This window comes from Malaclemys terrapin, chromosome 4, assembly GCF_027887155.1.
Source record: "Malaclemys terrapin pileata isolate rMalTer1 chromosome 4, rMalTer1.hap1, whole genome shotgun sequence".
NCBI lineage: Eukaryota > Metazoa > Chordata > Testudines > Emydidae > Malaclemys > Malaclemys terrapin.
In genome coordinates this window covers 18,335,656-18,476,495 of record NC_071508.1, presented here as the reverse complement: position 1 = coordinate 18,476,495, position 140,840 = coordinate 18,335,656, and the positions used below count along the sequence as shown (strand labels likewise).

Below are 140,840 nucleotides of genomic sequence, written 5' to 3'. Positions count from 1 at the left end.
TGTCTCCCAGAGCAGGTATATCAGTCTCACAGCAGCAGCTCAGTCCGCTCAACATCACTCCAGGGCCAGGAACTCGCTCCTGCCTGACATAGGCAACAGGCTGAGCCTGCTCCAGCCCTGTTCCTAGTCCTACTCCAGCCCTGGTCTCGTCCAGCCTTGCTCCACCCATGCTCTGCCCCGCCCCCTGAGTCCAGCTCCAACCACTAGGCCTGACCACCTCCATCACCTTTGCTGACACCATCACTTCCATAGGAAATGGCACTGAGGTTGCCGGGGGAACAGGAATTCTCAGGGTGCCAGGAGCCATTGTTCTATTTACCAGGACAGTCCGATGCCAGGACAGTGCCCCTGAGCACTGGAGAGGACTAGGGCTGCATTAGGACACCAGAAGTGCAGCTGCTGGAGAGTCAGCAGAACCGCCCGGAGACAGCCACGCTTGCCTCCCAGCCCGGGAAGCCCAGAGACCCAGAGCGTAGACGTCTCTCAGAGCATCTCTGCCAGCAGGAGACATTGGGTGAGGAATAGAGCCGTCCCGCCTTCGGGCAGGACCCATTCAGGAGACCCAGCGTGGGGGGAATCGGGCTGTGTGTGTACAATGTCTAGCACTGCAGGGCCGTGATCCGGGACTGAGCCCTCTGGGCACTGCCGAAATACAAAGGAGAACAGCAGGGCTGGAGGATTTTCAGGCTCCGTGTGAGGAGGGCTGGTTGGGTTGAGCCAGCAGTGAGTCCCCAGTAACACAGAGCTGCGCTAGTGATGGAATATCTATTTTGTCTTCCCTACTTAGCACAGTTCAAAACTTAGCACTGACCAGCTGCAAGGATCCTGGCGGGCCCTGGTATGGTTGTAGCAGCAGACTCAATGTTTGGGAAAAGCGAGATATGTGCAATAGGCAATGTAGTTCCATCTGGGCACCAGCCAGCTCCTGTGCCCCAGAGAGCTCTCACAGCTCACACTGAACCAGGGACAAAGGGGGCAGGAGGTTGGAAGAGAAGGTGCCAGCCTGGGACCCAGGAGACCCATAGTCAATTCCCAGCTCTGCCACAGATGCTCTGTGTGGCCTCGGGCAAATCCCTTATTCCCTCTGTGCTTCAGTTCCCTGTCTGTTCAGTGGAGGTAGCAGCCAGGCCCTGCCCTGCAGGGGGAGGTTAGAATAAATGCAATCGAGGTTGGACAGTGCTCTGATGCCACGAGGATGAGGGCCAGGATGGTGCCTAAGACAGACCAAAAGCAAGGGGGAGCTACAGAACTGGTGGTGAGAGGGGTTTGGCCTTTGACACTCTGCTCTGGTTGACTGGGCTGTCAGACCCCAGCCAGCCACTGGCATTGCCAGACCTCCCTGATCTATGGTGCTGCTGCTCTCCCTGCTTCTAGGAGTCACTGCCTCCCCCTGGGCCGAGACTCCTGCAGCAATCATCTCCTGGGGCTGCCATGGCACTGAGCGGCTAGCAAGGCCTGAGGCTCAGTTGGGCGGGGGGGTGGGTGCTATGAAAGCAGTTTCTGTGTTGTTGCCACGGTGGGAGGGGAAGCAGAGATGGGGCCATTTTACATCCTACGGCCAAGGCGCCCAGCAGCTTGGGCAAGGACAAAGAGCCGCCCGCGTGGGCTGGGAGCTGGGGGAGGGGAGCGTTCGGGAACCCCTGTTCTGCGCTGTCACAAGGAGGAGGAACCGGGATGGAACTGATTCTCCCACTCGGGGATCCGGAGACCCCGCCCCCCGGCTCCAGCTGTATGGACGCGGGGAGGGGCTCTGGCCTGGGGTCTGCAGTAGCTGGGACTAGATGAGCCCAGCGGTCCCTTCCGGCCTAAAGTCTGTGACTGTGGGGAGCGGAAGGTCCCTCCCATGACCCCGGTGGGGAAGGAGAGGCTCTAAAGCCCCGGCCAGGCCAGAACTAGTCTGGGCTGGGGCAGCCCATGGCTGGGCAGTCACACATTGACTGGCTTGTGACTCGCCTGCCCATTGTGACACGCCCCCTGTTGGCTGGCACAGCCTCATCCCCTCACTGCCAGGCTTGGCTCTGGCAGAGCGAGAGCTGGCACGTGCCGCTGGGAAAGCTGAGCCAGCCATTTCAGCTCCGCCACCGGCAGCAGAAAGTGGGTGGCCCATATACACGCCAGCTTCTGCCCACTCCTGACTCCAGGTAGGAGAATCTTCTATTGCCCGCCTCTGCTTTTCCATTGCATTGCCAGCCACACCGAGGTTGGATGAGAAGGTACCAGCCTCCCTGCCGCTCTCCTGCCTTCTGCTCCTGCCCTTCACGGGTGTGTCTGAGCAACTCCTGCTGCTCACGAGCCCGCCCCACCTCCCCCACCCCGCTGGCCTCGCCCACCTGCGAACTGCCACGGCCCCAATATTCCTTGGGGAAGGGATCAGGGTCATTTCATTGGGCAGGAAGAATCCTGAGTGGTTGGATCCAGCCTGTCTGCTGTGCAGCTTGTGAACCGGGAGAAGGAGAGGTGGGAGTGACCCAGAGGAGGCCGTTTGGCCTGTGGGATGGGCTGCTGGCCTGGGAGTTCAGACACCTGGGTTCTAATCCTGGGTGACTTTGAGCACATCTCTTCCCTTGTTTCCTTGCTGGCTGCCTTGGCTAGTTAGAGTCTGAGCCCTCCAGCCCAGCGATTGTCTGCAGCACCTGGTGCAACAGGGCCCTGAACTCAGCTGGCATCTGTAGGTGCTGGTGGGACAGAAATAACTGGGCTGGCCCTGATGCTGAACGGGGCCATCGCCTCTTGTCACTCACAAGCAATGCCTTGTCCTGGCTTCTTGTAGGATGGCTGAGGAGGGCAGCCCAGAGCCCAGGCTCGCCTGGGAGGAGACAAAACCTCCCCCAGGGAAGAGTCGGCAGAGGAGGGTATGGCAGCAGCAGCAGTGTGCGCGCCATCCCGGTGAGTGGGCGCCTTCTGGGTGGGCGGAGGGGGCTGCAAAAATGGCTGGGGCCATGGCCCTGCATTGGGGTGGGGCTTGGCCCCTGTGGGGGTTGGGGGGCAAGACTAGGGTGTCATTGTGGGGAGAAGACTCCATAGACCTTGTACTGCTCTGGGTTGCCACGAGATGGAGAGACAGGAAAACCCAGGCAGGGGGGAATGGCCCCTCCTGCTGGCAGCAGCTGCAGCCACTAAAGCAGATTGGGGCATAGCGGCAGAAGCATCAGGTGGAGGCTGACTGAATCGCCCACCCCGATCTGTCACGCTGCAGGGTCGGAGGATGTTTTCCACCAGTCGAAGGGGATGCTTGGTGCACGGTGGGTTGTTAAAGCCTAGGATTGCAGGGCGCCGGCCAGAGCGTAAGATGCTCCCTGATGTTGCAGCCCCATCTGTTGGCTCCTTTGTCGCATGTCGCAGCACAGGGCATTTGGGGGGAGTGTTGACGATGGGAGCCCTGTGCCTGCCCAGGTTACACCCAGTGGCTCTGGCTGACTGTTGGTGGCAGGAGAGGCAGTCAGAACAAGCAGAACGGGCAGGCCCTGGGTCCCCATATCCCATGCAGACTGGGCAGCAGTTCCCTCTCCTGCTACAAGGACCAGACCGATTCACTCCCAGTCCCTCTGCCCCCTCCAGCAATGGGCCGGAGAGTGGGGACACCCCTCATGGCCTGACATCGTCCCTCCTTCCAGGTGTGGCGCTCCCCAAATCCCCAGACTGAGCCTGCATGCTGGGCGGGGAAGTGGGGTGGCCGCTGGGAACCAGGGCTCCGACTGGGTCTTTGCTGGGCTGGGCAGCAAAGAGGTGGGGAAGCCAGGGATCGCTGTGCCAGACCCTGCCGTGCATCGGGGCTGCTCCCCTGCTGGGGCGGGAGTGGGGGCAAGGGTTTTCTCTAAGATCTCTGTCACCCAGACTGCAGCTTGGCAGACCCAGGTATTACCACTGCTCTGTCTTTGATCAGATTCACGATGGCCATGTAGCACCGCCTGCTTTAAGGGGCCAAACTGGAAGGAGAGAGAGGCCCTGGAATGCATAGACTCCTTTCTGAAGGGCAATGACCAGGTACCAAGAGCCCTCCTCTGACCTGTCAGCTAGTACCCTGTCCACATGCACATCTGCCCTTCTCCAGATGATGCATGGATTCTAAGGCCAGACGGAACCACTGTGACCTCCTGTATAACACAGGCCAGGGACCTGCCCCCAAATAATACCTGTTTAAACTACAGCATTTTAAAAAGTCCCATCTTGAGTTACAAAAGGTCACCCACCATGCCCCTTGCTCAGTTGTTCCAATGGTCTATTACTTTCTCTGTTAAAAACGTACATTTCCAGTCTGAATTTGTCTAGCTTCAATTTCCAGCCCCTTGTGGACTTGTGCCCACTGGATTTGGTCAGTCCCTAGTGTGATGGGTTGCCCCCCTTTGAGGTGCCACCTGCTGTACCAGGCTACCACCGAGCCCACCTGTTCTGCCAGCCTGGGCCCCCTTTACCTCGTCTTGCTGGGCTATGCTCACAAGCCTCTTCCAGCCATACACTCAGGCAGGGCCACGCCCAGCTGCAGAAAGACACAGACACTGAGATCAGCTCTGGGAAGACTCAGGTGAAAGGGCTTGTCCCAGTACTCTGGTGCCCACCTCCTTTGGAGTACAGACCCAAAGGTTTTATGAAATTCGCCCCCTCCCTCCATGTGGAGAGAGGTATGCACAACTCTTTGCCCCTCCCCCCAGTTACTAATTGCACAAACTGGGTTATGGTATAAACAAGCAATAAGATTATTAACTACAAGAGGTAGCTTGTAAGTGGTTATAAGAGATAGCAAACGGTACAAAGCAGATTGCATTAGTAAATAAACACAACACGCAAACTAAGCTTTCCACACTGGATAGATAGGCTCTACATGAGCAAATTCTCACCCTGAGTGATAAACAGGTGGGCAGATTCTTAAGGCACAAGCTGCCTTGGCTTTGCAGCTTGGATTTCCCAGGTTTTCTTACACAGGCTAGGAATCTCTCTCCAGCCTGGCACCATCACTTCTCATAGTTCAATCTTTGTCCCTCAGGTGTTTCCAGGTGTCTTATTGCAGGGAGCGTGAGGTCCCCCCTGATGTCATTGTTCCCCTTTTATCTCCTCTTCCCACCCGCTGGAAAACTCTTTTGCTGTGACCTGGGTCCAACAGTTCCCATTGTGTAGCGTTCTCTCGGAGAGGTTTCTATTGTGGACAGTTCCTGGGGTAACCCTGCTGCTTATGTGCATTTCCTCAATAAGCCATTGTTTGGCGTTTTTACTGTTGTACCTGAAAGGCTGTTTTGAACCTCACAACGTGTTTCAGGAACACAGACGTAGCTGAACTTCATAATTTCACATACAACGATAGCACATACAATCCAATGAGACATTAATGTCTAGCAGATAAAGACTTTTAGAATGATACCTTACAATACGTACTTTGTACAAAACATATCCTAATGACATGACAGTGGCGAATATTGGGGTGTCAGGGTGTCCCACCCAGCTGTTCCTCCCACTCTGTCAAGCCCCCAGTAACACTGTCTGGCTGCCTACCCCCCATGTTGCAGTTCCTCTTTGGACACCTACCCCGTGAGATCTGCTCCCTCTCTAGTCCGGTTTCACACAGAGCTGCCCTGCCCTCCCCAGATAGTCACTCCTGTTACCAGATGAATGGCCTTCTGCCACTCGGCATATCAAAGCCTGAGCAGCACTGGGGGGAAGCTTTCTAACATCTCTCCCACTGGCAGCTCCTTTCCACGCTAACCTTCCTGTTTGTGTCTAATCTCTGCGGGGCGTAGGACGAGGCCCAGAAAATGAATTTTTTGAATTCCATCCTGAACCTCGTCATAGACATCGTGGCATGGAGCCCAGAAATAGATATGGACCGCAAAGCCCTGCTAGTGGAGAAGATAGCGGTGAGTAAAACACACACTGGGGCTGTGTTACCTGGCGGGTTTAGTGATTGGCCTGGAGATCTCTGCAGATTTGTCTAACTTGAGCTGCCAATCATTGGATCGTGTTAGACGTTTGTCTGTTAGACTGAAGAGCCCATTATCAAATATTTGCTCCCCGTGTAGGTACTTACAGACTGTCATCAAGTCACCCTGTAACCTTCCCTTCGTTCAGCTGAACTAATTGAGCTCCTTGAGTCTCTCACTGTCAGGCATGTTTCCCAATCCTCCAATCACTCTTGTGGCTCTTCTCTGACCCCTCTCCAATTTATCAACATTCTCCTTGAATTGTGGGCACCGGACCTGGACACAGGATCCCAGCAGCGGTCGCACCAGTGCCAAATACAGAGGGAAAATAACCTCTCTAACAACTGGAGTTTGCCCTGTTTCTACATCCCAGGATGGCATTAGCCCTTTTGGCCCCAGCATCGCACTGGGCGCTCATGGGCAGCTGATTACCCTGACTGCCAAGTCTTTTCCAGAGTCACCGCTTCCCAGGTTAGAGCCCCCCATGCTGTGAGTGTGGCCTGCATTCTTTGTTCCTAAACATAGAACTGTATGGAAATGTAGATTGTTCCCTTGCACCCAGCTTCCCAAGTCACCGGGTCGCTCTGTATACGCCAGTCTCCCTGCCCAGAGCCCCAACACTCTGCAGTCAGTGCCCACTAGGGAACTAGCAACAAATCTGCTCTGTAGATTTGGCAAGTCTTTGCTCTCCAGCACTGCAGAAAGCTTTCCAGAGCTCACCTCCCTTCCCTGAACGTGGGACAGCGTGGGCTGGGGGGTGGTCCAGTGGGCTGGGGCTCAGCACACCTGGGTTCTACTCCCAGTTCTGCAGTAAGACTTTGGGCAAGTCACTTCCCCCTCTGTGCCTCAGTTTCCCTTCCATGCCTTGTCTCTTCTAGTTAGCTCGTGAGTTCTCTGGGGCAGGGACTGGCTCTCACTGTGTGTGTGCAGCACCGGGCACAAGGGGGCCTGATCTCAGGTGGTGTCCCTGGGTGCTAATGCGGATGGAGCCTTTCAGTGCACTGGTGCGTGACACTGGGGCACTGACCACAGGCCGGGCACTGACCACAGGCCCTGCACTGCGCTCCCCGTCTGGAGCCCTGCACACCATCAAGTCCGCAGTAGGACGACCTGGCTGCCGAGCCCACATGTTGCAGGCCCTGCGCTTTGCTCCCCAGTCGGAGCCTTGAAGGAGCTTGGAGCCTGGCTGGCATTTCCCCACATTGTCTCCCCAGGATCTGCTTCAGCACGAGTCCGTCGACTCCCTGACCGACATGGTGCGTCAGCAAGCGATGCTCACCATCATGGAGATGAGGTACCCAGCCTGCCCGGCCCAGCCCCAGCCAGTGCTGTGTGCAGCCAGACACGCCAGCCTCTTGGCATGGCCAGTTCTCCAGGGCATTCCCCCCTCTGCTCCTCCCCCATCTTCTGATTCCGCCGGGCACGTGGCAGCAGGTGATGGTGCTGGTGCATGTGGGCTGGCACCAGTGGGTAGATGGTGGAGGATTCTTCGATGCCTGGCGACCTCTCCACGTGGCCTTATGAAGATGTGGGGGAGGGAGTGAGGGGGTTAGGACTGGTCCCCTCTGGGACCCCGCAGGAGATGGCTCTGGGGGGAGAGGGGCAGTTGGGTGCTGCTGGAGCGGAGCAACTGAAGTCACTGCCAGCTGTGCCAGCTGCGTCACACCGGCAGCTCAGCGACCCCCTGTGGCTGAGAAGTTGGACAGGCTGAGCCCTGGCCCGTGGCACTGTCTGTGCCATGGGGGGCTCTCTCTCAGCGCCGCTGGTGCCCTGCTCTGAGCTTCCCAGAAGCCTGCCCATCAGGCGTCTGGAGGTGGCAGATGCTGCGGGCTGGAGCTGGGCTCTCGCTGTTGGCTCAATAGGTTCCCCAGGAATGGGAGGGGGAGGCAGAGCAGGCGCTGGAGCGGCTCTCCCCACTGGGCACTGGCTTCCTGACAGCGGGGCAGGCGACAGCATTGGCTACGATCCCGTCTCTGCTGGGGCGGAGGGGGGTGATTTGCGTCAGCAGTGGGCGTAGCTGTTCCTCACTGGCTGCCGCCTGCCACGAGGGGCGCGGCTCTGTCCTGCAGGGGGCAAGTAGTCACCTGGCACCTCATTGCATGTGCTGGGGCCATGCTCTGGCAGTGGGGGTGAAGGGGTTAATGCTGTCTGGGCTGTCTCCACCTTCCTCCCCCCCTGCACACAGCTGGGTGCCCTGTCCAGCAGGCTGAGAGCTCTGGGCAAGGGGCAGGGCTTGGATCCCTGCCTGGATTCTGCCCTGCTGCGGGCTGATGCAGCATCTCTCTGCTGGCCCGGACTGTGCAGCCGCAGTGCAGACAGCTGTGGTGGAAGAGTCTCTTTGCCCCCAGCGGGACAGGACTGGCAGGCTCCTTTGCACTGTGGCCACTTGGTTCAGAGGCACTTTGGTGCCAGCAGGCTCTAGTCTCCCGTCCGTGCCGTTTGCGGGATGTCATTTCTCGGCGAAGCGCAGCGCTCTCTGCCCCAGCTGGTGAGTCCTGGTGGGGTCACAGCAGACAGCTGCAGACTGCACTAAGTCCCTGCCTGTTGGTATGAGAGAAGGCAGCACCAGCTCCCTCCACCGCCCCCTGATCTGTTCTCATCTGCCACCCCCCAGTTGGAGCCCCCTCAGGTGTTTCCATGTCCTGGGAGCCTGACGCCAACATTAGCGCATCAGTCCCGCCTCAGCCCTCCAATCCGCACGTGTCTCTTCTCTTAGCAGAGTGAAGCCACCGCTGCAGGACCTGGAACGATCCAACCTGCTCGCAGCCTGCTTCTCCAGCGTCTTCTCCCTGCCTCCAGCAGAGACCATGCAGGGCAAGGAGGCTGCTCTCTACACCAAGGTAAGCCCCAAACCGGCCACGCAGAGCCACCCGAAACCAAGTGGGAATCCTGCCGGTCGCTCGTGTACCTGTCCCCCGGGTAACCTGGCACTGGCACATGAGTATAATAATCACAGCTCCTCGGCAGGACTTCAGCTCAGGACCTGCAGCACCAAAGCACAGGCCCCACCACTGCAGATAAAGGAGTAACTCCCTCATAGGGTAGCAGTAGTAGGCATTTCTCCTTCACATGCACCGACAATTAGTGGGGAACAGACACTCCCTTCACAAGCACATTCATCCCCAGTGCGTGGCTGGGGGCACAGGCCTGTGATTGGCTGCTTCAGACGCACACAGGCCAGAGGAACCGAAGCTTGGCTGGAAATCTCCCCTCCAAATGTGCAGTCCTTTCTGACTCTTCCAGTGGGTTAGACTCCATGCAGTGGCCTTTCTGGGGACAGCAAAGGCAGGTGGTGTCCTGTTGCCAGGAGTTTGCAGTAGGTCCCCTGTGGGTACAAGTGAGTGGGTGAGCTGGAATACCAGGTGCTGCCGTGGCCTGGGGGGTGTCACATGCCAGGGCCTTGGTTCATCTCCTGGCTGGGTAATGCCACTTGCTCTGGTGTCTCCTCTGCTCTGCACACAGACTCTGAGAGCCATGGATCAGATGCTGAAGGCCTTGGCGTGTGAGAATCAGGAGCCCAGACTTCTGGTGGTGGAGAAGATCTTGGAGGTCTGGAGCCGTGGGGGCAGGAAGGGGACTAGTCCTGTAGCTGGGGTGGGGCTCAGGGACCAAGACTCCATTTAATCACAAGCATGGGACACTCCCCCTCCTCTCCCCCTCCCCCCCCGGTGCCTTTGGCTCCTCAAAGTACGTTCTATACAAAGGTTCTTGGGCTGGAGGGCCAAGTGCCCCCATTATATCTGAAAAACGTCTGCACGGGGTGGGGGTGGAGGAGTGCAGGATCTGTCGTGTTCTCCACTGAGCCCCCATCTGACCCTGGCATTCATTTGTGTTCACCATGGGCCCCACCAACCTGGCCAGAGCCCAGAGCGAGATTCCCCCAACGTTCTAGTTCTGGGGCCACAGGAAGTAGATTCTGTGGGTGGTTTGTGCTCCAAAAAGAGGGAAATGTCCTTGACAGAGATTCGGTCTCCTCGATTCCAGAGCCTGGGAAGAGGGAACACAGAAGTGCAGGGCTGGAAGGGATCTCAAGAGGTCATCTACTCCACCCCCTGCACTGAGGCAGGGCCAAGCATTCCTAGACCGTCCCTGATGAGTGTTTGTCCAGCCTGTTTTTTAAAACCTCCGTGATGGGGAGTCCACCACTTCCCTAGGTCACCTGTTCCAGTGCTTAGCCACCCTTAGACTTTTTCCTAATATTTAACCTAAATCTCCCTTGCTGCAGATTAAGCCCATTACTTCTTGTCCTACCTTCAGGGGACATGGAGAACAATTTGTCACCATCCTCTGTATAAGAGCCCTTAACGTATTTGAAGACTGTTACCAGGTGCCCCCTCCGTCTTCTCAAGACGAAAATGCCCAGTTTGTTCAACCTTTCTTCACAGGTCAGGTTTTCTAAACCGCTGAGCACTTTTGTCGCTGTCCTCTGGACTGGCCCCAGTTTGTTCACATCTTTCTTAAAGCGTGGTGCCCAGAACTGGACACAGTGCTACAAGCTAATACACCTCAGAAGGACATTTCCCTTTTTCACAACAGCATCACACTGTTGATTCCTATTCAGTGTGAGACCCATGATAACCCCCAGATCCTTTTCTGCAGTACTGCCACCTAGCCGGTTATCCCTCACTTTGTTTTTATGCATTTGATTTTTCCTTCCTAAGTGCGTTACGTCACATTTGTTTTGACTGAATTTCATCTTGTTGACTTGAGACCAACTCTCCAATTTAGCAAGCTCATTTTGAATTCTAATCTGTCCTCCAAAGTGCTTGCAACCCTTCCCAGTTTGGTGTCATCTGCAAACTTTACAAGCATACTCTCCTCTCCGTTAACCAAGTTCTTAATGAAAATATTGACTAGTACTGGATCCAGGCACACCCCTGGGGAACCCCACTTGAGACACCCTTCCACTTTGCCAGCGAGTCAGTGATAACTCCTCTTTGAGTATGGTCTTTCCATCAGTTGTGCACCCACTTTATAGTAATCTCATCTGGATCATACTGGCTTAGTTGGCTTCTGAGAATGTCTTGTGGAACTGTGTCAAAAGCCTTACTAAACTTCATATACATCATCATATACTGCCTCCTTCCATCCACTAGGCAAGTAACCCTGTCAAAGAAGGAAATTAGCTTTGTTTGGCATGGTTTGTTCTGGACAAATCCATGGTGCTCTTCCTTATCACCCTATTATCTCCTCTAGGTTTTTACAAACTGTTTAATAAGTTGTTCAGTATCTTTCTGGGTACCAAAGTTAGGCTGACAGGTCTATAATTCCTTGAGGCCTCCTCGTTCCCCTTTTTGAAGATAGGTTCTGTGTCTGCCCTTCTCCAGTCCTCTGGGACCTCAGCCCTCCTAACGGTTCAGAGATTGCTTTGCCTAGCTCCCTCTAGGGTGAATATCATGTGGCTCTGCCAGCTTGAATTCATCTAACTGACCTAAAATGTCTTTTACCTGTTCTCTCCCGAGTCTGGCCTGTTTTCCTTCCCCCTCGTTGTTAATATTGTGTTAAGCATCTAGTTGCCATTAACCTTTTTAGTGAAAACTGAAGCAAAAAAGGCATTAAACACCTTGGCTTTGTCTGTGTCATCCATTATTTGCTCTCCTTCCCTGCTGAGTAGTGGCCCCTCACTTTCCTTTGTCTTTCTCTTGCTCCGAATGCATTTATAGAGCTGCTTCTGATTGTCTTTTATGTCCCTTGCCAGTTAGAACTCATTTTTGCCTTAAGCTTTCTGATTTTCTCCCTATGTGCTTGTGCTATTTTTTGGTACTTCTCCTCAGCAATTTGTCCCAATTTGTTTCTCTCAGGCCCTGCTCCCCTGGACCGCATCCAAGGAGGTGCATGGGCGGCTGAGGGCAGTGGAAAGGATCACCTTCCTCATGAAATTAATGGCTTGTCAACCCAAATGCAAGGTGAGCAGCCTGTGACCCTGGCCGCCTCCTAACTGCACTGAGCAGCCTCGCGGTGCAGCGCTCCCTGGCAGGGAAAACCCGGGCCTAGAATAGTGACTCAGCAAGATCCTCGGTAGGAGTCCAATCTACCGAGCACTGATGTCGATGGGTCTGTCCTCTGACTCCAGTGGGCTTTGGGTCGAGCCCCATAATTCTGTCTCCAAGGACTCTCCCCGCTGTTCCCCTAGCACCAAAGTCTGCTCCACAGGGTCAGTGCATTTACACAGGATGGCCCTGAGAGCAGCCTCTGAACCCAGGTGTCTGTTCACCCCCTTTGTCAGTTGCCTGTGGGATGCTTTGGCATCAGCTCCTGCCAGGCTGCCAGAAGAACGCCCCCTGCTCTGGGTGCTCAGGGCCATTTAGCTGCTCCAGCTGCTCCATCCCCCCTGTGTCAGGGCCTCCCCTCCAGCAGCTGGAGGGGGGCGTTTGGATGATGTGCCCCCAGAGGCTGGGGCAGCAGAACAGAAGGAGGGAGGTGGGAGGGGACACACTGAAAGGGATGGGAGGGGCCAAAGGAGCCAGAGCACTGGGGAGTGGGTGTGGGGAGGCTGTGCAGACCCCTGGAGAGGAGGGCAAGGGGTTTGGGGCGAGGTGGGGAAGAGCAGGGAGCCAGCGCAGGTGCTGCAGGAGGGGCAAGGGAAGGTCTGGCAGGAGGGGGAGATGAGAGGACAAGGCTGCAGGAGAGAGCCGGCGGGAGAGAGCCGGCAGGCTGGGGATGGCGCAGGAAGGGAGGGCTCTGGGGAACTCCAGGATGGAGTGAGAGAGGCGGGATGCAGAGCAGAGGAGTCCAAGGTGGTCAATGGAGGGTGGGGGGTGGGAGAAGGGGCTGGGATTAGGCGCTTGCCCTTGAGATGGAGACTGGACGTTAGTTCATTCGTTACCCGGGTCCCCACTCGGGAGCAAGGTTTGCTGACTTTGCTGACCAGATTTCCCCGTCCCTGCTGAGCTTTCCTCAGCCCCTGGTGATGGGCCCCACGGCTCCTCCTGCTCTCCTTGTCCCCAGTCTCTCTGCACTGGGCTCTGCCTCCCCCAGTTCTAACCCATTGCTAGGGCAATGCCAGGGGGACACGCTGCGCTAGGCCTGCAGGGGCGAGTGACTCCCTTTGCGCCCTCTCTCCATCAGGAAGCGGAGGAGTTCAGAATCCTGGGCCAGCTGGTGGCGTGTGTCACTCTGTGCCATCCGGAGCAGGAGATCTGCCGATCGTCTATGGAGGCATTTTACCACCTCTACTCCTTCATGCTGCAGCTAAAATGTAAGAGCCGTGGAGACCCTTGTCCTTCCTAAATACACTAACATGGGGTTTCCAAACACGGAAAACATATTTCTTGAACACTTCTGCCTTTTCTGCAACCTTTTAAAGAGTCTCCATCTAGTAATGAGCCTACACCACTGCTAAGATTTCTTTTGTTCCTAAATCACTTTTTTTAAAAAACCTCCTTATTATCCTTAGTCCTGCAAGCCATGGAGTTTCCCCTGATGTCTTTAGCTTCCCCTATCTATATGCTACTCTTCATAACTCACATAAGAATGGACATACTGACTCAGACCAATGGTTCATCTAGCCCAGTATTGTGTCTTCTGATAGTGGCCAGTACCTCATGCTTCAGAGGGAATGAACTGAACAGGGAAATTTTGAGTGATCCATCCCCTGACATCTAGTCCCAGCTTCTGGTAGTCAGAGGTTTAGGGACATGCAGAGTATGGGTTTGCATGCCCTGATTATCTTGAACCCAATTATACTTTTAGCCTTCACAACATCCCACGGCAACAATTTCCACAGGTTGCCTGTGCATTGTGTGCAGAGATACCTTCTTCTGTTCGTTTTTAACTTGCTGCCTATTCATTTCATAAAGTGACCCGTAGTTCTCGTGTTATGTGCAGGGGTAAATAACACTTTCTTATTCACTTTCGTCACACCAGTCATGATTTTATAGACCTCTATCATATCCCCCGTTAGTCATCTCTTATCTAAACTAAATGGTCCCAGGTCTATACTACAGACCTATATTGTTATAACGACATTGCTCAGGGGTGTGAAAAATCCACACCCCTGTCGCAGGAGCACCTCTCCCACTGACCTAGCTAGCGCCTCTCCGGGAGGTGGATTAAGAGCTTGTTGGCATAGGAACATCTTCACTTAAATGCTACAGCGCCAGTGCAGCTACGGCGTGTGCTGTACCCAACCAAAAGAGTGAGAACTCTGTTATTCTCCGACAGGCGATACAGTGTTTGAAGTGTAGACTTGCCCCCAGTCTTTTTCATCCTTCCTCATATGGCAGCTGTTCCATCCCCCTAATCATTTTTGTCGCCCTTCTCTGCACCTTTTACAGTTCTGGTATATCTGTTTTGAGATGGGGCGACCAGAACTGCACGCAGTATTCAAGGTGTGGGCGCACCATGGATTTATATAGAGACATTATGATATTTTTCTTTTTTATTATCTATCCCTTTCCTAATGGTTCCCAACATTCTGTTTGCTTTTTTAACTGCCACTGCACATTGAGTGGATGTTTTCAGAGAACTATTTACGATGACTCCAAAATCTCTTTCTGCATCCGAAGAAGTGGGCTGTAGTCCACGAAAGCTTATGCTCTAATAAATTTGTTAGTCTCTAAGGTGCCACAAGTACTCCTGTTCTTCTTTTTGCGGATACAGACTAACACGGCTGCTACTCTGAAACCTTTCTTGAGTGGTAATTTAAACCCCATAATTTTGTATATATAGTTGGGATTATGATTTCCAATGTGCATTACTTTGCATTTATCAACATTGAATTTCATCTGCCATTTTGTTGTCCAGTCCCCCAGTTTTGTGACATCCCTTTGTAGCTCTTCGCAGTCTGCTTTGGATTTAACGATCTTGAGTCATTTTGTATCATCTGCAAATTTTGCCACCTCACTGGTTACCCCTTTTTCTGGATCATTTATGACTATGTTGAACTACACTGGTCTCAACACAGATCCTTGGGGGGGACCCTGCTATTTACCTCTCTCCACTGCGAAAACTGACCATTTATTCCTGTCCTTTGCTTCCTATCTTTTAACCACTGACCCATGAGAGAACCTTCCCTCTTATCCCATGACATCTTCCTTTGGTTAAGAGCCTTTGGTGAGGGACCCTGTCAAAGGAGTCCAAGGACACTATATCTACTGGATCACCCTTCTCCACATTCTTGTTGACCCCTTCAAAGAATTCTAGTAGATTGGTGAAGCATGATTTCCTTTTACAAAAGCCATGTTGACTCTGCCCCAACAAATTGTGTTCACCGACGTGTCTGATAATTCTGTTCTTTCCTATAGTTTCAACAATTTGCCTGGTACTGAAGTCAGGCTTACCAGGGATCACATCTGGAGACTTTTTTAAAATTCACTGTCACATTAGCTATCTCATACAGAGGCCGATTTAAACGCTAGGTTACATACCACAGGGCACATAAGTCTGTCTGGATGTCTCGTGAGAGCTGCAACCTTTGCACCAGGCAGGCAATTTACCATGTGGTTTTCCCAGCCATCACAAACCAAACTGCTTATATGTCTATTGATTGAATCCCCCATTATTATTACCAGGCTTTTCTTTGTAACTGGGGTTCCTACCTCAATTTGAGAGGACATCATGACTTCCTCTGGAAGGTGGGTCCCAACTATGGGATCGTCTCCCTCTGCTCTAGCTCGATGTTCTCCTTCCCCGAAACTTTCACCCTCCTCAGCAGCACAGAGGCTGTCAGACTGGGGGTGGGACCACTCTACTGTGTCCCTAAAAGTCTCCTCTATGTACCTCGCTGTCTTCCTTGGCTCCACCAGTTCAGCCCCTCTGGCCTCCTGGTCTCCGAGGGCCAGTAGCTCCTTGGGCCAAATGCCCACATATGCTACCTGCCCATAGGGCTGGTAATCATACATGCTGCATTCAGTGCAATCAACTGGCGAGCCCCATGCTGCTGCTGCCCTTCTGCCTGGTTTATTTTTACTCTTCCAGGGGGGTTAGTTTGTTTAGTTTTGTTTTTGGGGAGGGGGTTATTGGCCTGAGTTTACAGTATGGTTGTTAGATGTACTTGTCTCTCACACACCCTCTCTAAACTTTCTTGCAAAACTCCCGTTTGCTAACCGAACATCTGATTTATATTGCCTGCTGTCTGTTTCCCCTCCCTGGCTCAGCCTCAATGATGGTGGCTGTCAAGGCTGCTTCCCCACTCTGAACTTTAGGGTACAAATGTGGGGGCCTGCATGAAAACTTCTAAGCTTAACTACCAGCTTAGGTCTGGTCTGCTGCCACCATCCCAAAGCTAATTCCCTTCCCTGGATAGCCTTGAGAGACCTTCACCAATTCCCTGGTGAATACAGATCCAAACCCCTTGGATCTTAAAACAAGGAGAAATTAACCATTCCCCTCCTTCCTCCCACCAACTCCTGGTGGATCAAGATCCAAACCCCTTGGATCTTAAAACAAGGAAAAATCAATCAGGTTCTTAAAAAGAAATTAATTACCTTTTTAATTAAAGAAAAAAGGTAAAAATCATCTCCGTAAAATCCGTATGGAAAATAACTTTACAGGGTAATCAAACTTAAAGAGCTCAGAGGACCTCCCTCTAGCCTCAGGTTCAAAGCATAGCAACAAAGATAAACACTCTAGTAAAAGGTACATTTACAAGTTGAGAAAACAAAGTAAAACTAAGACGCCTTGCCTAGCTTTTTACTTACAAGTTTGAAATATGAGAGACTTGTTTAGAAAGATGGGGAGAACCTGGATTGATGTCTGGTCCCTCTCAGTCCCAAGAGCGAACGAACTCCCAAACAAAGAGCACAAACAAAAGCCTTCCCCCCGCCAAGATTTGAAAGTATCTTGTCCCCTTATTGGTCCTTTGGGTCAGATGCCAGCCAGGTTACCTGAGCTTCTTAACCCTTTACAGGGAAAAGGATTTTGGGGGCTCTGGCCAGGAGGGATTTTATAGTACTGTACACAGGTCAGCTGTTACACCCTTCCCTTTATAGCTATGCCACTGGGGAACAGTGAAGAGCATCGGCAGCTCCTCAAGGACAGGCAAACCTTGTACGGCTCCTGGGACACCTTGTTCACCAACACTAGCGATATCACATGGGTAAGTACAGTCAGTGCTTCACGGGATTGTTGTGCGCAGAGTTATCAGGAGTCAGAAATTAACACCCTAGGAGTCGGGGGAAGGGACAGACCCAGGCGTGTGACTGAGCCCATTCATCTGGGCCAGAGCCCTGCCTATGGCCCACTCTACCTCATAGAATCATAGACCTCAGGAGATCATCTAATCCAACGCCCTGCTCAAAGCAGGACCAACCCCAACTAAATCATCACAGCCAGGTCTTTGTCAAGCCAGGCCTTAAAAACCTCTAAGGATGGAGATTCCACCACCTCCCCAGATAACCCATTCCAGTGCTTCACCCCCCTCCTAGTGAAATCGTTTTTCCTAATATCCAACCTAGACCTTCCCCACTGCAACTTGAGACCATTACTCCTTGTTCTCTCATCTGCCACCACTGAGAACAGCCTAGCTCCATCCTCTTTGGAACCCCCCACCCCCTGCAGGTAGTTGAAGGCTGCTGTCAAATCCCCCCTCACTCTTCTCTTCTGCAGACTAAATAAGCCCAGTTCCCTCAGTCTCTCCTCATAAGTCATGTGCCCCAGGCCCCTAATCATTTTCATTGCCCTCTGCTGGACTCTCTCCGATTTGTCCACATCCTTTCTCTTGTGGGGGGCCCAAAACTGGATGCAATACTCCGGATGTGAACTCACCAGTGCCGAATAGAGGGGAATAATCACTTCCCTCAATCTGCTGGCAATGCTTCTACTAATGCAGCCCAATATGCCTCCCTACATGCCACATCCCAAGATGCACTGGGGCTCATCCAAACCTGATCCCAGCTCCTTGTCAGGCGTGGTGGGAGCTTCCCCAGAGATTAATGCAACAAAAGGCATCATTGCATCTGTGCACCAGTGCCAGCCCCTGCTGAGAACTAGAGAGTGTATCCGTGCTGTGCAGTATTGTGCCCCCGTGGACTGCCCGGCTGGCCTCTGCCATGCACGGCAGTTCCTGATTGCTGACTGGATACTGTGCTGCCCAGGTGCAGTAACCCAGCCCTGTCCCGGCAGAGTGGGGTTTGCCTGCACTCCTGGCTGGGCCAGTGACTGACTGGAACCGCGCTGGGCAGCAAAAGTGGTTTCACTGGCGGGTTTGTTTCAGATGTTTGGGAAGTACCTCAACGGATCCGAGCGCATGGACTTCCTCTGCACTGCTATTGATAGCATGAGAGACACCAGCGTCCATGACTCGGTGGTGGCCAGGCACATGCTGCATGAGATCCTGATGGTCCCCGGCCCAAGGCTGGAGAGGGTAAGAGCCGCAGTGAGAACACCCTGCTGGGGGAGCCCATCCGTGGGAGACTCTAGGTGTTATTGGGGGGCAGGTCTCTGGCTTGTGCAATGTGGGGGGGAGGGGGGGTCAGTCTAGGTCAGGGGTCTCAAACACACGGCGCATGGGCCACATGCGGCCCGCGAGGTAATTTTCTGCAGCCCGCGAGCCCCTCGCAGCCCCCGCTCCTGCCCTCCCCCAGCGTTTACCTAGAGCGGCTCCGGCCCGACGTGCACCGGGGCAGGGCAGACTCCCTGCCTGCCTGCCCTGCCCCCGCGCCGTGCCGGGAAGCGGCCGGAACATGGAGAAGAGGGGGCACACTGCTGTGTGTGTTGATGTTGCTTCAGGCACCGCCCCCAGCAGCTCCCATTGCCCGCGTTTCCCCATTCCCGGCCAATGGGAGATGCAGGGGGCGGTGCCTGAAGCAACAGCAATACATACATCCCGGAGCAGCGCGGAGGCGGGGCAGGGCAGGCCAGGACAGAGCCCGCCCCCCGAACTCCTCCTGCAGCCGAACGCCCTGCCCTGAGCCCCTTGCCGCATCCTGCACCCTGACCCCCTGCCACAGCCCTCCTGCACCCCAACCCCCTGCCCTGAGCCCCCGCCGCACCCCGACCCCCTGCCCTGAGCCCCTGTCGCACCCCACACCCCTCCTGCACCCCAACCCCCTTCCCTGAGCCGCCTGACGCACCTTGCACCCCTCCTGCACCCCAATCCACTGCCCTGAGCCCCCTGCTGCACCCCTCTTGCACCCCAATCCCCTGCCCTGACCCCCTGCCACACCCCTCACCCCTCCTGCACCCCACACCCCAACCCACTGCCCTGAGCCCCTGCCACACCCCACAGCCCTCCTGTACCCCCTGGGGGCAGGGAGGGGGCGGCGTTGGGGTGGGGATTTCGGGGAAGGGGTTGGAATGGGGGCAGGGAAGGGGTGGGAAGAGGCGGGGCAGGGGTGGGGCCTCATGGAAGGGGTGGAGTGGGGGTGGGGCCGAGGGCGGCGGGGGGGAGGTGTCAGTAATGCGGCCCTCGGACCAATGTACTAGTCCTCATGTGGCCCTTGTGGTCATTTGAGTTTGAGACCCCTGGTCTAGGTGATCACCATGGCCGCTTGTGGCCTTGCAGTCTATGAATCGATAGGCTGGGAACTGGTCCTGTGCTCTAGGTCTGGGGCTGGCAAAGAGGATCTGGGAGGGCAGATGGCTTTCAGGTGCAGCAGGTCCCTGGCACCCCAGATCAATAGCAGTGCGAGGAAGCCGAGGCCCCCATCTCCTCATTTCCCTTCCAGGTGTCGGAGGCTGTGATGAGCATTTACAAGAACCTGGACTCCATCAGCGAGCCGCTGTCCCGGAAGGAGCTGTTCAGGACCCTTCTCGTGCTGGGCAACCAGTACAGCGAGGAGGTGGTCAGAACCCTGCTGGGCTGCTCGCTGTCATGTGACAGGTACGGGGCTGGGGCTGCCGTCGCTTGCGCTCCGGGTCCCCCGGACTGGTTCCGCTGCCAGGGACAGGGGAGTGCAGAACCTTCCAGAGATCTCCTTCTCCCTGCAGAGCTGCTGCTTCTCCTGGAGGGTTTTGCAGGCTGGCTTGCCCTGGAGACAGACCAGCCTGCAAAACCCTGTATGGCATCCCTCAGCCTCCCCTGGGGCTGACACTCAGACCCGGTCCCCAGGCAGCCTGCACCAGCAGCAGCGGGAGGGCAACAAAGAGCTGGCTGGTGCAAGGAGACCCAGCAGGGTGCCGGTGCCGGGGGGGGCGTGGTGCAGGAGGCTGGCGGGGCTCTGACCAAGTGCCGTTGGCTCTCTCCCTTTGCAGCGTTGCTGCGGAGATGTGGCGGATGCTGGCATCCCACTGCCAGACCACAGGAAAGGTCCTAAAGGAGCTGCTCAACACGCTGCAGGAGCAGCCGCTGCACCACCAGCATGTCTCTCAGAGAGAGGTCCCCTTGGCTGTAAGTATCAGCCCCTGCAGCAAGGGAAGGAGCGCCGTGTGTCCCCGTCACTGCCTGAGGGTGTCTCTCAGTCTCCCACTGGATATAGTCATTGGGCCGAAGAGAGAGAGCGTGACTCTAGCCAGTGCTATAGTCGAGCCGGAACACGCCGAAACGCTCTCCTGGTGCTATTCAGCAGCACTCCTAGAACCACAGGGTGAGAAGGGATCGCAGGGTCAGCTCGTCCAGCCCCCTGCCACGAGGCAGGACTTGTTGTGTCTAACCCACCCCAGACAGATGGCTCCAGCCTCCTTCTGAAAACCTCCAGCGAAGGAGTTTCCACAAGCTCCCTAGGCGTCTGTCCCATCGTCCTACTCTTCTTACCGTTAGGAAGCTTTTCCTGAGGTTTAATCTACATCTGCTGTGCTGTAGTTTGACCCCATCGCCTCTTGTCCTGCCCTCTGTGGAAAGAGAGAACAACTTTTCTCCATCTTTTTTTTATGGCAGCCTTCCAAGTCTGAAGACCGTTATCAAGTCCCCCCTTAATCTCCTCTTTTCCAAACTAAACATAGCCAGTTCCTTCAGCCTTTGCTCATATGGCTTGTGTTCCATCCCTCTGATCATCTTTGTTACTCGCCTCTGGATCCATTACAGTTTCTCCACATCCTTTCTAGACATTGGTGACCAAAACTGGACACTGTCCTCCAGCTGAGGCCTAACCAGTGCTGAGTAGAGCGGTACTATCGCCTCCCATAACTTGCATGCTATACCTCTGTTAATGCAACCTAAAATTGCATTTGCTTTTTTTTGCAACAGCATCGCATTGCTGACTCATGCTGAGGTTGTGATCGACCACAGCTCCCAGATCCTTCTCAGAAGTGCCACGGCCAAGCTGGTTATCCCCTATTCTGTATCTGTGCATTTGATTTTTCTTCTCTAAATGTAGCACCTCACATTTGTCTTTGGTGAATTTCATTTTGTTGTCTATAGCCCGGTCCTCCAATTTACCATGATCCCTCGTAATTTTAGCTCTTTCCTCTAAAGTATTGGTGACTCCTCCTAGCTTTGTGTCATCTGCAAACTTGACCAGTTTGCTCTCTCTATCTACATCCAGGTCATTAATAAAGATGTGAAACAACACCAGACAACAATATTGTAATCGAGCCAGAACGCACATAGTAGGCAAGCTAAATGACATGATTCACATCTCCGGCACAACTGTCTGTTACAGCCAGCAGTCCTCTGATGCAGTGAAAAGAGCATTAGGAAATTCTTCTCTTCCTAACTACTTCTTTGAGAAGGCTAAAGGTGCTGACGAAGACAGTAGCAGCCGTGCTTCGACTGCAGACACAAACACAAAAACAGAGCTCTTCCTGTAATGGAGTTCACTGAGGTGGCTATTGCAGTGAGAACGAACTGTGAAGATTACCCTTCAACAGCCAAAGACCAGCTGGCATGAATTCTGGTTAGTGGATGCTGAAGAAGAGGGATTATCCTTGGTTGTCCTGCCATGATGGTAAGCTTGGATGCCTTAACGGTAGCAAAGTTTCATTAGGGTCTCTCCATAGCAGTAGGGTGGTGGTAGTTTTCTGTTTCTCCTTATGGACCTAGCTGAGAGTCCAGATTAACATCTCTGCCAATGAAGATAAAGGAACACAAAGATTCAACTGCAGGTAGCTTTACAGCTTTCAACAGAAGCAGAAACCTCAACTTTTGAAGATGAAGTGGTTAACATGACAAAATCAGAACTTGACGCAACTGTGCAGGTAAAGCGAATGGCATATTACATTGCTAAACATGGCAGACCCTACTCGGATCGTCCCGATTTAACTGAATTCCACATACTGCATGGTGTAGATATTGGTATCGGTCTGTGTTCACAATTCAGTGCTACAGACATGCTAGACCCTATCTCATCTGCAATGCACCGAAAGCCTTGCAAATGACGAATGTGTGCTCAGATGCCGGAGAGTGACGGAAAGATAGCCATGTCTGTTGATGAATCAACTACTCTGAGCAATGAATCAACAGTTAGAATCTATTTAAAATGTGACACTTTGAAGGATGATTATCCTCACTTCATGTTTCTTGATCTGATTGCACTTCCACGTCAGACGGCTTCAGGCACTGTAGATTGTGAGCTGAAATGCCTCAATAAATCGAATTCTGATTACAATTACTCTTGTAGTATTTGCGAGTGGTGGTGCTAGTGTTATGCTTCGGAAGAACTCTGGCGTAGCGAGCTGTATTGTGAAGAAGTACCCAAATGTTCTAGCGAGGTAGTGTGTGAATCACAGGTTGGATTTGGCAGCTGCTGAAACGTTAAGTGAAGTAAGAACTGTAAATCACTTGGAATTCTTTGACAAACTGTATACGCTTTACTGCCGGTCACCTGAAACCAAGAAAGAACAAGAAGAAGGTGTGAGTATCAGCAGAGGGAAAATTACTTTTTGTAGTGACCCATTATTCTTAGATAAAGTGAAAAGGAGGTAGGGCAGCTGTGCAACCGATTTGGAATAGTCAATGCCTAGCGTGACTTTCTTGACTATACTGGTCAGAAGTGCCAGCTCAGCTGAAACCTCTGTTCAGCTCCACGCGTGTGATTTCATGCAGCACAGCTGAGTGTGAGCGTGGATTTAGCCACATGACTATGATTGTGAATGGCAAATGTAGCAAGCGGCTTATTCCGCATATGTCATTGCTCATGTTTAGCAAGCTCCGTGGCCCTTCATTTTCCATGTGGCATCCTCTCAGCTGTGCCAAAACTTGGCTCAGACATCCTTGTTCTCCCTCTGATTCACAGACACATAAATTACAAGATGGAGAAAGACACTTTGTGGAAATACTTGTAGAAATTAGATAAATGCATTACAGCAGGCCTTTGCTACTTCAGCCCCTGTTATGCCTTGATGTATTTTGTGTTACTTGTGTAACCTACTAGCTAGTTTCAATTTAAAATAAACTTTTATTATTTCCACCTGATAGAGTAATGTCTATAGTGCAGCAGCATGATTTATTTTGTATTTTCATTAGCCTATAGGCTAAAGTAAAAAGAAAACGTGCTACGCATTCATTGGGTTTCTCTCACTGTACTGTCTAGCTTTAGATCTTTTACATAGTGTGCTGTGTACACATTAATGGCATTTCAGCATAATGATTTCAACAGTTAAAATGAATTGAATAGCTAATATAGTTGTGTGTGTGTGCGCGTGTATACCAGGGGTCGGCAACGTTTGGCACGCGGCTCGCCAGGGTAAGCACCCTGGCGGGCCGGGCCAGTTTATTTACCTGCTGACGCGGCGCGGGCGAGGGATGTGCTGGCCGCGGTGTCTCGCCGCCCCCATTGGCCCGGGATGGCGAACCGCAGCGAGTGGGGGCCGCAATCGGCCGAACCTGCTGCGTCAGCAGGTAAATAAACTTGCCTGGCCTGCCAGGGTGCTTACCCTGGCGAGCCGCGTGCCAAATGTTGCCGACCCCTGTGTACACAATTAAAAAAAAGAAAATCCAATACCTTGTTATTTTGGACAGCCAGCCTGTCTCCAGCCAGGCCTGGTTTAGCCAAGTATTACTGTACCAGAAATTCAGTAGACAAATAAAATGTGAATTTGTATAATTCATGTTTATGAAAATCAATATTTTAGTGGCATTCCAGTACCTTCCGATTTTGGACTACACCACTGTCTCTAGCCGAGTGGTTAGGGCACCCAACTGGGAGACCCGGGGTCTAAACTCTGCTCCAATGACTATTTAAGTGTTCCCAAGTAGAGATAGATACCGAATTCCCTTTGGGGGTAGGGCTTAGGCCACACCCCTCTCCTCAGCATTTCCTATTGGCTGGTTTAGGCAGCTCCCCACTCTTAGCTTCATAGATTTCAAGGCCAGAAGGGACGTCTGTGATCATCTAGTCAGATCCCCTGCATGACACAGGCCAGAGAACTGCCCCCAGATCATTCCTAGAGCAGGTCTTTGAAGAAAAGCATCCCATCGTGATTCAAAAATGGTCAGTGATGGAGAATCTATCACCACCCTGGGTAAATTGTTCCAATGATTAATTACTCTCACTGTGATGTGTATGCCTTATTTCCAATCTGAATGTCTACCTTCAACTTCCAGCCACTGGATCATGTTAGACCTTTCTCTGCTAGACTGAAAAGCCAATTACTAAATATTTGTTCCCCAGGGAAATACCTATGGACAGTAATCAAGTCATCCCTCAACCTTCTCTTTGTTAAGCTGAATAGATCGAGCTTCTTGAGTCTCTCACTGTGTAGGGTGACCAGATTTTATAGGGACAGTCCTGATTTTAGGGTCTTTTTCTTATATAGGCTCCTAATACCCTGCAACCCCCGTCCTGATTTTTCACACTTGCTGTCTGGTCACCCTATTACTATAAGACATGGTTTCTAATCCTTTAATCATTCTCACGACTCTTCTCTGAACCCTCTGCAATTTATCAACATTCTTCTTGCATTGTGGGCACTGGAACAGGACCCAGGATCCCAGCAGTGGGTCACACCAGTGCCAGATACTCCCACTCGAGATTCTTCTGTTTATTTATCCCAGGATCACATGAGCTCTTTTGGCCACAGCGCCACACTGGGAGCTCCTGTTCAGCTGATTATCCACCAGGACTCCCAGGTCCTTTTCAGAGTCTATGCTTCCCAGGAGAGAATTCCCCGTCCTGTTCCTAGATGTATTCATTTACAATGAGCCATAGTAAAACACATACTGTTTGATTGCCCCCCAGTTTACCAAGCGATTCAGATCGCTCTGTATCAGTGACTTGTCCTCTTCATTATTTACCACTCACCCAATTCTTGTGTCATCTGCAAATTTTATCAGTGATGATTTTATGTTTTCTTCCAGGTCATTGATAAAAATATTAAATTGCGTAGGGCCAAGACCCGATCCCTGCGGGGACCACACTGGAAACACACCAGTGCAATGCTGATTCCCAGTTTACAATTACATTTTGAGACCTGTCAGCCAGTTTATAACCAATTCATGTGTGCCACGTTACTTTTGTATCCTTCTAGGATTCCGATCAAACTGGAGTGCGGCGCCAACTCAAGCGCCTTACAGAAGTCTACATACATTATGCCAATGCCATTTCCTTTCTCTACCAAACTTGTAATCTCATCGAAAAACAGATCGCAATTATCTTGGCGGGAAATATTTTCCATACACCCATGTTGATTTGCATTAATTAAATTATCTTCTTTAATTCTTTATTAATTTAATCTTGTACCAGCCGCTCCATTATCTTGCCTGGGATCGATGTCAGGCTGACAGGCCTGAAATTACCCAGGCCATCCCGTTTACCCTCTTTAACAATTGGCCCAACTGACTCTCCCTCTGGAGCGTATATGGAGCCTGGGCACTTAACTCAGGGCTGTGAGTCCACTGGGCAGCAGGGCACATGAAGCGAGGCATGGCAACGCTGAGCCGAAGTCCATTCTGTGGTTCTAGCCAAGGTCACACAGGCTAGGAATTGAATCCAGCATCCCAGGCCTTAGCCCCCAGCCCACCCCTCCTCTCTAGGTGCCTTGGGGGAGCGTGGGAAGGGCGAAGGCCCTGCAGTGACATCTGTCTCCTGTTCTTGGCTGCAGGCCACCAGAGCCCTGTACGAGATCTTCAAGGAGCAGGCCTGCAGGCAGCAGGTGAAGGAGCTCTTCCCTCAGCTCTCCATCGCCCTGCTATTCTGGATCACATACACAGTGGAGCCGTCCATGCATAACCAGGGGGACACGCCCGCATCCTTCAGCCCTGTCAGGTACCACCAGCCCGACATCCCGCCTCGGTTCTGAACTGTCGCCTGCAGGCACGCGGCAGAGCCTGGCCTGGGCTCGCTCAGTAACAAGAGGCTCGCTCTGCATGCAGGTGTGCGGTGGATGCCATGCAAGCCTTGCTCCAATGTGCTGGCTACAGGGACCAGACCACATTCATCCACAAGCAGGGTGGCTGGGGCATGCTCGTGAACGCCGACATGCACCACGAAGGTGTCTTGGTGCTTGCCCGGTGAGTGTCTTGTCCCTGGGGCTGCTGCCCAGAACTGACCGCAGTAGCATCTCCCGTCCCTGGGCCCAGGACACGGCCACATCGCCTTCCCCGCTGGGTGAGACGCGGCTCCCAATCGCCTGCGTGGAAGAGGCCACAGCCTCTGTGCCGTTGGCCGCGGGGTCAGTCGGCTACTTCTCCACCCTGCGCTGCCTGGCGTAAACCGCTTCCTGCGTAGCTCTGGCAGGCGTGGCTGGGCAAAGACAGCCTCCGTCATGTCTGTCTGCAGCGTTGGTGTAGCCCTGTCAGGCCCAGCACATGAGAGAGACAAGGTGGGGGAGGGAATATCTTTGGCTGGCCCAGCATCTGTGTGTGAGAGAGAGACGCTAACACAGAAAGCTCTAACACTTGTCTTAGACCAATCTAAGATATTCCCTAACCCACCTTCTGTCTCTCATCACCCAATATCTGGCACATGAGAAAGGCCACCGAGCCCACCGACGCCCTTCTTTGTCTGCAGTTCTCTTGCAGCCTATCATGGAGTCCCCGGGCAATGCTCTGGAACTGCTCCCCACAAAGCCAGTCAGGACTTTGGGGAGCCTCCTCTCCCTCGGAGCAGACTGTCTTCAGGGCAAGAAGCTCACACGGCTTCACCTTCCTGGGTCTCTCCTTGGAGCATTCAGCATATGCCCCTGCGTGCGCTTCCCACAGCGAGTCCCCCCAGGTGGGGTCCTGAGGAAGCCAGAGGATCCTGCACGCACCCCCACTTCGCAGTCAGACGTGACTCTTAGCCAGCCAGTAAAACAGAGGTTTATTAGATGACAGGAACACAGTCTAAAACAGAGCTTGTAGGTACAGCAAACGGGACCCCTCAGCCGGGTCCATTCTGGGGCCCAGCGAGGCAGACAACTCCGTCCGCACTCACTTCCCGTCCCCAGCCAGCTCCCAACTGAAACCCCCCTCCAGCCCCTCCTTTCTGGCCTTTGTCTCTTTCCTGGGCCAGGAGGTCACCTGATCTTTGTTCACCTTTAGCTATCCCCTTGCAAGGGGGGAAGGGCCCTGGCCATTTGTTGCTAGGAGACAGATTGTCAGCCATTTATGCACACTGGAGACTTAAGAAATGCATAGGGAAAACTGAGGCACCCACACAGTATTCAGAGGAGACATTAAGAACGTCCCTCCCACTTGGTCACACAGCCCAGCGCTGCGTGCTCGGAGCTGGCCTCGTGGAAGGGCTCCCTGTAGAGTGATTAAGGGTCTGGGTCTCTAGCAGTTAGGCTGCTGGGCATTTTAAGCCAGCAGGAACTAGTCCATGCCAGCTGCACGTGACTAGTCACCCGGGATCCCCTGTCCTGTGGCACTGGTCTGGTTAGATTTGTAAATGGAGAACCAGTCCTTGCCCACCTCAATGATGTGGTGTTTGTGTTTCCCATGCCAGGGCCATGGTTTCGGTCAGTTTCCAGGAGCGTTGCTGGATTTTCCAGGAGCTGATGGCCATCCTCAACTGCAGGGATGATAGGCGGTACATCCCGGCCATGGCGTTCTTCATTCAGGTGAGCCTCACCGGCGGGTGAGGGTCGTGAGAACAGCCCTAGCCCAGCGGTGACTGTGGCATGGGACTGACCTATGGCCAGGGGCGGCAGGTTTGTAGAAATTTTGGTGGTGACCAGCAGAGCCCGCCCCTCCAAACTGCCTCCCACCTGTCTAAGTCTCTGGGAGGAAGTTTGGGCGGGGGGAGGAGGTCTGGGGTACAGGCACTGGGCTGGGGTAGGGGATTGGGGTGCAGGAGGGGTGAGAGGTTGGGCCCTGGGAGGGAGTTTGGGTGGGGGAAGGGGCCTGCGGTGCAGGCTCTGGGATGGAGTTTGTGTGCTGGGTGCAGGCTCCAGGCTGGGGCAGAAGGTGGGGGTGCAGGAAGGGGTGAGGGGTGCAGGCTCTGGGAGGAGTTTGGGGGCAGGAGGGGGTGTGGAGGGAGGGGGTACAGGCTCTGGGAGGGAGTTTGGGGGCCGGAGTGGGGTGTGGGAAAGGGGTGGGGGTGCAGGCTCTGGGAGGAGTTGGGAGGGTGCGGTGCTTACCTGGGGCTCCTAGGCAGGGCGGGCCTGGGGGCCTCCGTGTGCTGCTACCCCCAGGCACTGCCCGCGCAGCTTCCTACTGGCTGCAGGGGCGCTTGGGGTGGGTGTGACGCAGTAGGGAGCGGGGTGGATTGACCTGGGTGTGTCGGTTAGTTTTACTGGACTGTCTGCATGGGGGATGGGAGAGCAGGGGATGACTTTAGGTGAGGGACAGTACCTGAGCCTGTTAACCTGAGCCAGGAAGGGGGGTGGGGCAAGTTGACACCTTTGCCCTGGAAACTGGACAAAGGGAGAGGGGGAGAGAAGGAGGAGGAGAGAGCCTGCAGGAGGGGTTTTGGTTTCAGTTTTGGGCTGGGTGGGAAGAGGCAGGGAACCCCAAGTCTGGGGTCTAAGATCCTTGCCCCCCAGAGGGACCTGGCTGAAGGGGTCCTGGTTGTACTTACAAGCCCTGCTTGGGACTGTGTTCCTGTCATCTAATAAACCTTCTGTTTTACTGGCTGGTGAGAGTCACGGTGAATCACAGGAAGTGGGGGGTGCGGGTCCCTGACTCCCCCACACTCCGTGACAGTGGGATACAGACCCACCCCACTCAGGGGCCGCAGGGAGGGGCCGGCAGCCATGTGGAGCAAGCAGGCAGGAAGCCGCTCAGCTCCGCTGCACTGCGGGTGGTGAGTGGGGGCCCCGGGCTCTTTTAAATGGCCCGGGAGACGTGGGGGCAGAAGGCGGGGCCGAGGCCCATGGTGCCCAGGCACCGAGGGCCCATAGAACTCGCCGCCCATGCCTATGGCCAGGAGAGGAGTAGATGGCTCTGGGGGTGGGTGACCAGGGGCAGGGAAAGCTCCTAAAGCCCTAGGGGTGGAGTCACTGACTCTGGACATTGTTACCAGCCCCAGCTGGTGTTGCGGGGCTGGAGCAAAGCCCAGGGTCGGGTGTCTCTTGTTCCCCAAGGCTCAGCTCCATAGAATGGTCCCTTGTGTGACCTCGGCCCTGAAGCCCCCTCTGACGTCCGTATGCCATGCGCAGGCCGGGCCCATCCACGGCCAATTCACCTGCCCCCCGTAGACCGGGCGGCCCTTTGGAACACAAGGCTGCAGCCCCCTCCCTCCCTGCTCCGCATGCAGCTGAGCCTTAGTGAGGGAGCAGGGTAGGCCTTGATCTCGGCTGGAGCCTCGAGGGCCCGTTGCGCTAGCAGCGTTTCAGTGGGGCACACACAGTGACCAATCGCGGTGCCCGGCGTACAGCGCATGCTGTGCCCGTGGCAGGTGGAGCTAAGAGCCCCTTGGCAGAGATGAGTCATGAGGGTCCAGCCCCGTTCTCTAGCTTGTTTTGCTGTTGATGTGTTAGCTCCTCCAGTGCCCTGACCTTGGCAATAAGCAGGAAGACGCCATCCTGGACCACTTGAGTGGGCAGCTGAGAGACCCCAACACTGTGGTGCGCTGGCTGGCGCTCAAAGGCCTCCTGAACCTGTCCCTGTGCCCAGAGAAGGTGAGAGGGGAGGAGGGCTGGGGGATAAACCCAGAACTGCAGGGAGCTGCTGCAGGGCTGGGGTCATTGAAACCTTCCATGGGGACATGGCCCTGGCCTCGAGTCAGGAGCCCTGGCTTCTATTCCTGGCTCTGTCACTGACCTGCTTGGTGACCTTGGGCAAGTCTCCAAGCCTGGCTCCTGCGGGGTGTGTCTCTGGATGTGTGCAGTACCTGGCACTGCCGGGCCTGATTGTGTCTGGGGTCTCTGTGATCCAAAGAACCCTAGCACTAGATTAGCAGCAGAGCTGTGGACTCTAGACCCCAGGGAATGCTGGCGACACCAGTGATCAGGGACGCCCAGACAGAGCCATTTCGCTTCAATTAGGAACCATTTTTTCCTACAAATCCCCTTTTAAAGCCTCATAGGTTTTAACTGTTGATGTCACAGCTCTGTCCCGCAGCACTTGCTCCTCTGAAGAGCTCTACAGGGGCCTTTTGCTGCTAAGATCTCATAACAAGTTTGATACACACAGTATAGTGAAGGCAGAGAAAACCCTTGGGGCTTAAATACACAGATCTGGCAGCCTGGTAAAGAGGAGACAATCTGAAGGCAACTCTCACTAATGATAATTTACTTACCTTGAGAATAGCGGGTCAGTCCGGTTTATTAAACCCGGACTACGATTCTATCAGACATGGAGAGGGCGTGACTGTAATTCTTTGTCATACACCATTCCCATCGTTCCATGCGCCTCAGCCTGGTTTTCACTTGCTTGTGGTTCATTTTTTCTTCCGGAACCGGTTAGCCTGTATTTGACACATTTTTTTCCCTGATGCCGGTTGAGATTTTCATAGATTCATAGATTCTAGGACTGGAAGGGACCTCGAGAGGTCATCGAGTCCAGTTCCCTGCCCTCATGGCAGGACCAAATATTGCCTAGACCATCCCTGATAGACAGTTATCTAACCTACTCTTAAATACCTCCAGAGATGGAGATTCCACAACCTCCCTAGGCAATTTATTCCAGTGTTTAACCACCCTAACAGTTAGGAATTTTTTCCTAATGTCCAACCTAAACCTCCCTTGCTGCAGTTTAAGCCCATTGCTTCTTGTTCTATCCTTAGAGACTAAGGTGAACAAGTTTTCTCCCTCCTCCTTATGACACCCTTTTAGATACCTGAAAACTGCTATCATGTCCCCTCTCAGTCTTCTCTTTTTCAAACTAAACAAACACAATTCTTTCAGCCTTCCTTCATAGGTCATGTTCTCAAGCTCTTCTCTGGACCCTCTCCAAAAATGTTTTGTGGGGCTGTCTTTGAAAGGTTCAAAAACCAAATACAGAAATGATTGAATCTGGCTTTTAGTAACAGACCAACCCTAGAACTCGTGTGCAAAATTGGCTCCCTTCTCTAGGCTGGGCTGTAAGGACAGGGACTCGGGAGAACCCAGGTTCGGTTCCTGGCTCTTCCAGACTCCCTGGGTGACCATGGGCGAGTCACGTAGCCTCTCTGTGCCTGAGTTCCATGTCTGTACAATGGGGATAGAAATCCTTCCTTTGTGTGCCTAGCCTGTAAGCTCTAGGGCAGGGGACGTCTCTTACTGTGCCTGGAAATCCCCCAGCACAAGCCCTGATTGCAGATAGGCCCTCGAGGTGCTATTTGAACCCCTATAACAATAATAGACTTGATTTATTTGGGGTCAATGTGTTGTGCAGAGAACTTTCCACAGATGATACCCGCTAATAAATACCATCCCCTGAGATCTGGGGTACAAGGAAGCAGCTGCTTATGTTGCAGGTAGCCGGCCCTGCTGCCCGTGATCCTAGCTGGCTGTGCAAAGGCTTTGAGGTTCTAACATGTCACCTGGAGGCAGGGGCGCTGGAAGACTTTTTATAGTGGAGGTGCTGCACCCCCCCTTACCCCTGCCCACACCCCCTGCCACCCCTAGAGCTGGGCTCAGGAGCAGGGCCATGGCTCCAGGAGCCGGGGGCGGGGGAGGTGGATGGAGCAAGGGAACCGAGGCTGGGGCCACAGATGGGGGTTGGCGCAGGGCTGGCAGCTGGGACCCTGTGAGCAGGGCCAGGAGCAGAGCCCCGTGTAAAACCTGGGAGTGCTGCAGCACCCCCTTAGTTCCCATGCTTCTGTCTGCAGGGGAGGTGGACGTTGTTTTGGAAATGGCTTGTGGGTCACTGGAGGGTGTTTTGTAAAGCAGCTCCTCATTTCACGCAGGTGGGGAAACTCCAGCGTCTGCTGCCAGAGGTCCTGGAGCAACTACAGGAGGTAGACAGGGACATCATCGCCGAGGCCATCACCGTGCTGAAAAACATCCTTGCTGGCATGGACAGGCAGAGCGCCAGCCGCGCGGCTGTGCAAGTGGCTGAGAAACTCCTGCCTTTCATTGATGATGTAAGGCCTGGTGGCCCATGGGAGACCGTTCAAACTGCGGACCTGTGAATGGGGGCTGGCGGGTGGGCTAGCAGGGCCTGTGTATGGTCCTAGCCAGAAAAAGGATTGTTGTAAATGATGTGAGCCCATTCCCGCCTTCCTCTGCTACCTCACTCTCCTTCAGAGCGTATGGCAGAAAGGATGGGAACCCTTGTGTCCTGCAGGCCTGCTGACAAGGATCAGGGCAGCCTGGGGACAAGGCTCCCCTTGTGGAAGGACATGCATTCCTGAGTCTGCATGCAGTGAGGGGGCCTCTGCAGCACAGGGTGCTGCAATGCTCTTGCTGGCTTCCAGGGTGACAAGTGATGGTACCCTGGTGAAAATCCTGCCCCTCCTCTCCCTGGCCAGGAATCCCACAGCTGGCCTGGGAGCTCCATAAGGAAACGGCTCAGTTTGTAGGTTCTGCAGCTACCACCCTTTCCTCTCCCCTTTGTTCTCATGGCAGCGCAGCGTCAAAGGAGGGCCTAGTTCTCCCCAGTTCTTTCATAACCACAAACTAGCCCCCGCCGGCACTTTCACCAGACTGATGTCCAGTCCCCCACTGGATTGTGAGATCCAGCAAGTGGGCAGGAGAAAGGGGCCCATCCATTACTGCCTTCTAGGGGTAACCCCCAGTGGGGGCTCCTGGAGCGTCCACCCACCTCCTCAGCTTTCACAACACTAAATACTACCCTCAGCCCTGCCGAACTCTGCTGGGACCCTGCTGCTCTTTATTTAGTAGTGGCACAGGCCCGGCTCAAGCTGTTCCCAGGGTCTCCTGGACCCCAGCTGCAGGATCTCGCCCTGGGGCGAGCCCTTTAAACCAAACCTCTCTCGGGCCCGGGGGGGAACAGAACAGGTTCTTTATGGGGGGGTGTTAAATCCAAATAGCGTTAATGAACACAACGCCCATCACCAGGGAAAGGCAAATAGGCCTCAACAACTGGAGGGAAGACCAGCGAGGTGCCAATTCAACATCTGCCTATGCCCACTGCAGTGCAGCTCTGATGCCCCCAGACCGCTCCCATAAGTTTTGTGCAGAGCCTGCCCGGCTGCTCTGAGCTGACACCGGGGGCAGGAGCAGCTGGCTAGTAAGATTAACATGGGATGGAGTCTAGCAAACAAGCCAGGCTACCTGTGTAATGGCATGTTACCCTGTATGATACTGTTCGACTACTAGGTGACGCTCTGTAAAATACCTTATTTAAATGAACCTCAGCTGTATCCAGCAGAGCATTAACAGTTCTTATGATGAACCCATCTGCAGTGCTCAACTTGTGCCAGGGCTTGCCAGGGCTTAGCCCTGGCACCTCTGGGCTTGCTGCATCAGTTATGATTGTAAAAAAATTGCTTGAGCCCCAGCACCTCTTTCATTACAAATTAAGCACTGTCCATCTGGGGTGTGTAAACAAGCTCTGTAGGCAGTACATATCTGGTACAGAACATGATATGGTGTCAGGAGTAAACTAAGAACAGAAACCAAAGGAAAACAGCAACACAGGTTGCAGACGGAAGGAACAGCAATGAAGTTTGCAGGACCTCATCAACATGCCCCACTCTGATTCCCCAGAGAACGTCACCTTTCATAACCCTTCACAATGGACAGACTGGAAACAATGTTTGGCACGATTTTGCATTGCAAACAAGCTGCACAAAGGAACTGGGGATATACAGGTATTGACTTTAATTTAGGCTATGGAGAAGCACGCAGAGCATATCTTTACCTCCTTTGACTTTACTGAAGACCATCACAAAGACAACTATGCAAGGGTTGTGGTTAGGATTGATGCACACTTTATAACCGAGGGAAATGTGGTTTATTAAAGAGCATGTTTTCAGCAAAGAATTCAAGAACCAGGGGAAAATGTTGAAAGTTTTAGAAGACCTCTGCATCCCCTGGCTGAAAACTGTGATTTGGGGAATGTAAAACATGAAAATTTCAGAAACAGGCTGGTTATTGGGTTAAAAGATAAAAACCTTTCATAGAGACAAGCCAGGTGAGGTCTAAATGATATTCCCTCACCTACCTCTAATATCCTGGGACTGTCACAGCTATAACAACACTGCTAAAAACCTTTCACAGTAGCTACCGCCGAAGAGAGATTTAACTCTACCCACAGCTATACAGCTAGCAAGAGTCAGAATTAGTCAAACAACAGGCAAAAGCAAATTGAAAAACCTGCAACTAGCTTAAAAGCTACAAACAGACACTTAAGTGTTAAAAGTCTTTCTCATAAAATCCCTGAGGTAAGGAGAGAGAATTCGCAGGCTAAGAGGGACAAATGCCAGTCTACATGCACAAGGTGTGGAAAAGTCATATCCCAAGGGATGATACATGTCCAGCCAGAGGCGCATGCTGTAATAAATGCCTGAAATATGGACATTTTGCAGCTGTTCGTTGCACTGAAGCAGTCAGGGAGTTGACTCATATTGCAGACAATCAAGACCCATTGATTCTGGGATCTATCACTTGTGATGACATGGCGCCCGCCTGGAGAGTGACATTGAATATTCAAAGCAAGACTATTGACTTTAAAGTTGACTCGAGAGCTGATGTCACACAGCTCTGACCCTCCCTGAAGGGATTTTGAACTGCATGGGCACCGAACCAATTTACAAAGACAAAAGCTTTGCGTTCCGTGTGTATGAGATCAAAGACCAACAACCTTCTCAGCTGCAGTGTAGCAGCCATGATGGGCCTAGTGAGAAAGATGGAAGAACTTGAGGATCTGATGCTATTGGGCTTTTGAAAGGTGATCTAGTCCAAATCAACTTAAGAGGCAATGCTGAACCAGTGAACAACCACCTCTACAAGAGAGAGAACTGGGAAAGACTAGCTGCAGATTTTTGTGAATTCAGAGGACATCATTGCCAGGTCATTGTGGACTACTTTTCCAGCTATATAGAAATAATGTACTTGAAAGACATAACATGTTGCAGTGTTATTGAGAAACTGAAGTGTACGTTTGCTCATTTCTGTATCCAGAACAACTAGTGATGGACAATGTCCCACAATTCACTGCAGCAGAATTTAAGTCAGTCTGAATGAAATATGATTTTGCTCATATCACTGGCAGCCCAAATTACTCACAAGCGAATGGAGAGGCTGAGAGAGCTGCGCAGACAGCGAAAAACATCTGACAGCAGGAAGATCCATTCCTTGCTCCTCTGAATTACAGATCAACACCAACAGCAGCTCCTGCATCTAGTCTAGCACAACTCCTCATGGAAAGACAACTCAGAACTACTGTTCCAAGAACCTACTACGAAGTGGCCAGACAGGAAGAGCGCAGCCAAATCAGATAAACAGGCTAAAAGAATCATAGAATCATAGAATATCAGGGTTGGAAGGGACCTCAGGAGGTCATCTAGTCCAACCCTCTGCTCAAAGCAGGACCAATTCCCAACTAAATCATCCCAGCCAGGGCTTTGTCAACCCGGGCCTTAAAAACCTCCAAGGAAGGAGATTCCACCACATCCCTAGGTAAAGCATTCCAGTGCTTCACCACCCTCCTAGTGAAATAGTGTTTCCTAATATCCAACCTAGACCTCCCCCACTGCAACTTGAGACCATTGCTCCTTGTTCTGTCAACTGCCACCACTGAGAACAGCCGAGCTCCATCCTCTTTGGAACCCCCCTTCAGGTAGTTGAAAGCAGCTATCAAATCCCCCCCCCTCATTCTTCTCTTCTGGAGAATAAACAATCCCAGTTCCCTCAGCCTCTCCTCATAAGTCATGTGCTCCAGACCCCTAATCATTTTTGTTGCCCTCCGCTGGACTCTTTCCAATATTTCCACATCCTTCTTGTAGTGTGGGGCCCAAAACTGGACACAGTACTCCAGATGAGGCCTCACCAATGTCGCATAAAGGGGAACGATCACATCCCTCGATCTGCTGGCAATGCCCCTACTTATACAACCCAAAATGCCATTAGCCTTCTTGGCAACAAGAGCACACTGTTGACTCATATCCAGCTTCTCGTCCACTGTGACCCCTAGGTCCTTTTCTGCAGAACTGCTACCTAGCCATTCGGTCCCTAGTCTGTAGCAGTGCATAGGATTCTTCCATCCTAAGTGCAGGACTCTGCACTTGTCCTTGTTGAACCTCATCAGGTTTCTTTTGGCCCAATCCTCAAATCTGTCTAGGTCCCTCTGTATCTGATCTCTACCCTCCAGCGTATCTACCACGCCTCCCAGTTTAGTTTCATCTGCAAACTTGCTGAGAGTGCAGTCCACACCATCCTCCAGATCATTAATAAAGATATTAAACAAAACTGGCCCCAAGACCGACCCTTAGGGCACTCCGCTTGAAACCGGCTGCCAACTAGACATGGAACCATTGATCACTATCCCTTGAGCCCGACGATCTAGCCAGCTTTCTATCCACCTTACAGTCCATTCATCCAGCCCATACTTCTTTAACTTGGCGGCAAGAATACTGTGGGAGACCGTATCAAAAGCTTTGCTAAAGTCAAGGAATAACACATCCACTGCTTTCCCCTCATCCACAGAGCCAGTTATCTCCTCATAGAAGGCAATTAGGTTAGTCAGGCACGACTTCCCCTTGGTGAATCCATGCTGACTGTTCCTGATCACTTTCCTCTCCTCTAAGTGTTTCATAATTGATTCCTTGAGGACCTGCTCCATGATTTTTCCAGGGACTGAGGTGAGGTGAACTTATGAACACTTTTACAACAGATGTCACGCAGAGAACTGCCTTGTCTAGAACCTGGTGCCCGGAGGTGACATGTAACTGTTGATTGGGGTCACCGTTTAAAGGTTCAGCCACTCCCAGAACAGCTCAAGTCACCCCGTCCCCAGGCTGCCCCCTCAGCCTCACCTCCCAGAAAGCAGTGGCCCCTCCCTACAGCATCCAGCTATTGCTCCTGGTTCTCCCTGCTTGGCACAGCTCGCCCAGCCTCCCTGGTCACTGGACTGGTTCAGCTCTGCCAGCAGCCATGCAGGGCGGGGGCCCAGCAGCACCATGTGACCAAGCGGGGCTGGCTCTGAGTTAACAAGAAACCCATGCACAGGAGTGGGGCAACCCTCAGCCCACTCCGAGCCCCTGGAGGCTGGGTGGCTTCCAGTCATGGCTTCCAAGGCCCCCTATCTGGGAACTCCTGCACATTTACCACTCCTTGGCCCTGGGTTAAATCCACCCCAGGTCCCTGTGTGTGGCTTGAACAAACACCAGTGTAGGAATTTGCCCCCCACGCTTGGCCCCCTTGGCCTGGCTAGAGGGCCGCTGTGGGTCAAGAGCAGTGTGAGCTGGGCCCGCAAAGCGGGAGGACAAACTACACCCCCTCCTTCGCTCTTTGAATCTTTCCTCATCACTCCCTCTCTGCCGCCCCTGTCCTGGCACTGCTCTGCCCTGAGCATTCCCCCTTGGCTGACACAGGTGTGTGCTGATGTCAGTGTGCCCAGAGCTGGCTGTGAGAGCCCAGGGGCAGTCTCACCCCACCTTACTGCTCTCCCTGGCCAAGAAGTTACCAGGCCAGCCCCTCAACTGGTGGAAATCTGCATCTCGATTGCCTTCAATGGCGCTATGCCCATGAGACTCTGGCCCCAGCTGTGGCTGTATGGCTGGGGGTGAGTTACCAATACCCCCTGCAGGGCAGACATCTCTGGCACAGTGAGCGCTCGCCCCGCTGGGTGAGAATGACTATCACAGCGTCTCCTCCCCACGTCGTCTCTTGCAGGTGACCAGCAGGCTCCGGGTGCTCTCCATCACCCTCTTTAAACACCTGCTGGAGCTTGTAAGGGGGCTCGACAGGAGGCGGATGAAGGCGCATGTGCTCCAGAGCCTGGTCCCGCTGCTCCTCCTTGTGCATGATGAGCGTCCCAATGTGTCCCAGGTGAGGCCACGAGCTGGAGCCTGCAGCGGATACCGTTACAGAGTGACCAGTAATTTGTTTTGAGGGGGCAGCATGTGACACCCCCTCTTTAAAGGGTCTCGCTGACAGAGGGCAGGTGCTCAGTGCTGTGACAGTCAGGCGCTCAAAATCACTTGAACGTTGAGTGCAGTAGCGCCATGACCATGGCGCCCCACCCAACTGCTGAGTCTTCCCTGCATCCTCTGAGCCCAACACTCCCCCCCTGCAGCCAGGCTGAGAGATTGGGTGGGGGGAGGGGTCGCCTCACCACTCCTACAGCCACTGGCCTCCGCACATTCCCTGGCTGTGCTGGTGGGAAGAGCACAACCCTGGCCATGGCCCCTACCAGGAGCAGAGCTACCCAGTCTCCAGATGGTGCGCAGGACCCAGTGTGCCCTTGGCCAAGCGGCCCGGACAGCCCGTACTAGACATGAGATGCCCAAGCCGTCCCCCCACCCCTCGCCCCAGGTGTCTCTGCACATGCTAGCGCTCATGGCCACCATCATTTGGGAGCCAAATGCCACCAGCACTAATGAATTCTCCCTCCTACCCACCATGAGGAGGGGAACTGAGGCACAGCATGAGGCCTAGCGCCTCAAAAGTATTGATCACCCATAGGCATTAGGCACCTAAATCCCTTTGCAGCCCTGGGCCTAAGCAACTTGCCTGAGTTCCTGCAGGGAGAGCTGGGAATTGAGTCAGGTCTCCAGCTATTGCCTTAGCCACACCACCGCCCTTCCGCAAGCAACCTGGGGCCGGGAAGCGTTCAGCATGCACGGTCTCCCCGCCTCCGTGTAACGAGGCTAGTGGCTTCCAGCTCCCGTAACCGTGGCCGGCTCGCCCTGGCCCCACTTGTTTTGCAGGTGTGTTGGGACACCCTCAGCAGTGCGGCAGAATTCCTGAAGTGGCACCAGCTTGGTGGCTTCATCCAGTGCAAGGATACCTGGCAAAGCTGTGACTGCCTGGTGAGGGAGCCCTCAGGTCATTCACTGCGCAGCCCTCGTGGTAGGAGCGGGGGAATCGGTGGATAGGGCACTCCCCATTGCCCGGCTCTGTGCCCACACTGAGCCCCAGCCCTGGGACCACTCCTGGCCCTGGGTGTAGTCCCTCTGCGTGATCCCCCCGGCACAGGAAAGAGGGGTGAAAACAGGACGTGCGCTCCACACACCTGGAACCCGGCCTGCGGGACGGAAAGGCCTTTAATAACCTTGTGCTCCCTTGTTCTGGTCCTAGCTGACGCGCTACAAGGGGAGAGCCAACAACTTTCTGTGCCAGACCATGGCCTTTCTGGAGAACCCACAGACTCCACTTAGACAAGCGGCCATCAGGTTCATAGGTAACCACAGAGCAGGGGTCCCTTTAACAGGGGGGCTGGATCCGGTCCCAGGCTCTCCTCAGTCCCTGCCAGCAGCGAGAAGTAACCCTTGGGCTCCTGATTGTCCAATGCAGGATCAAGGGTGTCAGAAGTCCGCAGGAGCAAGCTCACCCCAAACTGCCCTGATCGGCTGATGGGCCCCCTCTAACCCCACTGCTCCCCATGCAGTCCCCATTCCCCCCCCCCCCATACCCCACCATGGGCTCTTGGTAGTGAACCCTCAAGGTGCTGTGCTCTCCTTTGGCAACCAGCCCTGTAACCATCCCTGGGGACTCACCCTTTGCCCTGGGGACTCGGGAGCACCGTCCTGGCCAGCGAGGGGCGGGGGAAGCGAGGGGTTGCTTGGAGGGTGACATTTGACACCCTCGCTGGGGATGCGGGGATGTGACGAGCTGTTTGTATGTGTAGGGCTCGCTGCCCGGCAGCTGGACCAGAGGAGCCAGGACAAGCTGGATGCCATCTGTAACGGTGGGTGGTACCTGCTTTGAGCACTGAGCGCTAGGGGGATGAACGGCCCAGGGCCGTGGGCTGGGTTCAATCTCCGACGCCAGCAACATGATCTCGGGCGAGAGCCACAAAGGGATGCAAAATGTAGATCCCCAAACCCCTGATCAGCTGCCCCCTCACCCTGTCGTGTCTGCTGGTTGGCATGTGCCAGGCACTTAGCCCTGACCTCAGAGCTGCGGCCTGGCAGATCCCCAAACTGGGCCTGAGCCGGCTGGCCTTCAGAGATGATTGCCCACCCCAAACACAGCCGAGGTGGGGTGCTGCCTCCCCCCTTGCACTCACTAGCCCAGTGTTTGGAGCAGTCACCTCCACGTGGGGTGCCTGGGGTGAAGCCACTGCTCCAAATGAGGCAGAGGTGACGTCCGGTCACCTACCTCCTTGCTGCGTGCCCGGACCCCTGGGCAGCGCAGGGCAGAGCAGCATCTCCACATTTGTTGGCGAATGGCGAGGGGGGAGTGATATAGCTCAGGCTTCTCACTCCCAGAGCAGGTTCACAGCTGGGCCTCCCAACCAGAGCTAGAGAATGGCTGAGCTCCCTCCTCGGCATTTCCTGGATGGCAGCAGGGCACCTAAAGTTAGGCATAGCCTAACAATGTCCAAGCCCCCTTTATGACTCTCCCCCTCTCTGGACCTAAGTGCCCATCTGTGCATTGGGGGGAAGGCGGAGGGTAAATACAGGCAGGGATGAGGTGCTCAGATACTGCAGGGATGGGGCAGTCCTAGAAATAGTGAGTGAATGGGGTTCATTGGGACTTCTTGCCTGTGTCTGGAGGCTCCCTCATTTGTGGAGGGCAGCAGGGATGTTTAGTGAAGGTTGCTGGTTGTTCCTGCTAGTCCCCTGCCTCCCGCCTCCCAGCCTGCTGCCTCCTTGTCACAGGCCGAGAGGTACAGCACTGGCTTGGTTTGCTGGGGCTCTCCAGAGCTCTGTGGCTCTGACCTCCATTTCCTTCCTTTCAATCTTAGACCTCAAAGGCTTGCAGCAGGACAGCAACTCCTCGGTCCAAAGCCTGGCTTCTCAGACCATCTTCATCCTGGAGGCGTTCAAGAACCACCCGCCAGCCCACAGCAGCCTATGGACATGCTTTCATAGGATAAGAACAATGTGCACTAAGGAGAGCCCGGTCATTGAAGCTGCCCAGCTGCCCTAGCTCTGGGAAAAGCCAGCCTCCCTTCCCTGGGAGCTTCGTGCCAGACCATGGCTTCTTCCCCATTGGCCGCCTGCTCTGCGCAGCCATGTGAGTAGTTAACTGCTCGATAGCTTTCATCACCATGTACTTTTTGATAGGTTTCCATGCACTGTGTAGCATTTACGTCCCGCCCTCCATCCCCATTTCCAGTCGTGTATGTTTTTGGTGCCGTCTGCCATTTTGAAAATTTATTTTGTATTATTTTTCTGTGTTTGGCCGGGGGAAGGTTGTGTGCCTGTGTTTTGACATATTTAGAGAAAAAGTATGAATGAGTAGAAAGAGAGACTGTAAGGGATTCACGGCTCCCTCCCCGTCCGTCTGGGCGGGAGACCACGCCCTTTGCTATGATACTTCCGGGTACCTTGGTTCAGGGGAAAAGTAGCTCAGTGTTAATGGTTCTAGCCTGCAGTCAGGCCAAGTAATGGTAGAGAGTCTGTTTGCCCAGGGTCCTCAATCTGGGCAGGGCAGCAATCGAGAAGGGGCTGTGGCCTACAGGCAGGCAGGCAGAGCAACAGAAGGTCCATTTGCCTGGCCACTGATCAGGGTGGGGCAGCAAGCAAGTAGGGGGGCTCTGGCCTACAGTCCGGCAGAGCTGTGGCAGTCTAGGGGAGGTTACCTCTCTGGTGGGAGAGTCAGCACAACCGTCTGGCATCCGGATTCAGGTGGGAGCCAGACCAATGCAGGCCTCCTGACAACCATGTGGGGAGGCTACCACTTCTGACGTTGGGTTGCCGGGGGTAGGGGAACCCAGGCCCTCCCACTCACCTACGTCCCATCCCAGGGCCCTAATAGAAGCGGAGTGGCCTGCCACTGGGTCAGCGGGGAAAATCCAACTGCAACACACTGGCCGGCTTGTAGTCAATGACACAGCTGAATCTGATTTGGCTTCCCTGGGCTCCTTCCTACACGACCATTCTCTGTGTACCTGGGTTCCAGGGTTGTTGTTTGCTTTGGACCACGAAAAAGTTCAAGGAGCTGAGATTACAGAAAAGTCCCATAAAATGTAAAAGGGCTTAAAGCCAATGGAGTTCTCTCTCTCCCTCTTTCTCTCTCCACATACACCACATCTATCTATCTACCCCCATACACCCCCACATCTATCTATCCCCATACACCCTCTCTATCTATTTATCTATCCCCATACACATATCTAGCTACATACTCCCCCTCTATCTATCCCCATACACCCCATCTATCTATCTATCTACATACTCCCCCTCTATCTATCTATCTATCCCCATACACCCCATCTATCTATCTACACACTCCCCCTCTATCTATCTATGTATCTATCCGCATACACCCCATCTATCTATCTATCTACATACTCCCCCTCTAGATAGATCGATAGATAGATAGATAGATGGGATGTATGCGGATAGATACATAGATAGATAGAGGGGGAGTGTGTAGATAGATAGATGGGGTGTATGCGGATAGATAGATACATAGATAGATAGAGGGGGAGTGTGAAGATAGATAGATGGGGTGTATGGGGATAGATAGATAGATGGGGTGTATGGGGATAGATAGATAGATGGGGTGTATGGGGATAGATAGATAGATAGATAGATAGAGGGGGAGTATGTAGATAGATAGATAAATGTGGTATATGGGGATAGATAGATAGATGGGGTGTATGGGGATAGATAGAGGGGGGAAGGAAGAAGTAGGACCGCTGAAGACTATAGCCGGAGAGGAGATTAAAGATAATCTAGGCATGGCGCAATATCTCAATGAATATTTTGCATCGGTGTTTAATGAGGCCAATGAAGGTATTAGGGATACTAGCACCGTGACAGAGGGGCAAACAGAATGGGGGATTACCGTATCCGAGGTAGAAACAAAACTCGAATGCCTTAATGGTGCTAAGTCGGGAGGACCGGACGATCTTCATCCGAGAATATTGAAGGAATTGGCGCAGGAAATAGCAGGCCCATTAGCGATAATATTTAATGAATCTGTAAACTCGGGAGTGGTTCCGTTAGACTGGAGAATAGCTAATGTGGTTCCTATTTTCAAGAAAGGGAAAAAAAGTGATCCGGGTAACTCCAGGCCTGTTAGTTTAACATCTGTAGTGTGCAAGGTGCTGGAGAAAATTCTGAAAGGGAAAGTAGTTGAGGACCTTGAGGTTAATGGCAAGTGCGATAAATTACAACATGGTTTTACGAAGGGCAGATCGTGCCAAACGAATCTGATCCCCTTCTTCGAGAAAGTAACGGACTTATTAGATAAGGGAAATGCGGTGGACCTAATATACCTGGATTTCAGTAAAGCGTTTGATACTGTACCCCATGAGGAATTATTGATTAAACTGGAAAAGATGGGGATCGATATGAAAATCCAGAGGTGGATAAGGAATTGGTTAATGGGGAGAATGCAGCAGGTGGTATTGAAGGGTGAACTGTCAGGTTGGAGGGAGGTTACCAGTGGAATTCCTCAGGGTTCGGTTTTGGGACCCATTTTATTTAATCTATTTAGAACTGACCTCGGAACCGATTGCAGGAGTGGACTGATAAAGTTTGCGGACGATACGAAGGTGGGAGGTATTGCCAATTCGGAGGAGGATAGGGATATTCTGCAGGGAGACTTGAATGAGCTTGTGAATTGGAGTATCAGAAATAGGATGAAATTTAATAGTGAAAAGTGTAAGGTGATGCATTTAGGGATGACTAACAACAATTTTAGTTACAAGCTGGGGACGCATTGGTTAGAAGTAACGGAAGAGGAGAAGGACCTAGGGGTTCTTGTAGACCGGAGGATGACTATGAGTCGACAATGTGACGTGGCGGTGAAAAAAGCCAATGCGGTCTTGGGATGCATTAGGCGAGGCATATCTAGTAGGGATAAGGAGGTGCTGCTTCCGTTGTATAAGGCGCTGGTGAGACCTCATTTGGAGTGCTGTGTGCAGTTCTGGTCTCCCATGTTTAAAAAAGATGAACTCAAATTGGAACGGGTGCAGAGAAGGGCCACTAGGATGATCAGAGGAATGGAAAACCTGTCGTATGAAAGGAGACTGGAGGAGCTCGGGTTGTTTAGTCTGACAAAACGAAGGCTGAGGGGGGATATGATTGCTCTCTTTAAATATATCAGAGGGATAAATACAAGGGAGGGAGAGGAATTATTCCAGCTTAGTACTAATGTGGACACGAGAACGAATGGATATAAACTGGCCGTGGGGAAGTTTAGGCTTGAAATTAGACGAAGGTTTCTGACCGTCAGAGGGGTGAAATATTGGAACGGCCTTCCGAGGGAAACGGTGGGGGCGAGGGACCTGTCTGGTTTTAAGATTAAGTTAGATAAGTTTATGGAGGGAATGGTTTAATGATAAAACATATTATCTGAGGAATACCGAGCAATGGTATGTAAATAGTATAATGGCTAACAATGGTCAGGCCGGAGACTCTTGCCTACATGCTCGGGGTATTACTGATCGCCATATTTGGGGTTGGGAAGGAATTTTCCTCCAGGGTAGATTGGCTGAGGCCCTGGAGGTTTTTCGCCTTCCTCCGCAGCATGGGGCAGGGATCGCTAGCAGGAGGGTTCTCTGCCAATTGAAGTCACTAAAACACAGGATTTGGGGACTTCATCAGCAGAGTCAAGGGAAGGGTAGGGACGGTTTTGTGGCCTGCAGCATGCAGGGGGTCAGACCAGATGATCATAATGGTCCCTTCTGACCTTAAAGTCTATGAGTCTATGAGTCTATGGAGTATGTAGCTAGATAGATAGAGGGGGTGTATGGGGATAGATAGATAGATGTGGTGTATGGGGATAGATAAATAGATAGAGGGGGTGTATGGGGATAGATAGATGTGGGGGTGTATGGGGGTAGATAGATAGATGTGGTGTATGTGGAGAGAGAAAGAGGGAGAGAGAGAACCCCATTGGCTTTAAGCCCTTTTACATTTTATGGGACTTTTCTGTAATCTCAGCTCCTTGAACTTTTTCGTGGTCCAAAGCAAACAACAACCCTGGAACGCATGTACACACAGAATGGTCGTGCAGGAAGGAGCCCAGGGAAGCCAAATCAGATTCAGCTGTGTCATTGACTACAAGCCAGCCAGTGTGTTGCAGTTGGATTTTCCCCGCTGACCCAGTGGCAGGCCACTCCGCTTCTATTAGGGCCCTGGGATGGGACGTAGGTGAGTGGGAGGGCCTGGGTTCCCCTACCCCCGGCAACCCAACGTCAGGAGTGGTAGCATCCCCACCTGGTTGTCAGGAGGCCTGCATTGGTCTGGCTCCCACCTGAATCCGGATGCCAGACGGTTGTGCTGACTCTCCCACCAGAGAGGTAACCTCCCCTAGACTGCCACAGCTCTGCCGGACTGTAGGTCAGAGCCCCCCTCCTTGCTTGCTGCCCCACCCTGATCAGTGGCCAGGCAAATGGACCTTCAGTTGCTCTGCCTGCCTGCCTGTAGGCCACAGCCCCTTCTCGATTGCCGCCCCGCCCTGATTGAGGGCGCTGGGCAAAACCCCAGGCTGCAGGCCTAGATAAAGGCCTACTGTAGCAGGGTGGCTACCCCGCTCCTGCCTGAGAGGTTTAAAACAGCCCTGGAAGAGGGCTGGGGCAAAGGGAAAAGCTACTGGGCTGATTGGGGAAGTAGCCACAGCTGGGCCATGCCCCAATCAGGCCCCAGCTGGCCTGTATAAGAAGGCTGGGAGCCAGGAGCTCAAGAGTCTCTCTCTGAGTGCAGAGAGAGACGGGCCTGGCTGCAGGGAGCTAGACAGGATACCGGAGTGGAGCAGGGCTGGGGAAAGGCTGAGGAGCTGGGGAGCTCCAGCCTGGATAGCCCCAGGCTGTGGCCTGGTAATAGGCCAAGGGGTACTGGGGGTTGCAGAGGGCAGCCCAGGGCTAGGCCAAGGCAGCAGGTCCGAACCCAACCTTGCCGATGATGAGTGGCCTATACTGCAGTCTGCCCCAGAGAGTGGGGGCTAGCTGGTGACTGGCAGTGGCCTTATCCTGAGGTGAGGTGGGGTTAGTGGGTGGGGGTTCCCCTGGGAGGGGAGACCTAGCGTGTGTGGGTACTGCCAGGGGGCAGCACCCAGAGCAAGGGGCACCGGGGTCCTGGGAGGGACACTGGAGCCTGAGTGCAGAGGACAGGCGGATCACTGGCCTGCAGAGGGCGCTCCAGAGGCTGGAGAGCTAATTCCCTGGACGACCAGCAGGAAGCGCCACAGGGGTGAGTCCGGATATTGTTACATATGGTGGAGAATGCGGGTATAGCGGTCCACCCGTGACACAAGGGGCCAAGGCAAGGACTGTGGACTATTGCCCAATGCAGAGACTTGAGAACCGAAGGTGGAGAAAACCATGAAGGACTATTATTGGAGAGCCCGTGTGGCCCGTCTCGCCGAGCAGCAAGCCAGGCTGCTCCAGCTGCTGCGGGGGAGGGCACAAGGACCTCATTGGGGGCCAGGCACCTTGGGCAGGAGGCCGGTGCCAAGGTCAAAGAACTGTTGGGCCTGTGGGGAACCAGGACACTTGAAGAGGGTGTGCCCTCACAGGGCCCAGGCGAGCCCTGAAGGAAGGGCTGTGCTAGAGACAGACCGTGGACTGACTCGAGTGCCCCCTGTGAAGCCAACAATGGGGCTCAATTGTGTTGGGCCTGTGGGGAGCCAGGGCACAAGAAGGGGGAGTGCCCTCACGGAACTCGCAGGGCCAAGGCTAGCCCTGAGGTGGGCAGGGGTGAGCACTGGCTGTGCCTCCTCTGCCACAAGGGGCGCCGGGGAAAGCGGCCTAGCCCCCAGAGACGGAGGGGGAGGCCAGAGGATCAGGCTGGGTCTGAGACTGCCCCGAAGGAGGGGGTGGTGACGACCAGGGCCCCACAGAGGGGATTGTCAGGGGCAGGGAGGCCCCAGACAAACCTGGGATCCCATGGGGGAGCTGAAAAGGCAACCATGGGAACCCAAACTATGGAGGAAGTGAGCAGCTGCTCCTTGCACTGGACAGCCTGCGAGCAGAGAGGGATTTCCTGCGGGCCCAGCTGAGAGGAATGCTGGGGCGTTAGGGATAGACAGACACCCTACCCCCCCGGTGGAGGGGATCTTGAGGTGGGGTGTGTGTAGCAGGGTGGCTACCCCACTCCTGCCTGAGAGGTTTAAAACAGCCCTGGCAGAGGGCTGGGGCAAAGGGAAAAGCTACTGGGCTGATTGGGGAAGTAGCCACAGCTGGGCCATGCCCCAATCAGGCCCCAGCTGGCCTGTATAAGAAGGCTGGGAGCCAGGCGCTCAAGAGTCTCTCTCTGAGTGCAGAGAGAGAAGGGCCTGGCTGCAGGGAGCTAGACAGGGTACCGGAGTGGAGCAGGGCTGGGGAAAGGCTGAGGAGCTGGGGAGCTCCAGCCTGGATAGCCCCAGGCTGTGGCCTGGTAATAGGCCAAGGGGTACTGGGGGTTGCAGAGGGCAGCCCAAGCCAAGGCAGCAGGTCCGATGAGTGGCTTGCCTTGCCGATGAGTGGCTTATACTGCAGTCTGCCCCAGAGAGTGGGGGCTAGCTGGTGACTGGCAGTGGCCTTATCCTGAGGGGAGGTGGGGTTAGTGGGTAGGAGTTCACCTGGGAGGGGAGACCTAGCATGTGTGGGTACTGCCAGGGGGCAGCACCCAGAACAAGGGGCACCGGGGTCCTGGGAAGGACACGGGAGCCTGCATGCAGAGGACAGGCGGATCACTGGCTGAAGAGGGCGCTCCAGAGGCTGGAGAGCTAATTCCCTGGACGACCAGCAGGAGGCGCCGCAGGGGTGAGTCCGGATACTCTTACACCTACAAAAGGTACTCGGGCTGCAGAGGGGCACCCGAGAGATAGGCAGAGGCAGCTGGTCCAACCCCCCTTGCTGATGATGCGTGGTTTATATACTGCAGTCCGCCCCAGTGAGCGGGGCCTAGACCGTGACTGGCAGTAGCCACTGAGGCAAGGTGTGGTTAGAGGGTTGGGGGTTCCCCTGGACACCCAGATAGTGAGTTACTGCTGGGGGCAGGACCCTGACGTAGAGGGGTACGGGGGTCTGGGAGGTACACCGGGACCAGCGGCAGGCGAGACACCAGCCTGTAGAAAGCACTTAGAGGCCGGAAGAGATCATCCCTCACCGTTGCCCTGTGACACAGACTCTCTATCTTTGCTCGGTCTGACTGCAGGCCTGAACCATTAACACTGAGCTAATTTTCCCCTGAACCAAGGTATCCCAGAAGTATCATAGCGAGGGGCGTTGTCTAGGGTGACCAGATGACAGGAAGAAAATATCGAGACACAAGGGGGGGGGGGGTCACTGGTGGAGCAAAAAAACCCAAAAAACTGAGTGCTGCCGGTATAAGGACACAAACAGCTCCCTCTCCCAATTCCCTACTGTGGCCCAGTGCTGCCGGCAGTCGGGGGCAGGAGCTGAGAACAGCCGAGTGCTGCGGGCAGTCAGAGGAGATTATGCACCCTTCCTTAGGTATGCATACCTTCAGCCTCTGGTTTTTAGGAGGGGGGGGGAACCAAGGGAGAACAGCTGGGTGCTGCCGGCAGTCAGAGGAGAAGAAAAAAAAAAAGCCGAGAACAGCTGAGTGCTGCTGGCGGAGGAAAAAAAAAAAAAAAAAGCGGAGTGCAGCATCCCGACCGAAGATCAATCGGGACGCGGGACAAATACCTAAATATTGGGACGTCTGGTCACCCTAGTGTTGTCTCCTGCGCAGACGGACGGGGAGGGAGCTGCAAACCCCTTACAGCCTCTCTTTCTAGTCTTTCATACTTTTTTCTCTAAATATGTCAAAACACAAGCACGCAACCTTCCCCCGGCAAAACACAGAAAAATGGGGAAGGCGCCGGCAATGGGGATGGGGTGTGGTAACCTGTCAAAAACTATATGGTGATGAAAGCTATCGAGCGGTTATCTACTCACATGGGGTTGTCAGGGAGGGGTAGTACCTCTGATGGGGGAGCAGTCATACTCCTAGGAGTAGCTCATCCACTTTGGTCCCCACTTGACAATACCCAGCTCTCACCTCTGGCTCCAAGTAGCTTTCAGCATGTGACAGCGGCCACACCCCGGAGACCGTCTCGACCGGTGGGCTAAACCAGGTGAGGGTAGCCGATGAGTATGAGACTCTCTGTGAGTTAGGGCCTGTCTACCCATTGCATGCGAAGGCTGGATCTGGCTGACTGAGGCAACCTGGTTCAATGGTCAGGAAGGTGATGACAGCAAGCGTTGTGGAACGCTTAAGAGCACAACAAGACACGTAGGCGTCCTGGTCATCCACTGCGCCCTGCCCTATCTCCAGCCGTCTCGACTTCTGTTCTTGTCACTGGATACAGATAGGAACTGGGAAGAGAGAGTGAGGCTGACGTCGCGCAACTCTCCCTCACTTTAATCCAATCCATGCGCAAGTCTCGACATAATATCGTATCCTATTACATCATATCAAGTCCTGTGGCGATGGGCGAGCGACGAAGCAGCAGGTGTGGATACACTGGGAGCTGTAGCTGCGGACCTGCACATAGGCGGCTCAGGCATAATGGTCGTTCCTCACTGACCGAAGCAGCAGTGGAGCTCGGCATCTTCTTGAGCGACTGAGCAGCCCTATTCAGGATTGCACTGCTCACCTCCGTAGAATGAGGAGGGGGCTAGAAAAGGTGCCTTAAACATTGCCTGCTTCACCTTACCCTGGCCAGCATACCGCAGCTGGTGGGGATCCCACAAAAGCGATCGTATAAAAACAAAACTTAGAGTGACACCGATCGCTATTGGCACATGGAATGTGCACATGTTACTGGACAACATCACGGCAGATAGACCGGAGAGAAGAACAGCACTTGTCGCTAGAGAGCTCGCACGCTACAACATTGACATTGCAGCCCTTAGCGAAACTCGCCTTGCTAATGAAGGACAGCTGTCCCAGTCAGGCTGTGGCTATACATTCATTCACACAGGCAGTAATACCTCTGAGGCGAGGCGAATTGCTGAGGCTGAAAAAAAGCGTGAGCTGCGCAAGTCCAGAGCTGCTTGTACATCATCGACAGTGCCATTACATGTCTGCCCCACATGTGACAGGACGTTCCACGCCCGAATCGGACTGATCAGTCATCTTCAGACGTACAGAGCCCGGTCATCGAAAGAATGAGTGGTTGAGGTCTTCATCGATAACGATGGACGAACATCACTCACATGCAATCTCCCACCCTGTACATAGCAATCCTCTGTTTCATTTTGATGTTTTTTGATGTACTTTAATGCTTTTATTCATTTTATTGATTAAATAATTGTAATTACAGTAATACATCAGGGTATAAAAGATCTACACATCTTCTCCTGAACACAGAACACAGACTGCTCCAATGGATCCCACAACCCATACAGCGAGAAAGCCGTAGCAAGCGTTAACATCTCCAAAATCCTATCCGGGCAGGAAAATGCACCTGCTGTTTGCAACACTTCTATAGTATAGACACAGGGTGAGGGCTAGACAAAGTGACCACGGTTAGTCCTGCTCCATCTCTACTGTCTGGGTTTCCATCTACAGCTGTTCACACTGGAAATGCAGGACAGGGGTAAGGTTAGCCCATCACCAAAAGAACCTTAATGTAAAGCAGTGCTCCTGCCAGTGCCTGGTGGGGATCATGCAGACAGACTACACCCCAGGCTGGGCATTGTCCCAGGGTAAAGCAGGGCTGTAGTGGAAGGTGGAGGAGCCCCTGGACGAACAGGGTGAGGCATGGGACAATTCAGCTAAGAGTTGCAGGGCTGGGCACCAGAAGAATCGCGGGGTGGAACTTTGGGGTATGGCAGGGAGGGGTGGAACGAGCCCCGCTCTGGGTCAGTCCCAGTGCCAATGGCCCACTGCCTTTGAAGAGGCCACCGATGAAGGCCATTTGTCCTACTCCCCTGGGTCCCACAACCCAGCTCTGGCCAGAGAGAAACTTTGCCTTGGAATCTTAAAGCAAGTGACTTTGTTTCTAGGGCTGAAGTGGGTGGTGGCATGGGAGACGCTGTCAGCTCAGAGAAAAAACTGACCCTTGTGCTCTTTGGGGGATCGTACCTGTAATGGGGGTCAGCGGGAGGTGGAAGGGCTGAGTGTAAAGGACCAGGAAGGAAACAGGGTCCTGGGAGAGAGTCAGTGCTGGGACACCCCGTTGCTCATGAGACTCCACCTTCCGAGTAGTGCGGCCCCAGGTCTGTAACCCTTATGCTGGGGAGCGCTGCCAAGCAGTCTCCTGCTGCAGGCCCACGGCCCTGCCCAACATAAGGGCTGCAGAACAGGGCCCTCAGAAGGGGGGTTACTACTGTGTCCTGAGGAGCATAAGGGATGGGACCTGTCGGAACCACAGGCTTCCCCCAAGGCTTTGGGGGCTAAAGGAGTCAGCTTCTGAAGTGGACACTGTGCCCTGTCACCAGTGATTAGTGGGAACCGGGCTAGCACTCTGGCTCTACGGTGCTAACCGCTAATTGGGGGCCTGAAAGGGGTGAGCCGTAGGGTGCTAGACCTTAGTCAGCCCTGCCCCTGCAGCACACATGGTAGCAGATGGGACAGAGTGAGTCCCAGCTCCAGGATGGTACCGCAGCCAGTGCTGCGAACGGGGCTCCATGCACCCTGCTGGTGCTAGGCTGGGGTCGGCAGCACACAAGCCCTCTCCGTATTTCGGTACCGGCCGGCAGATCCCAGCTCTGCTGAACGACGAAGCGTGGAGAGGGGCCTGCACCCGCTTGCAGAAGGAATGAGACCCCAGGCACCCAGGAGGAGCAGAGGCCAGCAGCAGGATGCAGCTGGCAGGATCCCTCTCGCACATCCAGGATCTGGGGCTGCTGAACGGGCTGCGGGACAGATTGGAATGATCCCGTTGAGTCTCTCAGCTTGGGGGCCTCCCCGTGGCTGGCAAGGCCATGTCCCGAAGCACTGCCTGGCCACGCCCTGGTCAGCAGAAAGCCCTCTGCATCATGGAAACCCAGCGTGGGGCTGGACGGGAACGACGCCCCCTAGCCGTGGAAGCGGGCAGTTCACAAAGCCCCAGCTGAGACGCCGTCACCCCAGAGTCCTGGAAACTGGAGCACACACAGGCCAGGCCGCTCCCAGCTCTTCACAGCCAGGGAGAGGGGCTGGGGCCTGGGCCCGCCAGGGAGCCTGACAGTCCCCCTGGCTCCGGCCTTTCCAGTGCCTAGGTCGGGCCGTTCAGCAATCTTCTCCAGCTCCAGAGCTTCACTGTCAGGTCGCTGGGGAAGGAAGAGAGAGAGGAAGTGAGGCCGGGGGCTGCCCCTGCCCCAGCTGGAAGAGGCAGCACAGCGAGTACAATCAGCTACAGGCCACGCCCTGCCCCCAACTCCCCCGCCCCCAAATGCATCACGCTGCAGCCCAGGAGAGCAAGGCCGCTGTGCCCCAAGCGGGCGGGCACCGGCGCAAGGAGGGAGCAGATGCGCCCAGCTGCCTGCCAGCGGGATAATCCCCCAGAGCGCCAGTAACGGGGCACTCTACCAGAGCGCAGGCTCAGCCAGTGGCACCTCACTGGCAGTGGCCAGTGACGCAGTGGGGGATGGGGATGGGGCGGGGATCCCCCCCAGCAGTGGCCCAGGAGGAGCAGTAGTCAGATGGGCAAACCCCATGCAGCCCCGAGCTGGCCGCTGGATCCAATCACCTGGGGGACTGGGAGGGGGGGGGCAGGCAAGAGGACAGTCTCCTCTTGCAAAGAGCTCTACATGGGGGGAAAATCCAAAAGAATCTCATACTGTTAAGAAGCAGCTGAGACCAGAGCGGAGAGAGAAGAGACAGAGAAAGAAAAGGAGAGAGAGCCAGAGGGGGTGAGAGCCAGAGAGAGGAGGAGGAGGAGGAGGGTCAAGGCAGGCTAGTGGCATGCCCCTTTATGGCAAGGATGTGGTGAGGAAGGCAGGGGGTGAGCCCAGGCACGTAAGTCCATAGCTTTACCTGGCAGTCACTGCGGCACAGAGAGAAACAGAGGGTGGAGGGGGGGGGGGAAGAGAAAGGAAAGGAGAAAAGGGACATGGTCGGAAAAGAGGAGATCAGAGACGGTGCCAGAGACATTGTGAACCCGGGGACCCACTCTGGGGGCCAGGGCTGTGCACAGGGGCCGGGGAGCGGAAGGAGGGGGCGGTGGTGCTCTCATTGGAGATGCACAAGGCGCCGTCGAGGAGGAGCTGGTGCCCGGTTGGCAGGAAGTCCGTTCTCTGCGCTGAGGGTGGCAGGGCCAGCAGCACCAGGTCTGGCTAGTCCCGGCACATCAAAGGAGCTGGCAAGAGCATCCCAAAAGCATGGCGGGGCAGGGCAGGACCAGCGCTTGGCATAACTGGATGGGGCAGAAGAGCCTCACTGTGGGGCGACCTAACAATGGCTGAGAGATGGAGGAGAGGAGAGGCTAGATGGGGAGGGGTTGGGGGCCCTGCAGCCGACTGCTGCCCCACACCAAACCGCCTGCAGCCTGGCTCCGGCGCTGTTCCCATCCCTCGCTCCCAGTGCCATTCCAGGCCCTGCCACATGGGGGGAGCAACAGTGGGTTTGGAGAGCTCCTGCAGCTCTGCTGCACTGGGGGGAGTTGGGGGTCAGACCTCCCTCTCCCATGCCGCAGGGGCCTAGCCCTACCCACTGCCCTCACCTGGAAGCAGTGAATATGTGCTTGGAATTGGTGCAGATGGCATTGATGGGGCTGTCGTGGCCCTTGATCTCCCCAACGGGCGAGAAGTTCTCCATGTTCCAGACCTTCACCACACCCCCGCGGCAGGCGCTCAGCAGCATGGGGCGGCCGGGGACGAAGGCCAGGGCACAGACTCAGTCCTTGTGCGCGTTGGGGATTTGCTGGCAGGCACAGAGATAGGGCAGAGCCAGTGAGCGCCCACGATCCACGCTGCCAGCCGGGGCCATCAAGACCCAAACTGCCCCCTGAGCTCCAGGGCAGGGTCAGGCCAGCAGCCAGAGCCAGATGCTGGGTTTGCAGCTGGCTGCTGGCTCTGTAATGGGCTGAGACAAACCCCCCACATCTGTACCGTGGCTGAGAGCTGGAATTTTTAAGCTCCGCTCGATTTCTCATCAAGCAGCAGCCGAGGATTTGAATTCAAGACAAGGGGACTCTGGTGAGCTACAGAAGCAGCTCAGCAGGAGAGAAGAGGGCTCCGCCCCAGGAGACAATTGCTCATTGGGATTGACCAGGGGATCTCCAAGCTCTAATCAATCCAAGCCGAGCTGGCAACCAGGATACGAGACACACAAGATGGGGGAGAGAATCTCTTTGATTGGACCAATTTCGGTGGGGGGAGGGGGGGAAGGGACAAGTCTGCAAACTCAGCTCTTCTTCCAGGGTGGGGCTTGAAAGCTTGTCCCTTCCACCCACAGGAGCTGGTCCAATAAAAGAGATTCCCCCCCACCCCCCATCTCTCTAATTATTTGTCTGCCATCAATCCTCAGCGCTCCAGTGGGAAGAAAAATGAGCATTAGCCTCATTTCATAGGGGAGAGACTGTGGGGGAGGGTCACACAGCCACAAATGGTGACTAGCTCTGGGCAGCTCCATTTTGGGGGACACCCCGACCACCCCATTTTCAGAGGGGCAGAGCCCCCACTGCTCCCCTTGACTCCCACAGTGCCCAGCTCCTCTGAACAACCCAGCCCCGGGCGGGCACATGGTAGGTTCTCCAAAAGAGAGCCCCCCACCACTAAAAAAAAAAAAAAAAAAAAAATCACTGGAGGCCTCTGAAATGTTAGCCAAGTCTCATGGCAGAGCCAGACCTCCTGCCTCCCAGCACCGGCCTGCACGCCCCCTTCGGCTGCTGCTCTATCCCAGACCCACCGGAGGCTATCCCCGCACTGCAGCGCGTCACCACTGACCTGGAGAGCCAGGCACCGCGGCCTGTGGCGCCCGGAGACCAGACAGCCACACTCACCGGGGTCAGAAATAGGGACAACGCCGAGCGCTAATTAACCCCAGACCAACCTGTCCCCATTCCCCATAGGCCACTGAGCCCTTTAACCGCAGCAGGTGGGGCCCAGCCCTATAGAACTGGCTACCGTGCATTGCCCACGGCTGTAAACTGCCTTCGGGACCCACCCTGCCAGCCACTGTCGTTTGCAACCCCCGGGGCTCTTCCATTGCCTGGAGGCCCCATGTGCAACGTAGGGATGGGGTCCTTGTGTCTGCTCTCTGATCCTCTGCCCCCAGGATGGCGGGAGCACGCTCCAGACTGGACAGCGACTCTCCAGCAGGTTCTAAGTCCTCGCTCCAGACCCTGGCACTGGCCCTCGAAACAGCACGCTGCGGGTCTAGCCCATCTCTCTGCCCCCCGCCCAGCAGCAGGGCCTTCCTGCTCGTCCCCCTCCGTACCTGGAGGAGCTCCTGCTGCTGCAGGTCCCACTTCTTGATCCCGTTGTCCCCGGAGCCGCTGAAGAGCACGTCGCCCTGGATGGCCAGACACTCGATGCCGTCGTAGTGCGGGGGCTCGAAGTTATGGGTGGGGCCGACGTTCCCCACCACGCTGTCCGCAATCTCAAACATCTGCAAGGCAACAGCCCGGAGGGCAGCTGCTGTGAACCCCGGTGGCAAAGGAGACCAGTCGCTCTCAGGTCATTAGGCCAGCAACAGCCCTTTCAGCAAGGCAGGGGGATGGCGAGAGCGTCCGACCACACAGCTACCACTAGGATGCTGAGCCACGGCCCAGTGAAATGAGACAGGGATGGATTGGCAGCGGCAGGGTTCTGCCTGCTTACGCCACGCTGGGATCCTTGGGCAGAGGCCATGTGGGGACACGATGGCTCAGCACTAGGGCTGAGATACAGGTCGCAGGTTCGAACCTCGCCCGGCTCAGCTGGGACTGGAAATCTCCACCTCCTCCAATGGTTTGGTGGCCAACGTGCGGACGCAGCTCAGCGTCCGGCTGGCAGGGGCCACGTTGCAAAGACAAAATAGCCTCCTTGGCAGCAGGTTCAGCAGAGGCCACAGAGGGCAGGAGGAGGTGGGTTCCACTTTCCACGCGTGAGGCATCAGGAGGAAGCGGGGGGTGCGGAGGGGAGGCCTGGGCCGGGCACCTGGAATTCTGGTCTCCACGGCTGCCGAGCTGCCCAGCACTTTGAGACATGGCAGCTCCTCCATCATTTCCCAGATCTGGGTTCCAGGACGCTCTTAGGGGCAGTGCACAGACCCTGCTCCCCGTGACCCACAGACACACCTGGCAGGTGTGGGGACAGGAACGCTGGCCAGCTGCAAAGCCACCAGGTCCTTCAGGCCACGAGCGCTGGGGGGCTCATGGCATTTCTCAGACCCTGGTGGCATTTGCAAATGTGCTCAGTACTGGCCTCCCTCTGCGCCCGCTGAGATCAACAGAACGGCTCCTTCCCGCCCCCCATGGGAGCGGAGTTAGGCCGACGCTGGGCGCTCTGGACAAAACCACCCAGCATGTCCCCTCCTCGCCAGGCCTTTGGTGGGCAGCGAGCCCTTGTAGCTGGCACCTCCGGGAGAGCGGCTATGCATGGGGGTGGGGAGGGCTGGCACAAGCAGCGGTTCCTGGGCTCAAAGGCCCCTTGTGCTGCCTGTGAGCGGGAGGGAGGGAGGGTCCCAGGGTACCTTGACGTAGTGATCCTTGGAGCCGGTGACGACCAGGTCATGGTTGCTCGCAGTCTGGTTCACAGTGAGACACATCACAGGCCTGATGTGGCCGGTCAGCTTCCCGATAGGCTGCAACCTACAAGCAGGAGCCCGGGGCGTCAGGGTCTGGGGTGCGCTCAGCAGGAGGCGCTCGTTCCTGCAGGCCCTTCGCTGGCCCAGTCTCCAAGGCTCCCAGCAGGGACCCTCCCAGCCCCAGGCCCCTCTCCACCATCCCAAGCAGAAGTGGGGACCTCGGGCTCCGGGGCGCAGAGCACGGAGCAATCTCGGGGATACCACATCCCTCAGCACCATGGGCCGTGACTGTGGCCTTGGGCTAGGGGCAGGGAGCTGGGCTCAGATGCGGTGTCAGGGGGTGACCGGCTTGTCCACCGATCTCCTAAGGCAGGGGCGGGGAAAGCTACGGCCCGCAGGCTGGATCCAGCCCCTTAGTTAATTTCATCTGGCCCGTGGCGCCCTCTCCCACCACCCGCTGCAGGGGAAGCACCAAGCCTCCACGCCCTCCTGGCAGGTAAGTGGCCCGTGATTGATTTTTCCTGTGGGTCAATGGCCAGTGACAGAGAAAAGGTTCCCCACCCCTGCCCTAAGGGCTGCAGCTGGGAGAGGAGCACTGGGTCCTACTTTCAGCCACCCTTGGGCGTGATCAGCAGCTGCTGGGGCTGATTCATAGATTCTAGGACTGGAAGGGACCTCGAGAGGTCATCGAGTCCAGTCCCCTGCCCGCATGGCAGGACCAAATACTGCCTAGACCATCCCTGATAGACATTTATCTAACCTACTCTTAAATATCTCCAGAGATGGAGATTCCACAACCTCCCTAGGCAATTTATTCCAGTGTTTAACCACCCTGACAGTTAGGAACTTTTTCCTAATGTCCAACCTAGACCTCCCTTGCTGCAGTTTAAACCCATTGCTTCTGGCTCTATCCTTAGAGGCTAAGGTGAACAAGTTTTCTCCCTCCTCCTTATGACACCATTTTAAATACCTGAAAACTGCTATCATGTCCCTTCTCAGTCTTCTCTTTTCCAAACTAAACAATCCCAATTCTTTCAGCCTTCCTTCATAGGTCATGTTCTCAAGACCTTTAATCATTCTTGTTGCTCTTCTCTGGACCCTTTCCAATTTCTCCACATCTTTTTTAAAATGCGGTGCCCAGAACTGGACACAATACTCCAGCTGAGGCCTAACCAGAGCAGAGTAGAGCGGAAGAATGACTTCTCGTGTCTTGCTCACAACACACCTGTTAATACATCCCAGAATCATGTTTGCTTTTTTTGCAACAGCATCACACAGTTGACTCCTATTTAGCTTGTGGTCCACTATAACCCCTAGATCCCTTTCTGCCGTACTCCTTCCTAGACAGTCTCTTCCCATTCTGTATGTGTGAAACTGATTTTTCCTTCCTAAGTGGAGCACTTTGCATTTGTCTTTGTTAAACTTCATCCTGTTTACCTCAGCCCATTTCTCCAATTTGTCCAGATCATTCTGATGTAGTGCAAAGCCCAAGACAAACAAGCTAAGCTGCTCCACGCTGGGGTTTGTGCCAGTGCAGCTTCCCCCGGTGCCAGTCCAAATCCGCCCCTGCCTCAATAACACAGCTTCCAGCCGGGAGGGAGCGGGCCCCCGCTCAGCCCAGAACGACTGCTCCCTCTGCCTACGCAGCACCCGTCTGCCTCCCCACAAGAGCTGCCCCTGCCTGGGGGCCCGAGTTAGCCCCGCCCAGACCTGTTGAGCTCCCAGATGTGGACAGAGTTCCCGGCGGCAGCGTAGAGCATGGTGCCGGTGGGGTTGAGTGCGATCTGGTTGATCTGGTGCTCCCCCTGCACGCTGGCGATGGTGCGGGTGGTGGTCCCAGCACAGGCGTCCCCAGAGATCACCTGACCTGAAGAGCTAAGCCAAAGAGACAAACAGGTGAGCCTCAAGGCAGAGACCCTCGGGGGAGGGAGGGGGCAATTTACACAATGTGGAATGGAAGATCTAGCCCATTGTGGACTGATTAGAAGGCTGGACAGCGTCTGTCCCCAGCCATCTATAGGGGGAAGCAACGCCACTTCCTGGCCACATGCAGTGCCAGTGGTGCCAGGATGAGACCCTCCCGCTCAGCCCCACGTCCCCTCAAGCCGGGAGCAACGGCACAGCAAGGGTGACCCAGGCAGCAGCTTTCGGCACCCAAGGGAGGTGCCTTGCCGCGCAGCCAGCCAGACCCGTACCAGCAGGCATGCCAGCTCCACGCCCAGGGCGGAGCGACACAAACCCCACCCCTGGCCTGGAGTTGATGTTGACAGGCAGCCCAGGCATGTTCCCGCCCAGGGCCGGCGCTTCCATTTAGGTGACCGCACCAGGATTTGGGGGGGGGGGGCGGGGCGGCAATTCGGCGGTGGGGGGTCCTTCCGCGCTCCGGGTGTTCGGCGGCAATTCTGCAGCGGGTCCTTCACTTGCTCCAGGACCCGCCGCCAAAGTGACCCGAAGACCGGGAGCACGGAAGGACCCCCCCACCGCTGAATTGCCGCCGACGACCGGGAGCACGGAAGGACCCCCCCCCACCGCTGAATTGCCGCCGACGACCGGGAGCACGGAAGGACCCCCCCCCCCACCGCTGAATTGCCACCGCCGACCGGGAGCACGGAAGGACCCCCCCACCGCTGAATTGCCGCCGCCGACCGGGAGCACGGAAGGACCCCCCCACCGCTGAATTGCCGCCGCCGACCGGGAGCACGGAAGGACCCCCCCACCGCTGAATTGCCGCCGCCGACCGGGAGCACGGAAGGACCCCCCCACCGCTGAATTGCCGCCGCCGACCGCGAGCACGGAAGGACCCCCCCACCGCTGAATTGCCGCCGACGACCGGGAGCACGGAAGGACCCCCCCACCGCTGAATTGCCGCCGACGACCGCGAGCACAGAAGGACTCCCATCTAGGGCGCCAAAACCCCTGGCGCCGCTCCTGTTCCCGCCAGTCAGATTGGGGAAGCCTAAAAGAGAAGTCTCAGTCTGTGGCTGGGCCCCAGAGAGAGGGGCTGTTTCGCTGGGGTCTGGAAACGGCGCTGGCAGCTGCAGATGGGTCATTACCCATCATCCCTGATCAAAGCAACTGTAGGGTGAACGGTGCCCCCTGAAACAGACGAGAGGAGCAACTTCCCTGAGAGCAGAGCACCAAGCCACGGAGCTTCCACGAGCCAGGCCAGGCTAGAACGACCAGCATTGCAGCATTCCTAGACTCAGCCCTGCAGACCAGCCCGGCCACTTGGCCTTTGCAATGCTGCCCTGAGTGCAGAACGCTGGCAGGACAGCGCGTTGAGCTTGGCCAGGCCCACAGGGCAGCCTCGGTGCGTCAGGTACTTACGTGAGGGTGCGGATGCAGTTGGCCGAATCCCGGATATCCCACACCTTGATGTAGGAGGTGGAGACAGTGAAGACCAACCCTGAGTGGCTGCAGTACTTGATGGACACCACATTATTGGGGTGGACCTTTAGCGAGGCGATATCCTGGCCCGTCACCAGGTTCCACATTTTGCAGCTCCGGTCTGCGGGAGGAGGCAGGAGCACATGACACTGCGGGACCCTTCCTGTCCTCAGCAAAGGATCCCCATGGCTTCCTCCGTCCCTCCCCCCCGCCTCCCCCTGCTCCCACGAGTGCCCCAGGGGAGCTCAGTCCCTGTGGCCCATCCAGCCTCTGGCACCTCCGCCAGACCTGCCAACGGGGGGAGGGTCTATTAGTGCCAGGTGCGAGGTGAACATCCAGCCACTAGGAACCGGGCAGAGGCCCCAACAACTCGCTTCAGGGATGTCACCACACAGCTGTTCAGCCTAATGACTCGTGCAGCATTGCTGCCCTCTGCTGGGGGGACCCAGAACTGCACCGGCCCGTTGTGGCTTTCAGGCAGGCGGGTGCCGTCTGAGCAAGAGGCTCCTGTCCTGCCCCCGCAGTTTGGGGTGGCTCAGCCCCTCCCCTGGGTAACAGGCTCACTCCCCAATGATCACACCCAGAGCTCAGCAGCCGGCCCGCCCCTGAGGCGCGCACCTTTGGATCCGGAGAAGAGCAGCTCGTTGGTGGCGTCCACGCGGAGAACGGGCTTGGAGTGTCCTTCCGCCACGGAGATGCACTGCAGCGGGGCTGTCCGGGCGCTCCTGGCACCGCCCACGGGGTTAATGAGGCCCTTTCCGTGGGAGAGAGAGAGCAAGGGCGTCAGCAGGAGGGTGCTGGCTGGGTGACCCAGGACGAAGCCAGATCCCGCCCCACAGGGCTGCCAGGGCCTGCTAGTGGGACTCCGGAGCAAAGCAAACCACAGACAGAAGCTGCCGGGCAGCCTGCTCCCCAGACAGGCCCCCCGGGGGCAGGTCACACCCCGTTGGTGCTAAGGGCTCAGAGACTCGTGCAGACCCTGCCTTGGCTTGGGGCAGGGGCTTGGAAAGGAAACGGGCTTCACCCCCTGGCCATCTTGCTGCTGGCACAGATGAGCTACCCCCCTCCCGCCGTGAGAGCTGTGGGTGGCCCCTGTGCCCCTTCCAGGCAAGATCCCGAAGCCAACAGAGTCCAGGCTGCTGCATGGCACACGCTGCCCCATCCCCTGTGGAGTCAGAGACTAGCAGGGACAGGCTGGCTCCGGACCCAACCCCCAGAACCTCCAGGCTTGAACAAACTGGGGCCCTGCTCCAGCCGTGCTGTGTGGGGCATAAGGGCACCACCCTGTGGCCAGCGGGGGGGAAGCGCCCTCTCTCCATCTGACCCACTCCGGTTTTGCAACGAGCTTCACCCTGCTTTGGCAGATGGGGAAGGGATTTTTAACAGGTCACAATCGAATCAATGGCAGAGCTGGGAACGGAGCCCAGGAGTTCTCAATCCCCCGAGAACAGGGAGAGAACCCAGGAATCCTGGCTCCCTGGCCAGGAGACAATCCTGTCTCATAGACTCATAGACTTTAAGGTCAGAAGGGACCATTATGATCATCTGGTCTGACCCCCTGCATGCTGCAGGCCATAAAACCGTCCCTACCCCTTCCCTGGACTCTGCTGTTGAAGTCCCCAATCCTGTTTTTAGTGACTTCAATCGGCAGAGACCCTCCTGCTAGAGATCCCTGCCCCATGCTGCGGAGGAAGGCGAAAAACCTCCAGAGGCTCAGCCAATCTGCCCTGGAGGAAAATTCCTTCCCGACCCCAAATGTGGCGATCAGTAAGACCCCGAGCATATAGGCAAGAGTCTCCAGCCCGACCCCGTTAGCCATTATACTATTTACCCACCATTGCTTGGCTTTCCTTGACTACTATGTTTTACCATTAAACCATTCCCTCCATAAACTTATCTAACTTTATCTTAAAACCAGACAGGTCCGTCGCCCCCACCGTTTCCCTCGGTAGGCCGTTCCAATATTTCACCCCTCTGACGGTCAGAAACCTTCGTCTAATTTCAAGTCTGAACTTCCCCACGGCCAGTTTGTATCCATTCGTTCTGGTATCCACGTTAGTACTAAGCTGGAATAATTCTTCTCCCTCCCTTGTATTAATCCCTCTAATATATTTAAAGATAGCAATCATATCCCCTCTCAGCCTTCGCTTTGTCAGACTAAACAACCCAAGCTCCTCTAGTCTCCTTTCGTACGACAGCTTTTCCATTCCTCTGATCATCCTAGTGGCCCTTCTCTTCTCAAACCAGTTCTAGGCTTTGCCCCAGCAACAGCCAATGGGGCTGTGAGCAGAGTTCAGAGGGAGGTTCTAGAGCGCTGAGCACATGAGAATCGACACCCCTGAGGAAAGAGCCCAGGTGGAAGAGCCCATCATGGAGAGGGTTGATAGCCCCAAAGCAGCTTCCCAGCCAGGATCTCTAAGCACCTCCCCTCCTCCCAGCAGGGTTGGATTACAGGTGGGGACACTGAGGCAAAGGGAGGGGAAAGGGCTTGCCCAGGGTCACACGGCACATTTGTGGCATGGTTGGAATGGATTTTTTGAGGGGCACTGAGCACCCACTACTCCAGCTGATGGTGCTCAGGGTGTCAGAGTCAGGCCCACAGTGTCTCAAATAGGCACCCAAAGGCCAGTGGGGAGATGCTCCTCTGCCAGCCTGGCCCTTTTGATGTGCAGGGAATGGGGGAAGGAGAGTTGTCCTGGCACAGACACTGCCTTGGGCTAGCGTAATTGGTTCTATGTGGCTCGTGTTGCAAACCCAGGCATGCTGGGGGCAGAGCCAGGGCCTTAGCACACCCCATTAGGGGAACTCTGGGTTGTGGCATAGCTGGCAAGCAGCCCTTTGGGAGGTTGCAGTGAGTTAGAGCAACCCCAAGGCTGCTCTAATATATCTGGGAGGCTGCACAGGCCTCAGCAGCAGCCACAGGATCCTCGGTGCCAAGAGGCTGCACCCCAGGTGTTTACTCTTTGCAGATGGGGAAACTGAGGCACAAGACAGGGATAACAATCCTGACCAGCCTCGCCATGGGTGCTGGGAGGCTGAAGCCACGTTTGTCAAGTGCTTGGAGATGTCTGAACTGAAGGTGCGAGAGAAGACACACACACACACACACACACACACACACACACAAAGCATCATAGTCTGGACCCTCCAAGCATCCACCGGCTCCAACAGCTGGCCTGCCCTGCCTCTTGCAGCTAGGCCAGACACAGCGCGAGATATCATCACTACCCGCCCCGCCCTCGAGGCAGAATAGAGCATGCAGCTGTCCCCATTCAGTGAAAGCACCGTACGCTATCCGCTTAAACCCCCAGCACTGCATTTCAAGACGATGGCTCAGACCTTAAGGCACTGGAGACCAGAGGCAGAAAGGGACTTCCACAGCCGGACACGGCATGCCAGGGCCATGCGGGAAAGCAGAGAGAAGGAAAGAGGGACACACAGCGAGCAAGAGCAGCACCAGGACAGAGTCCCAATAGATTTAGCAAAGAAGCAAGGCCCAGAGTTTGGCCAACACGGATTCAGCATGCAGGGCAGGGGGAGGGAAATGCGAGAAGCAGGAGAGTTCTAATCAATAGGAAGTTGTATGTACCTCAGCACCTCCGAGACAGAGGAATCGCTGTCGTCAGACCTAGGGACAGAAAATTAGCAGGATTACGGGAGAAAAAATCCCGGATGAGAGAGGCAGCAGCGGAGTCAGAGAGTGGAGTGTTGTTATTGCATCCAAGCTAGCGGGGTAGAGAGGGAGGAGCGGACACAGAAAACCAGAGAGGAAAGGGGCAGAGGAGCAGGAAGGGACACGTGGCTCGGACACAAGATCTTTCAGGCTGTACTGGAGTCATTCAGCCAGAAGGGACTGTTACAATCACCCAGTCTGACCAGTACAGTGCACGCCTGAGGCCTCGCCCGGGGATTCCTGCATCCAGTCTTCATTTAATCTTCCCATGGAACCCCCCGTCTCATCACTCCCACCAGCCATCCAACCTAGCCCCTCAGGTTCCGCACTCCTGGTTTTGGGGTACAGCTGGGGCGTTCTGACATGGTCCGGCTCTGCGCTATCGTGCGGTCTGATAGCAGGCGGGATGGGGACCAGGGGCTGGTCCTGAGCTGCAGGCAGCGCCATGGGCTCCCCCAGGTTAGAACATCGCCACCAAACTGGGATTCTGCAGGGAGGCAGATGGGAGGTGGTTGCTACCATAGGGCTAGGTCCTCGGGAGCTGTAAATCAAAGCCGCTCTGCTGCCCCCACGGCAGCTAGGCCAATTTGCACCCGTGCAGGGGCTGGCCCGTGACGGTCAAAGGCAGTCCTAAGGTGGGAGGGGACGAGGGAGGCGTGAAGCCAACGTCCGAAGTCCTGAGCCGGGGTGTTCAGAAAGAGACCCATGATCACAAGCCTGGTCCGGGGATCTACCCCCTGCCCCGCACCTCCACTCAGCACAGGGAGGCCTGCAGTGCCAGCCCATGGTGAAGTGATTATTCCCCTCTATTCGGCACTGGTGAGTCACATCTGGAGTATTGCATCCAGTTTTGGGCCCCCCGCTACAGAAAGAATGTGGACATATTGGAGAGAGTCCAGCAGAGGGCAACAGAAATGATTAGGGAGCTGGGGTACATGACTTATGAGGAGAGGCTAAGGGAACTGGGCTTGTTTAGTCTGCAGAAGAGAAGAGTATGGGGGGATTTAATAGCAGCCTTCAACTACCTGAAGGGGGGTTCCAAAGAGCATGGAGCTTGGCAAATGAGGAGTAATGGTCTCAAGTTGCAGTGAGGGAGGTCTAGGTTGGATATTAGGAAAAACGATTTCACTAGGAGGGTGGTGAAGCACTGGAATGGGTTCCCTAGGGAGGTGGTGGAATCTCCTTCCTTAGGGGTTTTTAAGGTCCGGCTTGACAAAGCCCTGGCTGGGATGCTTTAGTTGGGGATTGGTGCTGCTTTGAGCAGGGCGTTGGACTAGACGACCTCCTGAGATCCTTTCCAACCCTGATATTCTATGATTCTATGGCACAGCTGGATCCAGCACCCAGCGTCGTGCCTGGGCAAAGCCGAGTGCACAGGTCGGTCCCCGATGAGGAGCTAGGCCCATGTGCTCTCCAGCCTCTCCCCACTCACCTGGCAGGCTGCCCCTGGTCATAGGATTTCCTCCGGGTCAGAGGCGAGGTGTCCGAGCCACGGGACTGCCTAGGGCTGGAACAGAGCAAGACCTGATCAGCAATCGCCCCTCCTTGGGGCCAGGGCCCTTCAGCACTGAACAGGCCTATCCCAGAGCAAGCGAGCCGAGAGCCCTGGGGCAGCGCAAAGATCCACCTCCCGAGCCAGGGGTCCAGCGCGCTGGATCAGGCCCCGGCAGGGCCCAAGGCCAGGCCAGCGGCCCCGGCTAAGGGTTTGCGCTGTGAGCGCAGGTCCTGTTGGCTTCATCACCGAGACTGCTGCTGGAGAAGGCAGCTCCGTGCCTTCGATAAGAGGGCTGTGGAGACTGGATGCCCAACTCTGTCCGACAGCAGAACCCGGTTTGTGCCCGCCTTCCCCAGGCCCCGTCCCCCCGACGGGCAGTTTGTGGACACTGGCAATCCAAGATGGCAGAGCAAGCTGGCCCCACCACTGCATGCTGGGACAGGCTGGCTCGACCGAGAGGAGTCCAGACTCAAGGCTCCAAGGACAGAATACGATGGCCCAGCCCACCTCTTCCCCCAAGGGCCTGTAAGCACGTGGGGACCATGCTTGCCAGGGCTTACAAGGTGCTGCCACGGGTGGGCAGGCTGATGGTGCGGGAGACCTTTTCCATCCGGGATTCCTACTACAAGGATAAGCCGATCCCATCTTCCTTGATCTCCATGAGGGACACCAAGGAATTGGTGATGTTTTTGGTGGAGATGTCCAACGTGGGTCCCAGGCACTCGGCCGACACAGCCTTCATCTGGCCTGACAGCTTGGGTTCCCCCTATGGCGTGGCACAGGGAGGGGTGGGCTGAGAGGCGAGGAGTTCACTGCCCCGAGGGTAGCACGTGGAGCGAGTCTGAGACGCTGGCGTCCCTTGGCCATTCAGTTCCAAGAAGCCTCTGGGGCCAAGCACCCAGCAGTGGCAGATCTAGAGAAACCTTTCAGTTGGGCCCCGGTTGCCAGCATTAACGTTTCATGAGCTCATTAATGAGGGCAACAGGAAGTACCCCCTGTGCAAGGCTGAAACGTGTATGGCCCAGAGTGCCGGAGCAGCTCTCCCAGGAGGATTCGGCACACGGAGGGACTGGTCCAGTCAATTAGCCTCTGGGAAGGGCGCACAGCACCAGGGCGTCACATGGGTTTTATTTGCTCCCAGAGGAGGGCTAGACAGCACCAGGGCACCTTGCCTGGATTCAGGGAAGCCCAGTACAGCTCAATGATGTGGCATTTGGGGGTTTAAAGTGGGCTCTACGACTCAAGGAGCCATTTATAGGGCCAAAGTAACACGCCAGGCACGGCCGTCACCAGGAGACCAGACCCCGGGCTATTTCAGTTCCAGACCCAAGACTTTCCGCCCATGGAGAAGACTCCCGCCAAGGGCCACCGCCCAGCCGTGAGCACAAAGGGAGAGGGGGTACAATGGACCAAAGACCCCACATCTGGATGTTAAATGGCCCTGTCTGTGGCTGTGAACTGACCTTGAACTTGAAGTCGTCCTGGCTGGCCGAGCCCTTCAGGGTGAAAGACTGGGAGAAGCTGTAGGAAACAAAGGGTTAAATGGCCGATCCCCTTTAAGGCTTAACTTAAAGCTAAAGGAAGAAACCACTGCCCATCACCCCCACCCCATAACACCCTATCACCAGCCCGGCTACGGTTCCTCCTCCCATTCCCCGAGGTACAGCCCATCCCCAGGTCCCTTTCGGGGCCCTCTTCCCTCCCAGCTCCGTCTTGCCCCTGGCCCTCAAGAGGAACGATTACTGGGACAGTTCTGTACAGCCCCTGCACGCCTGGGTTTGAGCACGGCCAGTCATCGCGTGTGAGTAGCCTGTGCACCGTCGGGTCCCACGTAGGAGCTCCGAGGGGCTGGAGCATGCTTGGTGCAGACAGAACCTGGAGAATTTAGCTGCCAAGCTCTAACGGGTCTACCTTGCCAATGAGTGCCACAGAGATGTGCCCCCCTCCCTCCATAGATCCCGCCGCTCAGGGGCGCACGAGGCTGGGACACTGCACGCTCCCTGGTGCGCTTACCTCCCCTCCGAGGCCAGGCTGAACTCCCAGATCTCCTCGTCCGTGCTGGCGTAGCCGTTCTCTGCACAAGGAACGGCCGACAAGGGTGCGTCAACGCGACAGAGGGTGGGAGGGCACCGCACTGGGCTGGTCCGATCAGAGCCAGCCAGCAGGCGGTCGCCAATCAGCGTGTGGCCCTTTAGGTCCTTGGGACCACCCCCCAGACCTGCTATCATTAACTCTTTGCCACCAAAGCGCCATCAGTGCATCCTCACGGCTGGACAGGCTGTGACCATGTGGGCTGATACGTCTGGAAGAAGCGGGCCTATCACTCCTGCCCACAGGGTCAGAGCAATGCCAAGAGCCCTGGGGTGGGCTCCATCTGTCCCAATGGGCAGACGTGCCATCTGTAGGGGCAGGGAAACACCCCAAGCCTTCCCAGCTGCTGCCAGCCCCAGGCCCCACATCAGCGCTGCCGGCTGCTTTGCCAGCCAATGCCCAGTACTCACGGGGGTCCCCAGGAGGGAAAAGCCCAGCACCCACCTTGCTGCACGTTGTGGATGAGCGCCTGCAGCTCGGGGTGGGACTCCGCTTTCTCCCGCAGGGCATCCAGGATCACATGGTTCTGGGAGGAGCCGGTCACATCCGTTTGTCTCAGGCGCCCTTCCAGCAGGCGAATCTGGGCTTCTTTCTGAGCCACCTGCAGCCCCTGTTTGGCGGGAGCAGGAGGTTACCTTCCGTCCAGCACACAGGACGGGCCAGTGGGTGGAACGGGGAATCAGCTCCTGGCTTCAGTCCCTGTCCCTGGGCACAGATGCAGGTTCCACACCAGCCTCACTCAGCTGCTGCTTGTACCCCTGTGACAATGCGGTTCTGGCGGAACCCAACTGAGAGTGCCAACTCAGGACAAATTGCTCAAATAGGGCAGTTACAGCCCAAGGCTGGGCTTTTTCCACCTCTAAGGCAAACCAAACCAGCCAGACTAGGAGGACTTTGGTCTCACCCCACTGGCTAACCGCAAGTCTCACAAGCGGTCTCCTTAGACACTCCAGTTTCCCAGTATTACCACCAGTGCCACTCGTTATGGGGACAAATGGTTATGAAAAGCAATACCGCAGTAAAAGAAAAAAGGTTCTCCTGATCCCAAAGGGCCAAGCCCCAGACCCAGGTCAATATACAAATCAGATCTTACTCACAAATCACGCTGTTGCCAATCCTTTAGAATCTAAAGGTTTATTCATAAAAGGAAAAAGATAGAGAGGAGAGTTAGAATTGGTTAAATGGAATCAATTACATACAGTAATGGCAAAGTTCTTGGTTCAGGCTTGCAGCAGCAATAGAATAAACTGCAGGTTCAAATCAAGTCTCTGGAATACATCCCCCGCTGGGATGGGTCCTCAGTCCTTTGTTCAAAGCTTCAGCTTGTAGCAAAGTTCCTTCAGAGGTATGAAGCAGGATTGAAGACCAGATGGAGATGAGGCATCCGCCTTATATAGTCTTTTCCAGGTGTAAGAACACCTTTGTTCTTATTGTGGAAAATTACAGCAAAATGGAGTCTGGAGTCACATGGGCCAGTCCCTGCATACTTTGCTGAGTTACAAGGTGTATCTGCCTTCTCTCAATGGGTCCATTGTATAGCTGATGGTCCTTAATGGGCCATCAAGCAGGCTAGGCAGAGCTAACACCATTTTGTCTGGGATGTCACCCAGCAGCATAGCAGAAGTTTGAAATACAGACAGTATAGAGCCAATATTCATAACTTCAACTACAAAATTGATACACACATATAGACAGCATAATTATAACCAGTAAACCATAACCTTGTCTTAGACACCCCATTTGACCCCCCTTATACAAGATCTGGGTGCCACTACAGGACCTTGGTTGCAACAATGATCTATATGGTCCCAGAGGATATCAATAACGTCACAAACCCATTCCCCTCTCTGGGTCCAGCAGCACACAGGCCAGGCAGGCCTCTCAGTCTCCCTCACCCACGCACAAAGGATGCCCCAGGCGCAGCCAAACAGCCCTGGCTCCAAACCTGACCTGCAGCAATTGTGATCCCACGCTAACAGGGGGCCTCCTGGGATCCCATGTTCTGCGACCCACCCCACAGAGCTGCACCCCCACTTGAAGGCCCTTTGCCTGACCTTATCGATGGATGCCTTGAGGAAGTTGTCCAGCAGGAGGCGCGCCTCGGCCAAGGAGCAGGAGTTGATCACCACGGAGGTGTCGGTGGAGTCCAGCTCCTCCTATGGTGCAAGAGAGACCCCTAGGGAGGGGAATTAGAACGGCGCTGAGGGCGGTGAAGGGCAGAAAGCAGAGGGCCAGCAAAGACACCAGCACCACGGAACTGGGAGGGGTTCCTTGACTGGCTGATGCCGGCAGGGACACAGGTGCTCTGCGAGCAGGCGGCGGGGAAGACGACTTGCATGCCAATACTGTGCATGAGCACTCGCACTGGACGTGTGCCTGGAACCAGGCCCCTGATTGGGCCATCTATGGGGACTGAACCACACACCTGCGGATTTAAAGAAGAGGCGCTTCTACCGCCTGGACGGCAGGAGCTGCTCGCTAGCCAGGTGACCAGAGCAGACCAAGGGCAGGTTTACACTGGGAACTTATACCAGCATAGCTATGTCTCTCCAGGGTGTGAAAATCCTGCCCCGCCCATCCCGGAGAGTGTAGCTCTGCCGACCGAACTAAACAGCCACCTCCTTGGGAGGTGGATTACCTACTCCGATGGGGAGTATACACCTAAAGCCTTGCAGCTGTAGCAGATTAAGCGTAGACATATACTAAAAACCTGTTTACGACCTCCAGCTGCTAGGAGGGGAGCAGAGAGCTACACTGTGCTGAACCTGGGTCAGACCCCCCATGTCATTAACGGTGCGTCCACACAGCAAAGAAAAACCCACAGCAGCGAGCCTCTGGCCAAAGAATTCGGGCTTGCACTACGGGGCTAAAAGTAGCAGTGTAGACATTCCCGCTCATGGGCTCCAAGACCCTCCAGAGCCCAGGCTCCAGCCCTTGTGTGAATGTCTACACTCTTCGTTTTAGCCCCGTAGCCCTGCGAGCCAAGGCAATGGATCCAGGCTCTGAGACTTGTGCTGTGGGGTTTGCCTTGCAGCACAGACACCCGACAGGTGCCAGGGAGAAAGGCCTCATTATTAGGCTATTGTTTCTCTGTGGAAATATTTGATTAAACAAAAATTTCCTTTCTGGTCAAAATCCCACCCTCCCTTTACAAAAAACCCCCAATTTTTTTGCCTTAAACCATCAAAACTGATTTTCAAAAACCACAAAAATTCCAGTTTCTCGGGGGGGGGGGGGGGGGGGTAGGAGGGGAGGAGAAACTGATTTTTTCTTCCCCCTGGGAAATTTCAAAAGAAAAACTAAAAGGGTTTGAGATTTCCTACAAAAGCAAACAGCATCTTCAACCCTCTCCCATGGCTACACCTGGAGTTGGCTCTGAATACCGGGCTGCCCCGCGTGCTTGGCTTCGGTCTAGGCTACAGGAACGCCACTGTGGAACTGGGCTGGGTCGAGGCAGTTTCTCACAGGAGGTTGTGTTGCCGTATACGCAGGGAATGGAGAAAGCCCATGTTCTAAGCATGTTTGGAGCCTGGCGGCAACCCAGGCTGGAGCCTGGTGCTGACATGGGTTTTTCTGTGCACACAGACAGGATTGAGCGTGGCTAGACCATGCCTTGCCCGCAGTACTGGATACATCATGGGTACATTTGTCCCATGGTACGGACAGGGCTTCCACTGACTCCAGCATGTGCAGAACTCCCATCAGGGCTGTTGGGCCTAGCAGCTGGTGGTGGACATCATGCTCTCCGCAGCCGTCCCTTCCACAAATAAACCATCCAGCACCGATGGAGACCCTGACGGACCAACATATAAGGGGCTTCCTAAATCCTGGCCCCGACCTTGCAGACCGTGCAGCGGAAGAGGGCTGATTCTTGGCCTCTGCTGGTCCAAGCCAAGCCACAGCCATGTCCGTTAGCCTGGCGCCCACGGGCCTACGGCTGCCTATCGCACCAGCCCCGTGAGTGCTCAGGCACCTGCTGAACTGGGCCTTATACAGCCGTCATCAGCAAACAAGCAGAGAAAGCAGCCAGACTGCAACAGCTGCTCTGTGACGTTTCTGTAGGGAGGGGGCGAGCTCTGGGGGCTAAGAGCAGGGAGCCAGCTCGGCCCTGACTCCCCGCGTGACCCACGACACAACGTTTCAGCCCAGAAGTTGGAGCTTAGAAAGCAAGAGGACCCTGCAAACCTGCCTCCTGCAACCCTTATGCTTAAACTGTCTAGAGGAAGAGTCCAGCCAGCCAGCCTCCTGCTCACGCCCAGTCCCCATCCCAACTATCAACCAGCCCCCAGAGCACCCCCTTTCCCTTACAGCACACAATGCCCTGGGGTGATCTCCCCTGCTCCCCCTCCCGTGAGACCAACTCCCCATATACAGACCCCCTGCACCTCACCCCCGCCCGCAGGCCCCCTCCCCCGGCACCTTGGTCTCCTCCAGCTGCATGATGGTGGCCTGGCAGTCGGCGATGCTGTCGGTGATGTAGTCAATGTTGGCGGTCAGCACCTGATCTTCTCGTTCAGCTCCTGCAGGCCCTTCTGCTCCTCCGGGCTCTCCGCCTGCAGCTTTCCCCTCTTCCCCTGCAGCGCCTCCAGCAGCAGCGCCAGCTCCTCGCGTTTCTGGGGGGCGGGTGGGAAGGAAACGCCTCAGCCGGCGCTGTCCAGGTGCCAGCAGCCTCCCAGCACTGCTGGCCCTCGGTCATGCTCAGGCCACCCAATCCCCACCAGGGCACTGCCCCCCACACCTCACCTTGATCAGCCGCTCCATGTCCGCCTCCAGGTTGACGATGGTCATCCTCTGCATGACAACGTCAAAGATGCGCCACTCCAGCGACTGCCACTTGAGCCGGGCCGCCTTGCTGAAGGTCTGGCTCATCCCCTTCTTTGGGAACTTCTTCCTGCAGTGGGATGGGACACGGTCAGGGGGCTTCCACCAGGCGGGCGCTCGGCCATCACGCCCGCTAGTGCTCAGGACAGAGGGGCATTTACACATCAGGTCTCCAGCCAATGTGGAGAGTCTCACGTGTCAAACCACATGGCAGAGTCGCCCACGATGATAGAGCGATCGTTTCCCGTGTTCCCACAGAACTCCGCTCCCATCTAACACCCAGGAGCCCGGGGCCTGAGGGCCAAGCAGGGAACAAGGCCGCGGGGGACACAGATTCGGAAGCACTGGTCTGACCTGACGGGCCAAGCCCCATTCACGGAGGGCGAAGGGTCTCCCAGGAAGTGGTCGATTTTCCGGTTCCACTGGCGCACGATGCTGGAGACCGAGCGAGAGCCGGACTCCAATTCCGAGGAGGTGGTGCTGGCGGACACCTCCGCACCTGAGTCCAGCATGGCTGGCTTCTGACTCAGCCTCCCAGAGACCCCGTTCGACATGGGCTTGGCCAGGCGGCGCAGAGCAGAGACCTGGGTGAGAGCAGTGCCTGAGGGCTGGGCCTCCTGGGAACACCCGCAGGGGGCATCGACCCAAGCCGCAGAGCGACTCCAATGCTTCTCAGGTGGCAAAGTGAGCCCGGGAGCAGCTGAGCACCTTTCAAGAGAGCTGAGCCTATCTGGGCTGGGTGAAGGTCCGGTACCCGTGGATAGCAGTTTCCCAGAATGCATCAGGAGGGGCTGGGATCGAAGCACCGCACCATCCCGCGAGCTGTACGGGTGCTGGGGCAGGAGGCAGCCTGGACGAGTCACGTGACCAACTCAGCTGCCAGGACCCAGCTCCAGGAAGGAGGGAGGAGACACAGCCTGTTGTGCACGGTCGCACATGGCATGCAGAGAATTCCTCCTTCCTGACCCCAGAAGATCAGCTGCCCCCGGAGGCAGGCGTTTCTTCCCTCGCAATCACTGTCATCTCCTGCCTGGTTACTCCTGGCCATAAAACCACCAGGCTCTGTGGGAAATCCACCCCCCCCAGGGCCAGCGCCTTGGGAACAACCCAGGATTGGCGGAGCACGACCCACTGGGACAGCGGAGGGGACTATTCCGTCTGGAGAGGCCCCAGGGCCCTGCCCACGGCCCAATCCAGGAGCCAGGCCTTAGCGCCCACCCAGTCACGGCCCCGTGAGTGGCTCTCCAGACCCCCGCAGGTGCAGGGGCTGGCACTCACCTCCTGGGTTTTCCTTCGCAGCACGATTTCCTGCTGCCGCTTCTGAGACTCCAGCGCCCGGATCTGAAACTGCGCGGGAGAGAAGCCGAGCCTCAGTCGAGTCCTGAGCGGGCGTGAGCCGCTAAAGAGGAACCCAGGGTCTGGGGTAGAACCCATGGCAGCAATGGGGGAAGGGGAGGGGACCCAGGGCTCCCCCACCCCCTTGCCTGGGGCCAGCACATGGGATGTTCAAAATCTGGCCCATGGCCTGCACTGAGATCTCACCAGCAGCGGTATAAAACCTGGAGCAACTGGGGCTAATCGGGATTTATTCTGCTGTAACCGATGATGGCAGCACTGTGGCATTTGTACCTGCCCTGAGCAGCAACCAGAGATGCAAGAGGAAGCAATCACCTCCTCTGACCTGGGGAAGGCGGAACCTGCCACCCCACCAGGTGCTGATCTCAAGGGATGGACAGACAGATGGACATGTGGTTGGGAGAGGGGGACGTGCTGCGCCTTCAGCAGGGGGAGGAGTCCCCAGACAGTCGGTGGGGTGGCTGGTTTCCGCACAGGGTGCCCAGCACACAGCTCCCCAACCAGGCAGGGTTTTGCGCTGTTCTATGCTGCCGGCCCCATTCCTGGCTTCACAGGACCTGCAGGCCTTGGCCGGCCAGTGGCCCAACACGGGCTCTGAGAGGAGCGGGCCTGGGGGCCAAGCCGGGCACTGATCCCAGCGGCCGGGCACCCGGAAGAGCTCTAACACACTGTCAAGCAGAGGTAGGGCAGGACTGAACGTGGAATGTTCTTGATGCAGGTGACGGCTGGATTCACATCGCAGCAGCAGCAGTGTAAATCTGGAGCGACTCCGCTAATGTCAATGCAGTTACTCCAGATTTACAATGAGTGTAATAGAGAGTGGAATCCGGTCCTCTGTTGGTGCAGCGCTTGCTCCAGATTTCCCATCGCCTTGCTCAGCCATCCCTGCGGCTCAGCCCCAGCTTTGCAGGGCTCCCCTGCTGCCCCATATCCTGAATGGCCCCACTCCCTGTCTCAGCCCTGCCCCGTCACAGGGGCTCCCCTGCCCCTGCCCCACCCTGCGTCAGGGACTCTGGGTGCAGGCTGGCTCACCCAGGTAACTGCTCACCTGTGCACAGGGGAGGGGACCTGACACATCATGCATCAGCGAGGGCTCTCCAGCACCCTCCCCATCTGGTCCCAAGGAGCCTGGCTTGGGGCATCTCCCCAGGAAAGGCCCAGACCCATTGGAGAACCCGCACTCCCCGCTGCACCCTGGCCAGCTGGTGTGGGAGCTCAGAGCTGAGTGAGGGGCACAGGCCCCAGCCAGAGCTGCCCTATCTGCAGAGCCCTGGCAAGGAGCTGGGTTCTCACCTCCTGCCTGCGCTGCTCCTTCTTCAGCTGAGCGATCTCCCGATTCCGCTCGGTCTCCACCAGCCGCCTCCGCTGCTGCTCCTCCCGCATCTGCTTCATCAGTGCCACCTGCGGGCCCCCCGACAGCCACACCCAGCATAAGGAGTGTGCACAAGGGGCTGTGCCCATCCACCGTCCCTCCCCAGTTTGAAGAGCTAGCACAAGCAGGCCATGCCCCTCCAGCCCCCTCCTCCTCTGCCCAGCCAGGTACCTTCGCCTTCTTCATCTCTGCCACCTCAGCCTGCAGCTTCTTGAGCTCCCGCTCATAGCGCGACTGGTTCTTGAGCAGGCGACCGTGTTCCTTCTGGGCTGCCTGCAGCTTCTGCAGTTCCCGATTCATCTCCTTCAGCCGCTTCTCGTAGTCTGCCTTGATCTTGTTGGCCTTCTCCTCCGTGTAGCATTCCATGGTGCCTGAAGGGGGTGGCGCAGAGACGCTCAGAGTGCCAGGCTAGGCCGAGCCCATCACGCTCCATCCCACCCAGCTGCCCCCTGGACCCACCAGGCCCCCAGGGAAAGCACCCTCAGTGGGGGGCACTTTAGATTAACTCTTGGCCTCCAGGGACAAGCCTGCCTGGTCCAGCAGCTCAGGAGATGTTCAATGGCCGAGTAGCCCAGACCAGTCATTGCCTGCAAGCCAGAACCATGGGCCTATTTTAGACCAATAACCCCGGCAGCAGAGCAGTGCCAGGCGTGTGCCAGGGACCGCACCGCTCCAGGGACTGGGTGCACACTGTTCTCCTCCAGGCAGTCATTGCTGTTCAGCCCAGAGGGGGATGCTGCTGAGATGAGTTTGGTGGGACTCAGCTGGGGGCAGGTGTCTCAATCACTAAAGTCTCAGTTATAGCATCAGCTGCCCCACTCGGGGAAGATGCCCAGGACTGAAAAGCCCTGGAGATGGAGCTCTCTGCATGGGCAGGCTACGCTGCTGCTCCTGCATTGGAGAGCCACAGTTTCCTCGCTGGGAGGAAGTCGGGAGCAGCTGGGAGCTTGGCCGCAGATGCCAGGCGGCTTTGCCTCTTTGCCTGGCCCTGTCTCCCTGACACGTGTCAGAGCTTGGAGCTCCTCCGAGGGAAGGGACTTTCCCTGGGCCCTACACCCACTGTCTCCCCACAGCCAGCGGGCTGCACAGCTGGGAGGTCACGGGGTCACCAGGCCCAGCCCTGATCAAGAGGCGGGACGAGTGGCACACAGCAGAGGAGAAGGATCGATCCCAGGAGCTGGGAAGCCAGACACGGAGCAGCCAGCGGGAATCTCTGGGGACCGCAAGAGAGGCATGGAATGCAGGTGTTAGTGGGGGAATGGTCCCGCTACTGTGGTAAACTTTCCTGGCTTCTGCACTACCCCGGTGAAGTGGGCTAGCGAAAGGATCCGAGTCCTCGCTCCCACTTCCTTTACCCAGAGGCCTCCCTGCCCTTGAGGGCTCCCCTTCCACTCTCCTGTCTGGCAGAGTCCTCGTAAACCCCGACAAGGCTGGGCCCAGGATTCCTGGGGGGCTCGACCCCCAACCCTGCTGTGGTCACCCAGGACAGGGGCTAGGGTGTCCCCACTCCAGAGTACTCTCTCTGCACTGGGCACCTCCCTGACCCACTGATCATTTCATAAAATTTAAAGCAAATACAAGTTGTTTAATTAACAATTAACTTTAGAAAAGAATAAGGAAAAATGGGAAAGGTTAAAGGAAAACACATCACCCCGCTCTGTGGCAGGGAACATCACAAACAGTGTCTCTGGAACGTCAGGGCAGGTCACCGTCTGTTCCTTGTAGGTCCCAGGCTCCTTCTCAGGCCCTGGCTGTGCTGCAGAGACGCTGCGGGTCGGACACTTGCTCTGGCGGTGGCCACACGCTCTCAGGCTCTAGGTGGCAGGACCCTTTTTCCCAGCGTCGCCCCCGCCCGGTCGGGGTTATGATCCCCCCTCCGAGTCTGGCCTGCAAGGCCTCTTGGCTGAGGCGTCTCCCTGTGCTGGGCCCACTGCCCAGGGTCCCCCTCACTCTCCCCAGCTGCTCACCGCACCCAGCTCCGGACGGCTCCAGCCCCGGCTCCAGCTCCAGCTCCACTCGGCCGCTGCTGCTGCTCTGCCTTCAGCTCCCTGGGCTGCTTCTCTGGCCCCTCTGGCTCCGGTTGCTGCAGCTCTGCCCCCAGGGCAGCTCTGCTCTCTCTGGGCTGTGCTCTGGCTTTGGGGCTGCAGCTCTGCTCCCAGCAGCTCAGCTCAGCTCAGCTCGGGCCCCTGCTCTCTCCTTAGCTCGGCCCCACCCTGTCCGACCCAGGCAATTCCAGCTCACCCGGAGGAGGGGACCCCCCCCGGCCTCCTGACTCCCTGATTAGCTGCCCGCCCTGTCAATCAGACTGATCTGGAGCATTGGCCTCTCCCCATTGTCCCTGGGGACTGTCAGTCTCAGGCTCCTGATTTGCCATCGACCCCTCCCCTTTTAGTGCTGGGAGCAGCCAACCAAAACCCCCCCACTGAATGTTAGTAAGGGGGCAACAGCCCCTTACACAGGGACAGGGCCCAGTTTGGGCCTCACTGGGCGCCGGGAGAACCCCAGGGTTTCTCCTGCCAGCGCTGGCTCAGAGGACCCATGCGGTGGGATGAGCCGGGGGGTGGAGGGGGCACTGCCTGTACTGAGGTTCTGCAGCACCCGGTCCCTCTCCAGCTGGGTGTCGCGGATCTTGTTCTGCAGCAGGATTAGCTTCTCCTCGGACTGGTGCTTGAGGGTCTGCAGGCGCCGCTGGCTGTTCTCCAGCTCCTCAATCAGCTTCTGCTCGATCTCGATCTCGCAGGTCAGGTCGGCCAGATCAGCCTGGAAATTCACCACTAGAGGTGGGGGGAGAGTCAGTCAGCCAGGCAGCCCCGGGGAGGTCAGGAGGAGAGAGCCAGGCAGCCCTGGGCCGGCCTGGAGAGGGGAGGGGCAGTGCCTGGCTCACGGGTCCCCTATGGACTCTGGCATTGCAGAGGAAAGGAGGCAGATGAGGCAGGACTCAGAGGGGATGGCATCTCGCTCCTGCGGTCTTAGCCTTGCCTGGGTACCCGAAGGCGAATGCGGGGGGCTGAGGAGGAAGGGACAGAGCTTGGCAGCCAGGCCTGTGCCACTGAGCACCAGCTGAGCCGGGGCACCTTAGCACCCTGACTGGCACCTCGTGCGCCTCCAGCCAAGACCTGCCCAGCTCACCCTACAGGCCCACTGCAGCCGCCTACCGCCTCCCCAAAAGGGGCACAGCCCTGAGTCACTGCAGATATCCCCGGCCCCAGCCTAAGCACAGAACTGGGCGCCGTGCCCTCCGAGTTACCCTTCTCCTCCGCATTGGAGTCCGAGTCCACCAGGCTCTCCTCGCTGCCCGAATCCTCGTCCTCATCCTCACAGCCACTCTCCTCCCGCTCCTCCTCCTCCTGGGAAACAAGCGCAGGGTTAGGGCAGAGATCAGGAGCCTTCGGCCCCTCTCTTATCGTCGCAGGGGCTCAGGCCTCTCCCCATCCGCCACCCCCAGATGTGGGTGAATTAAAGCGATTGCCTCGGAAACCAGTGCCAGGCAGAGGCAGGAGAGAGGACGTTTGACCCGGGGCCAGGGGCAGGGCTGATCCCTGTGTGCAAAGGGAGTGGGCCATGTCTGGGGAGCTCCCCCGACCCTCCCCGCTGAGATGGCAGCTGAAAATGAAGGACCTGATGAGAACCTCCGGGACGGCTGGGGCAGAGGGGACACGGTTCACGGGACAAAGCCCAGCTGCATGGAAAGGCCTGTGGCTAGTTGTCCTGCCCCACCTGTTGCCAGGGTGTCAGATGGCACAGGGCACTGCCAGGGGGCAGAGGGGACTGTCTTACCCGCCATCCTCGGCCATGCCCTGCCCCCACTCTCCACACCTAGGCAGGGCCAAACAGCAGCAGACTGGCTGCCCTACGGGGGGGTGGTCATGGACCCTGCCCCTGCCCCCCGGATCCCCTGCGACTCCCACAGACAGGCTGGGGTTTGCCCCACCTCCCTGGGTGCGGCAGGACACAGCTGCCCCAACCACGGGCGAGGAACAGAGAAGGCCACTGGCATTCTGGCTAGCAATCGGGCTCCCACCACCCACTCCACGGGGGAAGCCTCTCGCACCTCCTCATTCTCGTCCGTCTCCTCCCCGTTCTCCTGCTGCAGCTTTGGCCTCTTCTTAAAGGCCTCCTTCTCCGGGCTGCCAGGAAGAGACGGGATGAACCGCGGTGACTGGGGAGCCCTGGCACACGGTCCCCTTAGACCATACATCCCCAACACCCTCCATCTCAGAGCCCTTCAGGAACCCAGCTTCACTGCCCTCCAGAGAGACGGGCCAGGCAGTGTTACCAGATGGGGAGACTGAGGCACAAGGAGGGGAAGGGACTCACCCAAGGTCATGTGGCACGTCAGAGGCAGAGCTGAGAAAAGAACCCAGGAGTCCTGATTCTCTGCTGTATGGCTTTGGCTTCCCAGGGATGGGGCAAGACAATGTCTGGACCAGCAGGGCTGATGGGGGCTGGAGGGTGCCAGGGCTGGAAGCCAAGGGAGAAGTGGGCATCCCAATAACTATGGTCCTGCCATAATAATGAAGAGCCAGGGATGGGAGCACCCAGAACAGCCCCTTCCCTCCCCCCGACTCTGTTCCCAGCAAGGAGTTGGCCATCACCTCTTCCTCCGCTGCTTGGTCTCCTTCTTCAGCTGCTCCAGGTCCTGCTTGGCCCGCTGGAGGACTTCGGTGGCCTCTGCCTCCATGGAGACCACGGGGCTGCTGAGTGCCCCCAAGCCTGGGCCTGGAGACGAGCCCAGGGAGTACGGGGGCCTGGAGGAGACCCGCGACAGACTCCGGCGGAGCGACTCGTTCATGGCTTCGCTCTCCAAGAGCTTTGTCCTGGGGATCGGAGGGGCTTTTGGTTACGGAGATCTGCTGCCCTGGGCAGATGTCCAAAAACCCCAGGGGAAAAGACACCCCCTCCCCCCAACCTCTAAGGAGGGGTGACCGGGAGAGTGTGTGTCTGGAACCTAAACTGCCCTCGCTCAGCTCGGACAAAGGGGCTCAGGGCTCTGCTCCTGGGGAGGGGTGCTGCAGAAGGACATCGCAGGGAAGGAAAGCTGGCATGGCCACCACTAACCATCTGCATGCCTCTTGTGGGAGCAAAGAGTCACAGCAGATGCCACTTCATGGATTTAGTGCCTTCACTTAGATGGCAATGCAGCCCAGGCCACGTCACAAAGGCCCCAGGGCTTCCCACCAGGTCTGAACGCTAACGGGAGAGAAGCAACCCTATGGCCGACAGCCAGTTCTCAACAGCCACGGTGATACGCTGACATGGCAGCCTAAGGGTTAATCTTCAGCAGCGGCTGCGCTAGACACGGTGGGGCACCTCTGTTTTCTAGCATTACGGACGGGGTCTGGATCCTCAGCGGGAGGGGCGTAAATCGGCATTGCTCCAGGGACCCCAGTGTGACAACGCTGATTTTACACCAGCTGAGAATCTGGCCCAGAACGAGCGAGGGGATTCCTGTCTCCAGGGTTGTCAGTTTCTCCAGCACGAAATCCACATATGAGCAGCACTAGCTATCAGACTGCATTTCAATGTACCCCTGGGAGGCATTTAAGTCTGGATCAGCCAAGGCTCCAGAGAAAGCTTGGGAGCACAAGGGCCGGACAGGACGCCCTACAGGATGGAGACATTTCCATCTCGAATGTGGGGCTTTTATTTATATTTCAGCAGCACCGAGAGAGACGGGCTCAAGGCCCTGTTGTGCCAGGTGCTGCACACACCCGTGAGATGGGCGCTGCCCCAAAGCACCGACAATCTAAATGGTCGCATCAGACCAAAGGCAAGAGAGAGGGGAAGTGACTTGCCTGAGGTCATTGGCAGAGCTGCGATGCCAGCCTACTATTTGAACCCAGTGCCCGCGGCACCAGTCACCCAGCCGGGAGCGGCAGAGCCAGAGAGGGAATCTGGGCCTCCAGAGCCCCAGGTCAGCAGCCCCCCCGCTAGCCCGCACTGCCTCTTTGCAGGTCCTCTCAAGCTGCACGCGATATGTGGACCCCCCAGACGGGCGGAAGGAGAGAACGTGACCCACGCCCACCTGAGCTGCTCGATCTCCCGGATGTAGTTCTGGATCAGGGAGCCGATGGCCTCGTTGCCGTCACCTGGAGGGACAGAATTAGGATCACAGACAAGATCAGAAACACCTAGCAGCTGGGCTGCCACTCAGCTGCCCTTGGACCTGAGCTCTGGGGTGGCTGTAATTTTCGTGGGACCGATCCGCATGCCCCACCTCGCATACATGTTCTCTGGAGGTGCCCATCCTCACCTGCCTTGGCCAGTATCAAATTGGCCTCCTGGCTCTCAGGTGGGTGACCCGGCTGTTGATGGCATCAATGGCCTCCTGCATGGCCTTCACCCTCATGCGCAAGGAGGTGTTCTCCTTCTGGAGCATGGCGTTCTCCTGGAACAAGTCACTGTAGCCCTCGGCGCCGTCCTCCCCGATCACACGCTTGCCCTGCGGGGAGAGGAGAAAGGGAGATGCAGAGAGGGCAAAGCCACAGCGTCGGTCAGCCCTGGCCAAACCCAGCCGGCCACGTGCTCAATGGCGCCGCACTGAGGAAGATGGGTAGGGTAACCCTACGTCCCGTTTCGGCTGGGACAAGTCCCTTTTTTAAGCCATGTCCCGGGCGTCCCGACTTTTTTTTTTGCAAAAGTGGGCATTTGTCTCCAAGGGCAAACGGGACAAACACCCAGTTTTGTCAAGAAAGTGGGGTGCAGAGGAATGTGGGCGGGAGGCCGGGATCCAACGGGGGGCAGGCAGGGCTCAGGTGAGCAGCGACGCTGGCCCCAGCCTTTGGGAAATAGTCGGCCTATCCCGTATGTGCTTTGCTGCTCGCCCCAGCCCTGCCTACCCTCTGCACAGGGAGGGGGGCTCGCGTGAGCGGCTCAGGCCAGCCCCACATGGGGGGAGGGACTCAGGCGAGTGGTTCGAGGCAACCCCATGGGGGGGGGGGGGGGAGGAGGAGGGGCTCAGGCCAGTCCCACGGGGTGTTCTGTTTTCCCTTTGGGAAATATGGTGTGACGAACTGGGCCTGTTCTCACGGTGGTCTGTGAATGCTGACAGGGGAGTGTTCTGGGATAGTCTGCATTGCAGGATGGGATCTGCCCGAGGGCGCCCGAGGGCGCATACCTGAGTGTGTAACATGAGAACCCAGGAAGGGGTTGAAGGGGAGGCGACTCCTTAGCCCGGGAAACTGAACAAAGGCTGTGGGAGGGGTCGCTGAAGGCAGAGTGCTGGAAGCAGGCAGGGAGAGAGGGCTGGGGGGCAGAGATGGCTCTGACCTCCCAAGGGGGCCTGGGCTGGGATGCCCGGGGACCCCAAGATGGACCTAACTGAGGGGGTCCCTGTTGTCTGTGCCTGCAAGACCTGTCTTGGACTGTATTCCTGTCATCCAAATAAACCTTCTGCTTTACTGGCTGGCTGAGAGTCATGGTGAATCGCAGGAAGCCGGGGGTGCAGGGCCCTGAGTCCCCCAATACTCCGTGACAACTGGTGGCAGCGGTGGGATCTACTGCACCCCGTGGACGGCGCTTCCTGCAGTAAGTGACTGGGGAGCAGTAAAACGAAGGGGGATTGACGGGGACCAGGCGTGCTGAAGAGTGAGAGAGAGACGGTTATTACCCCTGGGAGTGTGTGACCAGCGAGAAGGACTTTTGCAGTAACAGGGTCCCCCGGGGGGATCGCAGCGAGTGGTCCCAGGGGCGGAGGAGTCTGCAGCTCGACCCTGGCAGAGAGGCGGTGACCTCGAGAAGGGCTGGCACACTAGGGGGCCCCCTGGGAACTGTGGGGAGCTGTGAGCACACAGGCCGGTGAGTGGCCAGCAGGAAGATGTATGCCAAGCGGCTTAAGAGCGACCTGGTGGAGCTGTGCAAGCAGAGGCGGCTGCGCATTGGGAGGCTCACCAAAGAACAGCTCATTGCCCAGCTGGAGGCGGAAGATCGCGCGAATGAACTGATCCCTGTGTCTCAGGGAAGCAGCCTGGCAAATGCAGCGCAGGCACCAGTGTCTGTCCCAGCTGGGAGTGGTCAGCCGGCTGCTGAGGGCTTCCCGAGACCCCTCCTTCCTATGCCTAGGGGAAGGGTGGGGAGGAGCCCAGCAAATACCGAGGGCGCCGTGACCCCCCCGGCCAGCAGGGGGTCCCCCCGGCGAAGCTCGCCGGCCAGCAGAGGATCCTCCCGGCGGCGTTCGGCATCCGGGGAGCGGAATTGGCTGGAATGGGAGAAAGAGCTAAAACTGAGGGAGCTGGAGGATCGTGAACAACAGAGACAGCATGAAGAGAGACAGCGTCAGCATGAACGGGAGGAGAAAGAGAGACAGCATCAGCGTGAACGGGAGGAGAAAGAGAGACAGCATCAGCGTGAAGAGAGACAGAGACAGCATGAACGGGAGGAGAAAGAGAGACAGAGACAGGAGAATGAGAGACAGCATCAGCGTGAACTGGAACTGGCGAGACTGAGGGGCAGCGAACCCCCGGCTGCGGTGAGTGAGGGGGGACCCAGGACTGCACGGAGCTTTGATAAGTGCATCATGGCCCCATACAAGGAGGGGGAGGACATGGATGACTTCCTGGAGGCCTTTGAGACGGCCTGCGAGCTGCACCAGGTTGATCCCGCGGACAGACTCCGGGTCCTTACCCCCTTACTGGACCCCAAAGCCGTGGCATTGTACCGCCAACTGGAAGAGGCAGAGAAAGGGGACTACGAGCTATTCAAAAAGGCCCTGCTACGGGAGTTTGGGCTGACTCCTGAGATGTACCGGGAAAGGTTCCGGAATCAGGATAAAACCCCTGAGATCTCATATCTGCAACTAGCCGCCCGCATGGAAGGATACGCCAGCAAGTGGGCTGATGGGGCCCAGACGAAGGAGGACCTGGTCAAACTGCTGGTACTGGAGCAACTGTATGAGCGGTGCCCATCTGACCTGAGGCTGTGGTTGGTGGACAGAAAGCCAGAGAACCCGCGACAGGCAGGCCGGCTGGCCGATGAGTTCGTAAAGAGCCGGTCAGGAGATAAAAGGGAGGAGTCCCAAAGGAGCAATCCCACCACAACGCAGAGAGAGAGTCACCATGGGACCTCCCCGTGGGAAAATACAGAAAAACCCCATCAGAGGGGAACATCCGGCATCAGGACCATCCGACCCACTCAAGGGGACCCATGGGACATGGGCTGCTACCACTGTGGCCAAAAGGGCCACATACGGGCCCAGTGCCCCAGGCTCAGGGACAGACTGAGCAGGCCGAACCCACAGAGGGTTGACTGGGTAGAGACCCAGCCCGGCGAGAGGCAGCATTCCCAGGGAAGGGGGGCTGGCAGAGTACCACCTGCTAAGGAGGGAGGAGAGCCCCAGGCTAGCTTCTCTGGGGGGCCAGATGCTCCGGATTCAAAGTTCTCCGTTTACAGGGTTGGCGCGGGGCTGTCCCTGCGGAGCGAGTGCCTTGTTCCCCTGGAGGTGGAGGGGAAGAAACTTTATGGTTACTGGGACACGGGCGCAGAGGTGACACTGGCCCGGCCCGAGGTTGTGGCCCCAGATCGGGTGGTGCCCAACACCTTCCTGACCCTGACCGGGGTGGGCGGGACCCCATTCAAGGTTCCCGTAGCGAGGGTACACCTGAAATGGGGGGCCAAGGAGGGCCCCAAGGACGTGGGAGTGCACCACCATTTGCCCACCGAGGTGTTGATGGGGGGGGACCTAGAGGACTGGCCAAGCAGCCCCCAGACCGCCTTAGTTGTGACCCGCGGTCAGAGCCGGCAAGGGGCACTGCCCCCTGGCCTTGGGGGGGGTGCTTTGCCTGAGGCGCGGGACCCTAAGCTGGTGGGGAGGGAACGCCCAGGGACGCGGCTCAGGGAGGCTGCAGCTTCGGACCCAGCGGGCGAGAAAGAACAGGTGGCCATCCCTGTCCCAGCTGCTGAGTTCCAGGCCGAGTTACAGAGAGATCCCTCCTTGCGGAAGATAAGGGACCTAGCCGACCTCAATGCGGTACAGACCATGGGACGAGGTGGCCGGAAAAGGTTCCTGTGGGAGAAGGGGTTCCTGTACCGAGAATGGGCTCCCCCAGGGAAAATGGAGTCAGGGGGGATCAGGAGGCAGCTGGTGGTACCCCAGAAGTATCGCCGCCAGCTGCTGTGCCGGGCCCATGACATTCCCCTCGCAGGGCACCAGGGAACCTGGCGTACCCAGCAGAGGCTGCTACGGAGCTTTTACTGGCCTGGGGTCTTTGTTACTGTCCGACAGTACTGCGGATCCTGTGACCCCTGTCAGAGGGGGAGGAAGGCCTGGGACAAGGGGAAAACAGCTTTAGGACCCTTGCCCAGCATAAAGGATCCTTTCCAGAGGGTGGCCAAGGTTAAAAGGGCGGCTCTGAACCAAGAGAGCCCAAAGCACAGACCTCCAGACTGGAGCGCTGGGAGAAGACCACAGCCCAGTTGGAACCCCAGAGGTATGGGGGTGGGAAAAGGGCGCAGGCCGCATAAACCTTCCCACATGCGAACTGCGAGTGCCATCAAGCACCCCCGACCTAAGGGGGGGCGTGAAACTGGAGGGGCCTGGTGTAATTCTCACCAAGGAATGGGAGGGATGCGGGGGCATCCATGGGAACGGGGGTAGGTTCGAACTTCCCCGGGTCACTGGCTAAAGTGACCCTGCTCAGTTCGGTCTCGAAGGGGGGAGAGATGTGATGAACTGGGCCTGTTCTCACGGTGGTCTGTGAATGCTGACAGGGGAGTGTTCTGGGATAGTCTGCATTGCAGGATGGGATCTGCCCGAGGGCGCCCGAGGGCGCATACCTGAGTGTGTAACATGAGAACCCAGGAAGGGGTTGAAGGGGAGGCGACTCCTTAGCCCGGGAAACTGAACAAAGGCTGTGGGAGGGGTCGCTGAAGGCAGAGTGCTGGAAGCAGGCAGGGAGAGAGGGCTGGGGGGCAGAGATGGCTCTGACCTCCCAAGGGGGCCTGGGCTGGGATGCCCGGGGACCCCAAGATGGACCTAACTGAGGGGGTCCCTGTTGTCTGTGCCTGCAAGACCTGTCTTGGACTGTATTCCTGTCATCCAAATAAACCTTCTGCTTTACTGGCTGGCTGAGAGTCATGGTGAATCGCAGGAAGCCGGGGGTGCAGGGCCCTGAGTCCCCCAATACTCCGTGACATATGGTCACCTTAAAGATGGGTCACAGCAAGAGGAGCAGGGAAAAGGCGGAGACTCAAAAAATGGCAGGCGTGCCCGTGGGAAGGCCGTGCTCAGGGGACAGCAGAAACAGGGAGCAGCTGACATGCTGTAAGTGCCTTTTACTCAGATAAGGTACTGATCTGAGCCCCATGATGGCAGTAGCTGAGCACCTCCCAGTTTAATGCATTTACCCTCATGCACCTCCAGGGGGCAGGGCAGTGCTCTGACCCCGGCTGGGCAGCTGGGGATTGAGGCCCTGAGGCTAAGGGAGTTGCCCAAGGTCACACGGGGAGTCTGTGGCAGAGCAAGGACTTGACCACAGGGCTCCCAAGTCCCAGGCCAGTGCCATGACCACTGGGCCATCCTTCCTCTCCGGCTGGGGAGATACATGACTCAGCTCAATAGCAACCTCTGGCTGCCTAAGGGCTGGTGCTCCTGGGAAACCAGTCCAGCCAAGCTCAGCATGAAGCAGGATGTCGGATATGCCGCACAGGACAGGGATATAAAGCAGGAGGTGCCTTCCCAGCTCCGAAAGATACCCTGAAGCCTTCTCCCTGTTCAGACATGACATACAGCCCTTTAACAGCCTACCTCGCCATAGTCCCTTGCATCCTACCCACAAACTACAGCACCACTGAAACACAGCCATCTCTGGGGTGGAGCCCAGAGCAGTGGCCAGAGCCCCTCCCCTGCTTCCCCCCTCCTCCACAGCCTCAGCACGCCGCTTGGGCGGGGCGGAGCCAGACATCTGCTCTAAGCCGAGCGGCACGGTAAGGGGGCCGGGGAGTTGGAGAAGGGGGGCAGTCAGGGGACAGAGAGCGGGGGGCGGGGGTTGGATGGGTCAGGGGTTCTGGGGGGGCTGTCAGGGGGCAGGGGTGTGGAGAGGGGTCGAGGCAGGCAGGGAGCAGAGGGGGTTGGATGGGTCGGGAGTTCTGGGGGTCCTGTCAGGGGGCGGGGAGCAGTTGGATAGGGCATGGGAGTCCCAGGGGTCTGTCTGGGGGCAGGGGTGTGACTATGGGGTGGGGATGTGGATAACGGTCGGGGCAGTCAGGGAACAGCTAGGGTCCTATGGGGGCAGTTAGGGTGGGGGGTTCTCAGGAGGAGGCAGTCAGGGGACAAGGAGCGGGGGGGGTTGGGGGTACTGAGGGGAGTAGTCAGGGGGTGGGAAGTGGGTTGGAGTGGATGGGGGCAGGGCGGGTCTAGAGCGCCCCCCCCGCCCCCGTGTCCTCTTTTTTGATTGTGGAAATGTGGTAACCCTAAGTTAGAGGTCTGTGCAGCCTGGCTTATTGGAACCATCCTGGGCTCCTAGTGTGGTGGCCAAGCCTGGATGTGTCGGTGAAGGTGTCAGAGAGCAGACAGAGAGAGGCACAGAAGAACAGGGGTCTCATCTTTCAACTCTGCAGCTTGGACACACCCTCGTGCCTGGGCTCCCAGCCTCTCCTGCCTGGGGTCCCCTGCACCTTGGTCTTGCTAGTTCACACCCAGCTAGGGCACCCCGGCTCTCGTCCAGCTGGCACTCATTCCGCATGCTTAGCCACGTCCAGACCCTGGCACCTAGCTCTGGTACAACTGGCTCCTCGCACCCAGAGCCTGGGCATCCCTGGAACCCAGGTCATGGGGGCTGGGGTGGGAGGAGACTGGGGGGTCGGAGGGAGGTCTCGGCAGAGTGGGGGAGGTTCCATGGGGGGGATTCCACGGGGAGTACCTGGTTCTTGTCCAGCTCGCAGTTCTTGTATTCGCTCTCGCCCTGCTCCTGGAAGGTGACGAGGACAAAGCCGACGAAGAGGTTCATCATGAAGAAGGCGATGAGGATGATGTAGATGATGAAGAAGATGGCGATCTCCACCCGGTAGTTGTAGATGGGGCCCATGTCCTCGGTGTGGGTGTCAATGGCCTTGTACAGCAGCCTGGGGGGTAGCGAGTAGAGAGCATGCAGTTTACCAGGCTGCATGGGGGGGCGGCTCAGTCCAGCTGAGCTAAGGCAGAGAGGTCAGGACATCCCAGACAGCTGCTTCCCCTTTGAATGCACTGGCACCTCTCTGCCCCTGATCGGGGGTGGGGGGGTCTAACCCCTCTCCCCATCTTCGGGAGAAGTCCCCTCACATGGCATTCCCCAGCCAGGCAGCAGCACCAGTGGGGTGCTGGGATCTCCCCCCGTGCAGCCTGACCCAGTGCCCGGCCCCCATGCTGCGTGCTCCCCTCGACGGACTCACTGGGGCCAGCCCTCGAAGGTGGAGACGGTGAAGAGCGACATCATGGCTGAGAGGACGTTGTCGAAGTGGAAGTCGTTGTGCACCCACTCGCGCGGGTACAGCTCTTGCTGCTTGGGGCCGCTGTCCATGTACAGAAGTTGCCTCTGGAATGGGAGGCAGCAGCGCATTTACAGACGAGGGGTGAGCGAGTGGGGGACTGGGCCCAGAAACTCTCCGGTCCCCTTGCCCATGACACACACGTGCCCGCCTGCTGAAGACTCCATGCTGCTCAGAGCACGTTACTGTCTCACCAAATCAACCTGGGGAACTCACAGCAGCAGGAAGCCAGAGGCCAGTGCTGGTCACGACAAGCACCATGGCCGAGTATGCTAGTTCTGACAATAACAGGAATCGGCAGTCATGCAATCAGGGTGTGCTGAGGAATGATCACATGTGGATGCCAGGGCTACAACCCGTCTACAACCTGCCCAGCAGCCTCACCAAGATCCACCCTTGGTGCCTCTCCCCAGAGTACCTGGGATCAGGTGGCAGCCTGGATCTACAGGCTGGAGCAGCTTGGCAAATCCCACCACATGCCTGGCAAATCCTGCCGTCCGGGATGAGCTCTGCCCTTCCACAGCCAGGGAGACTCATGCCCCAGGGGAGCCCCCTATACACCCAGACACGTACTTCACCCACTAGCGTGTCTGAAAGGGGACCTGCAAAGGTGACATAACACCTGGGGATATGGGCGGCACGTGACTCCTCCATTTGGGGAGGCTGCGTGTGCCCAGATTATGGCCCCGCCCCTGCTCCAGCTCCTGCCCCACTCATCCCCGCCTGCACCTCTTCAGCCCCTCCCCTGAGGTTCCCCTGCCTGTCCGCCGGCTTCCGGCCGCTCACCCCTCGTGCATGCGTGTGTCTCTTCACCCCCTCCTGCAAGGCTCCCCTGCAAGCAGACTGGGGACAGGAAGAGGACGAGTGGGAGCGGGAACTCAAGTGGAGTGCGGGCAGGACCACAGCCAGGGTGCCCACCCTTTTGGCAACGGTGCGCTCCAAAGGCAGCAGGCCGTCTGTTTGGGGAGGCTTAGCCCCCTCTGGCTCTTATACCCACCACCCATGCCTGGGGGCTGCCATCTTCTACTCCTGCTTTTGATGATGAGTGAAGAAGGCCTGAAAAAGCTTTCCCAGGTCGTTCCATAAAACACAAGACAGTCCCAGGCTTAGGGTTGCCAACTTTCTACTCACACAAAACTGAACAGCCCTGCCTGCCTCCCAGGCCCCACTCCCTGCTCACTCCCTCTGTCACTCGCTCTCCCCACTCTCACTCACTCCCTCATTTCCACCAGGCTGGGGCAGGGGGTTGGGATGCGTGAGGGGGTGAGGGCTCCGGCTGGGAATGCGGGTTCTGGGGTGGGGCCAAAAATGAGGGGTTTGAGGTGTAGGAGGGGCTCCGGGCTGGGGGATGGAGACGAGAGGTACGAAGTATGGGAGGGGGTTCCGGGCTGAGGCAGGGGGCTGGGGGGTGGGAGGGGGTACGGGCTCTGGGCTGGGGGTGTGTGTTCTGGAAGGGGGCCAGAAATGAGGGAGCTCTGGGCTGGGGCAGGGGGTTTGGGGGTGGAGGTGCAGTCTCTGGGGTGGGGCTGAGGATGAGGGGCTTGGGGTGCAGGAGGGTGCTCCGAGCCAAAAGCGTGAGGGGGAATCAGGGCTGGGGCAGGGGGTTGGGGCGTGGGAGGGGGTCAGGGGTGCAGGTTCTGGGCGGCGGTTACCTCAAGCAGCTCCCGGAAGCAGTGGCTTGTCCTTCCTCCGGCTCCTACGTGGAGGTGCGGCCAGGTGGCTCTGCGTGCTGCCCTGTCCGCAGGCACACACCCCCCCGCAGCTCCCATTGGCTGTAGTTTCTGGCCAATGGGAGCTGCAGAGCTGGCACTTGGGGCGGGAACAGCGTACGGAGCCCCCTGGCTGCCCCTACACATAGGAGCCAAAGGGGGGACATGCTCCTGCTTCCAGCAGCCGCGGCTGACTTATCCCTGCTGTGCTGCTGACCGGACTTTTAATGGCCTGGTCAATGGTGCTGACCGGAGCCACCAGGGTCCCTTTTCGACCAGGTGTTCCGGTCAAAACCCGGACACCTGGCAACCCTGCTAGTGCCTTAACCATTGGCCTGGCCTTCCTCTGGCTCACGAGCCCAACTCCTCCTTGGTCCTGGGCATTCAACACTCCCCTCGGCTCTCTGCCCCCTAGAGCAAACTGCCCTGTGCTGCAGGCTTTGCTCTGCATAGAGACCCACGCCTGGGCTCCTCTGCTCAGCAGGGTCCCGGGAACAGGCTGTGAGCACAAGAGACAACAAACCAGGGCTGGTTCCTCGCCTTCCCCACCAGTCCCCCCTCAGGCAATGACACCCCCAGTCCCTGCGCTCTGGCTGCGAGGTACATGCAGTGATGACAGGGGGCTCCTACCTGCATTCCTCTTCTGTCATCTTGGCCGGATCCGTACAGCTCCTAAACTTCCCCTAGGTTTAAGCAGAGAGCAGAAGAATCAGGGATTGTACTGTGAACCGCAGGGAGCCTGACTGATAGACCTGGGGAGCAAGGACAAGGGCAGCTGCTGGCAACTGCAGTACATCCTGACATGACCCCACGGCTTGGCCCCGACCCAGGGAGCAGCGTCTCCACGGCCCATTCCAGCCTGAAAGGGGCTGGTTAGTGCCAGCCGTGAGCGTCTGGGCCCTACCCCAGCTGGGCCTTTCCTTAGAGGTGCTTAGAGCCCAGCCAGATGTGCCAGCCCTCAACTCTCCCTGCGCACTCAGCAGCACTGACAACCCCTAGGAGCCCTGCAAGGCCCGAAGGCCAGACCACTGCTGCAGCAACTCGTAGCACTTCTAGCCAAAGAGTCACGTCAACCTCATCCATTCGCACAACAGTGCAAGCGCAGACCTGCCTGCAGTGCCACGGGTGGTCAGGAGGAAACACCTGTGATCCTGCAAGACGGTGGGGAGCTGGAGCGGGCGGGGGAAACCGAGTCACAGGTGGGGAAGGGACTGGCCCAAGGCTACCTGGCTGGTCAGCACCAAAGCTGGCAAGAGACCCCCAAATTGGCTGACTCCCACTGGGCCATGGGGCTGCCTTGCTTGGGCACAGATTATGCATACACTGCCCTGTTCTGCCTGCAGCGTGCTGGTACCCCCAAGGGGATGGCCGGGGATGGTCCTCGGCCTCCCTCTGAATTTCTGACATGGGAGAATCCCCACTCTTAAAAGAAACGAAGAGGAGCCACTTCCTGGCGCTTCCCTGAGCTCAGCTCCACCCCAGCTCTCCCCAGGACAGGGAGGGTTGGGGGAGACCAGCGCTGGGTTCTGGCCGGGAGGGGCTCTCACCTTGAAGAGCTGCACCCCGATGCAGGCCAACATGAACTGCAGCAGGGTGGTGACAATCACAATGTTGCCGATGGTCTTGATGGCCACGAACATGCACTGGACTACGTGCTAGAGAGAGGAGAGAGGCCAATGCATAGATGGGCCAGGCCTGCAGCACCACGACCTGCTGTGGGTATCGACCATGCCCCTGTGTAGGGGAAGGGGCCATCCCAGACACAGACGGGGGACACAGCACCACACCGGTGTGCAGGGGACACGGCCGTCCCAGACACGGATGGGGGACCCGGCACCACACTGGTGTGCAAGGGAAGCGGCTGTTCCAGATGCAGCCAGGGGACCTAATACAAAACCAATGGGTTACCTCCCAGCTGCCCACAGACACCTAACAAAACACCTGGGTAAGAGTGAAATCAGGTGGCCTGAGCCCTGGGACGTGCAGTCCTGGCATCCTGCTCAGATGGCCCATGATCTGGCAGGTCCTGGCTTACTGTGACAGATCTGAGGGGGGCCGTGTCCACCCCCTTGGGGGGCCCTTGTTCCCGCCTTGCTCTCACCTTCAGCCCCTTCGCTCTGTTAATGGCCCGCAGCGGCCGCAGGACTCTCGGCACCCTCAGGATTTTCACCACGGAGATGGCGCTGGACCTGAGGAGGGCGGGGGGAGACGGGGTGACTCAGCCAGCTTGGGGTCTGGCCAGACAAATCAGCTCCTCACACGCCGTCAGGAGCCAAACCGGCCTGCAGCGATGCATCGGGGGAGAGCCAACACCTGTGCCCCTCCAACATGGGCAGGGGAGCTGTACCTGCCAGGGACAGGAGGGGGCAGACTGGGGGGACAGGCAGGCGAGGAGGGGGCATGCTGGATGGGGCAGGCTGGGGGACATGCTTGGAGGGCAGACCGGGGGGTGCAGAGCAGCAGGGGCAGGAGGGGGCAGGAGGGGGCAGGAGGGGGGGAATGCTTGGGGGGCAGGCCGGGAGGTACAGAGCGGGAAGGGGCGTGCTGGGGGGGCCGGCTGGCGGTGTGCTGCAGGGGGCAGGCTGGGGGGTGCAGAGCAGGAGGGGGCGTGCTGGGGGGCAGGCTGGCGGTGTGCTGCAGGGGGCAGGCTGGGGGGGTGCAGAGCGGGAAGGGGCGCGCTGGGGGGCAGGCTGGCGGTGTGCTGCAAGGGGCAGGCTGGGGGGTGCAGAGCGGGAGGGGGCGCGCTGGGGGGCTGGCTGGTGGTGTGCTGCAGGGGGCAGGCTGGGGGGTGCGGAGCGGGAGGGGGCGCGCTGGGAGGCAGGCTGGTGGTGTGCTGCAGGGGGCAGGCTGGGGGGTGCGGAGCGGGAAGGGGCGCGCTGGGGGGCAGGCTGGCGGTGTGCTGCAGGGGGCAGGCTGGGAGGTGCAGAGCGGGAGGGGGCGCGCTGGGGGGCAGGCTGGCGGTGTGCTGCAGGGGGCAGGCTGGGGGGTGCGGAGCGGGAGGGGGCGCGCTGGGAGGCAGGCTGGTGGTGTGCTGCAGGGGGCAGGCTGGGGGGTGCAGAGCAGGAGGGGGCGCGCTGGGGGGCAGGCTGGCGGTGTGCTGCAGGGGGCAGGCCAGGGGGTGCGGAGCGGCAGGGCCAGAAGGACAGGCCGGGAGCATGCTCTGGCGGGGCCAGGCTGTCATGTGTTCTAGGAGGGGATTGCAATCCAGTTTGACAGAGCTCCCCAAGGGCAGCACTTCCAGGCGCTTCCCACCGTGGGGGAAGGGGCCGGCGGCTGCACAGTACATCAGTAGCAGAGTTGGGCCTAGCCCCCAGGATCGCTGACATCCCTATCCTGAGCCCTAGCCCCTAGGCCACATTCCCACCCACCATGAGGAACAGAACCCAGGAGTCCTGAAGGAACTTGGGGGAGGAGGAAGGCAATTCCAGATTGAAGTGAGTGCCTGCCCACAAAATCCTTGCGTATCCAATTCATGTCATAGCCTCTCCTCCCCATTCTCAGGGGTTGTTTATTTCCTTACTCCCAACAGTGTGGCTGGATGACTTTGTGGCACTGAATAGTGTATGAATGCTAATGCAAGGGGAATCAACCAACTCACATGCTTCTGGGCACAGGCTGATTGTCACAGGGATCAGGAGGGAATTACTCCCCACCCTCCATCTACAGCCCTGCATCTGCCCAGGTGCATCCCTACAATCTGCAGCATCAGTTACTGGTCATTGCTGGAGGTGAGATACTAGGCTAGACAGACCAATGGCCTAACCCATCCTATGTCTCTATTGCCAACGTAGATGACAGCACAGCAGATGGCCCTATCCCCTGCTGAACAGGCAAACCTGTTGCTACAACGGGTGCTTACTCAATTCCCATGGAGATGAGGGAGACAGCAACCACCAGCAGATCCAGGAGGTTGAAGTAGTTCCGGCAGAAGGACCCCTTGTGAAGGAATGCACCGTATGCGGTCATCTGAAGGGAAGCAGAGGGGAGTTAATGGGAACGGGGCAGATCACCTCTGATCCTCTCTCTTTTTAGTGACTGCTGCTCATGAAAGAAGCCAGATTGGAGCACTGGACACTTAAGTCCTCTCTAGAGCCACAGAATAGGCACAGTAAAGGAAGCTTATCATGTACCACTGAGCCAGCGAGCCTCAGCCCCACCCCACAGGAGTCTCTCCAGGGAGTTCATTCTCCACAGCCCATTCTTGGCCCAGCTGCCAATTGTGATGGTGCTTTTCTCACGCAGACACCTGTGGCCTAGGAACTGGGCTGACAGCCACTAAACAAATGCTTCCCTGGGCGCCCAACCGGCCACAGTAGAGCACGGCCCGCAGGGCCTTCTCTGACTGGTCCGTCTAGGGTGGGACTCAGGAGCAGAGCTGGTCAAAACTCGGCATTTCTGTTTCGGGGGAAATTTCGACACATCGTCATTTGGTTTTGGTCCCGATTGGAACAAAAAAAATATTTTCAAAATATCCCATGAAATGGAAGTTTTGAAAAATGTTGGTTCTGGAACACTTTGAAATTTTGTTTTATTTTATTTTATTTTATTTCTTTTTGTTTGTTTAATATTTTTATTTTTCTATTATTTAATGACATGTCTGTGGCATACACTACTACTACTGGTGTCGTAAAATGACAATCATTTAATTATTCTATTGATTTTATTTTAAATATTTAATAACGGGTGCTTCAGTCTAGCAGAGAAAGGCATAATATAGTCCCATGGCTGGAAGTTGAAACTAGACAAATTCAGACTGGAAAGAAGGTGTAAATTGTTTACAGTGAGGGTAATTAATCATAGGAGCAATTTACCCAGAGACGTGGTGGAGACTCCAGCACTGACAATTTTTAAATCAAGAGGGGATGTTTTTCTAAAGGCATTCTCTACGTTCTATGGTCTGTGTCACATAGTAGGTCAAACCAGGTGATCGTAATGGTGCCTTCTAGCCTTGGAATGGATTAATCTGTGCATTTTAAAAACAGTTAAGGGCAGCTGCTACTTAGCACTGATTGAAACATCTTCTCTTCTAGGTCAAAACGTCTGCTGTTTGCATTGTAACTCCAGTGTCAAACTATTTCATTACAACACAAACAGGAGACATTTTGATCTAAAAGAAAAGCGAAGCTGTTTCAATCCATGCTAAGTGGCAGCTGCCCTTAAAGAGTTTTAAAATAAACTATATTAAAATAATATTTCTGCTAGGGCTGTCAAGCGATTAAAAAAATTAATATTGATTAATCTTGCTGTTAAACAATAATAGAATACCATTTCTTTAAATATTTTTGGATGTTTTCTACATTTTCAAATATATTGATTTCAATTACAACACAGAATACAAAGTGCACACTGCTCACTTTATATTTATTTTTGATTACAAATACTTGCACTGTAAAAAACAAATGAAATAGTATTTTTCAATTCACCCAATACAAGTACTGTAGTGCAATCTCTTTATCATGAAAGTTGAACTTAAAAATGTAGAATTATGTACAAAAAATAACTGCATTCAAAAATAAAACAATGTAAAACTTTAGAGCCTACAAGTCCACTCAGTCCTATTTCTTGTTCAGCCAATCACTCAGACAAACAAGTTTGTTTACATTTGCAGGAGCTAATGCTGCCCGCTTCTTATTTACAATCTCACCTGAAAGTGAGAACAGGTGTTCTCATGGCACTGTTGTAGCCGGCATCACTAGTTATTTACATGCCAGATGCGCTAAAGATTCGTATGTCCCTTCATGCTTCATCCACCATTCCAGAGGACATGCGTCCATGCTGATGACGGGTTCTGACTGATAATCCAAAGCAGAGCAGACCGACGCATGTTCATTTTCATAATCTGAGTCAGATGCCACTAGCAGAAGGTTGATTTTCTTTTTTGGTGGTTTGGGTTCCGTAGTTTTTGCATCAGAATATTGCACTTTTAAGATTTCCGAAAGCATATTCCACACCTTGTCCCTCTCAGATTTTGGAAGGCACTTCAGATTCTTAAACCTTGGGTTGAGTGCTGTAGCTATCTTTAGAAATCTCACATGGTACCTTCTTTGCGTTTTGTCAAATCTGCAGCAAAAGTGTTCTTAAAATGAACAACATGTGCTGGGTCATCATCTGAGACTGCTATAACATGATATATGGCAGAATGCGGGTAAAACAGAGCCAGAGACATACAGTTCTCCCCCAAGGAGTTCAGTCACAAATTTTATTAATGCATTATTTTTTTAACAAGCGTCATCAGCATGGAAGCCTGTCCTCTGGAACGGTGGCCAAAGCTTGAAGGGGCATACGAATATTTAGCATAGCTGGCATGTAAATACTTTGTAATGCCAGCTACAAAAGTGCCATGTGAACGCCTGTTCTCACTTTCTGGTGACATTGTAAGTAAGAAGCAGGCAGCAGTATCTCCCGTCAATGTAAACAAACTTTAGAGACTGGGAATGGTTGGGTCATTACACTAACTGAATTTTTTTCCCCCATGTTAAGTTCTCCTCACACCTTCTATGGGTCATCTCGATTATCACTTCAAAGGGGTTTTTTCTTCTGCTGCTGATAGCTAGGGTGACCAGATCACCCAAGTCAAATATCGGGACGCGGGGGTAGGGGGGGACGGTGACGCGGGGGTAGGGGGGGGTAGTGGGGGGGCGTGGCAAAAAAAAAAAAAAAACCACCCTTCCTCCACAAGCGCTGGAGGGAGGCCCGGGAGACTCAGAGGAAGCGCGGGGCCGGGGTGAGTAAGAGTCCAGCCTGTCCCCGAGCAGGCAGGACTCAGTTGGGTGGTAGGGAGAGGAGGGGGGCGGCCCGCGGGGCCAGGCGGCAGCTGTTCTCTCCCCCGGGCAGCGGGACTCGGGAGCAGCCGCTGCTGCAGCTCCCACTGCCGCGGGGGGAGGAAGCGGCCGATGGCCAAGCTCGGCGGCTGCGGCTCTGGCACCCGGGCCCGAACCCCCCGAGGTGCGGCCTGCTGCGGGGACCCAGCAGCGCACACGCTGCGCCCAGCCCCTGGCCAGTCGTGTCTGGGCTGCTGCCCAGCTGGTGCTATCCCGCAGCGGCCCCGGAGTGGGGGCAGCACACCCCAGCCCCCCCGTCCCGCTCGGGTCCCGCAGGGGAACGAACGGGGCTGGGCTGACGATGCCTCTGTTGTGGTGTTAAATATATAAAAAAGTGTTCTTAATTTATAATGGGGGTCGCACTCAGGAGCTTCCTATGCGAAAGGGGTCACCAGTAAAAAAGGTTTGAGAGCCACTGCTCTAAAGCAAGGGTGGCCAACCTGAGCCTGAGAAGGAGCCAGAATTTACCAATGTACATTGCCAAAGAGCCACAGTAATATGTCAGCAGCCCCCCATCAGCTCCCCGCCATCCCCTGCCCACCAGCAGCCCCGCCGATCAGCACCTCCCCCTCCCTCCCCACACCTCCCAATCAGCTGTTTTGTGGTGTGCAGGAGGCTCTGGGGTGGGGGAGGAATGAGGACACGGCAGGCTCAGGGAAGGAGTGGAGTGGGGGCAGGGCCTGTGGCAGAGCCAGGGGTTGAGCAGTGAGCACATCCCCCCCGGCACATTGGAAAGTTGGCGCCTGTAGCTCCAGCCCCAGAGTCGGTGCCTATACAAGGAGCCGCATGTTAACTTCTGAAGAGCTGCATGTGGCTCCGGAGCCACAGGCTGGCCACCCCTGCTCTAAAGTTTTGCATTGTTTTGTTTTTGAATGCAATTATGGAACCAAAAAAATCTACATTTGTAAGTTGCATTTTCACAATAAAGAGATTGCACTCCAGTACTTGTATGAGGTGAACTGAAAAATACTATTTCTTTTATTTATCATTTTTACAGTGCAAATATCTGTAATCAAAAATAATATAAAGTGAGCACTGTACACTTTGTATTCTGTGTTGTCATTGAAATCAATATATTTGAAAATGTAGAAAAACATCCACAAATATTTAACAAATTTCAAGTGGCATTCTATCGATTAACAGTGCGATTAAAACTGCGACTAATCGTGATTTTTTATTTAATCGCATGAGTTAACTGCGATTAATTGACAGCCCTAATTTCTATTATATTATGACATGTCACAGTAATAGGGCATATTATGGGTGTACATTAATGGCAGTTGGTAGTTCGTATTGATGGAAACCTAGTGCAGTGTTACTCCTGCCATGGTATGAAATAATGTAAACATGAAAAAAGAAAGGACATCAAATTCTAAACAACATTTTGAACATTTCCAAACGTGTTTTTTTTTTTGGCAGGAATTTTTGTCAGAATCAACACAATTTCATGACAAATTTCAGTTTTGGAGAAACTAACGAAAAACGTTTGAGGCAAATGTTCTGACTCGCTGTACGGAGGAGGCCGCCCTAGTGGTGACAGTAAGTGGCACAGGCTGGCCAGCGAACCCCCAGTGCTGTCTGTGTGCAGCAGCAGCCTCAATCAAAGATTCCCCATTCACTGCAGCCACTGCTGACGCCTGCCTCTGCTCTGCCCCGATCAGCGGCTCCCCTCACCGCTGGCATCACCCCATTATGCACTGGCTCCAGAAAGATGGGGTGTGACTCACCTTCAGGACTATTTCAACTGTGAACACGGAGGTGAAGCCGATGTCAAAATATCCCAGAACCTGAAGATAAAAATCAGGGAGAGGTTTTGGTAACTCGGGAGACCAGATGTTATTTGAACGGCCTACAACCAGGAGCTTTGGCAGACAGACGGCACACTGCCCCGCTGAATGGAAACTGCACACCTGGTGCTAATAATAAATACAACAATAATACATACATGCTTTGCACTGTGACTGCTTCTTTCGCGCCAGCATCTTTACAACACTAATGAATTAAGCCTCCCAGTCCCCACAGCAGTCAGAAAAGGATTATCCTTAGCAGAGCACAGCAGTCCAAGGGTTAGAGCCCAGGAGCCAGGATTCCTAGCTACTGTTCCCATCTTTGGGAGGGGAGAGTGTTCATAGAATCATAGAAGATTAGGGTTGGAAGGGACCTCAGGAGGTCATCAAATCCAACCCCCTGCTCAGAGCAGGAACAACCCCAACTAAATCATCCCAGACAGGGCTTTGTCAAGCCGGAACTTAAAAACCACTAAGGATGGAGATTCCACCACCTCCCTAGGTAACCCATTCCAGTGCTTCACCACCCTCCTAGTGAAATCGTTTTTCCTAATATCCAACCTAGACCTCCCTCACTGCAACTTGAGACCATTACTCCTTGTTCTGTCATCTGCCATCACTGAGAACAGCCAAGCTTCATCCTCTTTGGAACCCCTGTTTAGGTAGTTGAAGGCTGCTATCAAATCCCCTCTCACTCTTCTCTTCTGCAGACTAAATAATCCCAGTTCCCTCAGCCTCTCCTTGTAAGTCATGTGCCCCAACCCCCTGATCATTTTCATTGCCCTCCGCTGGACTCTCTCCAATTTGTCCACATCCCTTTTGTAGTGGGAGGCCCAAAACTGGACACAGTACTCCAGATGTGGCCTCGCCAGTCAGTGTTCTACTGGTTAATGCTGGCGATTTAGGGTCAGGACTCCTGGGTTCAATTCCTGGTTCTGGGAAAGGACCATGGCCTAAGGTGTCAGGATCCCTGGGTTCTTTTCCCAGCTCTGTAAGCATCTAGCTGGGTAACCTTGGGCAAGTAATTTCCCCTCTCTGGGCCTCAGTTTCCCTGTGTGTAAAACGAGGTTAGTGTCAGTGCTTTGGGGTCCTCAGATGAAAGGCTCTGTACATTCACAGTATTACAATCCAAGACAATTTAAAGGTGGGGAATCTGAGGCACAGAGTGATGTTAAGTGACTTGCCAGTGATCACACAGGCAGTTAGTGGCAGTGCTAGGGGCAGAAGCCAGGAGTCCTGATTCCAGTTTTTTAGAGCAGTCCCATTTTACCTCAGCTGTGTGCCCCACGCTGCTGAGCTTTCCACGGAAACCTAAGCCAGCAGTCCAGTGATTGAGGGGCCCACCAATGGCTCAGGCCCCTGCAATGGCAGGGATTTGTTTTATTGAGACATACCCAGCGGGTCCTTGCAAGTGATCTGTGCCCCAGAGGAAGGCAAAACCAGCCAGCCCCAAGATGCCAGCCGGTGTGACCTGGGGGGAAACTCCTTCCTGACCCCAAATATGGTGATCGGTTGGACCCTGAGCACGTGAGCAAGAACCAGCCAGACGAGCGCCTGACAGCACGAATGCTTGGTGCCACCTCTGCAACTGCCCAATGGCCCACCTCCAGCCGTGGAGTTCTGATGAATAACTCCATCCACACTTGTGGGGTCTCCGAGTGCTTCACAGAGCAATGGACTTCTCTGTGGGTATCTCTACCGCTCCCTGCACCACAGGGGCCGAGCAGATCCCAGCGGGGAACGAATGTAACCTCACAGGGCAGCTTTATTATCCCTCTGCTACAGACTGGGATGGTGAGGCACAGAGAGGAAGTGACTGGCCCAGGGCCACAAAGTAAAGTTAGTGCCAGCCAGGAATGAGAACCCAGAATCCCCTGCTGCAGCTCTGGAACAGGTTTTCCTTCCAGAGCCAGGAAAAGAACCAAGGACTCCTGATTCCTCATCCCCTGCACTAAACTCTCCTTGGGCACAAGGCGATAGACTGGCAAGCAGCTCCCCTGAAGCTGCACATTTCTGGTGGCTCAAACTGCTTTCCCCAACAGCCCATCCTGGGAACCTTGTTCCTGAAGGAAACAGGCCGGATGGGATCCTCGGCCGCCAGGGAGACGCTGCTGAGCAGGATGAAGAGCAGGATGAAGTTGGTGAACCAGGTCGCGTTGACGATTCGGTGGCACAGCACTCGGATCCCGGGGAAGGGAGAGAGGGGAGGCAGGCAGTCAAAGCATTGTCAGCTCCAAGGGGCTGAGTGACAGCCCAGGTTAGAGCTTGGGGAGTGGTGCAGCTGGGGAGATCCCTGCGTGAGTCTCGGGGGTGGCACCCCTCATTCTGTGTGCCCGGCATGCTTCGACCCTGGGACAGCGTGTGGGCACAGCTGGCTCCAGAGGCTGTAACAGCCCATTACAGTTAAAGGTGTTACTTTGTAGCTCAGTCGGGAGGTTCCAGGTTCTATCCTCGCTGATCACTGCTGGGTTTCTGACAGATGGGAGGAGAAGCAGCACCTACTTGTTGGTTGGGCTGAAGATGAAGAAGGCACTGGCTTCGGGCATGGGTACTGCTTTCTCCTTGAGCTGCAGCTCTGCCAGGGGGAGTGGCTGAGGGCTCAGGGGGATTTCGGGCTCATCTTCCTCATCGTCACCTGTGGAGCAGCCAGAGGGAGGGAAACAGAGTCAGTCACTTTGAGCTCGCATGTTGGGGTCATTCACTTAGCAGCAGCCAAAAAAAAAAAAAAAACCTTAGCAGAAGCTAAAACTTAGAGGTAGAGAAGGATCACTTGGCCCCTCTCCATCCTGGGCAGCCAATCAGGGATTGTTTCCTTAACCATCCGGAGTTGGGGATGATGAGACCCCGTGGTCCAGCTGCAGGATGAGTCAGCAAAACAGCTCTGACCCTCCATGCAGGGATCAGGAACCTGACATCTGGCCATGTTTCCTTTTATGCTGGGCAGAGAGATTGTGACCACCACAGTTAGACGAAGGGCTGTGGCTCCCCTCGCACCCCACAGTCCCTGGGGGTACTCACACTCCCGCTGTGGAGCAAGATGCTGCTTGCCATTAGAGACCCATAGGACAAAACCCTGGGGTATCCCCCGACGTCCTGACTTCAAATCCTCCAGGCCAAACCCAGCTCCCATTGTTCTCAGTGTGTGTGGGGGGGTCCCCCATCTTATGTCGCCTAGTGCGCCCCCTAGTGGCCAGCAAGACTCACCCGTCAGTGAGGCAAGTAACACCCCACAAGCAAAGGAAGAGGCATGTGCAGAGTCTGGTATCCTCCCCAGAGAGAGGTAGAACTCCCTGGTCACGCCCTACCCTCATACACAGACCAAGTGCTGCAGAGAACTGCACAGAGTTTATTCCAGCTCGGCGTCTGCTGGAAACAAACCATGTGGCTTTCTGCATCATAATAAGCCACTAGCTGAGCTGCACTCTTGGGACCAGAGCCCTCCAATGGGATTTCTCTCTGCAAGCCACCCCAACCCTTTCCATCGCTCCCTCAGTCTCTCCGGCTGGAGGCAAGGATCAAGCCAGAGCCTTACCTGGGAAGTCAGCAGAAGGGTAGGGGTCTTTGATCTCATTCACGTTTGATTCAAACTCGTCCACTTTTAACTGAGAAGGAGAGAGAGGGGCGACTAACTGAGCATCCCGGAAACACCACCCGTGGCACTGCCAGGGCTCTGCGTGCCAGCCTTCCGCAGGCCAGCGGGACAATGCTGCAGGCGAGAGGCAGGGAGAGCTCCCCCGATCTCCCACTGGGGCAGGAGCCATCTGTTTGTTCTGTGTTTGTACAGTGCCTGGCACAATGGGGCTCTGACCCACGACGGAGGCTCCTAGGCAGAAGCGGATTAAGGTTCCCTGGGGCCTTGGGCCAGAGCAAGTGGGGGGCCCCTCCCCACCCCTTTCGCCTGTGGCCCCACCCACAGCCCCACCCCTTTCTGCCCCTTCCCCTGGGGCCCGCCCCTGTTCCACCCAGGGTCCTCCTCATTCTGCCCCCCCACTGCAGCCCCACAACCCCTTTTGCTCCTTTCTGCCCCCTCACTGCACCCCAAGACCAAGAAGCTCTGTCCCGTGCCACGGCCCTGGGGCCACAGCAGGGTGTGAGAGCTCCTTCAGTCCCAGGGTCTGGATGCTGAGGCTTCCCCCGCCACCCCCGTGCTTCTCTGTGGGACATGGGTCTGGCTGCTGTGGAGGGGGCTTCCCCTGCCCAACACTTCTGCCATGGAACAGGGTCAGTGCGTGGGGGCTTTCCAGCCTCACCCGCCCGGCGGCCGCAGCTCCAGGCTTTCGCTGCTGCCAGCAGATTTTTTCCGGGGACCCCCAGTTGGCTGGGGCCCTGGGCCCAGTGGCTAATCTGCCACTGCTCCTAGGCGCTACCATAATAGAAATAATTAATAATAAATATAACAAGGGGCAGGGGAGCCAGGATCACTGGCCAGTTGGACAAGGGCCTCTGATGGGCCCTATATGTGTGTGTGTCTGTGAACACGTGTGTGTAGAAAGATCTTGAGTGGAAACTCCACCGAGACAGTCCTTTGATATGGGACCTTTGATCCTGGGCCTGTACCCACTGAGTCCCACTCCCCGTCCCCCCGCCACGCTTTTTGGGAGGGGACAGGGAAAGCAGGCTCGCTCGTCAGAGGAATGATCCGGGCCTACAGGGCATACAGAATGGACGTCTTGCTACAAGTCTCCGGAGATGCGTCTGCTGAAGCTCAGGATTTTGTCCCCAGTCATTCCGTGGGCCCTGGGGAAATCTCCCTCCCTCCCGCCATGGCCATCCACCTTTCATGCACGACAGGACAAATAATGGGAAGACATTACTGCTGGGTACCGTACTCCTCAACTGCCAGGGAAAGTTCCCCTAGACATTTGTTCAGACGAGCTCAGAGGGCACTGACCTTGGCTGTGGTGGGGATTCCTTCAGCCTTGGCTTTCTGCTCCAGCTTCTTGGCCAGCAGGAGCTTTTCCTCCTCAGATTTCTCTGGGTAACTTCTGGACAGGGAACCACAAAAGAGAGGTGAGGAGTCAGGCCACGGCAGAGTTGCAATGAATGCTGCTGAGATGATGCCCAAGACCAGCAGCTCACATTGATTTGCAAGCCCTGGGCCCTTGGGGGTTCCCGCTTTTAAGCAGCAGAGAGCAGCACCGACCTGGACATTTTCCTCCGCTTCTTCTCCTCGGCTTTGGCTTTCTGGGCCGACGTCAGGCTCTCGGCCTAGGCCAGATTGTCCACAGCGATGGCCAGGAAGACATTGAGCAGATATCTGAGAGGGGGTGGGGCTAAGGAGCTTAGGGAGCATGCTCAGATGTAAGGAATGAGTCCCTTCCATGGCCCAGACTTAGCGAGAGCCTGTGTGGTGACACTAAGCAATGTACGCAGGCAGCTGGGGAGAACCCCAGGTTCAGCAACGAGCCCTCTGTGTACCCATGACAGCTGCCTCTTGGCTGTCACCAGGGAATCTCTGTTGGTGTCCCAACTGATTTTTTCATCCCTTTTAACCCCCACTCCTGTTGCATCATTTCCCTCACTCCTGGTACTATGATGTCTGAACATACCATACCCAGCCCCATAGCTCTTCCCCAATGTGTACTTGAACCTAGATGTGACTGTGCTGGATAAGACAATAGGGCTCAGACCCTGCACTCTCCACGCCCTCCTTCCAGCAGGGCCGCAGGTAACTACTCAGAGTGTGGTTTGCCCCACCACTCACAGGACAGCCTGATCAGCTGGGCGCTGATAGCGGTGAGTCAGTGTCAGATTAGAGCCCCAGGGTTCTGTGTCCCAGACCCCCACCTCCCCTGCTCTGATCCACTAGCCCCCCCTCCCCTCCCAGAGCCAGGGAGAGAACCCAGGAGTCCTAGCTTCCCGCCCCCTGCTTTGACCCACTAGACCCCACTCCTCTCCCAGAGCTGGGAACAAAACCCAGGAGTCCTGACTCCCAGACTCCCTGCTCTAACCACTAGACCCCACCCCCTTCCTGTGGCTGGGATAGAACCCAGGAGTCCTGACACCTAAGCCCTAGCTCTAACCACTAGACCCCACTCCCCTCCCAGAGTTGTAAACAGACACTAGGTATCCTGACCCTGGCCACACAGAGGCCAGAGAACTCACCAGTTCCCCTTCCTCAGCCTCTGGCAGCTCATAGTTGTAGTCATGCCTGAGGCCTCAGAAGGGGTAAGGACAGCCCAGCCTCCCAGTGCAAGCCCCCCTGCCTGTACTGCCTGACCCCAGGCCCTGGGGAGAGGTGCCCCCACCTGGTTATCTTGAAGATCCTCAGCAGGCGAATGCACCGCAGGATGGAGATGCCCAGGGGTGACATGACGTTGATCTCCACCAGGATAATCTCCAGGATGCCGACGCACACCACGAAGCAGTCGAAGCCGTTGAAGAGGGACATGAAGTACTGGCGCAGGCCCAGCGCATACATCTTCAGCAGCATCTCGGCCGCAAAGAGAGCCAGCAGCACCCGGTTGGCACTGTCTGCAAGCAGCGAACCCAGCCGGTCAGCGCTCTGGACTGAGGCGGCAGATCCCCCGATGGCCACTAGCAGCTGCTCATGAGACCACATCCTCCTCCGCCTTCTCACTACGCCCCCTGCTGCCTCCCTCTCCCCCAGCCTACGATCCTGGGGCAGCGCAGCAGGGAGGAAGAGGAGCCTGACTCACACTTACCTGCCCAGCTCCTGGCCCTGAGCAGCGGCAGCAGAACGCTCCCTTCCCCACCCCAGCAAGAGGCGGGTCTGTGTGCAGGAGGGGAAACACAAGACCGGGAGGAAACTACATGTGCACACAGGCACGGGGGGTGTGCGTGCACTTTTGCGTGTGTGTGTGGTGCGCAGGCGCATGCACGTGTGTGCGTTGGTGTGTGTGTGTGTCTATGTGGGTGTTCACTTGTGGGCAGGCGTGTGCGCATGCATGCCCGTGCATGCACTGAACCGGCAGTGGCTCCCCAGCCCCGGGCCTCTCTGCTCACCTTGCACACGAGTCAGCCACTCGGGCTGCCAGTGATGCTCGGAGGCGATTGACAGGGTATTCAGAGAGATGAGCAGGATCACCAGACAATAGAAAAACTTGGACTTCACCACCTCGCGGCACTTCCTGCGGAACAGGCGGTTCCATCGCCTCCACTGCCGGCTAGAGAGATGGGCCAAGAGGGGTGACTTCAGGGCTCCCTGCCCCCCGGCACCCAGCCCCAGAGGGCAGAGTCATTGCAAAGCGCCCTGCCCACCAGCTCCCAGGGACCCAAGCAAACGCATAGGAGAGGGGTTCTGCAGGCAGGGATACCGCTTTGCCCCTCTCTACCACCTTTCCTCCATCCCAAACTATTACCAGCACGGAGTCAAAGTCCCCACTCAATCACCACGACGCCAAATGGGGATGCACCAGGGTAACAAAGGAGATGCTGGTGTGTTAATGAACAACTTGTTTCAAAGCCCTGGGGAAGTGTGCTTCATTTATCCCCATTTTACAGATGGTGAAACTAAGGCACTTGCCCAAGGAATAGGAACAGATGGTGAAGCTAAGGCACTTGCCCAGGTGTCCGGGCTGCTCGCTCAGCGCAGGGTCCATGAGATGCCTTCCCTTCCGCATGGCGGCCGGTCCTATGCATGCTCTGGAGAGGACACTGCCCCTTAAAGAGTGCGCTGGCCTCACCTGTTCATCAGTTGGAATGACCTTGGATTTCCTGACACCACTCACGCAGTTCCCGGAGCCCTGGGGTGTGCTGGGTAGGAGGAGAGATAGTGGAGAGGAGCTTGACGCATGGTCCCCCAAAAGAAGAGGCGGGATACCACCTGAACTAGCCTTTTTCCAGAGCCGGACATAGCAAAATCAACCTTTGCGTGGGCTGCACTGAACATGGTGTATCCACCCCCCCAACAAAACTACCAGCTCTTCCGATAGGGGCTCTTACAACAGGATTGATTCCAAGAGCAGGAGAGTCAGGATCAGGCAGGAGAGAGAGACTGTGTGTGTGTGTGTGTGTGTGTGTGTATACTCACAAGAAGAGAATCCATTTGTTCATGCCCTCAATTTCATACAGGCTCTCGGTCTCTGAACCCCCTTCCTCTGATGGCAGCATCCCTATGAAAGAGAGAGATCTTCAGTGAGCTGGGGACCCCCTCAAGAGACACATGGGGACATCGGCAATGGATTCCCACCGGAGAGGGAAGGGGAACTCTAAGGGTATGTCCACACTGCAATCGGAGGTGTGATCGCAGCTTGTGCAGATGCACCCGAGAGCACTTTAATCTCGCTAGCTCCGATACTGGAGCGGTGAAATCAGCGCATAATCACTCACAGGGCTATTGCGGCTTCACCGGCTCTGGTGACCGAGCTGGCTAGATGAAAGTGATTGCAGCGTAGCTATACCCTGAGAAGCACATCTGCAAAGGAAGGGTTCCCATCTAATAACTCCCTAAGAGATACAAACCTCCTCAAGAGACACGTCCGCACTCAAGAGAACAAGTTTGGGAAGGAGGTTTTTTTTGGCATCGTAATGTGCAAAGAAATGGAGTGATACTAGACACCGCGGGAGTGTAACCGGTGGCAATAGAGAGCAGGGGACCAGCGATGGCGTTCAGAATTCTGATCATTACATATAGCTCCACAGCTGTGTAAAATGCCCCACAGAGTAAACAAAGAGCCAAGGGATTATATCCAAGCACATAACAGCATCCCAGGGAGGTAATGGGGAAGGGGGGCCAATAACTCTCTTCTATAGCAACTTCCACTTCAGGTTCTCAAAAGCCCTTAGCAAATGTGACTAATTTCAGCCCCAAATGGGCAAGTGTTAGTAGATCCCACTACACATGGGAAACAGAGGCACGGATTGGTGAAGTGACTTGCCCGAGGTCACCCAGTGTGTCAGTGGCAGAGCCAGGAACAGCCTACGGGCTTCCCAAGACCTTGGCCTGTTCTATGCCATAGGACGGTCTTTCCTCTCCAAAAACTCTTCATCTCTGGCGAGTCTGAAGCAGCTTCTAATCCTTGAACCTGGATAATGTCAAGGGAGGGGCAGCCTCCCTCAATGAGTAAACTAGGAGCAAGTGCACACCTTCTCCCGGCCTCCCACCCCGCTCATCCCACAGACACCCCTCCCCCCCCCCCACGGTGGAGGATTTAACCATTCTCCAGAAGCGAGAGGCTTTGCCCAGGTGAGGATGGTACCTTCTTCCCTGGCCCGGTGGCTGTCCATGACTTCGGCATGGGTGATCCAGTCCATGTAGACCTTCAGATCCTCCTCCAGCTGCTGCTTTCCTCGCAGCTTCTGGAACGTGCCCCGTGACTTGGCCTTCTCACACTCCTTGGTGAACTCCCTGGAACAAACGCAGACGGTTGGCATGAGGCCAATGGAGAGGGGGCTCTGCGGGCAGCTTCAATCCAGACCTTGCTCATGGGACACACTCATCAAGTGTGTGCCACGTCCTATTCTACTGGCTAGTCCCCAGAGAGGACAAGAGCCTACTACTGCTGCCAGCTGGTGGAATTACTCCTTTAACTCAACTGAAGATTGAGAATGGATCAGTCCTGTCTTTTACCTTGGTTATATAGTACAAAATTGCGGGGGAAGGGGGAGGAATACAGACCTAATAACAGGAAATGCTTCCCTATTCCCCATTTTTTTATCATCCTGTGGAACTCCTTGCCACAGGACACCACAGAACCAACTACTACAGCTAGATTGTAAAGAGGGCAGGTTAACATTAGGAGCACTAATGGCTGTCCCCACTGCTGCTGTTGAGGCACACAGGAGTATCCGATACTGGAAAGCCTTGAGAAAATCATAACAGAGTGTCAGAGCTAAAGGGGAAGCTCACGCAGCTGGAGGGTGCAGAGAGATTGCCAGCTGTGCCCATTTCCCCACATTCTCCATAGTAAAGGTGACCTGTCAAGGGGGAAAAACATTGGGCTTGGCCTTTTTTTGCTCCCTTCTGAGGGATAAAGCAGGCCTGGAAAGGACGGGTGGATTTGTTTTCAGTGGTATTTTACCCGTTTGCTTTAATTCATGTCTTGGCTATGCTGGAAGACTCAAGGACTAGTAAGATTGTGACACTGCAGGGACCAAGGAAGTGACACCTGGTTAACTGAGAAGGGAAGGGAATTTTACAGGGACTATTTAAAACTGCTGTTGGGGCAGGGACTGTCTTTTTGTTCTGTGTTTGCACAGCACCTAGCACCATGGGGTCCTGGGCCAGAATGGGGGCTGCTAGGTGCTACCACAATACAACTGAATAATTACAATGTGTTCATTGTCTGGTTTTGTTAAGACTGGGGAGAAAAGCTCTCTGTGTTAAGAATTCCACCATCCTGTCCCTTCAATTAAGGGCTGATAGCGCCCCTGCTCCACATTCCTGAGTCATCCAAAGAGTTCTCCAAGAGAAAAGGGAAGACAAGGCTTGATAGCCTTGATAGCCAAGGTACCAAGGAAGAAGGGAAGAAAAAGGTTAAAAACCCCCTTCAGACTTTCTGTTCATATCCCCAAACTCAATAAGGGCCCGGCCCCTCCCTCAGGGCAGACCCCTGCTGGGACAGATAGAAAGGAGAGCGGCACCATGCAGTCCACACGCCTTACCCGCTGAGCACGCCCAGCACCAGGTTGAGAACGAAGAAAGAGCCCTGCAGAATGAGGCTGACGAAATAGATCCAGGGCCACTCGTTCCCGATGGCGTCGTTCACCTGAGCAGGACAGAGGCAGATGAAGATCCAGGGGGAGAACCAAATCCACCTGGCTCAGGTAAGCCCATTACTGGAGTAGCTGAGCACCTCACAGTCTTTACGCATGGGGAACTGAGACACAGAGTGACTAAGAGACTTGCCCACGGTCACAATGGGAGTCTGTGGCAGAGCAGGGAATTGAACCTGGGTCTCCCAGGTTTCAGACTTGTCCCTACTCATTGACCAGCCTTCCTCCCAGGAACCCAGTAGTTAGGGCACTAGTTTAAGGCTTTGAAGACCCAACTCCCTACTCTGCCACAGACTCCTTGTGTGACCTTGAGCAAGTCACTTAGCCTCTGGGTCTCAGCTCCCCATCTGTGCAATGGAGATAATAGCACTGTCCTGCCTGCCTCCCGGGGGGTGAGTGGGGCAGGGGAGGTTAATGACGGTGAAATGCTTAAAGATCTAATGGTGAAAAGCACTGTATAAGAGCTAGGTGGTGTTATTATTAAAAGCCACCAGATACAATATCAGACACTGGCCCAGCAACCTGTGTCTCAAGCTGCCCTCAGCCCACACTCCTGGGAACAAAGGATGCCCAGAAGGGTAACACACCAAGCGCTTTCCAGAGGCAGAGGCGGGACTGGAACTCAGCTCTGCAATTCCCAGCCTGTCCCTGAGCCGTCACACCATCCTCCTCCCCTACCATTCTTCGTGGCTTGGAGGGCAAGTTTATGGTCGCTTATACCTGAGCTCCAGAGCTGAGGAGCCGTCCGAGGACTCGCTCCCACCAGGCTCCTGTCTTTTAAGGCAAGGGTGGGGTTTGTTTGAGAGTCTCAGCGGTACTTGGACAGGGACTCTCTTGGCTAGGCAGGGTTCAAACACTCTGCTGCACTGGCGGGTGCCACCTTCTCCCTGGGAGCTCATTGCTCAGTGGATACATCATCCAGTAGCTGCAGAGTCTGCGGGGCTCGCTGCCCCGGAAGGATTCCCACCATTTGGGAAGCCTGGCCAGCCCAACCCGCTTAGTACCATGTTCTTGTTCAAAGAGCGTGCCGGCATCTCCTCCCTCGCAGCCAGCGGGCTCAGGCCTTCACCTACCCAGTAGAGGACTTCCGTCCAGCCCTCCATGGTGATGCACTGGTACACAGTCAGCATGGCGAAGCCAAAATTATCAAAATGGGGGATGCCGTTGTTGGGCCCTGGCCACCCACTCCTGCACTCAGTGCCGTTGAGGGTGCAGTGATACCCGTGGCCGGTGGTGGTGCACGGGGATGGCTTCTCCATTTCCCCTTTGGCAATGATATCTGAGGGTGAAACCGAAGCACAGAAGTCAGGCTGAGCAGAGGAGAAGGACAACTACCCTCCTGCTGCTGCTTGTGCCTTAGCCCCCAGCCCCACCCAGAGGAGGGCTCTGGCGCAGTGCAATATACCTCCTAGCCACACCATATAGCCATATAATGCCCCCAGCCATGCCATAACCTTCCCAGCCATGCCATATAGCCATATAATGCCCCCAGCCATGCCATAACCTTCCCAGCCATGCCATATAGCCATATAACACCACCAGACATGCCATACACCTCCCAGCCATGCCATATAGCCATATAATGCCCCCAGCCATGCCATAACCCTCCCAGCCATACCATATAGCCATGTAACTCCCCCAGCCATGCCATAACCCTCCCAGCCACACCATATAGCCATATAATGCCCCCAGATATGCCATATACCTCTTCATCATGCCATATAGCCTTATAATGCCCCCACCCATGCCATACACCTCCCAGCCATGCCATACACCTCCCCGCCATGCCATGTAGTCATATAACGCCCCCAGATATGGCATACACCTCCCAGCCACGTCATATGGTTATATGGCTATATGGTGTGGCTGGGAGGGTTATGGCATGCCCCCCCCGGCTGGTGGGAGGGTCGCCCACGTTCCAGACCTGTCCCGATGTAGTAGCAAGTCTTGTGCAACTTTCCCTTGAACAGGTCCTGCCCAACGATGGCGTAGATGATGATCATGAAGAGGACCAGTAGGGCGATGTGGAGCAGGGGCACCATGGCCTTGATGAGGGAGTTCAGGACCACCTGCAGGCCTGCAGCCGAGAGAGAGAAGGGTAACAGGTCACACACCCCTCCCCTCCTAACTGGCAGCACGGCGTCTCACAGACACATTGAACCGCTTCGCCACCGCAGCACATGGCAGGGAAGAGAGGGAGGGACCTGGGCCCAGCTCTCACTGGTGTCAACCACTAGGCCATCCTTCCTCCCCAGCATGTGTCCCTATATGTCCCAGGAGGGGGTGTGTGTGAGAAGGAAAGCCCTGGTGACTGAAATCTCTCAATCCCATTACAGGCAGCAGCAGCTCCAGGCCCCCTCACACTGCCCCAGAGGGATCGGGGAAGGCTGAGTCCCCACAGTTCATCTCCTTGGGAGATGGTCTCACGATGGGGGCATCTGGCTCCTAGACACTGGGGTGACCCCCACCAGCTCCTTTCACAACAGGCTATGGTGGGATTGACGCATGCTGGGTCTTGGTGGGTTATATCTACGCGAGGGGCACTAGCACTGGGACTATCTAGATCAGGGGTGGCCAACCTGTGGCTCCGGAGCCACATGCGGCTCTTCAGAAGTTAACATGCGGCTCCTTGTATAGGCACCGACTCCGAGGCTGGAGCTACCAGCACCAACTTTCCAATGTGCCGGGGGGTGCTCACTGCTCAACCCCTGGCTCTGCCATGGGCCCTGCCCCCATTTCACCCCTTCCTGCCCCCTCCCCTGAGCCTGCCGTGCCCTCGCTCTTCCCCCTCCCCCCTAGACAGGGCCAGCTGCAGGCACCAGCTTGTCAATTGATGCAAGAAGCTACAGCCCCCTTGCGAAGTTTGGTCCTGCTGGAAGCCGGCAGAGCCAGCACTGGCTCCGTTCCCTCCTCCCATCCTGTGAAAAACATGGACAGGGCAGGACCTCTGCTCTTTTCCCCTCCAGCACCTGGCCTGGAAAGGGACAGAGGGAGCCATCCCTAACCCCCCAGCCTGGGAAAGGGGAGATGAGAGGGGACCCCACTACAACCCCCAGGCCTGGGAAAGGGGGGCGAGGAAACCTAGGGGGAGCAGAGGTGAGGCTCCGGGGGCTGGATTGAGGGGTTGGGGACTGATGGGGGGCCTGAACTGATGGGGGGATGGGGAGGCTGCGAAAGAGAAGTCTATTTAAAATAAAAAATGATTTATTTTTAGTTATTTGGACAATTATTAATTAAAAACCAAATTATTCATTGTAATTACTGGATCATGTACATACGTATGTAGTTATCAAAATTATACAACAACAGAAGACGGTTTAATTTATTGTTGAAATGCTTTGAATGTGACTGAATTGATTATTTTTTAAAAAAAATCATATTCAGGGATTATGACTGTAACTACTGCACTGAGCTAAGAAAAGCTCTGAAAGGGGCTTGCTGTTGTAAAGATCTTCTTACGTGTCAAGATCTTTACAGCTCATCTCATTATTCAAAAATCATTGGAAAACGTGCTGCACAGAGAGAATGCTTTGTGTTTCTCAGCTGTTCATTGCTCATTTGCCGGCTCCATGTTATAGGCCTTGTTCAGTCTATTTCTAAATGTGTGTGAATTAGGTTTTTCTATCATATTGTAACTTTGTCACAGGACAGAGCTCTCCACTGAGTACTTAGGGTTATACCTGTGTTGGGGTCCACTAGGTATAGCTACCAGGTAACTCGGGAGAGCGGAAGGCCAAAAGTGCCGATGAAGCTCTTTTGCTCTGGGCCTACCTGAACCACAGTGACTCCATCTTGGGAACTCTCACCTACTTCTGTGCTAACTGCTTACATGCTCTGAAGTAGGCTGAAGCAGAAATGTAATGTCAGCTTTTTAACAGATGGCTGCAGTTTCACTCACACTAGCAGAAATAATAGAGATAAGAAGCGAGGGAAAGGAGGGGTAGTTAGTTTGCAGGCGTCTAACTCAAGGTCGCAAAGACTGAGAAAGTTTTCTCACAAGCTTATGTAGAGCTTATTGTAACAGTTGTCTGGAAGGGAGAGGTAAGGGGGAACAGCCAGACAAAGAGATGTATGCAAACAGTTTGAAGTATAAAAGGTAAAATTTGTTTGTATTTGTTGCACTAGATTTGAGACATGCCGGTCTCCTAGTGCCATTTCAGAGCTCTGAAATAAACTTGGCTTGCTTTCTCCCCTCGGTGTCTTTATTGGTGCCAAGCACACCGGGCAACGAACCCCCTGTTTGCCATCTCGGGCCCAGTTCTGGGCAGGCAACACCTGTGTACAAGAACTTCCCATACATTCTCCCCTTTTTCCAACCAGCATGGATGCCTTCCCTCTACGGTAGCTCTCCATTTTGGAATGGATACTTTTGAGGGGCTCCATCCTCATAAGGAGATACCATTACCAGAAGCACGACTATTATATTGAAATGAATCTCTTGGTACTGAGGACTAGCCCAAATACAACATCTTCTGCATCTTCTCCTTTTGAATTCTCCTGAAGTATGTCTGTCTACTTGCAGCTTCCATTCAAGCAGCCAGAGAGAGGCACGTGTTCATTAAAGGTTGACTTGTCAACCGGACATTATCTCTCTCTCTCTCTCTCTCTCTCTCTCACACACACACACACACACACACACACACACACACACACAAGCAGAGGAGAGTTCGAAAGCGAAAAGACAGATTGAAAAACAGAGTTTGATGATTTTCTTTAAAAAAAATCTCACTGATTGTGGGGCCAATCACATGATTTTAGAGGATGTGAGTCATGGTCCTGCTTTGAGCAGGGGGTTGGACTAGATGACCTCCTGAGTTCTCCTCCAACCCTGATCTTCTATGATTCTTGATCTCTTGAGGTTGGCAATACTGCTATTGGGTGAGAATCTCTAATTCACGTATCCCCTGTTGTTAAGAGGGAAAACGGAGCAAACCAGTTTAATACTCTATTAAGAGAAGCCCCCCACTCTCTCACTAAGTGGCTTGCTGATCTGCATGTGATTTGCATCCATAGCCTCCCAATAACTCTGTACCCAGCTAGCATTCCTCTGGGCAGGGAGTGCCCCGCGGCTGGGCTCTGCGGGGAGGGGGTGTTGGTCTCTGGGCAGGGAGTGCCCCGCGGCTGGGCTCTGGGGGGAGGGGGTGTTGGTCTCTGGGCAGGGAGTGCCCCGCGGCTGGGCTCTGCGGGGAGGGGGTGTTGGTCTCTGGGCAGGGAGTGCCCCGCGGCTGGGCTCTGCGGGGAGGGGGTGTTGGTCTCTGGGCAGGGAGTGCCCCGCGGCTGGGCTCTGCGGGGAGGGGGTGTTGGTCTCTGGGCAGGGAGTGCCCTGCGGCTGGGCTCTGCGGGGAGGGGGTGTTGGTCTCTGGGCAGGGAGTGCCCTGCGGCTGGGCTCTGGGGGGAGGGGGTGTTGGTCTCTGGGCAGGGAGTGCCCTGCGGCTGGGCTCTGGGGGGAGGGGGTGTTGGTCTCTGGGCAGGGAGTGCCCCGCGGCTGGGCTCTGCGGGGAGGGGGTGTTGGTCTCTGGGCAGGGAGTGCCCCGCGGCTGGGCTCTGCGGGGAGGGGGTGTTGGGCTCTGGGCAGGGAGTGCCCTGCGGCTGGGCTCTGCGGGGAGGGGGTGTTGGGCTCTGGGCAGGGAGTGCCCTGCGGCTGGGCTCTGCGGGGAGGGGGTGTTGGTCTCTGGGCAGGGAGTGCCCAGCGGCTGGGCTCTGGGGGGAGGGGGTGTTGGTCTCTGGGCAGGGAGTGCCCCGCGGCTGGGCTCTGGGGGGAGGGGGTGTTGGTCTCTGGGCAGGGAGTGCCCCGCGGCTGGGCTCTGCGGGGAGGGGGTGTTGGTCTCTGGGCAGGGAGTGCCCTGCGGCTGGGCTCTGCGGGGAGGGGGTGTTGGTCTCTGGGCAGGGAGTGCCCCGCGGCTGGGCTCTGCGGGGAGGGGGTGTTGGTCTCTGGGCAGGGAGTGCCCTGCGGCTGGGCTCTGGGGGGAGGGGGTGTTGGTCTCTGGGCAGGGAGTGCCCCGCGGCTGGGCTCTGGGGGGAGGGGGTGTTGGTCTCTGGGCAGGGAGTGCCCTGCGGCTGGGCTCTGGGGGGAGGGGGTGTTGGTCTCTGGGCAGGGAGTGCCCTGCGGCTGGGCTCTGGGGGGAGGGGGTGTTGGTCTCTGGGCAGGGAGTGCCCCGCGGCTGGGCTCTGCGGGGAGGGGGTGTTGGTCTCTGGGCAGGGAGTGCCCCGCGGCTGGGCTCTGCGGGGAGGGGGTGTTGGTCTCTGGGCAGGGAGTGCCCCGCGGCTGGGCTCTGCGGGGAGGGGGTGTTGGTCTCTGGGCAGGGAGTGCCCCGCGACTGGGCTCTGGGGGGAGGGGGTGTTGGTCTCTGGGCAGGGAGTGCCCTGCGGCTGGGCTCTGGGGGGAGGGGGTGTTGGTCTCTGGGCAGGGAGTGCCCTGCGGCTGGGCTCTGCGGGGAGGCGGTGTTGGTCTCTGGGCCAGGGGGTGCAGTGTGGCTCGGCTCTGGGGACGGGAGTGCAGGTGTCTGGGCTCTGGGGGGGCCCCACACAACTCCTTCCAGCACCCCTCAACTGGAACTGGGTCATCATAAAGGTTTCTTTAATTCTCTACTCCTGGAAGAATCTTTTTTGCTGTTGTCTGCATTTTGTTGACATACTTGTTGACAGGTATTTTGAAATAAATTACCAAAATAATTGAAACTAAAGTGATTATATTGTGTCATTTTGACAAATAGAATATGCAGAATTTGGGCAGAGAGGATGCTGCCCCCCTCCTCTCCTGCCTTCGTCCAGAGGCTTTGCTGTCTGGTGCTTCAACTGACCCAGCGCAGCTGCCTGCGGCCATCAGGGCCCAGAATAGTTGCTGCGTTTTGCACCGGGCACAGCAGTGCCGGCCGCCTATCCATCACCCCAGCTGACGCTAATCACTGCCTGTTTCTGGGGCCTCTTCCAGGTCAGGATTTAAACACTTTAGATCCAGCCAGTTATTGGGGGGGGGGGGTATTTATATTTATGTTTTTACATTCACACCCCACAATAACAGGGCAGGGAGATTCCCCACTTTCAGTTTGCTCTGGGGGCCGCTGAAATCCTGACCCCACCTGGTATTACACCCTGAATGCTCTTCGGAGCCAGACTCTAAGACAGATGCCCATCTCCTGCTGCCATCAATAGGGGTGCATGCCAGGTTTGGCCCACACATATCTTCCTAAGTATTCATTTGACTGGTAGATTAGAAAATACCAGAACTGAAAGAGTGAATTCACCTTAACAAAGGATGGGACCCAGGATTGAAATCTCCCACCTCCAGGTGATGTGCAAGAAATCAGGCCAAAGCCCATGTAGCTCCCTTTTCACCTCCACACAGACAGCAAACATGCCAGGTATCACTGTATAGCTAGCAGCCCCATTCCATATTGTGACCCGAGAACCTGTTAATGCCAACCAACAAGGAGGTACAGAGGGGTACAGGTGTACCCTGAGGCCAGTATGCACCTTCTCATTCACCCAAGAATGTCATGAGAGGTATCCACAGAAAGCCAGTGTCACATTGGTTATTGATATCATTGTGAGATGTATGTACTGATATTATGTAAGGAGTTAGAATCATCGAATATCGGGGTTGGAAGGGACCTCAGGAGGTCATCTAGTCCAATCTCCTGCTCAAAGCAGGATCAAAGTATATATACTGAAAACATGGTCTTATAGAATGGATTAAGGTGTGGTGGAAATCTATGAAGTCTGGGCTACAGACTTAAAACTGCCTTCACCAAACAAGGACACTCCACCAGAGAAACAGATCACATCAAGGAATGACCCCACACTGGAACCCATATCATTGGACATCATCCAACAGTTACAACCTATACTCGATGGGGACCACATCCTGAAAGAGCTTTCCTGAACTCTCTCTTCTGGCCTTCAAACAAGGCCCCCATCCTCTCCAAACTCATCATCAGAAGCGAGCTCCTCATAGACTAGGACGCACCGACTCAAAGTGGCACCAGAACTGCCAGAACAACAGATGTAAAACCTGCAGACATAGCTCCACTGCTGCAATGACCAACACCCCACACAACACACCTTTCAAGATCCATGGGTCCTACACATGCCTATCACAACATGTGGTGTACCTCACCCAGTGCCCAACAACAAACTATGTGGGTGAAACCAAACAATCACTACACTCTCAAATGAACTTGCACAGTAAAATGATAAAAAACAAAAACACCCAATCACCTGCGGGCAAACACTTTTCACCAAACGACCACTCTGTATCTGACCTCTCAGTTCTCCACCTCAAAGGAAACCTGCACGACGCTTTCAAAAGACGAGCCTGGGAGCTTAAATTCATAATGTTGCTAGACACCAAAAATCACCATCTTAATAAAGAGGCTCTGGGGTTTTTTTACCTTCCTCTGCAGCGTGGGGCATGAGTCACTTGCTGGAAGATTGTCTGCAACCTGAAGTCTTTAAACCATGATTTGAGGACTTCAATGGCTCAGACACAGGTTTGATACAGGAGTGGGTGGGTGAGATTCTGTGGCCTGCGTTCTGCAGGAGGTCAGACTAGATTATCTTAATGGTCCCTTTTGACCTTAAAGTCTGAGTCTATGACACTGGATTTATGGCTTATTACAACAATCTGTAACCCACTAACCCCCTTTGTTTCTCCCATGACTGCAGAGGTGGTAACGGGCCACTTCACCTTGAATGGTCCCTTAGAATATGTGCGAGACTAGGTGGGTGAATGTGTTAACTACTTATGCTAAACCATCTGTTCCACCTTGTATTTAGTACAGAGCACCTTTCCCAGACCCGAAGAAGAGCTCTGTGTAGCACCAAAGCTTGTCTCTCTTGCCAACAGATGTTGGTCCAATAAAAGATATTCCCTCCCCCGCCTTGTCTCTATAGTCTTTTTAAGCAGAGCAGAATCCCCTCCCCGGCTCTGCTTTCTACAAGTCTCTTTGGGTCTGTACCCACAGCCCATACACTCCATGTAGCAAGGTCTTATAGACCAACACTGGCTAGCCATGTGGCACGTTTGTCTCATAGCTGTCCAGTAGGCCACCCCTCCTACTGCCAGTGGACTACTCTCCCCTCTGCCACAGTATTCACGCTGGCAACACACAGGGGACAAGGCAGGGAGGTAGGTGACACTGCAGGCATTAGGGTTTCCAGGGTAGGATGTATGCAGGGAATTGCTCATACATGGGCCATGGCCCAGTTAAATCTGGCAGCCAGAGTGCTGACCTGCAGGATCCAGACATGCATGGATAGGATAGACTCTCACGCCTCTGATACCCATTCGTCCTACATGCCAAGTACACATGTAAGCATCCCTCCTGCCAGGCCAACACGCCCCCTGAGTGTGTGAGTCACACCAACCTGCCAGTCTGTGCCAGGCACCTCAGCTCAAAATGCTCCTTTAGCAGTGACGGCAGTTCAGATATTGGAGAGGGGTGTAAATTCCAGTCCCCGCTCATCCCACCCCGTCCTCCTGCAGGGACCCTGGGTCTCCCTTGGCTGGGAAGTCTCCCCACTTTCTGACCCACACAGTGTGTGAGCCAGTGCTGCCAGGGGTCAAGTTCTTGGTGGACTCCCCTGTGTTCCATGGCACAGCAACAGACGCCCTGTGTGCCAGGTCACAACGCCATCTGTCGGTACAGGGGGGCAGCAGGCCATTGTCAGTGACTGGCATTACAACTCCCAGGTTGCCCAAGGGCATCCAGCAGCGCAGTGGCAGAGCTGGGTCTCCTCACGCCCAGCCCAGTGCCTCACCCACTAGACAACACTGCCTCTTGGGCACCTAGTGCTATAGAGACTGATGGAGGATAGGAGTGTCTGTGGACAGCATGGTCCTGTGCTCCTTACTCAGCCCACTGTCAATCAGGTGTGACACCAATCGGATTATGCCGGTGTGAATGGGGAGCGAGAGGAGAACCAGGCCTGGCTTCTTTTCCTGGAGCCTCAGCACTAGGGTTACCATATTACAGCAAGCAAAAAAGAGGACGGGAGGAGCCCCGCCCTAGCCCCGGCCCCGTCCTGCCCTAGCCCTGCCCCATCCAGCCCTAGACCCACCCCTGCCCCTCCCACTTTCCCCCCCTCAGAACCCCCAACCCTCCACCCGCTCCTTGTCCCCCTGACTGCCCCCTCCTGGGACCCCTGCCCCTAACTGCCCCCCAGGACTCCACCCCCTACCTAAGCCTCCCTGCCTCTTGTCCTCTGACTGCCCCCTCCTGAGACCCTCCCCCAATCCTAACTGGCCCCCTAGGAATCTACCCCCTACTTGTACCCTGACTGCCTCAACCCTTATCCACACCCCCACCCCCAGACAGACCCCTGGGACTCCCACGCCCCATCCAACCACTCCCCACCCCCTGACAGCCCCGCCCCAGAACTCCCGATCCATCTAAACCCCTCTGCTCCCTGTCCCCTGACTGCCCCCTCCTGGGACCCCTGCTCTTAACTGCCCTCCAAAACCCCACCCCCTACCTAAGCCTCCCTGTTCCTTGTCCCCTAACTACCCCCCCCAAATACCCCCCAGGACCCTACCCCCTACCTGTACGCTGACTGCCCAAAACCTTATCCACACCCCCACCCCCAGAAAGCCCCCCCCGAACTCCAGACCCCCCCCGTCTCTTGACTGCCCCCTCCAGAACCTCCCTGCCCCTTCTCCGACCCCCTGGCTCCCTTGTCATTGGCCTTCGGCTAACGTCTCTGTGAGCCGTTCTCCCGGCAAGCTGGCTGGCGGGGGAGGAGCTCCAGACTGCCGGAGGCGATCTGCGAATGCAGGGAGGGAGGGAGTGATCTCAGCTGCAGGGGGAGGAGGGGGAAGTGGAGGACGGGCTCTCTCCGGCTGTCAGAGCCCCATGTAAGTGACACCATCCGGCCAGCTGCCCTGTTAGCCGCGCGCGCTCTGCATGGGGGGGGAAGTCCGGACATTTACAAATCCCCCCCGACGCTATTTTTAGCTCAAGAAGCCGGACATGTCCGGGGGAATCCGGACGAATGGTAACCCTAAGCTTGCCTGAACTCCCAGAGGTCCTGCACGCAGTTGCCTGTGCACCCCACATCGGGCTCTCCTCTCTCCCCATGTTCATGGAAGCCCAAGCGGGTGCCAGAGCCCGTCGCTCTGTGCTGTGGTGTCGGGGAGCCCTGCCCAGCTCTGCCCAGTGGGCCGAGCCCGGCCCCCATTGGCCTCTCGCTCTCACAGCGCAGGAGCTTGTTCTATTTGTAAGCCTGTGTTAAAGCGCCCAGAGCTCTTCCTGCCCTTGGGGACAGTTCCCTGCGCTTCCTGGGGGGGTCAGCAAGGCCCAGCGGCTGGGGCTTTGAGCGCAGCCTCTCAGCTCTGGGTCTCTGCTTTAACTCCGGCCCAGGTCCCCAGGGAGGTACAAGAAGGTGAAAACCCCAGCCAGCCTCAGCCAGCTCCCAACCCCAGCCCAGCCTCAGCCAGCTCCCAACCCAGCCCAGCCGCAGGCAGCTCCCAACCCAGCCCAGCCGCAGCCAGCTCCCAACCCAGCCCAGCCGCAGGCAGCTCCCAACCCCAGCCCAGCCGCAGCCAGCTCCCAACCCAGCTCAGCCGCAGCCAGCTCCCAACCCAGCCCAGCCGCAGGCAGCTCCCAACCCCAGCCCAGCCGCAGGCAGCTCCCAACCCCAGCCCAGCCTCAGCCAGCTCCCAACCCAGCTCAGCCGCAGCCAGCTCCCAACCCAGCCCGGCCGCAGCCAGCTCCCAACCCAGCCCGGCCGCAGCCGGCTCCCAACCCAGCCAGGCCGCAGCCAGCTCCCAACCCCAGCCCAGCCGCAGGCAGCTCCCAACCCCAGCCCAGCCGCAGGCAGCTCCCAACCCAGCTCAGCCGCAGCCAGCTCCCAAACCAGCCCGGCCGCAGCCAGCTCCCAACCCAGCCCGGCCGCAGCCAGCTCCCGACCCCAGCCCAGCCGCAGGCAGCTCCCAACCCAGCCCAGCCTCAGCCAGCTCCCAACCCCAGCCCAGCCGCAGGCAGCTCCCAACCCCAGCCCAGCCGCAGCCAGCTCCCAACCCCAGCCCAGCCGCAGGCAGCTCCCAACCCCAGCCCAGCCGCAGGCAGCTCCCAACCCAGCCCAGCCGCAGGCAGCTCCCAACCCCAGCCCAGCCGCAGGCAGCTCCCAACCCCAGCCCGGCCGCAGGCAGCTCCCAACCTCAGCCCGGCCGCAGGCAGCTCCCAACCCAGCCCGGCCTCAGCCAGCTCCCAACCCAGCCCAGCCTCAGCCAGCTCCCAACCCAGCCCAGCCGCAGCCAGCTCCCAACCCAGCCCAGCCTCAGCCAGCTCCCAACCCAGCCCAGCCTCAGCCAGCTCCCAACCCCAGCCTAGCCGCAGGCAGCTCCCAACCCCAGCCCAGCCGCAGGCAGCTCCCAACCCCAGCCCAGCCGCAGGCAGCTCCCAACCCAGCCCAGCCGCAGGCAGCTCCCAACCCCAGCCCAGCCGGAACCAGCTCCCAACCCAGCCCAGCCTCAGCCAGCTCCCAACCCAGCCCAGCCTCAGCCAGCTCCCAACCCCAACCCAGCCGCAGGCAGCTCCCAACCCCAGCCCAGCCTCAGCCAGCTCCCAACCCCAGCCCAGCCGCAGGCAGCTCCCAACCCCAGCCCGGCCGCAGGCAGCTCCCAACCCCAGCCCAGCCGGAACCAGCTCCCAACCCCAGCCCAGCCGCAGGCAGCTCCCAACCCCAGCCCGGCCGCAGCCAGCTCCCAACCCAGCCCGGCCGCAGCCAGCTCCCAACCCAGACCGGCCGCAGCCAGCTCCCGACCCAGCCCGGCCGCAGCCAGCTCCCAACCCCAGCCCGGCCGCAGCCAGTTCCCAACCCAGCCCGGCCGCAGGCAGCTCCCAACCCCAGCCCGGCCGCAGGCAGCTCCCAACCCCAGCCCGGCCGCAGGCAGCTCCCAACCCCAGCCCGGCCGCAGGCAGCTCCCAACCCCAGCCCGGCCGCAAGCAGCTACCAACCCAGCCCGGCCGCAGGCAGCTCCCAACCCCAGCCCAGCCGCAGGCAGCTCCCAACCCCAGCCCAGCCGCAGCCAGCTCCCAACCCAGCCCAGCCTCAGCCAGCTCCCAACCCAGCCCAGCCGCAGGCAGCTCCCAACCCCAGCCCAGCCGCAGGCAGCTCCCAACCCAGCCCAGCCGCAGGCAGCTCCCAACCCAGCCCAGCCTCAGCCAGCTCCCAACCCAGCCCAGCCTCAGCCAGCTCCCAACCCAGCCCAGCCGCAGCCAGCTCCCAACCCAGCCCAGCCTCAGCCAGCTCCCAACCCAGCCCAGCCTCAGCCAGCTCCCAACCCCAGCCTAGCCGCAGGCAGCTCCCAACCCCAGCCCAGCCGCAGGCAGCTCCCAACCCCAGCCCAGCCGCAGGCAGCTCCCAACCCAGCCCAGCCGCAGGCAGCTCCCAACCCAGCCCAGCCGCAGGCAGCTCCCAACCCAGCCCAGCCGCAGGCAGCTCCCAACCCCAGCCCAGCCGGAACCAGCTCCCAACCCCAGCCCAGCCTCAGCCAGCTCCCAACCCCAACCCAGCCGCAGGCAGCTCCCAACCCCAGCCCAGCCTCAGCCAGCTCCCAACCCCAGCCCAGCCGCAGGCAGCTCCCAACCCCAGCCCGGCCGCAGGCAGCTCCCAACCCCAGCCCAGCCGGAACCAGCTCCCAACCCCAGCCCAGCCGCAGGCAGCTCCCAACCCCAGCCCGGCCGCAGCCAGCTCCCAACCCAGCCCGGCCGCAGCCAGCTCCCAACCCAGCCCGGCCGCAGCCAGCTCCCGACCCAGCCCGGCAGCAGCCAGCTCCCAACCCCAGCCCAGCCGCAGCCAGTTCCCAACCCAGCCCAGCCGCAGGCAGCTCCCAACCCCAGCCCGGCCGCAGGCAGCTCCCAACCCCAGCCCGGCCGCAGGCAGCTCCCAACCCCAGCCCAGCCGCAGGCAGCTCCCAACCCCAGCCCGGCCGCAAGCAGCTACCAACCCAGCCCAGCCGCAGGCAGCTCCCAACCCCAGCCCAGCCGCAGGCAGCTCCCAACCCCAGCCCAGCCGCAGCCAGCTCCCAACCCAGCCCAGCCTCAGCCAGCTCCCAACCCAGCCCAGCCGCAGGCAGCTCCCAACCCCAGCCCAGCCGCAGGCAGCTCCCAACCCAGCCCAGCCGCAGGCAGCTCCCAACCCAGCCCAGCCGCAGGCAGCTCCCAACCCAGCCCAGCCTCAGCCAGCTCCCAACCCAGCCCAGCCTCAGCCAGCTCCCAACCCAGCCCAGCCGCAGCCAGCTCCCAACCCAGCCCAGCCGCAGGCAGCTCCCAACCCCAGCCCAGCCGCAGGCAGCTCCCAACCCCAGCCCGGCCGCAGGCAGCTCCCAACCCCAGCCCAGCCGCAGGCAGCTCCCAACCCAGCCCGGCCGCAGGCAGCTCCCAACCCAGCCCAGCCGGAACCAGCTCCCAACCCAGCCCAGCCGCAGGCAGCTCCCAACCCAGCCCAGCCGGAACCAGCTCCCAACCCAGCCCAGCCGCAGGCAGCTCCCAACCCCAGCCCGGCCGCAGGCAGCTCCCAACCCCAGCCCAGCCGGAACCAGCTCCCAACCCAGCCCAGCCGCAGGCAGCTCCCAACCCAGCCCAGCCGCAGCCAGCTCCCAACCCAGCCCAGCCGCAGGCAGCTCCCAACCCCAGCCCAGCCGCAGGCAGCTCCCAACCCCAGCCCAGCCTCAGCCAGCTCCCAACCCAGCTCAGCCGCAGCCAGCTCCCAACCCAGCCCAGCCGCAGGCAGCTCCCAACCCCAGCCCAGCCGCAGGCAGCTCCCAACCCCAGCCCAGCCTCAGCCAGCTCCCAACCCAGCTCAGCCGCAGCCAGCTCCCAACCCAGCCCGGCCGCAGCCAGCTCCCAACCCAGCCCGGCCGCAGCCGGCTCCCAACCCAGCCAGGCCGCAGCCAGCTCCCAACCCCAGCCCAGCCGCAGGCAGCTCCCAACCCCAGCCCAGCCGCAGGCAGCTCCCAACCCAGCTCAGCCGCAGCCAGCTCCCAAACCAGCCCGGCCGCAGCCAGCTCCCAACCCAGCCCGGCCGCAGCCAGCTCCCGACCCCAGCCCAGCCGCAGGCAGCTCCCAACCCAGCCCAGCCTCAGCCAGCTCCCAACCCCAGCCCAGCCGCAGGCAGCTCCCAACCCCAGCCCAGCCGCAGCCAGCTCCCAACCCCAGCCCAGCCGCAGGCAGCTCCCAACCCAGCCCAGCCGCAGGCAGCTCCCAACCCAGCCCAGCCGCAGGCAGCTCCCAACCCCAGCCCAGCCGCAGGCAGCTCCCAACCCCAGCTCAGCCTCAGCCAGCTCCCAACCCCAGCCCAGCCGCAGGCAGCTCCCAACCCCAGCCCAGCCACAGGCAGCTCCCAACCCCAGCCCAGCCGCAGCCAGCTCCCAACCCAGCCCAGCCGCAGGCAGCTCCCAACCCCAGCCCAGCCGGAACCAGCTCCCAACCCCAGCCCAGCCTCAGCCAGCTCCCAACCCCAACCCAGCCGCAGGCAGCTCCCAACCCCAGCCCAGCCTCAGCCAGCTCCCAACCCCAGCCCAGCCGCAGGCAGCTCCCAACCCCAGCCCGGCCGGAACCAGCTCCCAACCCAGCTCAGCCGCAGCCAGCTCCCAAACCAGCCCGGCCGCAGCCAGCTCCCAACCCAGCCCGGCCGCAGCCAGCTCCCGACCCCAGCCCAGCCGCAGGCAGCTCCCAACCCAGCCCAGCCTCAGCCAGCTCCCAACCCCAGCCCAGCCGCAGGCAGCTCCCAACCCCAGCCCAGCCGCAGCCAGCTCCCAACCCCAGCCCAGCCGCAGGCAGCTCCCAACCCAGCCCAGCCGCAGGCAGCTCCCAACCCAGCCCAGCCGCAGGCAGCTCCCAACCCCAGCCCAGCCGCAGGCAGCTCCCAACCCCAGCTCAGCCTCAGCCAGCTCCCAACCCCAGCCCAGCCGCAGGCAGCTCCCAACCCCAGCCCAGCCACAGGCAGCTCCCAACCCCAGCCCAGCCGCAGCCAGCTCCCAACCCAGCCCAGCCGCAGGCAGCTCCCAACCCCAGCCCAGCCGGAACCAGCTCCCAACCCCAGCCCAGCCTCAGCCAGCTCCCAACCCCAACCCAGCCGCAGGCAGCTCCCAACCCCAGCCCAGCCTCAGCCAGCTCCCAACCCCAGCCCAGCCGCAGGCAGCTCCCAACCCCAGCCCGGCCGGAACCAGCTCCCAACCCCAGCCCAGCCGGAACCAGCTCCCAACCCCAGCCCAGCCGCAGGCAGCTCCCAACCCCAGCCCGGCCGCAGCCAGCTCCCAACCCAGCCCGGCCGCAGCCAGCTCCCAACCCAGCCCGGCCGCAGCCAGCTCCCGACCCAGCCCGGCCGCAGCCAGCTCCCAACCCCAGCCCAGCCGCAGGCAGCTCCCAACCCCAGCCCAGCCGCAGGCAGCTCCCAACCCAGCCCAGCCGCAGGCAGCTCCCAACCCAGCCCAGCCGCAGGCAGCTCCCAACCCCAGCCCAGCCGCAGGCAGCTCCCAACCCCAGCTCAGCCTCAGCCAGCTCCCAACCCCAGCCCAGCCGCAGGCAGCTCCCAACCCCAGCCCAGCCACAGGCAGCTCCCAACCCCAGCCCAGCCGCAGCCAGCTCCCAACCCAGCCCAGCCGCAGGCAGCTCCCAACCCCAGCCCAGCCGCAGGCAGCTCCCAACCCCAGCCCGGCCGCAGGAAGCTCCCAACCTCAGCCCGGCCGCAGGCAGCTCCCAACCCAGCCCGGCCTCAGCCAGCTCCCAACCCAGCCCAGCCTCAGCCAGCTCCCAACCCAGCCCAGCCGCAGCCAGCTCCCAACCCAGCCCAGCCTCAGCCAGCTCCCAACCCAGCCCAGCCTCAGCCAGCTCCCAACCCCAGCCCAGCCGCAGGCAGCTCCCAACCCCAGCCCAGCCGCAGGCAGCTCCCAACCCCAGCCCAGCCGCAGGCAGCTCCCAACCCAGCCCAGCCGCAGGCAGCTCCCAACCCCAGCCCAGCCGGAACCAGCTCCCAACCCCAGCCCAGCCTCAGCCAGCTCCCAACCCCAACCCAGCCGCAGGCAGCTCCCAACCCCACCCCAGCCGCAGGCAGCTCCCAACCCAGCCCGGCCGCAGCCAGCTCCCAACCCAGCCCGGCCGCAGCCAGCTCCCAACCCAGCCCGGCCGCAGCCAGCTCCCAACCCAGCCCGGCCGCAGCCAGCTCCCGACCCAGCCCGGCCTCAGGCAGCTCCCAACCCCAGCCCAGCCTCAGGCAGCTCCCAACCCAGCCCAGCCTCAGCCAGCTCCCAACCCCAGCCCCGCCGCAGGCAGCTCCCAACCCAGCCCAGCCTCAGCCAGCTCCCAACCCCAGCCCCGCCGCAGGCAGCTCCCAACCCAGCCCAGCCGCAGGCAGCTCCCAACCACAGCCCAGCCGCAGGCAGCTCCCAACCCCAGCTCAGCCTCAGCCAGCTCCCAACCCAGCCCAGCCGCAGGCAGCTCCCAACCCCAGCCCGGCCGCAGGCAGCTCCCAACCCCAGCCCGGCCGCAGGCGGCTCCCAACCCCAGCCCGGCCGCAGGCAGCTCCCAACCCCAGCCCGGCCGCAGCCAGCTCCCAACCCAGCCCGGCCGCAGCCAGCTCCCAACCCAGCCCAGCCTCAGCCAGCTCCCAACCCAGCCCAGCCTCAGCCAGCTCCCAACCCAGCCCAGCCGCAGGCAGCTCCCAACCCCAGCCCAGCCGCAGGCAGCTCCCAACCCAGCCCAGCCGCAGGCAGCTCCCAACCCAGCCCAGCCGCAGGCAGCTCCCAACCCAGCCCAGCCTCAGCCAGCTCCCAACCCCAGCCCAGCCGGAACCAGCTCCCAACCCAGCCCAGCCGCAGCCAGCTCCCAACCCCAGCCCAGCCTCAGCCAGCTCCCAACCCCAGCCCAGCCGCAGGCAGCTCCCAACCCCAGCCCGGCCGCAGGCAGCTCCCAACCCCAGCCCGGCCGCAGGCAGCTCCCAACCCCAGCCCGGCCGCAGGCAGCTCCCAACCCCAGCCCAGCCGGAACCAGCTCCCAACCCCAGCCCGGCCGCAGCCAGTTCCCAACCCAGCCCGGCCGCAGGCAGCTCCCAACCCCAGCCCGGCCGCAGGCAGCTCCCAACCCCAGCCCGGCCGCAGGCAGCTCCCAACCCCAGCCCGGCCGCAGGCAGCTCCCAACCCCAGCCCGGCCGCAAGCAGCTACCAACCCAGCCCGGCCGCAGGCAGCTCCCAACCCCAGCCCAGCCGCAGGCAGCTCCCAACCCCAGCCCAGCCGCAGCCAGCTCCCAACCGAGCCCAGCCTCAGCCAGCTCCCAACCCAGCCCAGCCGCAGGCAGCTCCCAACCCCAGCCCAGCCGCAGGCAGCTCCCAACCCAGCCCAGCCGCAGGCAGCTCCCAACCCAGCCCAGCCTCAGCCAGCTCCCAACCCAGCCCAGCCTCAGCCAGCTCCCAACCCAGCCCAGCCGCAGCCAGCTCCCAACCCAGCCCAGCCTCAGCCAGCTCCCAACCCAGCCCAGCCTCAGCCAGCTCCCAACCCCAGCCCAGCCGCAGGCAGCTCCCAACCCCAGCCCAGCCGCAGGCAGCTCCCAACCCCAGCCCAGCCGCAGGCAGCTCCCAACCCAGCCCAGCCGCAGGCAGCTCCCAACCCAGCCCAGCCGCAGGCAGCTCCCAACCCCAGCCCAGCCGGAACCAGCTCCCAACCCCAGCCCAGCCTCAGCCAGCTCCCAACCCCAACCCAGCCGCAGGCAGCTCCCAACCCCAGCCCAGCCTCAGCCAGCTCCCAACCCCAGCCCAGCCGCAGGCAGCTCCCAACCCCAGCCCGGCCGCAGGCAGCTCCCAACCCCAGCCCAGCCGGAACCAGCTCCCAACCCCAGCCCAGCCGCAGGCAGCTCCCAACCCCAGCCCGGCCGCAGCCAGCTCCCAACCCAGCCCGGCCGCAGCCAGCTCCCAACCCAGCCCGGCCGCAGCCAGCTCCCGACCCAGCCCGGCAGCAGCCAGCTCCCAACCCCAGCCCAGCCGCAGCCAGTTCCCAACCCAGCCCAGCCGCAGGCAGCTCCCAACCCCAGCCCGGCCGCAGGCAGCTCCCAACCCCAGCCCGGCCGCAGGCAGCTCCCAACCCCAGCCCAGCCGCAGGCAGCTCCCAACCCCAGCCCGGCCGCAAGCAGCTACCAACCCAGCCCAGCCGCAGGCAGCTCCCAACCCCAGCCCAGCCGCAGGCAGCTCCCAACCCCAGCCCAGCCGCAGCCAGCTCCCAACCCAGCCCAGCCTCAGCCAGCTCCCAACCCAGCCCAGCCGCAGGCAGCTCCCAACCCCAGCCCAGCCGCAGGCAGCTCCCAACCCAGCCCAGCCGCAGGCAGCTCCCAACCCAGCCCAGCCGCAGGCAGCTCCCAACCCAGCCCAGCCTCAGCCAGCTCCCAACCCAGCCCAGCCTCAGCCAGCTCCCAACCCAGCCCAGCCTCAGCCAGCTCCCAACCCAGCCCAGCCGCAGGCAGCTCCCAACCCCAGCCCAGCCGCAGGCAGCTCCCAACCCCAGCCCGGCCGCAGGCAGCTCCCAACCCCAGCCCAGCCGCAGGCAGCTCCCAACCCAGCCCGGCCGCAGGCAGCTCCCAACCCAGCCCAGCCGGAACCAGCTCCCAACCCAGCCCAGCCGCAGGCAGCTCCCAACCCAGCCCAGCCGGAACCAGCTCCCAACCCAGCCCAGCCGCAGGCAGCTCCCAACCCCAGCCCGGCCGCAGGCAGCTCCCAACCCCAGCCCAGCCGGAACCAGCTCCCAACCCAGCCCAGCCGCAGGCAGCTCCCAACCCAGCCCAGCCGCAGCCAGCTCCCAACCCAGCCCAGCCGCAGGCAGCTCCCAACCCCAGCCCAGCCGCAGGCAGCTCCCAACCCCAGCCCAGCCTCAGCCAGCTCCCAACCCAGCTCAGCCGCAGCCAGCTCCCAACCCAGCCCAGCCGCAGGCAGCTCCCAACCCCAGCCCAGCCGCAGGCAGCTCCCAACCCCAGCCCAGCCTCAGCCAGCTCCCAACCCAGCTCAGCCGCAGCCAGCTCCCAACCCAGCCCGGCCGCAGCCAGCTCCCAACCCAGCCCGGCCGCAGCCGGCTCCCAACCCAGCCAGGCCGCAGCCAGCTCCCAACCCCAGCCCAGCCGCAGGCAGCTCCCAACCCCAGCCCAGCCGCAGGCAGCTCCCAACCCAGCTCAGCCGCAGCCAGCTCCCAAACCAGCCCGGCCGCAGCCAGCTCCCAACCCAGCCCGGCCGCAGCCAGCTCCCGACCCCAGCCCGGCCGCAGGCAGCTCCCAACCCAGCCCAGCCTCAGCCAGCTCCCAACCCCAGCCCAGCCGCAGGCAGCTCCCAACCCCAGCCCAGCCGCAGCCAGCTCCCAACCCCAGCCCAGCCGCAGGCAGCTCCCAACCCAGCCCAGCCGCAGGCAGCTCCCAACCCAGCCCAGCCGCAGGCAGCTCCCAACCCCAGCCCAGCCGCAGGCAGCTCCCAACCCCAGCTCAGCCTCAGCCAGCTCCCAACCCCAGCCCAGCCGCAGGCAGCTCCCAACCCCAGCCCAGCCACAGGCAGCTCCCAACCCCAGCCCAGCCGCAGCCAGCTCCCAACCCAGCCCAGCCGCAGGCAGCTCCCAACCCCAGCCCAGCCGGAACCAGCTCCCAACCCCAGCCCAGCCTCAGCCAGCTCCCAACCCCAACCCAGCCGCAGGCAGCTCCCAACCCCAGCCCAGCCTCAGCCAGCTCCCAACCCCAGCCCAGCCGCAGGCAGCTCCCAACCCCAGCCCGGCCGGAACCAGCTCCCAACCCCAGCCCAGCCGGAACCAGCTCCCAACCCCAGCCCAGCCGCAGGCAGCTCCCAACCCCAGCCCGGCCGCAGCCAGCTCCCAACCCAGCCCGGCCGCAGCCAGCTCCCAACCCAGCCCGGCCGCAGCCAGCTCCCGACCCAGCCCGGCCGCAGCCAGCTCCCAACCCCAGCCCAGCCGCAGCCAGCTCCCAACCCCAGCCCAGCCGCAGGCAGCTCCCAACCCCAGCCCAGCCGCAGGCAGCTCCCAACCCAGCCCAGCCGCAGGCAGCTCCCAACCCAGCCCAGCCGCAGGCAGCTCCCAACCCCAGCCCAGCCGCAGGCAGCTCCCAACCCCAGCTCAGCCTCAGCCAGCTCCCAACCCCAGCCCAGCCGCAGGCAGCTCCCAACCCCAGCCCAGCCACAGGCAGCTCCCAACCCCAGCCCAGCCGCAGCCAGCTCCCAACCCAGCCCAGCCGCAGGCAGCTCCCAACCCCAGCCCAGCCGCAGGCAGCTCCCAACCCCAGCCCGGCCGCAGGCAGCTCCCAACCTCAGCCCGGCCGCAGGCAGCTCCCAACCCAGCCCGGCCTCAGCCAGCTCCCAACCCAGCCCAGCCTCAGCCAGCTCCCAACCCAGCCCAGCCGCAGCCAGCTCCCAACCCAGCCCAGCCTCAGCCAGCTCCCAACCCAGCCCAGCCTCAGCCAGCTCCCAACCCCAGCCCAGCCGCAGGCAGCTCCCAACCCCAGCCCAGCCGCAGGCAGCTCCCAACCCCAGCCCAGCCGCAGGCAGCTCCCAACCCAGCCCAGCCGCAGGCAGCTCCCAACCCAGCCCAGCCGCAGGCAGCTCCCAACCCCAGCCCAGCCGGAACCAGCTCCCAACCCCAGCCCAGCCTCAGCCAGCTCCCAACCCCAACCCAGCCGCAGGCAGCTCCCAACCCCACCCCAGCCGCAGGCAGCTCCCAACCCAGCCCGGCCGCAGCCAGCTCCCAACCCAGCCCGGCCGCAGCCAGCTCCCAACCCAGCCCGGCCGCAGCCAGCTCCCGACCCAGCCCGGCCTCAGGCAGCTCCCAACCCCAGCCCAGCCTCAGGCAGCTCCCAACCCAGCCCAGCCTCAGCCAGCTCCCAACCCCAGCCCCGCCGCAGGCAGCTCCCAACCCAGCCCAGCCTCAGCCAGCTCCCAACCCCAGCCCCGCCGCAGGCAGCTCCCAACCCAGCCCAGCCGCAGGCAGCTCCCAACCACAGCCCAGCCGCAGGCAGCTCCCAACCCCAGCTCAGCCTCAGCCAGCTCCCAACCCAGCCCAGCCGCAGGCAGCTCCCAACCCCAGCCCGGCCGCAGGCAGCTCCCAACCCCAGCCCGGCCGCAGGCAGCTCCCAACCCCAGCCCGGCCGCAGCCAGCTCCCAACCCAGCCCGGCCGCAGCCAGCTCCCAACCCAGCCCAGCCTCAGCCAGCTCCCAACCCAGCCCAGCCTCAGCCAGCTCCCAACCCAGCCCAGCCGCAGGCAGCTCCCAACCCCAGCCCAGCCGCAGGCAGCTCCCAACCCAGCCCAGCCGCAGGCAGCTCCCAACCCAGCCCAGCCGCAGGCAGCTCCCAACCCAGCCCAGCCGCAGCCAGCTCCCAACCCCAGCCCAGCCGGAACCAGCTCCCAACCCAGCCCAGCCGCAGCCAGCTCCCAACCCCAGCCCAGCCTCAGCCAGCTCCCAACCCCAGCCCAGCCGCAGGCAGCTCCCAACCCCAGCCCAGCCGCAGGCAGCTCCCAACCCCAGCCCGGCCGCAGGCAGCTCCCAACCCCAGCCCGGCCGCAGGCAGCTCCCAACCCCAGCCCAGCCGGAACCAGCTCCCAACCCCAGCCCGGCCGCAGGCAGCTCCCAACCCCAGCCCGGCCGCAGCCAGCTCCCGACCCAGCCCGGCCGCAGCCAGCTCCCAACCCCAGCCCGGCCGGAACCAGCTCCCAACCCCAGCCCGGCCGCAGGCAGCTCCCAACCCCAGCCCGGCCGCAGCCAGCTCCCAACCCAGCCCGGCCGCAGCCAGCTCCCGACCCAGCCCGGCCACAGGCAGCTCCCAACCCCAGCCCAGCCGCAGCCAGTTCCCAACCCAGCCCAGCCGCAGGCAGCTCCCAACCCCAGCCCGGCCGCAGGCAGCTCCCAACCCCAGCCCAGCCGCAGGCAGCTCCCAACCCCAGCCCAGCCGCAGGCAGCTCCCAACCCCAGCCCGGCCGCAAGCAGCTCCCAACCCCAGCCCAGCCGCAGCCAGCTCCCAACCCAGCCCAGCCTCAGCCAGCTCCCAACCCAGCCCAGCCGCAGGCAGCTCCCAACCCCAGCCCAGCCGCAGGCAGCTCCCAACTCAGCCCAGCCTCAGCCAGCTCCCAACCCAGCCCAGCCGCAGGCAGCTCCCAACCCAGCCCAGCCTCAGCCAGCTCCCAACCCAGCCCAGCCGCAGGCAGCTCCCAACCCAGCCCAGCCGCAGCCAGCTCCCAACCCAGCCCAGCCGCAGGCAGCTCCCAACCCCAGCCCAGCCGCAGGCAGCTCCCAACCCCAGCCCGGCCGCAGGCAGCTCCCAACCCCAGCCCGGCCGCAGGCAGCTCCCAACCCAGCCCAGCCGCAGGCAGCTCCCAACCCAGCCCAGCCGGAACCAGCTTCCAACCCAGCCCAGCCGCAGGCAGCTCCCAACCCAGCCCAGCCGGAACCAGCTCCCAACCCAGCCCAGCCGCAGCCAGCTCCCAACCCAGCCCAGCCGCAGCCAGCTCCCAACCCCAGCCCGGCCGCAGGCAGCTCCCAACCCCAGCCCAGCCGGAACCAGCTCCCAACCCAGCCCGGCCGCAGGCAGCTCCCAACCCCAGCCCGGCCGCAGGCAGCTCCCAACCCAGCCCGGCCGCAGGCAGCTCCCAACCCAGCCCGGCCGCAGCCAGCTCCCAACCCAGCCCAGCCTCAGCCAGCTCCCAACCCCAGCCCAGCCGCAGCCAGTTCCCAACCCAGCCCAGCCGCAGGCAGCTCCCAACCCCAGCCCGGCCGCAGGCAGCTCCCAACCCCAGCCCGGCCGCAGGCAGCTCCCAACCCCAGCCCAGCCGCAGGCAGCTCCCAACCCAGCCCAGCCGCAGGCAGCTCCCAACCCCAGCCCAGCCGCAGGCAGCTCCCAACCCAGCCCAGCCGCAGCCAGCTCCCAACCCAGCCCGGCCGCAGGCAGCTCCCAACCCCAGCCCGGCCGGAACCAGCTCCCAACCCAGCCACATCCCACAAGGCCCCTGCTCCTCCCAGAGGGTCCAGCTGACATGGGCACAGAACCCAAGCCCTGCGGTCTCTCCCCTCCCCCAAGCAATAGGGCATCAGGGTCAGTCACATTCCCCGACCCTTGCAAAAACCAGCCATTGGGGTGTGACAGGCCAGGGTGCCAGCCAGACCAATGAGTCACCCCTGCCCTGCACCCTGGGGTGCCCTTTCCACTGTATTGCTCCTGTCGCCTCCAACAGGGAGCCTTCAGCGTGGAAATCACTCCCAGCCATGTCTGCGTGTGCTGCAGGCAGCCAGCCACACCTGGGCTCTCACAGAGTGACCCCAACACACCCCCTGTCCCACAGTTCCCCCCAGAAATGCATGTTCTGTGGTGCCCAACCCCCTCCTGGCTGGGCAGTACTAATATACTAAGTCCGTTATTCCTTTAAGGGAAGAATATGCACCCGAGGTGTTACCCCAAATGGAGTTACCCAGACACGACTGGAACATGCTGGATTAGATCAAACAAGTGTATTACGTACAAAGAGAGATTCTCAATGAGTACAAGCAATGAGGCAGAAAAGTCAGACACAGTTACAAGAAAAATAAAGATAAAACACTTCTGGTGCCCAACTTAGCAGTCTATTAGATTCAAAACCAAGTTTTCTCACCACGTGCTTTCCGCAGTCTGACTGACCAACCTCTTCAGGATGGGACCCCTCCTCCAGATCCAACAAACGCTACCTTCGTCGCTTCAGGTGCAGTGAATGCAATGGGCAGGGAAAGAGAGAGGGGTGCCTGAGGGGGATCTGCCCCTTCCTTTTATAGTCCTGTCCCCCTTTGAGAAGCATTTCCCGATGGGAGCGAGGCACCAGGCAGGCTGTATGGGTGGGAACTTCATGCTGGTTCTTTGCTAAAATGTCGATTTTTTGCTCCTGCCAAAGAATGGCCACCTAGTAGGTAGCGATCCATCGGTCCTGTTTACACCTGGCTGAGGCATCAGCTCACTCTTTGTTTCCGAGGAACTGGTTCAACCACTCCCCAGACTTCTCTGGACAACATGCTTCTAGCCGGGAGCTCAGCTTGTGTTTAGCAGGTCACAGGTCACACCGCTCCGTGCACATTGCATCGGATTATTGATCAGCAAATTATGAGTTGTGAACTGACCCACCACAAGGCGTCCCTTGCATGGACATTAGTACAAAGTGAACACAGCCATTGTATTCTGTCACACCTGGTTAAGGTCAAGGACAGGGAGGTGAGCCCTGGGGCACCCACGCAGAGAGCCCAGCATGGCCCCACAGACCCGGGAGCTGGGCTCCGTCTGCCAGGCAAAGGCCACTCTGCTGTGATTGGGTCAGGGGCAATCAGAGCACGCCCTGGGATCCCAGCAGATGGCACCACTATGTCCTTCCTCCTCACCCTGCCATACCCCCAGCTCCCTGGGCAGGGGAGAAAAGCTGGGAGGGAAGGGGCATGTCCCAGAGCCAAGCCCTCCCCACAGCCAGGGGCCACGGGGTTGGGGAGATGGGCCCAGAGGGGCTCGGGAACAAGTGCTAGGCTGTGCCCACCAGGGTGCTTTGGTGGCGAACGGGAGCAGCGAGCCAGCCAAGGCCACTGCAGCCCAAGCGACTTTGTTCCAACCAAAACAAATAAAACCCGATCGCTTCTTGCACCGGCCCGGGATGGGAGCCTGGAATCTCACAAGAGGCCGACAGAGACAGGCAGCAGGGTACTCCCCAGGCAAAGATCTTGCCCCAGGAGCACCTCCCTGCTCCTGCACCAGGGATAGATCCCAGGGGAATCTTGGAGAGAGCCTCCTGGGAAAGGGAACCAGAGAAGCCAGGGATCAGTCAGCAGCCCCAGTCCCTGCCCCACTGCACAGCTCCTCCCACCTGCTACACCGCAGCTCACGGCAGACCCCACCACCTACTACACCACTCACTGCACAGCCCCCTGCCCGTTACACCCCATCTCACTGCACAGCCCCTCCCGCCTGCTACACCCCCTCACTGCACAGCCCCCTCTACCGTTCCGCAGCCCCCTTGTCTGCTACACCCCATCCCACTGAACAGCCCCCCACTGCCCACTGCACAACCCCCCACTGCACACCCCATCCCGCTGAATTGCCCCTTGCCACTGCACACCCCACCCCTGCACAGCGGATCTCCCAGCTATTGGCTAGGCAGCAGCAGCAGATTCCTGGGTGGAGCTTTTGTCTGCACATCATTCCCGGGAACCCCGACCCCTCCCTTCCCCCCTTCTCTGTCCCCCCCCCAGCACTCTGCTTGCCTCACCTCCCCCCTCTGCCCTTCCACCCCTCCCTTCATTCGCTCCCTTTCTCTCCCCTTCCTTGTCTCTGCTCCCCTCCCCGCCAGCCCCTAGCACTGTCTGGGTCTCACCAGCCTGTGCTGGGCATGGGAGCTGGCTGAGGGCTTTCATCCTCCCAGGAAATTGAGCTGCTGGCAGAGCAGCAAAGCAAACAGCTTTTCTCTCTCCCAGCTGCCAACATGTCTCTGCAGGGTTAGCCCTAACGGGAGCTGTGCCGCGGGGGAGCCGGGCACCCTGCCGCGCTGCTGGGGAGAACTTGGCTCCTCAGGCCTCAGCCCGTCCTCTGGATGCCCCTCTGCCGGTCTAGGCCCTTCAGCAGCAGAACGACACAGGAGGAGGTGCAGAGAAAGAGCCAGGTGATGGAGGAGCTGAGTGAGGAAGAGAATTGTTAGGCGCTAACTACACTGTGTAGGCTTGGCCGAAGGGCTGGGGGGAGGATGGCGACAAGCGGGTGACTGGCCCGGAGCAGAGGGCGGATGGAGGGCAGCCCGAGGGGAGAGCCAGGAGGCCTGGGGTGGAGCTCAGGAGAGGCGAACGGCTGCTGAATTCCAGGGCAGTTGCTGAATCTGGAATGTAGGGGAGCCCCAGCGGCGGGTACATTGAGTCATGGAGGCTGGGGCCAGCCCACAGGGCCCACTGGGATGGGCTAGGAACAAGGTTGGACAGTAGGGCATGGGCAGGGCCAGCCCTATCCCAGCCTGCTGAGGGATGGGGCCCAGCTCGGCAGCCTGTTGTCTACAGCACTCGGCCTTCCTGCCTGCTGCCCTGGCTCAGCATCACAGGGCAGGGCTGGAGCCTTGGACTGGGTAGGGAGCTGAATCTCACAGGTGGCCTCCCAGCGCCGGCCTGGGCGGTGCTGTGACGTTGTGCAGTCTGTATGGTTTTATAAACATTGAATAAGTGAATATAATGTAACTGAGATATGCTTCGTGCAAAAGGTCTCTTGTAAGGTATCATTACAAAGCTTATTGTCTACTGAGTGTGATCATCCGATTTGTATAAATGTACCACTCTTGTATCTGAAACTAGAAATATGAAATATAGCTCTGAGGGCCTATTGTAATTATGCAAAATGTGGGCCATTAATGGTGATTTGGCATCTTGATGACTCCCATTAACTAGAAGAACAGGAGTACTTGTGGCACCTTAGAGACTAACAAATTTATTAGAGCATAAGCTTTCGTGGACTACAGCCCACTTCTTCGGTATGTATCCGAAGAAGTGGGCTGTAGTCCACGAAAGCTTATGCTCTAATAAATTTGTTAGTCTCTAAGGTGCCACAAGTACTCCTGTTCTTTTTGTGGATACAGACTAACACGGCTGCTACTCTGAAACCTCCCATTAACTAGGACCATTGTCTGCAAATGGCTGTGTTTTACCTGTAAGTCTTCCTTTATACCTGTGTGCTGGCAAGTGGGTAATGAAGTCTTGCAGTGACATGTGATCATGTCCCTTGAACTGGAATCCATCTTTAACCTGGTGTCTTTCCCTTGAGAAGGAGGGGGTGGGAACTCAGAGAGGGACAAAAGGATTCCCGCCTTATGCAAAAGTTGTATAAGGGGGTGGAAGAGAGGAGACAGCCATCATGAAGAATCCCCTAGCTATCACCTGAGCTGCAACAAGAGCTGTACCAGGGGAAAGAATTGTGCCCAGGCCTGGAAGGTGTCCAGTCTGAGGAAAAAACTTACTGAAGCATCTCTGAGGGTGAGATTATCTGTATTTAGTTTGATTAGACATAGATTTGTGCATTTTATGTTATTTTGCTTGGTGACTTACTTTGTTCTATCTGTTTCTACTTGGAACCACTTAAATCCTACTTTCTGTATTTAATAAAATCACTTTTTACTTATTAATTTACTCAGAGTATGTATTAATACCTGGGGGAGCAAACAACTGTGCATATCTCTCTATCAGTGTTATAGAGGGTGAACAATGTATAAGTTTACCCTGCATTCGCTTTATACAGGGTAAAACGGATTTATTTGGGTTTAGACCCCATGGGGGTTGGGCATCTGAGTGCTAAAGACCAGCACACTTCTGTGAGCTGTTTTCAGGTAAACCTGCAGCATTGGGGCAAGTAATTCAGACCCTGGGTCTGTGTTGGAGCAGACGGGAGTGTCTGGCTCAGCAAGACAGGGTGCTGGGGCCCCAAGCTGGCAGGGAAAACAGGAGCAGAGGTAGTCTTGGCACATCAGGTGGCAGCTCCCGGGGGGTTTCTGTGATCCAACCCATCACAGGTCCCTCCCATGACCCCGGTGGGGAAGGACAGGCTCTAAAGCCCTGGCCAGGCCAAAACTAATCTGGGCTGGGGCATCCCATGGCTGGGCAGTCACACATTGGCTGGCTTGTGACTCGCCTGCCCATTGTGACATGCCCCCTGCTGGCTGCCAAAGCCTCATCCCCTCACTGCCAGGCTTGGCTCTGGCAGAGCGAGAGCTGGCACGTGCCGCTGGGAAAGCTGATCCAGCCGTTTCAGCTCCGCCACCGGCAGCAGAAAGTGGGTGGCCCATATACACGCCAGCTTCTGTCCACTCCTGACTCCAGGTAGGAGAATCTTCTATTGCCCGCCTCTGCTTTTCCATTGCATCGCCAGCCACACCGAGCCTTCCCCGAGCTCCTGGCTGGGCGGCGCACGTCTACCAAGTGCCCCGGTGCCGGCTGTCTAGCCTGGTGCCAGTGAGGAAGTGAGCAGCGGCATGCGCACAGGAGGGAGTCTGCGATGGCCAGACAGACGGGGTCACACCAGTCCAGCCCGGAGGGGACGGAGACTAGGGTGACCAGATGACAGAAGTGAAAAATCAGGACGTGGGGGGGGGGGGGGGGCAAAAAACAAGCCCCTCCCCTGTGCGCGCCTGAACCCCCCCCCCCCCCAGCACCAGAGGGTGCGCTCAGGCCACGTCCCCCAGCCCCCTCCCTCCACCCGCTCTCAGCCAACTGCCTCCCCTCCCGCTCCGCTTGGAACGTACCAACGCTGCAGATGGGGCTGGGACCAAACACACGCCTCCCCTCACACCCCGCACTGGGGCTGGACCGGGACGTGTGGGAGAACCCGCCCGACAGGACGCTGGGCTACTGGCCCTTTAAAGGGACGGAAAAACGTCCGGTTCATGGCCGGATCGCGGTGCCCACAAGTGCGGCCCCATGGCCCTGCCCGAGGGCCGGCCCCGAGAGCACTGCCTCCACCCCGGCCTCCCCATGGGTCTCCCGTCCCTGCAGCATCATCACCCCATCCCGCACGGGCTACCCAGAGCAGCATCGGACCCCACCGTCCTCCCTCCCAGAGCCTGCCTGGCACAGCCCCCCCCCCGCAGTGCTAGCCTCAGGATCCAGCAGGCAGGTCCTGTCCGGGGACCCCAGCACCCCGCACCCACTTACTGCTGCACTCTGGGTCGGTGCAGTGCTTGCACTCGGCGAAGCACCGGTCCAGATGCTTGGCGGCCAAGCAGAGGGGCCACTGTGCAGGCAGGAGCAGGGCAACTAGGGCGAGGAGCAGGAGGGAGAAGCGGGGCCGTGCTGCAGCCATGTTCACAGGGCTGGCAGCGGGGGGAGGAGGGAGCGTCCCTCTGGCTCCTGTAGCTCCGGCACAGGTCAGGTTGAGGGGCGGGGGGGCTCGTTGCTGGTGCCTACAAGCCCCGCCCCTGCCTTTGTGCGTGCCTGGGGAGTGGGGCTGCAGCACTCTGCAGGCGTCTGCCGGCCGGCCAGCCCAGCAGAAACTCAACTGCACTGCCCCAGGGCCCGGAAGAAGACGTGAGCAGTGCCGGCTTGCCGCGGTCCCCCCGATATCGGGACAAAGTGCGTCCCGACCAATGTAAGGTCGGGACGCGGGACAAGTCCCCTAAAATCGGGACGTCTGGTCACCCTAACGGAGACAGGGAGGAGGGTTTGGCAGGGCTGGTGGCAGGGCACGGGAAGGCGACACAGGCTGGTAGATGAGGCATTGGGCTGGGATTCAAGAGAGCGGTGTTCAGTTCCCAGCTCTGCTGTAAGTCTTCTGTGTGAGATCAGGTGAGTCCCTGTCACTCTGGGCCTCAGCAAGCTAGGGAGAACAGGTCCCTGCTCCATGCGGGGGGTTGAGAGGCTAAATACAACAACACCCGCGTGCTCAGCCACTGCCATGATGGGGCCAGGTAAGGGTCCAGACAGGGAGGTAGCTGGCGGCCAACATGGGCCATGTGGGGGTGATTAAAGGCAAATGGGAAGAAGCATGAGAGGTGTGTGTCATGGAGTCCCCAGACAATGCTCTGGAGCTGCTGCCTATGAAGCCAGTCAGGACTCTGGTGAAGTCTCCTCTCTGTGAGCAGACTGTCTTCTGGGCCAGAAGCTCAAAGGGCTTTCACCTTCCTGGGTCTGACCTTGGAGCATTCAGCATCCTCTGCCCCTCCTTGCACTTCCCACAGCGAGTCCGCCCAGGTGGGGTCCTGGGGAAGCCAGAGAGTCCTGCACCCCCACTTCGCAGTCAGACGTGACTCTTAGCCAGCCAGTAAAACAGAGGTTTATTAGATGATAGAAACATGGTCTAAAACAGCTTGTAGGTACAGAGAACAGGACCCCTCAGCTGGGTCCATTTTGGGGGGCAGTGAGCCAGACACCCACATCTGCACTTCACTCCTCGTCCCCAGCCAGCTCCAAACTGAAACTCTCCAGCCCCTTTCTCTGGCCTTTGTGTCTTTCCCGGGCCAGGAGGTCACCTGATCTTTGTTCTCCAACACCTTTAGCTATCCCCTTGCAGGGGGGAAGGGCCCGGCCATTAGTTGCCAGGAGACAGAGTGTTGGCCATTTATGCACACTGGCCTTTATCCCCCCACCTAGAGACTTAAGAAATGCATAGGGGAAGCTGAGGCACCCCTACAGTATTCAGAGGAAACATTAAGAACAGTCCCACTTTTAGGGTTACCATTCGTCCGGATTTACCCGGACATGTCCTCCTTTTTGTACTAAAAATAGCGTCCGGGGGGAATTTGTAAAGCACTCACAATGTCCGGGATTTCCCCCCTCCCCCGGCAGAGCAGACCGAGCGGCTGGGAGGGCTGCAGGAAAGTCCCGGGCTGGACTCACGAGCAGCTGTAGAGGAGCGGGATCCGCCCTGCATTCTGAGCAAGTGTATCAGCACAAAGTGCAGCCCTCCCCTTTTGCAACTGGGAGCGGTTTCTGCCATGCAGTGTAGCAAAACGGGAGCGAGAGCACTTTGTGCTGATACAAGGGCAGCTCTCCCCTGCAGCCCGGTCCGGGCCAGGGACCGGGTTTTGTTGTGCTGGGGAGCTCAGCCACGTGTCCGGCTCGCACAGAGCCCAACACCCT

General features: G+C 57.7%; 1 protein-coding gene and 1 pseudogene across 1 annotated transcript; both read right to left on the bottom strand.

Annotated features, from left to right (window-relative positions):
- Nucleotides 1-51,078: 51,078 nt before the first annotated feature.
- LOC128835690 (kinesin-like protein KIF21B) lies at nt 51,079-103,784 on the bottom strand (annotated as a pseudogene).
- Nucleotides 103,785-103,807: 23 nt separating this feature from the next.
- On the bottom strand, nt 103,808-111,534 carry LOC128835688 (voltage-dependent L-type calcium channel subunit alpha-1S-like). Its single transcript, XM_054025274.1, has 9 exons — nt 111,498-111,534; nt 111,192-111,353; nt 110,350-110,555; nt 109,166-109,269; nt 107,761-107,909; nt 106,593-106,674; nt 105,566-105,726; nt 104,848-105,073; nt 103,808-103,856 (listed from the first exon to the last, which is right to left on the bottom strand). Exons 1-9 carry the CDS (start codon nt 111,532-111,534, stop codon nt 103,808-103,810), a joined length of 1,176 nt encoding a protein of 391 aa, XP_053881249.1.
- Nucleotides 111,535-140,840: the final 29,306 nt, after the last annotated feature.

What these genes read in the sequence shown, in the direction of transcription:
- LOC128835688 (XM_054025274.1), bottom strand. Translation starts at nt 111,534, where the DNA reads ATGCTGGGGAGGAAGGATGGCCTAGTGGTTGACACCA. An exon ending in CATCGGGACAGGTCTGGAAC is followed by an intron (nt 110,556 to 111,191) that starts GTGGGCGACCCT and finishes TTTCACCCTCAG; the next exon opens with ATATCATTGCCAAAGGGGAA. An exon ending in GGACGGAAGTCCTCTACTGG is followed by an intron (nt 109,270 to 110,349) that starts GTAGGTGAAGGC and finishes TGTCCTGCTCAG; the next exon opens with GTGAACGACGCCATCGGGAA.